The sequence below is a fragment of the Ammodytes marinus genome (genome assembly GCF_949987685.1).
Source record: "Ammodytes marinus genome assembly, chromosome: 6".
Classification (NCBI taxonomy): Eukaryota; Metazoa; Chordata; class Actinopteri; order Uranoscopiformes; family Ammodytidae; genus Ammodytes; species Ammodytes marinus.
In genome coordinates this window covers 33,180,455-33,324,633 of record NC_137235.1, presented here as the reverse complement: position 1 = coordinate 33,324,633, position 144,179 = coordinate 33,180,455, and the positions used below count along the sequence as shown (strand labels likewise).

General features: G+C 41.2%; 2 protein-coding genes across 3 annotated transcripts; both read right to left on the bottom strand.

Moving 5' to 3' along the window:
- Positions 1-99,061: 99,061 nt before the first annotated feature.
- xpnpep1 (X-prolyl aminopeptidase (aminopeptidase P) 1, soluble) lies at positions 99,062-118,207 on the bottom strand. The gene is made up of 20 exons (XM_080029109.1): positions 118,097-118,207; positions 116,806-116,930; positions 116,219-116,282; positions 115,967-116,071; positions 114,811-114,903; positions 112,781-112,924; positions 111,772-111,867; positions 110,393-110,474; positions 109,147-109,357; positions 107,554-107,643; positions 107,376-107,426; positions 106,387-106,445; positions 105,581-105,658; positions 105,031-105,102; positions 104,796-104,856; positions 104,486-104,555; positions 100,820-100,993; positions 99,972-100,048; positions 99,609-99,707; positions 99,062-99,332 (listed from the first exon to the last, which is right to left on the bottom strand). The coding sequence occupies exons 2-20, from the start codon at positions 116,920-116,922 to the stop codon at positions 99,213-99,215; spliced, it is 1,863 nt and encodes a 620-aa protein (XP_079885235.1). The 5' UTR covers positions 116,923-116,930; positions 118,097-118,207; the 3' UTR covers positions 99,062-99,212.
- A 4,048-nt stretch (positions 118,208-122,255) lies between these two features.
- Positions 122,256-143,889, bottom strand: cusr (Copper-only SOD repeat protein). Of its 2 annotated transcripts, none has more exons than XM_080028786.1 (10): positions 143,638-143,889; positions 139,797-141,879; positions 139,159-139,258; positions 137,452-137,532; positions 135,306-135,404; positions 134,098-134,230; positions 128,157-128,271; positions 124,737-124,861; positions 123,286-123,366; positions 122,256-122,730 (listed from the first exon to the last, which is right to left on the bottom strand). In XM_080028786.1, exons 1-10 carry the CDS (start codon positions 143,675-143,677, stop codon positions 122,639-122,641), a joined length of 2,949 nt encoding a protein of 982 aa, XP_079884912.1. In that variant the 5' UTR covers positions 143,678-143,889; the 3' UTR covers positions 122,256-122,638. The 2 variants fall into 2 exon arrangements, with proteins under 2 accessions (XP_079884912.1, XP_079884913.1); XM_080028787.1 differs by having other exon boundaries at positions 135,306-135,401.
- Positions 143,890-144,179: the final 290 nt, after the last annotated feature.

The following is a 144,179-nucleotide window of genomic DNA, read 5'->3' as shown; positions in this document are numbered from 1 at the left end:
GACTAATCTTTTTGGGTAATCTCCCATATACGATGGCAGATCCCCACTTTCCTGTGAGGCTCTGTCTGTGTGGAGATTGCTTTGTGAGCCGCAGTTTATTGTGTTTGTCCAGCAGTTTGAGTCTGCTGCTGAGTTTTGTTTTATGGTGGCAGGGCACATGAAAGCTTCCCCTCCACTGGGCTAAGATAAACAGTAGTTCACCATCACAGCGGGGGCCGTAAGAGAGGCTCAACTTGTACCGTGTAAACACACATTAATCAACACGTGGAAAAAATGTCAAGAGCGCAAGTGAAGGCTGAAGGTGAAAGTGTTGAGTTAAAAGTATGCATAACTACATCTAGTATATCAAAGATTCAAAGACTAATGAGTGGATTTTGATTTTAGGATAAGACTGGAGATGAGTGTGTGTGTGTGTGTGTTGCCCATGTGTTGATGGTGGTTTCGGGGGTTTTAAGGCGTGTGTGTGTGTGTCTGTGTGTGTGTGATATGTGGGAGGAGGGAGGAGGGGTGAGCTGTGTGTGATGTGTTCTTTGGGGTGTCCCTGTTATCAGTTAGCACGTTTTTCCCTGGGCCTCAGCAGCTGGCTTCCCAGGGGGAACACACACACACACACACACACACACACACACACACACACACACACACACACACACACACACACACACACACACACACACACACACACACACACACACACACACACACACACACACACACACACACACACACACACACACACACACACAAATGTTTTCATTAAACTCTTAAATCCATTAATCAGTAATATAATCTCTTATGGATCGAAAATGCTCAGTGGATGATGGAAGTTATATATATTATTTTTTTCTCTAAAATGCAAAAATTGAAGCAGTTCCATACTGTGTATAAATGTCAAGGCTTATGCACAAATGCTTTCCATAAAAGCCTTTCGAAACCATAATGCTCAGTGGAAAACAAAATGCACAAAGTTTTAGAAATTGGAAAGTATTAAGAGAAATATGTGGGACAAGTTGAAAAAGATCTTCAGTATGCTCAGTGGGATGCTGTTGACATGCAAGGCCTTAAGTTACTGTAACAAGCTGAAACAAGAGAAGGCTTTGCTGGACACCAAAATGTTGCTCTACACGCATGGCTCTAGGGAAAGAAATATTGCTCTTTTGTTTTGTCCTTCCACCACTTTCAGACAGGAACATATCAAACCCAATGGATGGATTGTCATGATGTGTTGTACGAAGGTGCATTGTCTCCGTCCACTGACTTTGGTGATCCCCTGACTCGTCACCTAGCTGCACCAAGATGTTGGTATTTGTGGTTCTCAACGAAATTCCTCAACTACTAGACCATGTGACATTTGATACACACATTCACGTCCCCCTCTGGAGAAATGCTGCAGGCACAAACACACTTTTTTACAAGGCAAGGCAAGTTTATTTATATAGCACAATTCAGACACAAGGCCATTCAAAGTGCTTTACAGGGGCAAGATTAAAATACACAATACACATTAGAAAAGCGAATGAATAGAAATAAAACATTTAAAAGCTAATGAGTAGAAATAGAACATTTAAATACAATAAAATTGCAGGTTAAAAGGGAAACAGAAAATTCTTCAGACTTGATTTAAAAGAGCTGAGAGTTGCAGCAGACCTCAAGTTTTCTGGAAGTTTAAAGGTGGTAAAAACTAAAAGCTGCTTCTCCTTGTTTAGTCCTAACTCTAGGGACTGTAAGTAAACCTGTCCCAGACGACCTAAGGGCTCTGGACAGTTCATAACGTATCAGCAGATCACTAATGTATTTCAGCCCTAAACCATTTAGTGCTTTATAAACCAACATCAGTATTTTGAAATCAATTCTTTGAGTGACAGGAAGCCAGTGTAAAGACCTCAGAACTGGGGTAATGTGATCCACTTTTTTGGGATTTCTTACAACAGTTTTAAATGAGCAGATACAAATAATAGCACAACATAATATGAGCACTCTGCAGGCAGCATTCTGAAAGGAACAATGACTAAAGAGGGCTTGGCTGAACAAAACCTGGAGAGGGCTCCTCATTGAGTTGGTCTCTTGTCTGTTTTAATCCTTCATTCCCCCATTCACATGTACAGCACATACAGTCAGGAAGCTACGGATGCTGGCGGTGGAGTGGCCATAAAGGCATTTCCATTTGAATAAGCGTCTGGCTTTTAGGTAGAAACGTCCCTGAATGTCTTTGAAGTTTTGCAGCTCTCCTTGGCTGTCAGTTATATGGGAGAAATGCTTTCTCAGTAGACTAATCCACTTTGTGTCCGTCTATGGAGGAGAGAATCTGGCATGACACCAAATGCCACTCAATGGATGCTTTAACAAACAAAGGCAAAACAAAAAAGAAGAAAAAAAAGATGGCCGCCTCCTCCTCCTGTCCCTGCTTGACAAGCACATTGAATCCTTCTCGTCTTTCATATATTTTGTCAAGAGCCTGGTTTGTATCTGACCCCCCTGTTGCCATGGTTCCAGCTCCTGTATGGGGGCAAGAACATGTGTTTACTGTATATATTAATGGACGCTGAGAAAAGGAGAGGGCGGTGCTGGAGTGCTGGTGCCCTTTGGTGCCACATTGAAGTGAGAGTGAGACTTTGTGTGTTTTTAATGCGAGGCAGTTGTCTGCTCCTATTCTCAGGGAAATGCTGAGAGCAGGAGGCCATGTGAAGGGACGGTCATCACAACTCTCTGCTTCTAATTGGATGGGATGGGCCATGAACGCACAGTGACCGGGGGCGTGTGGTCAAACTGCACGAGTGTGTTTATAAAAAAACGAGGGTGTACGCCTGTTGTGTGTTAAGACTGCTCTTTATGAGCATGGGTGTTCTCATTTTGCGCCCCTCACATTACACAAACACACACACATACACACACACACGTACAAGCAAGCACACACACACACACACACACACACACACACACACACACACACACACACACACACACACACACAGAAGGTGAGAACACCTAGGACAAAAGCACCCTTAGAATTGAATCAAATACCAATGAATTCTTAAATACAGAGGAAGAAAATACCCTTGAGGATTCAAGGATACATCCTATTCATGTGTTCTTTCTGTAATCAAAGTTAGAGTTTTTTACAGTTTAGGTTTTTAATTTTTTGTGAGCCCATGATCAACTAGACGCCTTTTTTTGCTCAGAAAAGTAAACAACACGAGGTTGAAGAAAATGTTGGCCACGGACGAATGACCCGCATCAACAAAACAAATAACACAATCAACGGTGTAAGAAAAAACCCAACAATTGAAGAGTTGGACGCGGAGTGGAAACTGGAAATTGCTAAATAAATATGGATGGTGTTCTTAATACAAATGAATGTTAGTCATATACAGAAGATATCAGTAGGAATATGTACCCGCACACACACACACACACACACACGCACGCACGCACGCACACACACAGACACACGCACGCACGCACGCACGCACGCACACACACACACACACACACACACACACACACACACACACTGCATTCTGGGATGTGACAGTTTTCATGACATCACCTCTGAGATTCTTGGTAGAGAAAAGACGTACTAATGGGGCAGCCGCTGTTTGCCCCTTCTCCTCAACATCCCAAGGTGATGTGTGATTGAGGGCTCCGTTTCAAATTGACAAGTTGAATTTTGCTGAGTTTGTCTCAAGTCAAAGCTGACGGAGACATGATGATCCTGGATAGAATACAGCAGATACATTGAAAACAGCAGGTCGTACGGGCAGGGTTTTAAAGAACATATTCTTCAGTTGAGCTTGTTCAGCCTTGAGCCAATTCCAGTGGATTTGGTTAACATTCATCGTTCAAGCTATGGCTTTGATAGTAACAACTCTGCACAAACAGCAGCAGCATTTTTTCCGCTGCGCTCTCCATTTGTCCAGTCTGTAGTTTGTTGTGCTCCCAACCAATTCACTGTGTAAAAACCTGCGCAGTCAAATGAGAAAGGATGCTAGTTCTTTGTGATGTAAATTACTTATGGGCTCTGAAGGCTTAATGGGATGTGTGTGTGTGTGTGTGTGTGTGTGTGTGTGTGTGTGTGTGTGTGTGTGTGTGTGTGTGTGTGTGTGTGTGTGTCTGGCACATCAGGAACAAATCTGTTGGCTTTGGCACGCACACACATTACTTTTATTTAAACGCCACACACACAGACGGCACACACATTTAGCTATTTCCAGCGGACCGGCTTCTTCTCAGCACCTTGCGATCCACACACACACACACACACACACGCACGCATTCACGCACGCACGCACACACACACACACACACACACACACACACACACACACACACACACACACACGCACACACACACACACACACACACACACACACACACACACACACACACACACACACACACAAGCTGAGCAGCGCCATGGAACGAGGCCAATAGCTGAGGCAGAGAGGGCGGGGTTGAAATGGTCAGAGCGCTGGGACGGAGCGGAGAGGTCATGCCCCTAGATGATTGGACAGCCAGTAACCATGTGGGCCCATCTCACTGCTCCCTGTCTGGCCAGCAGCACTCACAGTTTGGCAGGTGTGTGTGTGGAGTCAGGCAGCAGCCGCTCGTTCTCTTTTTAAACTGTTTTAAAGCTTCAATAGTTGACAGAGTGTTTGTGCTTCGACAGCCAACCTATAATCCTGTGTTAAACAGAGAAGGCCTGTTTCTGGATAGGTGTTTCATTCCAGTCCACTAGGTCAAACAGAGCGTGAATGTTGACGCTGCTATTGTGCGTTAATTGGGTTAAAAGTATAGGGAATACAAACTGTTGCTATGGTTAATATTACCAAATGCCAACAATTCAGTTCAGTTGTCAATGCTCAGGATGCTTTCCTATCCAGCTCATGCCTAATTTTAACTGAGGTATAAAAACATCATACTGGCCTACTTGGGACAGCACAATGTGAATGTATGTCCTCACAGATCGGAACATTTGATTATTTATTTGTTTCAAATGGAGAAAGAAACTTTTTCCAAAATGACCTCGTCATCAGAGGGTTTGCTAAATTACTTAAAAAATGCAATCAATCACTTGAAATATAAGTAAAAAAAATCACTGAACAAAATTAAACTTTTTCCATTTATTACAACGCTTGCTATGATCAACCCCATAACAGGTGTCTTTGCAATTAGCTTACACAATAACAAACAAAAGGACCATCCATTTTCTTTGGAAATAGCGTAACATTTTTCTTCGATAAAATGAACCATTACGAGATGCACTGTGTACATTTGTGTCAAACATTTCACTCAGACAAATGTAGAATAAGACATATGGGTAGCACTTTACAATAAGGGTACATTAATTAACTGTTAGTTAATGCTTAATCAAGGCTTAATAAGCATTTACTAAGCATCACCTAACTGTTAATAAATGCTTAGTAAATACTTAATAAACATAAACTAAGCACTTACTGACTGTTCAGCTTGGTTTATGCTAACTAAGCATTTTTTAACAAAGCATTAACTAATCGTAAATAACTAAGCATTAACATATTTAATGCTTAATAGGCCTTAACTAACCCTTAATAGCATTAACTTAGCTTTAACTAACCACTATTAGCATTAACTACCTGTTCCCTTATTGTAAAGTGTTACCGACATATGATTACAATACACATTCTAAATGCTCTCGTATTATTTTCTCTCCCTTCTTGACGAGCTGTTTCTCTTGTCAGCTTCCACCAGATCACTTTTCCTTCAGTCTTCCCTTCTACCCCACATCTTTTTCAGATGTTTTCTTCTTCTCCTGTACACGGTTATTTGCCTCTTCTAATGTTACCACTCATTTATTCCATCGACCATAGACCACAGCAGGCTTTGTTTTCAGAGCATTAGGGCCCGTCAAGCAGAGGAAACCCAGCAGGGACAGTGGATAGGATCTATACTCAGCAGCCGTCCTGCCAACATACAGTCCACAGAGAGAAAGATTAAAGTGCACCCAGGCAGAGCAGCCACACTGGTTAGCCGCACACACACACACAGAAGCAAGAATCCAAACACACACACGCACGCACGCACACACAATAAGCGTAAGTAAGCGATTTATTTATATACGTGTTAAATCGCTCTTTATTCATACAGTGATCACTTATATAGTGTGCACGTTCAATAAAGCCGATCTCTCAGTCACCCGCTCTGCATGTAATCAGCAAATAAACTTTTCGGGGATCCCACTACTGATAACCAATCAGAAGAGAGAACACTACAAACCGGCACCCGTCTCACTGCCGGTGCACGCCAGAGCAACAGATGGGTGAATGTTTATGCGCCTACAATGGCGGGTAAAAATCCTTCCCAATGTCTGTTTTGATGGTTTTTATCATGTTTTATCACACTTATGGATCTGAGATGATGCTAAATAACTCGCTGCTTGAAGACCGCAGTGCATTAATGTGGTGACGTGGGGACGACCGAGGGGACTCTCATGACAAGCTGAAAAGAACCTTTTATGGTTGTTTAAATACATGTGGTAATCACAGGGAAATTAGAAGGAAAAAAATGTCCTGTTCTCCAGAATACAGATGTTGCTCAATTATTCTTTTTTGTGTGTGCTAAGTATCTGTCTGAACTCTGCTGATTTCTTCTCTCAAACAAGCCGTGTCTCTCATGTGCTGTGCTGTTTCGTTAATGATTAACTGCTGTAACAAAACAGACATAATACAATACAATATCATTGGATTGACCAATCGTAAATCAGCTAAAGGTTTGAGTGTGAGTGTGTGTGTGTGTGTGTGTGTGTGTGTGTGTGTTTGCGCGCGTGTGTGTGTGTGTGTGTGTGGAGGGGGGGCATGTGTATTTAAACTGAAGAAGCAAGAAAGAAAAATGTGACAGAACTGGTTCCATTTTAGCTAAGAGGTCTCGAATTTCAAAACAAGCCCGCCATCATAAATATAAAGACTCAAAGACTTTTAATGGTGCTATATGCTTTGGTGTAAACATCCGCCCTTTTAATCCTACAGTTAATCTCCATCACGTTTATCTTATACAGTAAATATTTTAATGTTGGTCATTGAGTGGAGTTTCATTCTGAGACAAAAAAAAATGGCTGCTACTCAAAACCCCATGTTTGTCCACTCAAGTGTTTTACTGGAGACCCATTAAGTGATATTATGAGTCACCTCCTCTCAGTGTTGCCAATTTATGACCTGTCTGTGAAAACATGACAGCACTTTCTCTCTCTCCTCCTCCATCCTCCTACTCCTCCTTCTTCTCTCTAGACAGAGGGATACCAACAGGAGAACTTCACCCGCCCATTCAAGTCACTGCATGCGAGATGGTTGCCAGATGGAACCAGAGAGTTATAAATCCTCACTCGAAATTTGGCGTGACAGATCAAAGTACATATGTCGCTTTCCTGTGAAACAGTGGCACACGTTGCTCATATAGTCCAGGCATTTTGTGAGAAAATAGGGATGGACCTCTAAAAAATTGCAACAGAAACCATTCCAACTGTTTTCGACTCATGAATATGTAATTAATAACATACTAAAAGTCTTAAGGAATCCAAGTGGTGGAAAGTTATTTTCTAAGGGTTTTCTTAACCATACCTTTATGCCAATTTTCGGCTTCCTTAAGCACTGTTTTATGGTAGAGGGGATTTGTAATGTATAATAGGTTTAGTTAGTTAGTTAGTTAGTTAATTCTTTATTGTCCACGGTGTGGAGATTTGTCTTTGGTCTCATATAAAAAACAACAAGCAGGACAACACAACAACAACAACAACAACAACAACAAAAGCAACAACAACAACATTTACACACAGACATCTTCAGGGCAAGAAGTCCATGATCATTGTGCTAAGTAAAAACAAAACGCTTATACCCCAGAGGAAGACAAATATCAGGGCCCAGGGGCATTATAGTGTGTTGCAGATGTGGAAAACATAGAATTGATACTTTACCAGTGGACACACATCCAAATAAGTTAATGTCTATATCTTTATCACAAACTTGACAAGATAATATATGACATGAGCATGGCAGTTTCTCACTTATGGTCATAAGCCCACTAAGGAATCAGTATTTCTTCACTGATGGTCGACCATACTGTGGAGGTTTTGACATTTGATATGCGTCTTTTTCAGCAAAGCACTCCGTTCAGACATTCCCACGCTAATGAGACAGATAATAGCAGTATACTAGGCAACTTTATAAATCTCTTTGTGCTTTACGCAGAAATAGCATAAAAAGCACAATTTGTGTCAAGTCCATCATCCATACATACATTTAATGCTAGCAAGGAATCAAGCCAATGTAATGTCAGTTGGAGTGTTTCATCATCTAACATGGACACAGGCAGAATCCTGATGGGCAGTTTATGTTAGACTTAATGCTAGAACTTTTCCACAGGTGTTTATGCCATCACTACCATCACACCAGCCATATTCCATATGTTTCTTGCTGTAGTTTCTAAAGCCCATCGAAGGACTAAGCACACACAACTCCAAATGTATGATGTTGCTTTATAACTGCTGGTCCATAGGCCTAAATAAGCAACTGTTTGCCGACAAGTTGACCAACGTCATATTAAATGGTGATAACGTGTCAGTGTCTAGTTCACAGTTCACAGTTGTTTCCACTACCCCAAAAAGGCCAACACTTGTTTTTGTATGTTTAAATATGGGTAACGAATATATAGTTTAATTTAAATAAAAGGCAGTAAAAGTTACTAAAATATGACAATTTCAGCTGTGGATAAATGCATACTTGAGGCTCTAGTAAGTATTTATGATAGCATGACAGTCTATACCCATAACCTTCATTTACTCAGATGATTACAAATCATCCTGACTTACAATTTGAATCTTTATATTTCTCTCCTTTGTTGCACACTGATACGAAGCCAAATGAGGTGCATTAAATGAAGCATTGACAAATGCTCTCGGAGAGTTTGGCCCTTCAAAGCTTTATCTCTGGTAACGGTAGATTGGTCCACTATTGAGCCATGGAGAAACACTCAAAAAGAAAAAGAAAAAACTAAAGTGTTTTACAGCTCAGCCACCCATAATGATCTTTCCTATAGAAATCAATGAGAGTAAAGGCTCAAATTACTCTTGAGAGACGCACAGATGTTTACACTTTTGGACTGTTTACATTGATCAGATGCTTGTCTGCAATGCTTTCAACAGGGCCGCCGCTCCCTATACGCAGGGTACGCAGTGCGCGCAGGGCACCAAGTTCCTGGGGCCCCCCCCCAAAAAAAAAAAAATTATATATAGCTATAGGGGAGAACGGGGGAATCTGAGGCATCGGGTAATGTGAGCCACCCCCTGTATCTAGGCAACGGAAAACATTTGTGGTCATGTGAGATATATGTTTTCAAGCCCCTCTCATTTCCTCATGGCCCTGAAAGAGAGGACCTCATGGTGCTGTGGTAAGCATGTTTTTTTCACTAAAATAGGTATTTTGCATGTAAAAGTAAATTTTCTTGCTGTCAACTTAATCAACTGTTGTGCCAAAGCAAATGTATTCACGTAGAAAAACTTATATCATACGTGTTGATGAACTACCAACATATGAAACCATGTGATGTTGATAACTGAAGATTAGCCTGAAATGCTTAAGAGAGGTAGTTTTTTCTCAAATTGTGGTGGTGGGGGAAAGTGAGCCAAATGCTGTAGGGGAAAGTGAGCCACTGTCTCACTTTCCCCCACCATGAGGCACAAGTTAAGTTTAGTCTTACACATATTTTAATGTAATATTACTAGGGCTGTCAAAATTATCGCGTTAACGCAAGGTGATTAATTTCTGGAATTAATGCGTTCATTTTTTTATCGCAATTAACGCATGTGCAGATTGATCCGCCCCGTACATCCCACCGGCTCTGCACTACAGCCACTCAAACGTTGCAGCTGACCCAGGATCAGTAGCTGCGCGCAGCCAAACATCACAGCACGCTAGCCCATGCCGTGTTTTAAACTGCTAATGGTCACGTCTGTGTCGGGGGCATAGATAGTATATAAAATCAACTGCCGCGGAGCCACTCAAACGTTGCAGCTGACCCAGGATCAGTAGCTGCGCGCAGCCAAACATCACAGCACGCTAGCCCATGCCGCGTTTTAAACTGCTAATGGTCACGTCTGTGTCGGGGGCATAGATAGTAGCCTATATAAAATCAACTGCCGCGGGTGACAGTTGATGTCGGGAGCAACAGGAGGAGAAACATTGTCCGCTCTGTTCAGAGCCCGCGAAGACACAAACGTCTGCAGTTTTCAGAGGTGTGTGTGAGTAGACATCAACATAACGTTGGCTTCCTGGCACAAATGAACAGTCCCCTAGGACGTGTTCGCGCGTACACACACACACACACACACCGCGGACTGTAATCAAGTTGTATTCAAGAATGCACAACCTATAGATTCACCAAATAAATGCCATTATATAGCCTATCCTATATTTGCCCAAAGACATAGTAAAGAGACAGACCAATTGAATTATGGTGTGGTAGGTATATATTTTTGTTTGATTTAAATTTATTTTTAGTATTAAAACCATCATTTGGATTTTCAATTAATAAAAATTCAAATTTTAAATGTACATCCACCTTCTGTCCTTTATCTTTACAACAATATACAGAGAAAATTCGAATTTTTCGGGCATATTTCGAATGGTAAAATGAATCGTGATTAATCGTGATTAATCCACAGAATCCTGTGATTAATCTGATTAAAAATTGTAATCGTTTGACAGCCCTAAATATTACATAACATATGTTTTATTTTAATGTCATACACATTGTAGAAAAGCCATCATGCCAAGGAAATACACCAGGAAGACGACCTGGGGCAACCACACGGAAAGAGCACCTTCTCATCTTTCCCTGTAACCTTCAGGGCTGGAATGTAGATTAGGCCTAGTTGTAGAGTATGACAGGCTGATGTTATAATCCAGTTGGGTCTTCTCCTGTGTTCTGAGTCCCAGGCTGATCTTGCTGGTTCTGATTTTCCTATGCTTTGACCCCCAGACACTAGCTGGCTCTAAGGGTCCTGTGTTCTGACCCCCCGACTGTGTTCTAATCTAACTGGTTCTATCTTTCATTTGAATCTCATTAAAACCTTTTGAATTATAATGTTGTATTTGATTTTGTTCAGAGTTACTTTCAAGTGTTTAGAATATTTGCTTTGCTTAATTGACCAAACCCCATCATTCTTTTAATAGTCCGACATTAGTTCTGGAATGTGTGGCTAGCTTTCAGGATTCTTACTGTTACAATATGTGTTGTTATGGTAGTTTCAGAGTGGAAAAAGTAAGTGGATCAGTTTACCCCAGAGCTGGGGTAAAGTGAGCCACATGACAACTTTTTTTAAAACAATCATATTTTCACTGCCCTTTGTCTTGAAAAAATTCTTCTAATGCCCATTTCTAGGAAACATCCTGAATTAATGGGAAATGTGTAAATTTTAGTGATAAATCATTTTAGCTCCCTTAGAGGGGAGCAAATGTAAAAAGTGGCTCAGATTACCCCGTTCTCCCCTATATATATATATATATATATATATATATATTTTTTTTTTTTTTAAGAAAAAAGAGATGATCCGGGGCCCCCCCAAAATTGAGTTTTTAAAAAAAAGTTCATGATAATCATTACATTACAAAAAATATATATATTAATTATGAACAGGCCCATCGTTGTTTTTTCTTAATTGTGTAACCTATCACTCAATTCCTTTGCAAAGGCAGTTAGTAGGATACTAGGCAACTTTTTTCACAAGTTAACCTGTTCTTTCTGTTAGTAAATCATCACTACAGCAAATGTGCCAAAAAGCAGTCGCAGAGATCTTGCAAGGGCAAAACAATTCCGCTCGCGCCCTACGAGGGCGGGGGAAGGCCTCACTGACAATTTAAGCTTAGGGCACCCAAATTGCTTAGCAGCGGCCCTGGCTTTCAAGGAGTTGATTCTCTAGTGTATGAAATATATGGAGTATATAGTGTGAGCAGACAAGGCTTACACACACACACACACACACGCACACACACACACACACACACACACACACACACACACACACACACACACACACACACACACACACAGACACACACAGACACACACACACACACACAAATGCCATCCTCCCCTCTCACCTCTGTGTGCACCTAACACCCGTCTTGAAAGATGCCGATGGACTGGTCGCGGTGTAAGGTCTCTGTGAGTTGTGTTTGAAGTGTGTGTGTGTGTTTGTGGGGGTTGTCCGGCTGGGTCATTGTCTGCTGACACACACACACACACACACACACACACACACACACACACACACACACACACACACACACACACACACACACACACACACACACACACTCTCTGACCCTCTGTGCCTCTGTGCCAGGGCCCGAAGACCCTGCTGAATACAAGAGCAGATGGTTGAGAGGTGGCTTCAATGGAAACTGAGAAAGAAAAGAAAATCAGTGCGAGAAAGAGAAGAAAAGATCATGAGGACGGCCAGGACTAAAGATGCCTAAGGACGTTGACAGGCAGGTATGTGTGTGTGTGGCTGCTTCACGTAGGTGTGTGTGCTTCTTAGTCTACTCAGTAGTTGGTAGCAGTATATGTGAGTATCCCTCAATATCTCTCTATCCAGCAACAGGCATTAAAGCTTTGCAAAGGAAACCTAATACAACAGAGTGTATGTAGCATGCACAACTCCCAGAGATACACTTACTGCGGGCCACACACAAGCCTCAATCAGATCTGGCTGTGTGTGTCACTGAACTCCCTCCAGGGGAATTCTGTGTAAAGACATCTGCCTCTGTGGTTAGCAATACTTTTCCAATTCAGAGTTTTTAGGACTTCATTGAGTCAGCAGCTGTTGCAAAACATACTCAAATGTGCTTTTTTTTCTTATTAATTGCCATGTCCAACTTCAGATTCCGTCCATTGGTGAGTAGATTTGAGATTTTGTAGCTAACATGATGATAAAGCGGACCTATGATGCTTTTTGACTTTTATGACCTATAAACGTTGTTATGATGATTCATAGTCATGCTTAACCATACTAAATTATCAAATAATGACTTACATGCATTTCGACGTATTCCCTGCTGACCGTCTGGGGTGTCTGTGCAGAGCACTAAACACTATTCTAGCCAGTCGAGAAGTCACGTGTTCAAAGCGGTACCTTCCGTAACTTTGTGACGTCGCATGTAACTTTGTGAAGTCACCACACGGATGTTTCCATGTATGGTAATGCTGTCACTTCCCTGTTCGCGTCTGCCTCGCGCCCTTATAGGTCCATGCTCGCGCTTCCCGCCACTGAAAGTGTTCCGGAAGGAAGGTAACCAATCACAACGGAGTGGGGTTTGCAGGAGGGGGGGGGGGGGGGGGGGAGGGGAGCGGAGATGGCCGATCACAGGCGGAGGGAGCGGAGATTGCCGAAGCATACGCACTCAAGTGTTGACAGGACGTGCTGGATCGCCAAAATAAGAGAAAGAGCTTCCCGAAAATCTACATAGTTTTTTGTGATGTGATTCGTGTCAGGTTGCTCTATAGCAGTGTAAAACAAGAAATTAAGACCAGAAAAGTAGTATAATAGGTCCTCTTTAAAGCATGTGTTGTGCCATGTATGGAAGAAAAATAAAGCATTAATGTGACATTCCTTTTTTAGAAATCCAGCCCTCTTTCCCCAGAAGAGACAGATAACATATTAGCAGATGAACAGCAACATGTAAGCAGGGCCAAAGAGGAGAGGTATTCTTAAACCTTCTGAATTTTTTCCGTAATGTTTCATGTCAAAACCGACGGTTCCCTTGGACCATCTTCAGTTCCCGTACTCAGCACTTTCTATAAACAGATCCGCGGACCGAGTTTCCATTTGATTTGTGAACATGAAGCCCCAGAGTGCAGGGCCGTGCTTCGGATGATAAAATGGGCCTAAAATAGGGTCCATCGCTGACCTTGGATGTGCCTATTGGTACAAAGTTTCCATGTCTTTGGCAATGCTCAGGGGGGGAATCTGCATTCCCAGATAAAGAAGTTAAATAACATGACTGAAGCAAGTTCGTGGGTACAGGATAATGCAGTTTGGCTCATTAGTGATGGGCCAAGTTAGAACCAACTGAGATTTGAAAATATATCTCCCTGCTCAGGTACAAATAAATAAAATATATTGCTTACAGTATACCCTTCAAGGTCCAGTGCAGTACTTACAATATTAGTTGCAAGATTTTTTCATCTTTTCTGATTTCAGTTATTGCTATCAGAACAAGCCTTCAGGATGGTTTCCATGTATATTTCCTATAGTGTCAGGAATAGATGGAAGAAATAAGACAATCACTTCTTCTATCTACAGTATCTAAAATATACAGTCATGGTCCCAATATACAGTTGTAGTGTAGCTACTGGCTGGTGCAGGCATTGTTCGAATACATTCACAGGTTTCTCACCAATCACAGAGGCTTTTGAGCCTTTCCTGACACATGACACCACTGATTTAGATGCATCTACCCAGGAAAGCAGGGTTGGGGAAGTTCCAGGAGAGAAAAGGGACGTGAAGATGGTTAAGGAGAGGGGAAAATGGACACCTGGTTTGTATTAGCATCTTTGACTAAATCAGCACTCACCGTGTGGGATCGGCCATCTGTTGACAGCTCAAGTCACCATAGTGTGGGCTGAATGTAAAGAGGGGAAAGGGGGTTAGAAGGGTGAAGGGCTGATGTGAAATTGGTCACTTGCATGCATGTGTGTGTGGATGTAGGCCTATACAGTATGTGTGTTTTAATGCTGTTGGCTCTAGCAACACAGGCTTGTCACTCAAAAAGAACTCATCCTTTATTAAAGCAACAATAGGTACCTTTTACACCTTAATAAAAAAAATTCAAAGTCAGTCTAATAGTGGAATATGTGTGAACAGGGAGAATGGTTGTCTGAGCCATTCTCACAGCTGCCCAGGCCGCCTGCTTTAGGCACTAGGCAACCTTGGCAGCGGGCCGTGGCATTCTCGCGAGACTACGCGGTACTTTACGGCACTAGCAGTGTTAGTTCACGTCCACGTTTCACACACCAGCCCTCAGGTAAATAGAAGCCAGTGACAGACTAACGGATGAAACCAGGATTAAAAAAAGAGAAAGTGACCGAGCAAGAAGCCGTAATAGGTTGAATATCGTATTCGATCTGCACAGGGATATCAAGGCGAAGTGGATCTTTTTCAGGTCAGCGACATGAGGCATTTAGAGGAAGCCAGGCTAATTGGTGGATGAGTTTGCTCCATGCAGCCTCCAAAACAAACACAGCGGAAACACTTGACATGTTTCAACATCTTCTTGTCAACATGTCGGCCGCACGTTGACGAGGCTTCCTCCGCCATCTGAGAACATTTGGAAGCATCAGTAAATCACAAAACTGTTTACTCTTCTGTTTGCGAGCATAGAGTGGTCGGCGTGTGTGTGTGTGTCCGTGTTGAAATATGTATGCCTACGTGCTGCCACATGTATGCACAGCTTGTGTCACAAGGGGGGGGAGAATCTGGTAGACATTATCAGCACTCCGCTCTGCCCCGCGATCAGGAGGGCACTTAGCCGCGCGAGACAATCACACCAGGGTTCGCAAGGTCAACACATCAACCGTGCAGCAGCAAACAAAAGGAGAGCATGTCGGAGGTTAACACGGGAGCCGGCGGTAACATAGTGAAGACACCACTTTACAAAGAAAGCAAAACAATTGCTGGCTGGATTACACGGTCCAGCTGAAAGTGTGTTTGCATTGTGGGTGCAAACCTCTTTTTGTTGTTGAATGGATCCATCAGTGCCAGCTTTTCTCCTGTCATTTTAATCTACACGCAGTTGTTAGTGGTGGCGTGTTCTATTCTAATCATTAAGTCTATTTCCCATTGCATCATCCTGCAGCTCCTGACTTATCATCAAAACATCACTTTTTTTTCTCCACTTAAAAAATGCAGTTCAACAAACTCCCTATTTTACCAGAATCACCAATGACCAACAAGGGAAAAAGGTTGTTTGCTCATAATGGCTTTTCTTTTGTTTCGCCAGTTGCATATTGAGGGAAACATTTGTGCAGTCAGGATTGTGTTTGGAGGCAATGTCTTTCCTTGGAATAAAGATCTCTTGTACCGCACAGATGATGTATGGAGGACATCTGAACCGCAAACACACCCACGTTCCAATACCCATACTTCCCTAGTATTTAGTATGCCAGAAAAAGATTTAGTCTGTCCCAATACATGCACGTCAATTAGTAGTATGCTGAAAATACCTAGATGCCCCACTAACTCGAATAGCATTTTGGAGAATTCGTCTTTATTCTTGACATTTCTCGACACAATGAAAAAAAATCTTCTTTATCTGATTTTTATTTCTCTCCTGTAACCCTAAAACTCTTCTGTACTTTAGTATGTAGTGTAGTAAAAAGAAAAAGTATGAGATTTGGAATGCAGGGACAGTAAAGTTGAGGCTGATGGCAAGGTCATTAGTTTTGGTAGACAAATTTAAATTTTGACCTGACTGTGGAGTTGATTTGAAGTCAAAGGATCCACAATGGTAATGCTAATCCCTGCGACCCCTCTAGCTCCAAGGCTGCTGCTGCATAGCCGACCCTCTGGTCTGACCTCCCTGAAAAGGAACAAGGGAAAGAAAAATTGACCTTAGGGATCAATAAAGTATATCACCGGACTGGGTGGCAAATGGAAAGGACAGAATTAAATCATGAATGTATCTTTTTTTTAAACTGGAGCACTGCACTCTTTATGTTATGTGGGACATTTGTGTATTTTTTAGCATACTACAATTGACATCCTAAATCTTTTTCTGGCATACTAAATAGTAGGGAAGTATGGGTATTGGAACGCAGGGAAAGTGTATTAGAACATGTGGAGGAAAAAGACTCCCCATAAGTTCTGTCCAACTGAAACATAAATAATATCACATGTTGGTTTATTTATTTTGAAAATTACGAGATCAGTGATTCTAAACTGTTCTCGTCCTACACAGACACACGGGAAATGCTTTTCCAAAAAAGAGATAAAAATGACCAACATGGCAGCGATGGTTACTGTGTTCAGACTGAATTTGGGTTACAGTATTGGTCCCAGTAGTGATATCATGGTCCATATATCAACCTTGGCTTAGATCTGCCCTCCACTTAATCACTGTCAGTCGGTAGCACATCTGTTCATATGTTTGGTTTGATAAATGTAACTCCACGCAGACATCATTCAGCTCAGATGCGCTTCAGACCTTCCAGGAGGTATACTGTTCACTTCTCTGCAGAGGCATGTGAACATCATTTGCACAACAACTAATAACTATGCCCACTGAATAAATGGAGGGAGTAAAGAGTAAGACAGCTTGCAAAATAAAGAAATTCTCGATACTACTTCAAAACTGTGCTTTTGTATAAGCCCGCCTTTTGTAAATGTCTGACACACATATGCACACACGCTCACTCCAGCTGTCCGGTCTGCGTTATGAGCAAGTCGTCCATGCGTCATAAACTTTGACTCCTTCTTAACGACAAACCCCGTAAAAAACAAATCACCTCTGAGAAAACACAAGCCTCAGAAGGATTTTACCAAACAAGTCCACCCACGGCATTAGCCTCCAGCCAGCTGTTAAACAACACCCAAGCATCAACTTTCAGCTAATCGTCGGTTTTCCTTCTGACTTGACTGCCAAGCTGAACAGGTTAGTAGGCCAAACAGGGGTACCTGTTGCCCAGGTGGAGATATGTCTGTCAGTCCACAGCAGGCCAAAGCCCAGACTGAGTGATGGAAGGAGAGGAAGCTCAGCGGGGCGCCAGGACTCACGTTACTGTTTATTTACACACACTGTTTAACGAGCTTTATGATTCATAAGCCGCTGCTAACGGCCTTTATGGGACCAAATATTTACGTAAGTTAGACCACTGGTCACTGATGAGGTAACGCACAAACACACACACACGCGCGCACACACACACACGCACACGCACGCACGCGCACGCACGCACGCACGCACGCACGCACGCACGCACGCACGCACACACGCACGCACACACAGTGATCTGTTTTTGTACTCCAAAGCCCAGAAGCTATTTCTCATTATGAGCGCGTGGCCCCAAAACACCTCAAAGCAGACAAGTGAGATTAGCTACTGATGAATGACTTAAACACAAGTCTATGGTTTGTGTGTGTGTGTGTGTGTGTTTGTGTGTGTGTGTGTGTGTCCGAGAGAGAGAGAGAGAGAGAGAGAGAGAGAGAGAGAGAGAGAGTGAGAAAGACAGAGAGAGAGAGTTAGAGAGAGATAGAAAAAAGACAAAAGGAGTAAGAGCTTAAAAACGAGGCTGACTTGATTGAAAACGGGGCACAACAAAGAAAAGAGGCACACACACACACACACACACACACACACACACACACACACACACACACACACACACACACACACACACACACACACACACAGGTCTGTACAGGCATAAGAAGAAGGATGAACAGTGAATGCAGCAGGGGCCGGCTTGGACCAGACTCAGGCATCGGTCATACAAGGAGAGAGAGAGAGTGATGGAGCGATGCGGTGAGAGAGGGATGGTGCTGCTGTCTTCACTGGGGTGGCTGCATGTGATTAGCTGTGGAGCTCTGGTTCTCATTAGCACCCAGCTCATTCCTCTGGATCTGTCTGGTGCATGGGGAGGATGACATTGCGTAGGAAGGGGTGGATTAAGTGATTTTGGAGACCCAGGCACACGCAGACATGGGGTCTCTGTTGTGTTTTATTTCCATTTTTTGTCTAATTGAGACTGTTGGTATGGGCGCTGGCAGATGGAGCCCTTAGATGTTGTGATTGATATATACTTTTTTATAATAACAGTGTACCAAATGACAATGTAGAACAATGTGAGAACGTGAAAGGGGTCATAGTATTTTTTATTTATGTTTATTAACAATATGGAATATTGGACATGAAGAATTTTTTATTATTTTTATTTTTTTTACAACATTTAGTACATAACATATTACTCATATTTGACACAATATTTTGACACAAAAAAGGAGGGGTCACAGTATTTGGAGAAGGAAACAGAACCCACACAGAGTAGGGATGCGAGTTGGTGAAACTGTGTTCAGAAACACATGGGTCTCCTTCACAGATCTCTGACAACCAACTAAAGTATTTTTTTTAGCATCCTTTGCATTACATTTGAACATGCACTTGGTAAAATAGTCAGAGAAGAAGGGCTTTTTGTGAGTTATTTCAGACACAGACAGCTGGATGTGACAAACGCTCCTGGTCTAAATCTGTCTGGTTTTTTCTGTTGTGAATGACGAGTGTGAACACCAAAAGCAACAAATTAGAGCCTGCCAGGGAACAACATAACAGCTATGGAGCAAAAGATAAGAGACAGAATAATCTAATGAAAGATAAGGTCTACAAGGCAATCAAAGAACATTAGCTCTTTGTTATCTTATCAATGTATCTTAACAACATTGGTGCTATGTACCTACATGTCACATGCTTTCCACTTCATCGCGTTCCTCTTGTCCAAATACCATTTCATATTCTTATTCGTAGACTGTAATGGTCTTTCTAGTAGGCACAAATAACCAAATAATTATTCCCATGAGTCATATTCTACTTGACACACGTGTGAGTGTTTATAACAAGGTAGCGATGGAATAATATAATAATATATTTAATTTATATAGCGCTTTTCTTGCACTCAAAGTGTTTAACATAGGAGCACAACAGTAAACCAACAAAAGGAAAATGTAAAGTTGATGGGGCTTGGGTTGGTGGGTGATCTAGGGGTAGGCAGAGGAGAAGAGATGGGTCTTGAAGTGGGATTGGAAGATGGTGAGGGACTCAGAGTCACGGATATGTTGGGGGAGGCTGTTCCAGAGCCTGGGAGCTGCCCTGGAGAAGGCTCTGTCGCCAAGGCTGCGGAGGTTTGATGTGTGGGTGGAGAGGAGACCAGCTGTATAATGTGAATATAATTTGAAAGTCAGTTAAACTGACTCCAGACCTGTCTCATGGTGTGGAATGCGGACCGGTGTTGATTTGAGCGGCAGTGATGGCTAATCTTCTCCAGACCTGTCCTTTATAACCCTTTAGAGCCCTTTGTAATCCTTTAATAACCTCTGACCAGAGCACCCTTTATGGCCTTCATCATAATAACAAGGGTCAATCCACTTAGCACCAATCTCTCCTCCATCACTTCCTCTTTACTTCCTCTTTCATCTGACCATCACGAGGGCATAAAAATAAAAGGCCTTCACTTATCTGATATGTGATCGGGTTGTAAAAAGTCCTTCCTTTGTCTCATACAAAGGTCCCCTAATCCGTGGTGATTAGCTAAATAAATATTTATTTGTTCAACTTCTACAACTGGCACTCAGATGTTTAAAGCTAAAACCAGGCTGGTGAAAAATCAAAAAAAATAGTTAGCCTCATAGCATAATTGCCTGAATCATATCTACTCTACATCTACTTTTCGTTAGCCTAATAGCATAATTGCCTAAGTCATATTTTAAGGGTTATAGAGTAGGGTAAAGTAGAGTAGATGTAGAATAGAGTAGATGTAGAGTAAAAGTAGAGTAGAGTCAATAGGATTTAGGCAATTATGCTATGATGCTAACAAAATGATATTAAATTAAACACCCCATAGCAGCCAGAAATGTCACAAAGGCAGTGTTCCCCTTTATTTCACAAAATGCTCTCACACTATCGGTCGTCTGGTAAATTCAGCAGTACACACCAGTTCAGTACAAGATGAATGTGGCCATTCCTCCAGCATAAAGAAGAGAGATTTCTCACTTCCTCTAATGTTTGCTTTAATCAGTGGAGGTCTTCAGTGATTAGCATTCAAATGCTGCCTTGGGATTATTAAATGAACGCACCAGCTGCACTTGAGATGGATCAGGCACATTACCAAATGGAAATGTTAGGGTCACTGTGGGATTTTTGGTTATGTCCAAAATGATTAATTTAATCCACTTGCGGTGCCAAAATCAATTGTCCGTGACTAGCTTTCACTGAAAACAGTCAGCTGTATCTTTCACTTGGCCAAGTTAGTTAGAAACATCAACAGAAAGAGAGTTTCCCGCTGTGCTAAAAGAGAGATAGATACACATAAAAAGAAAACAAGATAACAGACACCAACTCTCACACGATAACAAATTGACCTTTCAAAGATGAATGTATTCTCCGTGGTAAAATGGTAGCAGTTGAGGGACGGTCTTGTTCTCAATACATTGAAAGGGCTTCAGGTATTTCCCAAAGAAAGGATAACCATTTATTTCCCTTCTCCAAAAACCTTCAGTCTGATAAAAAAACGCCCCCCAGGCATACACTTTATACTTCACACTTGAACAAAAGCATTTACACTCAGAACAGCTAATGCCCGCTATAGCCTGCTGGGGGAAACCTGCCCCCCCCATACTAAAAACTAAATCTAAACGTCTCAATCGCTGTGTCAATCTGTTTGAGTTTAGACTCAGAGTGTTGGGAGTCTCGTCATGCCTCCCATGTCTGAGGATTAAGGGGTTTGTTGGCATACAGGCTCTGTGCTCCTATAGTCTCCTATACTCTCTCTTTTTTGCACCTCAATAAAGGCCACTTTGCTTGGAGCTAGAATCCCCCATCTTGAACCTCCTCTAACTTGCCCCTCCGATATCCACGATAACCACTTTGCTGCCAGTGTTCCTTTCCTGATAAACCCAATATAGAAGACTGCCAAGAACATGTTCAACTGTGCTGCTGGCAAACGTCATGGTTAAACAAGCATATCAAATATGTTGGTCAGTTAGCAATTTCATTAACTTGGAAGCTACGGGGACACGTTTTTTATAACATACAGTAGGGGAGAACGGGGTAAGTAGGCACACTTTTTACTCTAGTGAGAATTGCTCATCACCAAAACATCTGTCAATAGCCATTCCTACATTAAATTGAAGCTTAAGGTGTTGGCTAGAAATGTGTGTCTCTCTTTTTTTCCAACTTATTGTAATGAAGAAGTAATTTACCATCAAAGACACTCTGACACATTGTGACAACCAACCCCATCAAGGGGTCGGTTGTCACACACTATGGGGTTGTTTGTCACAATGTTATCTTAATGGGAAAAATCTTAAAAAGAAGGCAAGGAGGCAGAACCAAATTTGAATGTTTAATTGCATTGTCAAGTTGACAAATAGGCCTACATAACATTCTGTAGCCTTGGCAGCTGGTCTAGTTTGGGATGCACTGGGTTGTTTTGGTTTTGTTGCCCTTTTTTCTTTTGCTTGCTAGCTGCCTTTTCCTGCTCTATTCTTTCCTTCTCTGGGGTGTCAGTGAGGATACAGCTTGACAATTTCTTTCGTTATTGGGTTCCTTTTCTGGCTGCAGCCTTGAGATAACATGTGACAACCAACCCCCCAAAAAATTTGACGACCAACCCCAACTTGAATTTCTTGCTAGCATCAAGGCCAACAACCATCTGACAACTAATTAGCTTGCTAACCACAATCTAAACTATAGATTACCCTTCACACTTTCTGAGGGTAACAAGTGTTTTGTTATAAACCCATTGTGTAAAAGCCTAGAAGAAAAATACTGAGAAGCAAAATATTTGGAATTTGACATGAAAAACACAAAACATCCTCTCATCTGAAATGCAGCTGTCTTCCTCCAAGGAAGTCTATGTATGTGACCTCTGATCCCAATTCTGGACCTTTTTTATATCAACATTTCAGAGCTAGCGCGCTCTGGTGGCGAGATATAACGAATGTGACATCCAACCCATGTGACAAATTACCCCGTTCTCCCCTATGTGTTTGAGTCAAGACTGTCTACAAACCGTTTCTGTTTTGTTGAGCGGTATCTAAAGTGGATGTGTAGCAAAAAAGCTAATGGACTATAATTGCATCCTCCATTTTGGACAATACCGGCGAAGGTGCTCTGTATATTTAGGCACTGTCTGGACAGGCTGTTTCAGGCTGAAAGAACTTAATGTGTACACAACATATTAGTGTTTTATTGTTTTCATTTCACATGCAGAGACCTTTGTGTGTGATTGGGAATCATGTTTCCTAATTCTCAAACAAACACAACTGAATAAAAGTGTTGATTGTCTTTCAAGACGTTTACATACCAGCATGAGCAGGCACACACTAACACACACGCACACTAACACACACGCACACTATAACACACACACACACACACAAGCGCACGCACGCACGCACGCACGCACACACACACACACACACACACACACACACACACACACAAACACACAGAGTCAACAAGGAGCACTTCACCATATAGAACAACCAACTGGAACCCAGGTTCCCCCCAGAATAGAATTAACCCCATGGCTTCCAGAGACAAAAAACACTGTCTTCTATAGAAACCACTGTATAGGATGTTAGTTGTGTGAAGTCTCCAGGCACATCGCAAACAGGAGTCCTCTTTTGCCCCTTCTTTTCACCTAAACATTTTCACTTCACACAAACGGACAGCCCATCATTCAAAACCCATCTCGTTCCAGTGGCCGACCCACAAAGGCTTTAGAAGCTGCCATTGAGGGAAAGAAGAAATTGCAAAGAGGGAGAAGTTTTCATGTGCCTTGAGTCCATGGTCAACCTTTGAGCACCGGACTGTGAAGGAGCCTGTTGGTGATGTTCAGGCCCTTTAATGAACGTCATTAAGAACGTCTTGAGTTGCACCCAGGTCCAGAGGCCAGCCAGGGCCACCTCTATTCATTCTTTAATCATACATCTTCACGCATCCACTCTTGGTTTTTTTTCTGAATCACCAACCTCTCTTCTTTTGCACCTCAGACCAACCGGAATCAAAGAAATGAATCCACACAGACTGTCCATCTGCATCACAGGCTTTGGATAACCGCTGGAACCTACTGTGTCTTCAATCCACAGATGTCATTTCGCGACCTCTTTCCCCATAAAAGGTATACATGAAATATTATGGTTAGCTTTGCTCTGCAGTAAAAATGACACAAAGTATGGACTCTATTAAGGAATGCGCTCTGTAACACATCTGCTGCCGCGTTTTAGGACAGATTCCCCTTATACCTTTGGAGCTGGGTAACAAACAGGCAAAGAGACCCTCGGTAAAAACCTTGAAGATGCTAACCCTGCTGTTTTTCTTCACCAGAGTGAGGGATTCCATTGGGAGAATTTCTCCTTCTAGTCTTTCATTTTCCTCATGAGTATAGAAATCAGCTAAAATAGATGCTGCTGGATCCACACAGAATCCAGATAGGTGATGTTTTTTACATTTATCCACATAGGAATACTGTGCGCTCCTCAAGTTAAAAATGACAATACTTAAAGCTCCCATATTATACACTTTTCGGTTCTATTATACACCATATTATATGGTCTTAGTGGTCCCTAATAAGTTTTTCTTTAATTGTTTGCTGAAAAAAACTTTCTGTCTCTCTCTCTCTCTCTCTCTCTCTCTCTCTCTCTCTCTGGTCAACAGCTCCGTCTTGTTCCTGTCAGCGAGTCCTTCAGAGCCCCGCCCCGTCTCAGATCACTGTTACATCGCTGACAGACTATGAGCACAATTACTTTTGAGGTAAGGTAACACCTACCTGGATCTCCTTTCATGTCTCTCTCTCTCTCTCTCTAAAAAAGAGAAAAACATCTGTGCCCTGACGTTTGAACTGTGTCAGAAAACACATCCGGGCGATTTTAAAGGAATACTTCACCCATACGGAACCGGCGTTCTATCATTATAAAATCACTATTATAATATAATGAATGAGGTTTTTCTTCCTTCAGTCTTCCCTCAGTCTTCCCTTGGCCCAGCTGTCCTGTAAATCCTAACCCTACATTTTTACTAGTGTGATGTCACACTAGATGTAGGGTGTAGGGTTATGTAAATGTAGGGTTAGACAGTGAGACCATAAAACACTCTTTCTGCCTTTTCTCAGGCTAGGATGAACCGATTTCAAAAATGTTTGCACATTTATACTACATAGGATCTCAGAGTTCTATACACCTTCATATTCCCACCGGTGAAGTAGGTCTTTAGGCATCTTCCCCAATTACCATTGTTCAACAAAAGCATTTCGATGAAAGATTGTATTCTGAAACATAATAATCTTGTCGGATTAATTATGATATGAAAATGTAACAAACATTTGCTGCTGTCTTGTTTCACTCTTGCTTTATCTTGGCCATCTTGTCTTGTCTATTTTCCTCTCTCTTTGTCGGCCCTCTAATCTCGTCACCAGTCAACACCACTGATAAGAGTTACAGAGCATTCCCCTGATTGCTGTAGATAGCCATAGAGCTAACAGTACTCCATCTTCTGAACCCCCTGCAGGCTGTAAAGCAGACCAGATGACTTTGAGATGAGAGTTATGGTCCACTTAGAGGGAGCAAAGGGTCAGGCTCTGGCACACACACGCACACACACGCACACACACACACACACACACACACACACACACACACACACACACACACACACACACACACACACACACACACACACACACACACACACACACACACACACACACACACACACACACACACACACACACACACACACACACACGCACACACAAACACACACACACACACACACACACAAGCGTTTAGGGAAAGCGTTACTATGGGCTTGGCATGTGTTTACCATGGATTTAGTTAATGGATGACTGAATTGTGTTCTGACAGCTGAGGTGCTGTGGTATACCCGAGGCAGCTGTGTTTCACTTGCAGAGTTCAATTGTATTTCATCGGCATATGTATTTTTAATATGTGTGTCGTGTTGAAAAGAAAAAAATCTAACGTCCTGAACTAGACACATGGACGTGTCGTTAAAATGATGAATGTCTGTTTTGAGGCATGTAGCTCTAATGTGCTGTGGTCACCACAGACCCCAGATCACTTTCTAATTCTCTCTCCACTGAGATTCAGTTTTATTTTAAAATCTTTATTGAAGTATGTGGTGTTAATTCCCACATTTTAAGTGTAAAAGAATATTGTTCTATTGATGTACAGTGAGGTATCATGAATATCTGTCCCCTTTTATTGAAGCTGAACACCAGCTTAGTACTGAATTGATACATGTATTGTAGCACTTTGAGACAAGACAGCTTTAGTCAGGGATAGAGGAAACTACTCCGGGATGCATTGAAGGACTTACAGTTTTTTTCGATTGCTAACCCACAGTGGGCACAACTGTAGCTCAATGTGCAAAACTCTGACTACAGTCTGCACTACCAACAGTCACTGGAGCTGAACAGTTCACTTCACCTGCAAAATAGGTTCAGTGCAGCAAACACTATGAACAATCTGCATTGAGACACACTGTCAGTCAGAACACACTCAGAGTATAAACACAAGCATCAAACCCCAATGCACAAATTGCAAACTTTTAATTTTTACAGTTTTGAATAATTTGAGTTACTTCACACAAATAAAGTATTTTTTTCTTTGAGGAAAGAGTGAAATTAGTTCACATGAAATTGTTTATTTTTATAAAATACCAGTTATGTTTAGGTAAACAAATAAATGAAAATCAGAAGTTTGCTTCAATAGATACATCTTTTTATTTTATATTTTATTGATAACATTTCAAAATGTATCTGTGTACATATTCTATAATTGTAATAAAGAAATCAATTCCTTTAATGTTGTCACTTACTGTAAGGGTGCAACTCTTACGTTTTTGTTTGCTTGAACATTCGTATTACAGATGCAACTTTAGATCTTTGCAGATTGCATTGCACCCTCAACCCTGCCTCTCTCAATGAGAGACCATGATTCACAACAGGGTCTATCAGTGTTGCCCTTACTGTATTTCATCAGAAATGACAGCTCAATGTCTTCTAGGTCTTCCTCCACACATCCAGTCTCACTGCCTCTCTTCTCCCTCCTACCAGGAAAACAGACAAATGAAAACAAACTAAATACCGGCTGAAGTTGTGACAGTTTATGGTTTTGAAAAAGTGAGGTAGTCTATCAGGAAATGTGTTTAAGCAATTGTGAAAAACTGTAAATGACAACATTACAGGAATTGATTTCTCATTACAATTATAGAATATTTACACGGATAAATACTACATTTGGAAATGTTATCAATAAAATATAAAATAAAAAGATGTATCTATTGAAGCAAACTTCTGATTTTCATTTATTTTTGTTTACCTAAACATAACTGGTATGTTATAAAATAAACAATTTCATGTGAACTAATTTCACTCTTTCCTCAAAGAAAATATTACTTTATTTGTGTGAAGTAACTCAAATTATTCAAAACTGTAAAAAGTAATAGTTTGTAATTTGTGTATTGGGGTTTGATGCTAGTGTTTATACTCTGAGTGTGTTCTGAGTGACAGTGTGTGTTATCTCAATGAGGATTGTTCATAGTGTTTGCTGCACTGAGCCTATTTTGCAGGTGAAGTGAACTGTTCAGCTCCAATGACTGTTGGTAATGCAGACTGTAGTTTTGTAGTTTTGCACATTGAGCTACAGTTGTGCCCACTGTGGGTTAGCAATAAAAAAAAACTGTAATGCAGCATGGCATGGTGACGATCAGTCTGTGGCACTGCTGAGGTGTTATGGAAGCCCAGGCTGCTTTGATAGTGACCTTAAGCTCTCCTGACCTGAAACCCATAGATAATCTATGGAGTACTGTCAAGAGGCAGATGATACACACCAGAGCCAACAATACAGACGAGCTGAAGGCCACTATCAAAGCAACATGGGCTTCCATAACACCTCAGCAGTGCCAGTGCCACAGACTGATAGCATCCATGCCACGCCGCATTGAGGCAATCATTCATGCAAAAGGGGCCAAAACCTAGTACTGAGTACATAGGCATGATTATACTTTTTAGAGGGCCGACATTTCTGAATAGAAAATCCTTTTTTTATTGATTTCATGTAATATTCTAATTTTATGATAATTTGAATTTGGGGTTTTCATAAGCTGTAAACCATAATCATCAAAATTATAAAAAATAAAGGCTTGAAATATCTCACTTCACATGCAATGAGTCTATATAATATATTAGTTTCACATTTTAAGTGGAATTACTGAAATAAATGAACTTTTGCATGATATTCTAATTTTTTCGAGTTTCACCTGTACTGTATGAACTTTATTGAAACAGGAAACCTGTCTGCAAGCAAGTATTAATGTGACATAAGTAAAAAATTACTTTTTGATACTGAAATATATCCAGTACCAAAGGGCATCAGCAGGCTAGGCCACTGCACAGAACTAGAGATAAACTCACTTTAGAGGAGAGGAGGAACATCTTTGAGTCCCCCAGCATATATAACAGAGACAGATATAAATATATCAGCAGGAGGATAAAGGCCTTCGGAGACTCCTTATCATTAAGACACATTTATTTAAGACTTGTAATAAAGTCACAAGGTTGTTGGATAAATGTATGCATGCCTCATGTCAACACACACTGTTGCACATCCAGGAGCGATCGTATACCTCTGTTTCTGGGGGAGAATGAATATCATTTAACAAGAAAAAATTCCCTCAGTGGACGCCAATACTTATTTTTACAGCTGTGCAGAGAGTAAGGAAAGTGCATGAGTGAAACAACTTCATTACAACATTACATCTCTGCTCCACTAAAAGCAAACAAAAGAAAAATAAGGTGTTCAGATTGTAGAGAGTTAAGTTGTTCAGTAATGCAAAGAAAACAGGTGAAGTGACTTCATATGTCAACATGCAGCTGGGCCCATGTCGGGCCTCACAGGCCCATGCGAGTTATGTTTTATCAAGCTTGTGGTTCGCCCCGTTATTGTAACATTTGAAATCTGATTAAGACAGCAATTTATAAGATACAGGAAAGGGCTGCGGGATTTACATTTCTCATTCAGTTGACAAATGTTCTTGGGTCTGACGTTTTATGAAGTGTCCCATTTTAAAATGCTTCAAACTAAAATACGTGAAGCATATCGTTTTATTAAACCATGTGAATTATATACAAATACAGTATATATATAATGTATATTGTAACTCAGAAGATAACATGTGAGTTTGCCACACCATGTTCACAGACCCTGCTACGTAACTGACATCAGTCAACCTCACGTCACGATCCTGATATGATATGTGTGGCAGTGTCTGTAATGAAGACACAGACAGTTATAGTTAGTTTAGGGTTCACATGTGCCTCCGTAATGTTGTCTAAAACATGCCTATAAAACATAAAGCCAATCATGTAAGTATTATCTCAAAATACAGAAACTGAACACAAACATAAATAAAAGAGAACTTTATGTTGATTAATTACTAAACTAACCTGCAACAAAAGCAAGCACTATCAACATTTGGAATGCCCTTCAACACAGCTTGGGAGCACTGAGAGCAACATTTTTTGAATTATTCAATGGTCTTCTACTATTTTACATTGTAGAATGTCTTGTTTACAAGGATATGTTTTTTGTATAAAAAAGTGTGTAGAAGTAAAAGGAGAGGGCCCAAAGAAAAATGTGTTCCTAAAATATTTAGAGCCCAATTGCACCGTTGTGGTCTAGAAATGATTTGGGGTCTTTTGTTGTGATAGCTCGGGATTGACCCAAAAGCAAACAGATACCCAGGTAGTCAGTTTAGAACAATGTTTATTTCAGGCAGGGATCCGTAACAGGCTGGCAGGACACTGAACGGCTGAATGGCGTGGCGAGCAGAGGCTAGTGGATACCCGGAACCCGCAGGCAGGCGAGCAGGAAAGTTGAACAGCGGAGGCAACTGGCACGGAAGAAAAGAGGAGTTACAACTAACTCCAACTGAGACTAGAAAGAAAACAACAAACATAGAAAATCCTGATCTCGGGTAATTTACCGCTCTGGTACGTATACTCTGGTGCTGAATGACTGGAGTCCACAGGCTTAAGTAGAGAGGGTCTGATTAGCCAACGATCCACACCTGGAGCAGTCTGCCCCCGGAGTGCCGCCACGCCCACATGCCAACAGGGAGACAGACATTATTGAACGCAACTAAGGGTAGCACCAACATATGTCTAAAATTTGGACTTGATCCGATTTATGATTTTGGATTTTTCCCGTAAAACGTAGCTAATCAACACATATTCAAAGCGCTACGTCATCCAAAGTCGTATCAAAATTATTTCGAATAGTTTTTTCCGTGTGGGTCGGTAGATGTTCTGTGCAAAGTTTGGTGTCAATTGTCCAAAAATTGTGGGAAGAGTAGCGAAAAGTCAGTTTTGCCGTTTTTGCGAAAAATCTATATATACGCAAATGGGCGTGCAAAAGATGCAGCTGACTCAAGTGAATTTGTGGATATAAAGTTTTTGACTGTGGGATGTTCGGTGTGAGAGTTATGACCCCAAAGACGTTTTCCTTCGTTGTAGCGCCACCTAGTGGCCGGCATGTCTGAATTATTTTGTATGCGTACAAGGCACAGACCTGGATCTAGTCATGCAATTGGCATGTCCGCACCATTTACGGTTTGGGCTGTGGACACACTTCTAGGTGACCAAAAATAATAATCATAATAATAATCATTACAAAAACAATAGGGTTCCCATGCTCGGGCATGGCCCCCTAATAAAACTGATAATCACAAATTAGACGAAATGAGAAAAACATTTCCCAAATTAAAATTCCAGATGTCAAAACCTATACAGATGCAGAACCAAAGAATCTCCAAGCACTGATAAAGTAATGTATGAGACGCCTCCGTGTTAGTGGCAGACATGTTGTTTTAGCAGTAACTCCACCATCTGTCATGTTAACCATAACCAGAGAACATCATGTAAACCCGTGGCACTGACCCCCAGCCCATGCTTTTACAGACGTTTAGATGTGGCAATCTGAAACCGTCACCTCCAATGTGTGGGTCAGCAGGTAAGAAAACAGTGGAGCAAGAAAAGGTCAGCCACAGTAAAGTTTGACCACCGAAAGACGTAAAATGGATGCCTTCAAATGCCCTGTGCCATGTGCCCCCAACATATCCGTGACTCTGAGTCCCTCACCATCTTCCAATCCCACTTCAAGACCCATCTCTTCTCCTCTGCCTACCCCTAGATCACCCACCAACCCAAGCCCCATCAACTTTACATTTTCCTTTTGTTTGTTTACTGTTGTGCTCCTATGTTAAACACTTTGAGTGCTGGAGATTAAGTCACTCATTAAAATCGCGGCTGTGCATTTTCCCAGCTGTATTGTGCTGGTTCTGTTCTGCAGACCAGACATGTGTCCTTCTCACTGCTCCTGAATCGCACTCATCAGCCAAACTCAGCCATCCGATAGAAAAGATTCTCAACTGTTGAGTTATACTCATAGGAAATATATATACAGTATATATTTTTTTAACTTTTATTTTAGTGGTTTTATAGGGGAGAGTGAAATAAATAACTAAGACAAAATGATTAAGAAAATAAGCTATAAATACACAAGAAACAAAACAAAGCTAAAACAAAAACTAAACTGGGGCAAACCTCACACCTTTTGGTTCCCTAAGTGCCGCAGCACTGGGCCCCATATAGCGGGGAATTTATGGGGGTGGCCTGACAGCTCATGTCGTAGCCTTTCCTGGGAAATATTCTAATAGTAAATACATAGTCTTATTCTTTTTTTTCTTTTACTCGTGTATTAAAGTTGGCCGGCTCGAATTCAGAAATGAAAAAAAAAAATTAAACACAGAAAAATAAACTGAATATTCGGTCAGTATTTAAAGCAACAGAGCCATAAATAGACCTTCTAGGAACTGTTTGATAGTTTGGGTGACAAGGCTTTTTCACTTTCTTCATAATGCATATTGATTTTTTATTTTTGTGCGGTAAATATGAAGCAACAATCAGCTGCTGAGGAGCTTAGCTTAAGGGGAAGACTGGAAACAAGGGGAAACCTTTAGCATGGTTATTCCCAAAGTAAATAAAAAAAATGCCTATACCAGCCTAATATATTGTTGCTGTTCAACCACGCGTTTGCGTAGACGTTAATGTATTTATTGACATACTCGACTATGTATGACGCGTGTTGTTACTCATAGTTAATGGAGTTGCAGACAAGTAACGTTGATATTTGAGGACGTGCACAACCAACGCTTCAAACGGACGCAGGATACGCATGTATGTTGTCATGCGCATGCTTGCATGTAGCTAAAAGCATTGTGTATTTTTGTCATAAAGGTCATTACGTTACATGTTCTATGTCACTTGTTTAAAACCTAAAATGTAACATGAAACGTGGGGGGAGCAAATGAAGGAGTTCTGAGGTGAATTTATTGGGGTCTCTCCTCTAATCTTTTGAAGACAGGAAGAGTGAATGGGGGCGATTGGGGGGTTTTGATGAGGGGAGATGAGTTAGGGAGCTTCCGAACCCACAGCAGCGTTTTTATTGATCACCTCGTAAACCTCGGATGATCCCGGGCCTGACATGGTTACCCATAAAACCCTGCTCCTTTTAAAAAAGCGTACGGGAATTCTTCGAGCCGGGGACCGAAGCTATCGATGGGTAAAAGGACACTGTGGGGTCCAACAGGTTTACGAGCACACCCCCTCTCCCCCTTCCCTCCCCTTTTTTAAAAACTGACAGGCTTTTAGCTGTCTCGGAGGACAGAGACGATACTTTTCCTGTTGATCCGAACAGGGGGGGCATTCCAGGCCTTAGTGAACCAGAACAAGTGGGATCAACGGCTTCTCTGGAGTGGACCCAATGAGCTGGAGAGGAGGAGGGGGTTGTCAGGATGGAAGTCAGGGCGACAAGACGGGAAGGGGACTCCGTGTGTTTACCTCCACACATGGCTGCACGGCATTGTGGGTCTTGTCGGGCTTGTCTTGAGAGCCGTGGTCAAGACGTCTCCTGACACAGCGGCAGCTCTCCCACAGCGTGCTCTTTGTTTGTGTCAATAAAACATGTCTACAGAGATGTCCATGGCTTCTAATATAACAAAATGTAATCTTTCTATTTTTGTTGTTTAAATCAAATCAAAATCAAATCAAATTTATTTATATAGCCCAATATCACAAATAGCAATTTGCCTCAGTGGGCTTTACAATCAAACACAATAAAGACACACAGTGTACGCAGTAAAACAATCCATAAAAGATAAAAATGTCCATTGTGAAAATGTAGGTAGATTTCGATAAGATGTCCACTTCAGAAGCTGCCAGACAAAGGGCCACAACGTCACTCATCCTTCAAGTCACCATCACTCTTCCAGATGTAACCTGAAGAATAACGAGGAGACAACCAAGGAGTCACACATGCAGACATAGTGCAAGGGAATTGTGAGCTGGGAGGAAGAGGAGGGATATCATCCGCTAGAGTCTGGCAGATGAGATCCCGAATGAATAGAATAACTTATCTAGCTAATAGACGGTCAACTGTTGATGACGAACGAGACCCACAGTAGGAGGGAGCAGGATCCAGGGTGTCCAATCAGCACACAGGACCTGCATGCGAAGAGAGGACGGAGGGAGGAGCTATGGCTCGGAAGTTTTGGAGATAAGAAAAATAAATAAATAAATAAGAAGAAAAAAAAAGAAAAAGTAGGGCCCGCAGCACGGCGCCTCACCCCGCCCCGCTGTGGAGCCCGAGAGGCCCCCCCCACCACGCCGATGGGAGATCCACCACCAATGGGACCACACCTGCCAAGCAATCCCCATGATCCCCCCACATTCGTACCGCCCTCACCCTTGATCTAAGTTAAAAACACCCCTAGGTCTAAGTTAAAAACACCCCTAGGTCTAAGTTAAAAACACCCCTAGATCTAAGTTAAAAACACTCCTAGATCTAAGTTAAAAACACCCCTAGATCTAAGTTAAAAACACCCCTAGATCTAAGTTAAAAACACCCCCAACCCCACGCTGCAGGCCACCCCATGAGAGGGCACGGAGAGCAGTCATACAGGATCCTGCACGGCCACAGAGGCGGAGGAACCCCCCCGGCGCAGAAGGCCGCGGACCACGGCGGAGACAAGGCCCCCGGCACCCCAAGCGCGGAGCAGGCCGCGAGACAACCGGCCACGGACAGCCGGCGCCAGCACCGAAAAACACACAGAGGCCCCACAGGTGCGGCCGCCACCAACACCAGCACCCAGCGGTGTAAACAATACCTAGACTGAGACCCTCCCTCTGCAGAAAAGGACTATTATTTATTTAAAAGTTTGGCTGTATAGATATGTTTTAAGTTTGGATTTAAACTCCTCAACAGAATTAGATTGTCTTATGGCTGCTGGGAGATTGTTCCATAAAAAAGGAGCCCGATATGAGAAGGCCCTGCTACCCGCAGTCTTATTAAATCTGGGGACACACAGGAGCCCTGTATTCATAGAGCGAAGTGCCCTGGGAGGGACATAGGTTGCTATGAGACTAGACAGGTAAGAAGGTGCAAGCCCATTTACAGCTTTGTAAGTCAGAAGCAGCACTTTGAAGTCCGATCTGACTTGCACCGGGAGCCAATGAAGGGAGGCCAATATTGGTGTGATATGGTCAAATTTTCTGGTTTTCGTTAAAATCCTGGCTGCAGAATTTTGAACCTTTTGTAAGCTTTTAGTAGCTGTTTTAGGTAATCCAGAAAATAATACATTACAGTAATCTAATCTAGAGGACACAAATGCATGTATTAAGATTTCCGCATCAGACATGGACAGACTAGATCTAATTTTAGCTATATTTCTAAGGTGAAAAAAGGCTGTTTTAGTGGTTTCTTTAATGTGTTTATGAAATGAAAGGTGAGAATCGAAGATAACACCCAGATTTTTGGCAGAAGAACTCTGAGAGATAACGCAATTATCTAGATTTATTGATGTTTGATTTAATTGATTTACATATTGAGGGGAGCTAATTATTAGGAGTTCAGTTTTATCAGAGTTCAGGAGGAGGAAGTTTTTAGTCATCCAGCTTTGAACAGCAAGTAGACATGATTCTAGATTACCAATTTGAGTAGTGTCATCAGCGTTTACGGGGACATAAAGCTGAGTATCGTCAGCATAGCAGTGGAAATTAATTCCATAACTGCGTATAATTTGGCCTAAGGGTGCTAGGTATAATGAAAATAACAAAGGTCCTAATACTGATCCCTGTGGTACACCATATTTAATTTTTGAGAATATAGAATTACAGTTATTATAAAAAACGCAGTTAATTCTTTCAGATAGGTAGGATTTTAACCAGGCAAGGGCTAATCCCGAGATACCATACAGGTATTCCAATCGGGCCAGGAGTATATTATGGTCTATCGTGTCAAATGCTGCGCTAAGGTCGAGTAATAGGAGCACCGAGGTTTTATTTGAGTCTATCATTAAAAGAATATCATTTGTTACTTTAGCGAGAGCTGTTTCAGTCGAGTGGCAGGCCCTGAAGGCTGACTGAAATGGTTCAAATAAATTATTAGAACTAATATGAGCTGAGAGTTGTTGCGAAACCACTCTTTCTAATATTTTAGATAAAAATGAAAGGTTTGAGACTGGTCTATAATTATTTAGAGATTCAGGATCCAGGTTAGGTTTTTTAAGTAGCGGTTTAACCACTGCAGTTTTGAAAGTTGCGGGGACTGTACCAGTTGTCAATGATAGATTAATAAGTTTTAATATTGTGGGACCCAGGCTTGGCCAGAATTCTTTAAACAATTTAGCAGGCCAGGGGTCGAGGGAGCAGGTAGTTACTTTAGAGGCAGTAACAATTTTAGTTAATACGTGAAAGGGGATAACGTCAAAATGCCTGAGAACAGAAATGTTATCAATTATGCTAGTTGAGCTGAGTTCATTTAATATGCCATTGCTAATGCTTAGATCAGTTGTTATACTCAATGAGCTAATTTTGTTCCTTATATCATCTATTTTATTAGTGAAGAATTCTACGAATTCTTGAGCAGTGTGAGTTGAGCCATTTGGCTGTTGAGGTTTTTTGGTTAGTTTGGCTAAGTTGATAAGAATATGTATTCAACCCCTACCGTGCTCTGTTATTCTTCATTTGGCTTATTACATGGAAGAAGAATCAGTATTCATCCATCGTGTGTTTACATTGACTGGCCATCACCACCCCGGTCACCTCTCAGCACCCAGATGTTGTCTGTTTTTTCTTCTGTTGCACTTGGACACAGCGCACACTATACGCTCCTCTCTTTACCACAAGCCAAAGGAGGGAATAATGCAATAAGAAAGTGGTCTTAATGGATTTGTTATCTACATGATCCACGTATGATCCTGTGTGTAGGCAGCCAGCCATGATGAATGTTTCATAAACTTTCAACCCTCAGTCATTTGGCAGACTGTTCCACAGCGCTCATTCATCAAATTTCTCACTCAGGCCAGCAGCGCCTAACACACAGAAATCACAGTTTGCCCATGGAGAGACACACACTGAATGAGCTGAACTCCACAAAAAGATCCAGCATTTAAAATCTATGTATAGATATATATAATCCCAAATCTTAAAATGCATGTACAAAACGTATTTGTGTTTTTTAAAATATGTCAAATAAGATAGAAAATATATAGAAGTATGGTATGAACTTGTGTGTGTGTGTGTGTGTGTGTGTGTGTGTGTGTGTGTGTGTGTGTGTGTGTGTGTGTGTGTGTGTGTGTGTGTGTGTGTGTGTGTGTGTAAGCCCAGCAAGGATAGTGTTGACTGAATTGACATCCTATAGAAAAGCAACATTCACCACATTATGACAATGATTTATCGTCTTGTTCATAAACTCTGTATTGTCACTGCAGTGTGGGTGCGAGCAGCAAGACACCTATGTCTCTCCATGAAGAGAGGAAACTTGATACACAGAATGAAATGAAACAAGCACTTTGGCCTCAAGGTCCGCTGTTTATCAGAAGGTGCACTTATACCTCTACATTCCTGTTACATCGATAGGAATCACAAGTCACTCTTCTTACAGACTGGGTCCAGGTTGTTGTAGGAGAAAGGAACAAAAAATGGAGAATTTGAATAATTTCCAAACCCGTCTTTGGAATCCTAGTTTAGCCATTGGGGATCAGAAGTTGGTTCAAAGAGAGGCTAAATGATGACATGTATTTAAAAGTATCCCAGAACTGAAGAAATACAACAAAATAAAATGAAAAAAAAACACCAGAGAGAGGAAGTTTCTGTCCGCACAAACCTTCTTTATGTTAAAAAAGTCATGCTTAACTAGTTCATATGAGTGATGAGTGATGGAGGTTGACCTGGGTGTGTGTCAGACATATGCGCTCATGTCAACGCAAACGAGTGTGTGCGACTGAGTGTTTGTGCTAGTAACCACATTCAAGACCCAGTGTGGGGCCCCCCACTTTTTTTTTTTTATAGGGGAGAGTGGCCTAAGTTGTGCATTTTGGAAGTTGTGCCACCCCTTGTTTCTAGAAAACCGTGGAAGAAATTGGAAATGTGACCACATATTTAAGAAGAGCCATCCATTTGACTCATCCTCTAAAGAAGGGAGACACAAGGAATAAGATATAAGCACATTTAAGCTAAAAAAACTGTGTTTTGCCTTTCAAAGTAAAATTTCCATGATCAAGGTTTTTTGATTATTGTGTCTGAACAATTATAGACAAGTTTGAAAACATTTGACACATGTTTTAGTGCTTTGGTATGCTACATTTTGAGTCTATACAGTTAGCACGATGTCAGCCCTAAATTGCTGCATCATGCTTATTATCCAAATTTCTGGGATTGGGGTGATTTGTGCCAAAGGGCCTGGGTGAGTTATAAGTAAGTAAGTAAGTAAAATGTATTTATAAAAGCACATTTATGACAGTTTGCACTGTCCAAAGCGCTGTACATTGTGCATTCAGTAGGTAAACAATGAAGGTAAAATAACAATAACCAAAATAAAAGACGTAAAGCCCATACATCCACATAAACACAGATAGTAGTGCAGAGGTAAGATAGTTAATGGGGAGGAAACACCAGGGTGTACATAAGGGTTTTGAGCCTTGATTTAAAGGCAGAAATGTAGGGGAATCACATTTGTCAGGTGGCAGTTGGTTCCACAAGCACGGAGCAACTAGTGCAAAGTACATTTCTGAGAGTTGTGCCAGTGGCATGGCTGTATACGCTGGTCACCAAAAGAAAGTGATTGTCTACAGTAGCTCAGAACAGAGTGACATCACAATTCCACTTAACGACACCACTGATGAGAGTTCAGATGGCCAGAAAGATGATGATGGTGTCTTTGTCATTGTGAGCTTTGCAGGTAAAACCATTAGATCTGCTAGGCCCTGTTTAAGAAAATTGTCCTTCAATCTTTGTCAACTATTTACTTTATTTACTTTAAATACACCTTAAATAAGTGATTGTCTAATGGATTTGTCTTGCATTACAGTTTATGATATATATATCAATGGCACAATTCACCCCATGGTATTCTCTCCAACCGCACAACTTACACCACACCGGGGGCACGTTGTGCATCAAGACAACTTTTTTTTCCGAAAGCTATATTTCTTGAACAGTTTATTTCAGATTCAAAGTTTTTATTGCCAGGGATGCACAACACCCTGAAATATATGTACATATTTGAGTTGGAGACTTTACTGTCAAGGCCTCACTTTAAAATAACTTTGAGTAAAAAGTGGCACATCTCAACCCACTCTCCCCTTTTTGAAATTATATATTTTTTCTAACACACTATGCAAACTCTCATCTCTCCCACATAGAGTTGGGAGCAACACAGCATATTGCTAAGTGACACTTAACGAGAGCAGCTCCTTACGTCTATTACTTGTATAGGCCACCACTAATACGTTACAGCTTGTGCAAAGGAGAGATGTTTTATCACCTCCCATGCGGCGCTGATGTGAGATCCCACAGTGGATATAGAGCCTCGGGCTGTTTATGGTCCTGTTAAATCCACATGAACAAGTCAAGAGACCGCTGTGGAAACACATCCTACTCAAGGTGACTTGATTTGATTTGAGCGTATCCAGGAAGATCCAGCTGTTGCACACTGACATTGTGTTCCAAATCACATACTATTTCTCTTTACTACACTACGTACTAAAGTACAGAAGAGTTTTTGGGCCACAGGAGAGGAATACAATTAGATAAGGAACATTTGTTTTCATTATGTCGAGAAATGTCAAGAATAAAGATGAATACTCCAAAATGCTATTGGAGTTAGTGGGGCATTTATGTACAGTCATATGAAAAAGTTTGGGAACCCCTCTCAGCCGGCATTATAATTGACTCTGCTTTCACACAAAAAAGATAAAAGTGGTATGTCTTTAATTTACCAGGAACAGCTAAGTACTGGGATGTTTTCCAAACAAAGATTTTTTGAAAAGCAGTATTTAGTTTTGTGAAATTAAATAAAATGTGAAAAACTGGCTGTGCAAAAATATGGGAACCCTTGTGGTCTTGCTGATTTTAATGCATGTAACAGCATGTAAAACTGATGACTTTAAACACAAAATTGGTTGGATTATGTTGTTAAGCCTTGAACCTCATATAAAGGTCTGTTTAATCATGATAAAAGGTATTTTAGGTGCCTAAATGCAAGTTGCACTTCTCTTTGACTCTCTGCAGAAGTGAGACAGAATGCGATCATCAAAACAGCTCCCAAAAGATCTTAAAAACAAAGATTATTCATTGTCATGGTTTAGGGGAAGGCTACAAGAAGCTTTCTCAAAGGTTTCAATTGTCAATTTCTACTGTAAGGAACGTTGTCAGGGAATGGAAGGACACAGGCACAGTTGCAGTTAAACCCAGGTCTAGCAGACCAAGAAAAGTACAAGAGCGGCATATGCGGCGGATCGTGAGAATGGTTGCACACAACCCAAAGATCACCTCCAAAGACCTGCAAGAACATCTGGCTGCAGATTGTGTATCTGTACATGGTTCTACAATTCAGTGCAATTTGCACCAAAACATCTGTATGGCCCGGTGATGAGAAGGAAGCACTTTCTGCGCCCATGCCACAGATACAGTTGCATGGAGTATGCAAAAGCTCATTTAGACAAGCCAGCTTCATATTGGAAGAAAATGCTTTGGACTGATGAGACAAAAATGAAGTTATTTGGTCTTTATAAAAAGCAGATGTTTTGGTACAAATTGCGCTGAATTGTTGAACGATGTACAGATACACAATCTGCAGCCAGATGTTCTTGCAGGTCTTTGGAGGTGATCTTTGGGTTGTGTGCAACCATTCTCACAATCCTCCACCTATCCCGCTCCTGTTTTTTTCTTGGTCTGCCATGCCTGGGTTTAACTGCCACTATGCCTGTGTCCTTCCATTTCCTGACAACGTTCCCTACAGTCGAAATTGACAATTGAAACCTTTGGGAAAGCTTCTTGTAGCCTTCCCCTAAACCATGACAATGAACAATCTTTGTTTTTCAGATCTTTTGGGAGCTGTTTTGATGATCCCATTCTGTCTCACTTCAGCAGAGAGTCAAAGAGAAGTGCTACTTGCATTTAGGCACCTAAAATACATTTTCTCATGATTAAACAGACATTTCTATGAGGTTCAAGGCTTAACAACATAATCCAACCAACTTTGTGTTTAAAGTCATCAGTTTTACATGCTGTTACAGGCATTAAAATCAACAAAACCACAAGGGTTCCTATATTTTTGCACAGCCAGTTTTTCACATTTTATTTTATTTCATACAACCAAATACTGCTTTTCAAAAAATCTTTGTTTGGAAAACATCCCAGTACTTAGCTGTTCCTGGTAAATTAAAGACATACCACTTTTATCTTTTTTTTGTGAAAGCAGAGTCAATTATAATGCCGGCTGAGAGGGGTTCCCAAACTTTTTCATATGACTGTATTTTCAGCATACTACAATTGACGTGCATGTATTGGGACATCCTAAATCTTTTTCTGGCATACTAAATAGTATGGAAGTATGGGTGAGAACGCAGGGTGAGATACTCTCCACATAGGACATTAAATAGAACTAAAATACTTAGGGAATTTTGTTTTGGATCCCACTTGCTCTGCAGTTGTTAAAGAAACAGTCCAAACTCCAAAGTAGCAAGACTATAAATACCAACATGGCAGTAAGTACAAACATGGCATGAAACCAGTAGCACACGTCAATGACCAATAATGAAAAAGATAAAGAAAAAATAACACAAGATAAAACATACTGTAGGACTAACGGCACAAGCATTTAATATGTCTTATTATTTGTATGATTGTACGTTAAATATGTCAAAGGAATCTAAAACTAAACATATATATCGGAAAAACACAGCCTAATATAAGGTGCATTCTGATAGTGACATGTTAATTACTGTGAACTGCAGCAATGTAACCTTAAAAAGTGCAACAGTATGGTTCTTGTTTTTTTTTAACCTTTATTTATACAGGTAAATCCCATTGAGACCGAAGACTCTTTTTCAAGGGAGACCTATTCCCACGTTACCATTCACACACACATTCATACCCCGATAGCAGGCTAACTATCGACATTCACACGAGGCAAGGTGGGTGAAGTGTCTTGCCCAAGGACACAACAACCATGACACAAGTGGCAGGGCAGGGATCGAACCTCCAACCCTTTGATCATCAGCCGACCCGCTCTACCAACTGAGCCACAGTCGCCCCACACTTAGTAGTTGTTTGTTTGATGTAAGTCTTCAACGGCAAAAGAGTAAGAGGTGATTATGTTTAGATTAAAATAAAAGGACAGCAACATGTTCACTATATTACTGTCGCTAGTTAACATGGAGACTAAGGGTGTATTCACACATGCCATGTTTAGTTCGGTTGAAACGAACTCAGATGCACTTCCGCCTTTGGTGCGCATCTTTCAGACATGTGTGAATACAGCAATCGCACTCGGGGGCGGACCAAACAAACGCTCCGAGACCCAGCTGAAGAGGTGGTCTCGATGCGCTTCCAAACACACTCTGCTGCAGTTCGTTTGTGGTGTGAATTTGTACGGACTCGATCCGACCCAATTGCAGGAAGCACTGTGCCTTTTATCTTTTAATAAATCGCCGTCAGCTTCACATTATGGGAAAGTGTTGTTGTCGCCATTGTTAGGAAGATTAGTTGTGGTTTGACCGGGAGCCCCGAGCGAATATATTACATTTAATAGACAGGACGATCAGATGAAAGAGAGGGGAGCGCCTCCCGCACAGTGACAACAGGTTCACGCTGCGCTTTGCATGAAGTGTGTGTTTTTATTTTGCTTCCCATGTTACGGGACCGTCACGGCTCCTACTCTTGCATTTCAAATGCCACTACAACCAATACTATCCCCTTGTCAGTTTGGAGCTGAACTGCGCCGAACTCACACCCAGCTGACACACGGCTAAATCAGCTGTGTGTCAGCTTGAGCCTATTCCTCGCGAGCCGCGCGTCTAGCAGCAAAAATACAGTAAGTATTATGTTTCACATCATAGGCTACAAGCCACACATTGACACAGGCCTACATATTATAACCATATGAAACAACAATAATTTTATGTTTTTTTATTTTATTTATAGGATAGATATAGGCCTATTTATTTATTTATTTAATTTAATTTTTATTTATTTTTTAACCCCATATCGTATCAGTTATATATTTCGCAGTTTTAACTTCATCTTTCCTGCTTCTCTCCACCCCAGAATGTCTGGCCAATGAATGAATGACCTCAGATCACGTGTGGTTTTACTTCTTAATGCTGGTTCACTTGCAAAAGGGGCCATCCGACTACTAAATGCACTGCCCCCTCCCCCCTCAGTAACCTAATGGTCTGTTGTTATACACATACTTGATCTCTTGGCACGTTGGCACTTTCTATTGATTATATAATTTATTATTTACTCATTTTTGCACTATATATGTTGGTTTGCACTGTCTTGTCCTGTCTTACACCTGTCCTATTGTAAACTCCACTGTACCAAATCAAATTCCATACATGTTCACATGTCATGGCAACTAAAGTCTTCTGAATCTGAATCTGAATCTGAATCTGAATATGAAAGTGGACCACACCAAACAAAAAAAATCTAAACTCTATTTGGTCTGGACCAAAGCAAGTGAACTAGCGGACTTTCCCTGTGTGAATACACCCTTAATGATTTGTAACACCTATACTAGGGCGTTCTCTGACAATGATCTTGGTGATAAAACCGGTGATGATGAAGAATGTGATAGCAACAGATTCCGAAACCCACAGGATGGTCCAGTTACTCAGGATATAGATAGAGGAAACACCATATATGGTCATATAGGTCTCCACCAATACTTCATTTCCTCTTACCTCTGACCTCTGATCTCCCCCCAGTGTGGTCATCACCAGTGTTTACTGACCGGTGCTTTTAGCCCCCCGGATAGTCTGGGCCAACAGGGATATTTTTGCAGTTCCTATGAGGCCAAAGGTCAAGTTAAGCCCCTTTAATGGATAGGCCTCCTTTTGAGCTGCCGATCACAAATATGAACATCAGAGCCAATCACCATGTTATGTTTCCCCCCACTGAAACTCAAATTCATATCAACCTAAAGTGCGTTTGGGAGTTCCAACAATGGGACCAAGCCGCTCTGGGCCATGATGTCATAGCTGAAGTGCTATCGCTATGGAGAGGAGAGATGCTCATGGGAATGTGAGGGATGTACTGGTGAGTTATTGTTGTAATGAAGACATACCAGATAAAGCACTTTAAGGTGCATATTTGGTTTGCTGGCTCATGAGGAGCAAGTGTTTAAATAATACTTGCTTGTCTTTATTGTCTTTTCATCCCACGTATTACCCATATGTTACTTTAATATTGCGCTATAGACAGAGCTGCACAAGGTCAGTTCGTGCCTGCGTTTGCTATACTTAAGATCCTCATACAGTGAACAATACACATCTTATTGAAGCAATGCTAAGTCTTTGTGGAAACGCCAAGGGAGTCTTAGATAAGAAGATAAGCCAACATGCATTCAGCGGCAGCCTTAAGCACGGGATTAGTTTTCAATATAGCCAGCTCATATCAGCCAAATACCTGACACACTGCAGTGTGTGAGCGTGTATGTCTGTTTCCTAACACACCACATCAATTAACTCACTTTTAAAAGGTATAGCTTTCTATTATCCTCTGAGGACCTTGAGAATACATTCATCTCTTAGTTGATCAAGAAGCCTGCCAGAATATGATTTAATAAAATTCTCTCCGCCCCCCCTCCCGCCCCCAAGCTACAAGCTGCAATGTGGACTTCAAGCTGGACATGATTTAAAGAAAGCAGAGAGGCGTGCCAGAACCTTACTATTCTGATTTCTGAAAACATTTCATATAGGAGTTAACTGCATCCAAAACAGTTTCTTTAGAAGTTAATGAAATAAGGAACTCAATGAGAGATCTAACTGTAGATATAGATGACAGGATTTCAGTAGATGTCAGATTCCTGTCTGGCACGCTGTGAGCTGATGAGTGGATAATGAATGGAAAGCAGCTCTATCTGATTCACACAATGATGTGGACGGCTCGATGAAGCACGTCTTTATCCAGTGGTGAACCATCCATCATCCCACAAACTCAAATACTGTCCAATTGACTGCACGCCACCCAACATGCCATGTGTGCCTTGAACACGTTATTTATTTATGTGTGTGTGTGTATTACATATGGTATTTCATATGGAAACGATTGAGCCACAAGAAAACGTTTCACTTTATAAAGCAACAATTCAACTCATCATGATGTATAGCCTCTGATGGATGTAGATAGTGTGAGGGTCTTTTCAAAGTATCCTGGAAAAAAGAAAGATTGAAATGAACAGAATTCTGCAGTAATTTGTAGTTGAGTTAGATTGAGTGAGAGATGAGATTAAAGTCTCAGAGATGGCTGCTAACTGAGCATAAAGCTGTCATTACGTAATACACAGCTCTGATAATTCACCAGGTTTAATTGACTGAAATTAGGGCTGTCAAATTAACGCGTTACTTTCGATTAATTAATCACAGAAAAATTAACGCGATTAAAAAAATTAACGCAGATTAATCGCACTTCTATAATGCCTTTTGACCCGGTGCAAAAGTGGTGCGAAGCTGCACCTGTAGCTCGCCGGGCCGGGCGCGTGGGTTAAAGGGAGAAAGGTAAAGAGAGAAGCAGGGGAAAGGGGCCGACTCGAGGGCTCTATGGACGGTTTATGGGATGCATGAAGGTAGGAAGACATCTTACTTAATTCTCCGCAGTGTCCGTGCATTATTGATTTAGTGGGTGCAACAATGTAGGCTAAGTTCAAAACAGTAGGCCTATCTCTCAATCTTCCTCCAATTTTGTTTGCTAGCTGTCTAGCACCCGCCCCGTGTGTGTGTGTGTGTGTGTGTGTGTGTGTGTGTGTGTGTGTGAGTGTGTGTGTGTGTGTGTGTGTGTGTGTGTGTGTGTGTGTGTGTGGGTGTGTGTGTCAATATTTTTGCCTATGTGTAGGCTACGAAATGGTGGCAGTGCAGCGCTGTCTGTTGTGGGAGATGGAAAGTCGTAATTTTGTCTGCTTGTTTTTTTGAGAAAATTCGGCGCTAGTTCATGTATAAAGCTGGCTGAGGGGAGGAGACAGAAGTTACGAGAGACGGAGAGCGAGCGAGCGCGCGCGAGAGAGAGAGAGACAGAGAAACAAACTGTAGTAGGCTATACAGCTGTTTATAAACAGGTATAAAAGTGTCATAAGTATGCGATTAATTTAGATTAATTAATCACAGAGCCTGTCATTAATTAGATACATTTTTTTAATCACTTGACAGCCCTGACTGAAACATGTAGAATTGAATTCGAACACATTGTCATTCAAATTTACCATTGACCTTGACCACACCATACAATATAATCAGGAGATTACCCCCCCTCCCCCCCGCCCCCAAAAAAATTAAATCTAATTATCCATCACTTTACTTTCATAGTTTCCCACATTGTTGTAATTTCAAATGCAAATCTATGAAACATGTTCTACTTCACAAAAAAGTCTATGCCAGACTCAAAGAATCATATTTTCATCCCTTAATGTAGTACTCTGTTATATTTTTAAGGCCTCAATTTATGATAACTCATAACATAGAGTCAAGCCATCATCACCTTCAGCACAGAAATGTACTTCCTGAAGTGCAGTGCACTCCACATGTTCCTTGCTCTATGATGCAGAGAAAACACAGATAAGTGAACTGCAGGATAGATCCACATTAACCATATACTAACACAAGATTACAATCTGGGAGATTTACATTAGCTGTGAGCAAATAATTCAGAGCATTAAAACCCACTGTGAAGTTCAGATTTGTCTATTTACTCTGGGTGGATGGAGAGCTCCACCTCGTCTGTTTGGTCTGATTTATGATTGAAGATGTGATCTTGTCTAGCACAGGGCGCTGTGCTGTGGCAAAGGCCGCTCCCCTCTGTAACGCTTGTGGTCCAGTGTTTATGGATTTTGGCGCTCGACTCTCTCTCTCTCTCTCTCTCTCTCTCTCTCTCTCTCTCTCTCTCTCTCTCTCTCTCTCTCACTCAACTGCAAATCTGATTCTGTTTGGTTTGTCCAATGTCTGGATGTGTTTTCTGCTGCGGTGCAGGTGAAGAGACTGTGCAAGCCGAATCAAATGTTATAACTTCTGACACTGTGCTGCTTGCTGTGGTGGCTACTTGCCAAAACCTTAACTGAAAATGAGCGAATTAGGCCTGCGGTCGCATACTGTGAGAATAAGAACCTTATTCACATAATGATTTTAAGTGCCAGAAAACAAAAGGATAACAGACACTGCTGTGAGGAACCTTTAGAGACACACATGAAAACCAAAAAGCAGCTGGACTCTGAACAGACTGCTCTCAACACTTGTTCCACCATATATTATTTTGAAATAATCTGATTTACGGTTTTAAAAAAAAGAACATTCCAGACGAACATAAATGAACAGTATTGTTCACAGATGGCTCATGATTGAAAGGAATTGAAGAGTGTTTTTTTTTAAAGAATCAAATCATCAGCAGAGCTTGATATTATAGTATATAAGGTGTGTGTGTGTGTGTGTGTGTGTGTGTGTGTGTGTGTGTGTGTGTGTGTGTGTGTGTGTGTGTGTGTGTGTGTGTGTCAGTTAACAAGGGTAGTTGTACAGAACGTGATATCACTTCTGATATCACTGGAAGCTACAGATACTGACTGATGGCAATGATGTGGAGGGCCATCATTTCCCCTCTGTCTTCTGTCATGAGTCATCACTGCCCTGCTCTGTACTGCTAACACTGTTTCTGTGTTTTTGGGGGTAAAAGGGGAGGGCTAAATTGTCCGTTCAGTGAATGAAGTTCTGTATAATGACTCTGCCTTTTGTGTGAATGCAGAGGGTGAAGGACTAGGGCAGAGATGTTACCCAATGAGAGCGGGCCACAGAGGAAAAGTTCTACCGAAAAAAAATCAAATACTTAACAACAAAGTAAGTCTTGGTATATTTTGAATGCTGTCAATTATTGATCTAAAAGTTTAAATGCGAATAACTTAAGATGGTGGTTTTCCTCTGCGACGAAAAAATGGGCTGACAACCCAAATGATCTGACTCAGACAAAGAAAATGTCCTGGTATCTTGTCTAACGTAGCTGGTTCTTCTCTGGAGATGCTATTTAGTCACAAACAAAGATTTCTGCCAAACGTTTTGTTTGGGAGTGCAGATAGGCCAAGCTGTTCAGATGAACAGTATGCACATGTTGATCATACTTCTGCAATAATGAACCACAACATATTATAAACAGGCCATTTCAATAAACCAGAGCTGTTGATAGCCAGCTGTGGAGCATTTGGGCAGCAGTCAACAGGACAGACTGCAGAGAGGGGAACCTGATACAGACAGTCATTTATCAAAAGGGCAGAAAGCTCATGATATAACCGTATATTCCGAGGTCTGGGTTATGTTGCACTTACAGGAGCTTTGGTATTTGAAAGGATCAACAAAAGAAAACCAACCCTGCATTCCGAATCGCATACTCTTTCTTTTTTCTTTTCTACATGACTTCCTGTGACACGTACATAGAATTTAAACAAGAGTTTAAATTAGAAAAATATTTGCTGTATGAAAACCAAAAGTCCAGGCAGGCTATATGCAATTTTAGAACAAATAACAGCAGAATACCCAAAGTCACTGGAAGGTACAAAGGGCTGGAAAGAAGTGAAAGATTGTGCAACCTATGTGATTCCAACTGTGTTGGTGATGAGTATCATGTATTTTTTGAGTGTGGGAATTTGGATGTAATGTACTATAGAAAAAAATACCTGCCAAAATATTATGTTTATTTACCATCTAGGATTAAACTGATTTTGCTTTTGAGGTCATATTGTTAAAACAGGAGCCTTTCTGAGAAATGTCCTGCCATTGTTTAAGTAATGTTTTTGTTTTTTTTGTTTTTGTTTTTTCCTTGCCGTACACCATTGTTTGTTTGTAATGATTTAATTTGAATTGTGTGCTCCATGCCATGTGCTATGGCCGTGAGCCGTAATAAATAAATGAAATTAAAAATAATCTAGTTAGGATGCAGTAGGCATGCTATTGGGACATACTTTTACTTATTTATTTCATCATAACATTGCACCTTGATCTTACCTCTTGCTTTTATATCCGTGCTTCCCTGTTGTTTTCATATGGAGGCTTTGTTGATGTGACGTCACTTCAGGTTTGCACTGGATTATGGGTCAGAATCGCCCAAATAGGATGCTGTTTTCAACACTAAAAATCTCGGCCAGATGTAGTAGACATCCGGGTCTTTCTAACCATCCTAAATCTGGCCACAAGAATCGGGAAATACTAAATCTTTTTTCTACCATACTAAATAGTAGAAAGTATGCGATTCGGAACGCAGGGCAAGTAACCTCTAAATTGAGTCTTTACTCACTAGGAGTAGGAACACAGTGTGCTACATGTTCACGGCATCCTGAACAAGGATGAGATGGAAACCAACTGGGCCTCAGGAGCGCCCATATGAACCAAGAGGGGTCCGCTGGGTCCTCATTCACAATGTAAAAAAATGTTATTCGACTCAATCAAATGAATACTTGTGGACCACTGTGACTTGCCGGGTGATTTATTTCATTTCTGCTGTCACATAAGGCTTTTGGGTGTGTTTGCTTTTGAACTGGCTAGGGTCTATGTTGGGAATATGTGTACAGTCCTACACGTGTTGATTTAAGTGACGCTTTGTGTGTTACCGTGATTGGATTTTTGTGTGTGTGTGAGTGTGTGTGTCTTCGGCTACGTGCCCGTGTGTGTGGCCTGTTTTCAGTGGAATGAGATATGCAGGACAAACACTGGGGATAGTTTATCTAGTATAGTTAACACAGCAGGAAATTAACCGTGGCAATAAGAGAAGCCCAGTGGCTTATATCAACGTCTCTACCAATTTTTCTCACTTTAATGTCAGCGTTATTTTTATAATGTGTAATCCTGTGACGCCAATTAAAAATGACAAAAAGTATTGCACTGCAACTGTATGAGTTAAAATGAGGAAAACAAGAAAAAGACATGAGAGAAAGAATGAGAGATAGAGAGCAGAGCAAAAGGACTTTAAAGCTCCACCCTGACTCCTTTACTGGCATCCCCAGAGGCCACCTTAAACTTCCCATGGGATCCTCCTTCCATCAATGCACCCATTGTCTGTTTGCTTAGGTTTGGTCTTGGCCACGTTAATGATCTACAGACTGATATTTGGGTGAATGTAAAGTGATCTACCCTCACACCCTCATACTCCTGTCCCGTAAGTAAGCTGCATGTACAACCAATCTGCATGTTAGTGCTTGGACATTGACTGTCTACACACATCTTTCACCTCAGATTAACGTCAGCCCATTGCCAAATACATTATGGTGGTTGTATAACGGCAAGGCCTGTTTCCACTGAACCCGTTTTTCACCGACAGTGTTTGGCTTAGTTTGGGATTTTGGACAGAAAACAACTGAATAGTTGAATGGACCTGTGAATCCAAAAGACAGTTTACAGTGACACATAAGTTAGTTAAATTACTAAGATTGAAACCAAGTAAGCAGGTGAGGAGAAAACTTAGAAGTAGTTCGTTAAAGGTAATGTATAAACGGTCGCTAAAATTAAAGGTACAGTTAATCATTAGCTCAAAGGCAGTATATTCCTTAAAAAAACAAGACACAAATAATCCGTCTCAATGATCACTTCAGCCCTACCAGAATGTGTGGTGGTGTGTCTGTGTGCACAATACTGTAGCACTCTTCACTTTTACCCCAAATTTCAAGGTTTAGACCTACACCTGAACCTGCTGCTTGTTTAGCTGTCTACAGTAACTCATTAACCATCACCAGTCGGGGGTTGAGTTGCATTTCAATGAGCCTGAAGTGAGCCCCACCTTGCTGTTTCATTTGTGTAATTCTAGCTTTGTTTCCAGCTTTTATCAAGGCTATTCTGCTTCAGTCAATTTGTTTTTCTTTAAGGACCCACAGATCACACATTACACCTCCACAATAATCACTGCCACTCAATGTATTAGCAGCACCAAAAAGGTTTATGTTGGCTTTTAAGTGCCAACTGTGAAAGGGGGCTCAGCTGGTACTCATTTTTCTGTCATCGTGGTTTTTGTATTTAGGCACATAAGAGCACGGTGAAATCAATACCTCCTGACCAAATACCATGATAGTTAATGGTTGTGTTGCTTTTCCTCCAATGACGGATACAAGATGTCAAAGGCCTGATGGGGATTGGGATATATCACTTCTGTTCCCCATACTACCACAACACGTTGGAGATTATTTCTATTGTTGTGATTCACTGATGTAATTGTTTCTATGGAGACAACGTGTTTCTGCTTCGACCCACCTAGTGGATGCACTGTATATTCTCTAACAAAACCTTGCTATGGCCATCCTTGATTACCATTATGAGGAAATAATTAATGAGACACTTTGCCTTCGCCTCAATTGAATCCAATTTTCGTATTTGGGCGTTGAGCTAAAAAAAAGGCCCTTGGAGTATCAGATTGGGCTCTAATTGAGTAGGAATAATAAACTCTCCCCGGGGTTAACCACTCTGGCCGAGGGTGTGTGTGTGTGTGTGTGTGTGTGTGTGTGTGTGTGGTAAAGCTAACACAGCTCTCCACATTGACAAGCTGATCGCGGCATTTAGCACGACTGCTGAAAAAATGTTTGGGGGTAACACTTTGCACTTCTGAGGTGTAACCGTGACCGGACTCTCAGAGAAAGCCTGTGAGGAGAGTTTCTTGTTTTCCCAGAGCGAGTGGTTCTTTGAGCGGTGCGTTTGTCTCTGAAAGATGTGGTGGGAGTGAGGCCCTTTAAAGGCGGAGGGTCACTTCTGTTTTATGTTGAGCCCCAGACCTGTCTGTGTGTGTGTGTAGGCCTCATTGTATCTAGGATGAGGTGAGGGTCCATGTGATCGCTCACTTGTCCTGGAATGAATCATGTTTGGCCATCCCTTCCCTCCACCTCTTTGTACACTGCTGAGACCTTTTTTTTTAAGATATTTTTCGGGCATTTTTATGCTTTATTGATAGTGTAGAGACAGAGGTGAAATGGGGCAGAGAGGGGAGCGACATGCAGAGAACGACCGCGGGTGGGAATCGAACCCGGGTCTGCTGCTGGGCCCGGCCCGGGAGGGGGACGCCTTACCAACTGAGCTAAAGGCGCCCCCTGAGACACATTTTTGAGAGATGCCTTCTCCACATCTCGTTTGACAATATCGTGACACATTACATGTTCCTGCCTTGATATTTATTTTCCTCAGTATGACGCTTGGCCGGTGCAGCTATGAACTCATGGAGGAATTTAGCCTTTACAACCCCAATGTGTGACCTAAAGCGCTTTGCAAAACAAACCCAGTGCGTGGAGTAAGTCATCATGGCTGGGTCTGCAGCAGCTCTACACTTGTTGTTTCAATGAGGTGTGAAATGAGAGTAGTTATATGGCCAAAACCAAGCCACTGCAAAATGTATGATTACAATCAAGCACTTATAAATTCTGTTTAATGTGCAACAACAACATTTTGTGATAACCCAGGCCAAATGCTCTGACATACTGTATACTGAGTATTTCTCCCTCTTAAACAATTTCAGTCGTAAAGCATTTATGTATAGCCACATCAAATCTTGTTGTTTAACATCTTGGCAAAGTAAAGTGGCTTCAGTCTTTGACCTCCAACAGCTTCCTTGTTCCTTGCTCTCTGTGTGTTGGCGCATACACTGTTAACAATTGACAATTACACGCTGAATCATAATGTGGATCAAGGCCAAATGGCAGCAAACTCAGCTTATGAAAGGAAACAGTGGGAACTCATACTTGCCCTGCGTTCCGAATCGCATACTCTTTCTTTTTTCTATTCTACATACTACATCTGACGATAAAAATAATCTAGTGAGGATGCAGTATGCTACAATTGGAACATACTTTTACTTGTTTATTTCATCATAACATTGCGCCTTGATCTTGCCTCTTGCTTTTATATCCGTCGCATCCCCGTTTGTTTTCATATGGAGGCTCCGTCGATGTGACTTCACTTATAGTTTTTCACAATTGTTTAAACACATTTTTTGGAACATCAGACACAATGTGCACAAACTGAAACTAATTTACCAACTGCTTAACCAATTCTGCTGAACTCCAAACACATTTCCTGCCTTAGACTCATATTCTCATTCGAAAACACAAATTTTTCACAACACTACACACAATTCTCTATATCTTGCACACTCTTCCTGAATTCTCTCTCATGGTATTCACACAGAACACACTGCCAATCAAATTTCTAACCTCAAAAGACTTTTGTTCAGTTAGCTATAGAAGGGTCAGAGATGAGCTCCTGTTTGCTGTGATTTACAGTAGACTGCACATTTTGGTACAAATACAGTTTTTGCCGAATACTGTAAACACTAAAAGTGACTGCTATGACCACAGCATCACAACCTCTAACTTTTGTAACTATGCCCTAAACCAAAGCACCAACCCTACAAACACGATATATGCTTTGCACTGTGTTTGAAATTCTCCAACACACTTCTTGAAAAAAAAATTAACTAATTGAATACCAATCAGTCTTAACCTTAGCACTACACATAGACCCCAGGTGAGCTCAGCTCCTTTCTGAGACAGTAAGAGTCAGGGGAAGAGGAGGAGAGAGAGCGACAGGAGGACCAGGACAAATAAGGCAACAGACGGAGACACATACAACAGGAACACTATAGTGGACCATGTTATAGATCATGGCCTATCAATGAGGGAGCCTGGATAGAGAGTGCAGCCCAACCTGAGTCGCTCCATAATTAGGAGATTTAGACTGGATATCAGGTGATCATTTCCCTGTTGCTTCTCAAAGGATTGAGTGTGATGTTGATGAGGCGATGTGGCCAGACGCAAACAGGAGGCGGTATCCATAAAAGGATTCATAATCCAACCACCCAATTCCATACAATGCTGTTTTTTTTACCATTGTTCCCTAATTTTACTGTAATTTTTTCTTAGTTTATACTGACACACTGAATTGCTTGAACTGCAGTCCTACCTATTCATTGTGTTTGTTTGAAATGGCAAAATAAACTATTCTGCAACATGTGTGTTGTTAGCATTTGGCAAAAACTGTAAAGTATTTGTTGTTATAGGTGAAAGTGTATGAACATGCAAAGGCATAATTCTAATGATAAAGAATTCATATAGTGGTTTGCATTTATACTACAGTGTTTTCCATTCTGCACACCAGTGTTCAATGAGTGCTAGAAATGTCTAGTCATATGATGTGTGTGTTTGTCATTTGAAAAGAAAACACCATTTAGTGAAGAGTTAACACTGTTTTGAGGGTAAAGTGTGCTTTTGCAAGACAAGTGAAGGATTTTGCATTTTGTGTTTGAGTTTTGAGATTTGTGTTTAGGGTTTTGAAAAAGTGAGGTAGTCTATCAGGAAATGTGTTTAAGCAATTGTGAAAAACTGTAACGTGCGCACTGGATTGTGGGTCAGAATCGCCCAAATAGGATGCAGTTTTCAACACTAAAAATCTTGGCCAGATGTAGTAGACATACAGGTCTTTCTAACCATCCTAAATCTGGCCACAAGAATTGGGACATACTAAATATTTTTTCTACATACTAAATAGTAGAAAGTATGCGATTCTGAACGCAGGGTTGGATATATACTATCATAAGTTACATTATGAATCCAGTTTTCCCTTCTGGTGCTCAAGCAAAGTAGTCAAGTACATTTGATTAATACGTTCAGTCTTTCATTGCAATTCTGTGGCACGTGAGTAAATTGATTTTGTTAAACATCTTCTTCACTACAATCTCAGAGGGAATTATTATTTCTACTGCTTTAGATTTATTTTTTAAGCTATAGTTACTGGTTACTGTATAAATAAGAATTTTGAAAACAAAACATATTTTTAGATATTTATAATATGATGCTTTATTAGGTTTTACAACTACTGAACAGTCTACTGTATAAAGCATGGACCAGCTACATCATTCAACATGCTGTTAGTGCTTTGTTTAAGCTCTGTGATGATTATAAAAATGTAGCACACACGTGTGTTTCTGATAAAAGTGTCCCTATAAAGCTTTAGTCACCTTGTTAAAGGCCCTTAAAAATGAATATGATTAAATATTAACATAGTAAGTTGTACGTGATCTTAAGGTCCTAATGGACTGAGACCATACATCAATAGGAGATGATATAACATCTTCACTCATGGCAGCTGACAGTCAGTGCGGTTACATGGCACAACTAGATTGGATTATCACATATATCGAACAAGACACTCGAACGGACCGTGTCACTTGTCTGAGTATACATGGCCTTTAAGATATCGGATAAATGTCCAATGCATGGCTGTCTCCACTATGCTAGGTGGCGCTGTAGCCCTTTCAACCATGCTTTCAACAAGTGTTGAAAGAGCCACGTCCGGTTCTCTTCCGGCAACAACCCATGGTGTAGCCTATTACGCGCAGGCACACAAGCACAGAACGAGAAGTCCGATATGAGATGTCCGATCCCTGTTTACATGCAGAGAGAATGCCGACAACGAACGACTTATCTAGGTGTTCTTATCCGACATCTCTTGTCCGTTATCGTGCCGATTTGTGTGCGAAGTAGATCGGATAAAGGTGTTTACATGCAGTTTAAAAGTCCTGTTGAAGTCTTATTCGTTTAGTTACCCGATTATGAGTCTGCATGTAAACGCACTGAGTGTTATGCGTCATCGTGGGCCAGATGTCACACTGTGAAAATCTGCACCTGGGCCTAAATGAAGGATAATATAATTGTGCATTGTATCAAATCAACCATCAAGTTAAATGTGGCTTTTCCCATGTTGGATCCTGAATAATTGGTGCTTGAACTATGATTACCACTGTTCATAATGCAACAGCAATGCTATGAGACCTCTGGGAATATAATATAAATTAATATATATTATTTACATTCAATTATCTGTCATTGTGAAAAACCAACACATGAGAACATGCTAATAGCTTACAGAGCTTTCACAGCAGAAGAATGTCTGTTTTCTCTAGACCTGCATGTAAAGGCCTCTCCTGATTCTTTAAATATATATTTCATTATACAATAGGCTATATCCATTATGAAAATGTCATTACATGCAAAGGGGAATATTGTAAATCCAGAACTTGGTTAGAATTTCACTGAACGACAGTAAAGTGTAACATTTGAAAGAGATGAAAGAGACAATCACATGGTTATGTGTTCAGTTACTGCACATATTCAATTGATAAGTTAAATAATACATTAGTTAATGTATTATGATCTACTACTGAAATAATGCAAGATATAGTAATACAATAAGGTACCACAAGTTGCTAAACATACTTTGTCTGAGCTGATAGGTGGATGTGGTGGACATCTTGTTTTGGAATTAGACTAATTCAATTCCTAAACGAACAGCATCAATCTAAGGGTGAGGAGTGATTTGAAAGAGTCACTCCTTCACTCAACATGAGTGAAGGAGCTCTATCACACACACACTCACACACACACACACACACACACACACACACACACACACACACACACACACACACACACACACACACACACCAGCCCACTACAGCTGGCGGAGGTCATTACAAGCCCAGTGCCTCCGGTGTGTCTGATCCCTGGGGAAGTGAACCTAATACCTCCCTCCCGCCCCTTTCTCTCTCCACACTTGGATGAGTGCGCTCACCGTACCATGAGCCACAGAGTATAGCGTTTCACTGTTTGGGTTGGCAGCCCGCACCGTAACTGTCCGCCTCTTATGGAGCAGCCTGCCGGACTGAGAGGGACTAGGCATCATAGAGGAACTATTTGAAAAATCTCTTGTTTGGTTTCACGGAGTAGTGCATTGTTTATTCAGGTACAATGAGAGGCATAATTCATGACAATAACCTTTGTGTTGAGGTATTTAAGTAGTGTTGAGTCATGTGTTGCTTATGTTATTTAAGGTTCACACAGCTGTGAATGAAGCCCTGCATCTGTAAATGGTGGTCATATACAATCTTTGTTTATGAGGTGTTAAGGCCAAACCTCTTAAAGCAACACACTGGTGCTTTTGCAAGTTTGCAGAAATTTACTTCATATACTTTATACTAATTCTGACCATTTTTCAAAGCAGGCTTTTGTTTTCAAGGCAGTCAATGGCTTCCACTCATTTCAATTTGAAAATGATGAAAATGAAAATGAACATTGGCAATATTTAGTTTTTGTTGTCAGCTTGTACTGTAAGCAGCTGACACTTTAACATTTATGTTTGTCAATTATTCATTCTTACCTTTCTAAGTAAATAACTTCTAATGCTTCATGGAAGCTGACTCCCAATTCTCAGCGGTCGGAACTTTCTTGAGCAGGCCAACAACCAGGATTTTTTAAAATTTTACTTGTATAGGCATCACTAAATAATGATTATAAAATGTGTACCAATTAATTGTGATAACAAAATGTTCACAGTGATGGATAATCTATTATATTTAAGTTCCAAGTTTCTGTAAGTCTGTGGGTTAAAGAAAAGGAATAAAAAACAAAATCTCGCTCACAGTGGGATATTGTGGAGAAATGGTTGACTGTACAGGATTTGAAATAACTTGGCTGAAACATGGAATGAACCCAATATCTGTTATTGAATACACATGTGTGGGCAATCGTGTTTGGTTGTCAGAGTTTTGGCTTGTTGTTTTATGAAAAAAATACATTAAAGTTGCACATTCTTCTCTTCATTTTGACATTATTTAAAAAAAATGTCAGCAGGGCCGCCGCTCCCTATACACAGGGTACGCAGAGCGCGTAGGGCACCAAGTTCCTGCCCCCCCCACCCCCCCAAAAAAAATAATTATATATATTTTTATTTATTTTTTAAAAAGGAAAAAGAGATGATCTGGGGCCCCCCCCAAAATTTAGTTTTTTAAAAAAAGTTCATGATAATCATTACATTACAAAAAATATATAAATTAGTTATGAACAGGCCCATTGTTGTTTTTTCTTAATTGTGTAACCTATCACTCAATTCCTTTGCAAAGGCAGTTAGTAGGATACTAGGCAACTTTTTTCACAAGTTAACCTGTTCTTTCTGTTAGTAAATCATCACTACAGCAAATGTGCCAAAAAGCAGTCGCAGAGATCTTGCAAGGGCAAAACAATTCCGCATCTTGCTGTTTTCTTTTTTTTGACAATTTAAGCTTAGGGCACCCAAATGCTTAGCAGCGGCCCTGAATGTCAGCATTAAGGCTATTTTCAAGGTGGTTACAGCGTATTAAGTCGTTTTTTCTTGATGGATGCATTTTGAGAAGCAGAGCGTTTGATTGCTTATTGCCAAGAGAGAGACTAGATACTCTCAAGGGATTGGAGCTTGAAGAAAAAAAAATCCAAAATTTACTAAACTTAATATGAATGATGAGGTTGAATGTGGTCGGTGCTTCAGCAGGACCCTAACCCTAACCCTAACCCTAACCCTAACCCTAACCCTAACCCTAACCCTAACCCTAACCCTAACCCTAGCCTCTTTCCTGTGTCCATCCTGTGAAAACGAGTTGACGGACGAAGGCTGCGGAGTCTGAATCTATTTTTAAACACATGCTCCTGCATCCCACACATGCATGATTCCCCTGGAGTGTCTGGTGACATGTCTTTCCCAGAGATCTATGTATACATGCGTCCTGGGTCATCTTTATTTGTCATGTAGGCACTTCAGGATCAAGACTGTGGTTCCCAGCAGCGAGGTTTTGCCTTGTGGATGTGGGTGAGAAAACCATCAGACTCAGACTAGTGTGTGCCAATGCCAACACAATTTGGTAGGATTAAGCGTTTTATATAAAAAAAAAAAAAAAATCCTTACTCATTGATTAGAAATGTATGGCCTATTGATATTACGATATGACTAACCAAATCATAATCGGGTCTTTAGCTGTGGAAAAACATATTTTATATAATAGCATGGCATCTTGGCTCATTTCAGATTTTTTGCGGTATTTCAAAAATAAACATGTCATATTGAATCATTATGATTGGACATTCATCAGATGGTTGTTCACTGTGTCCTCTCTCCAGAGGATGATGGTGGAAAGTCTCCCAGAGTGCAACATGGTCTGGATCTTCTCTTAGTTGATTTTTTTTCTCGCAAAAACACAGAGTTGCAGTATGCAGAGTTTGAACGTTTTGCCTTCAGTTTTTTTTAAACAAATGAGCTATTTCGTAAAGGACAAGATCATTCTTATCACATAAAAACACATTCTCCCACCTTCACTACATTTGAAATTCAAGTGTATCAGACAAGTCAGAAAACTTTGAATAACAGAAAAGAAAATATCCATCCATCCAAGATGTTTTTAGCTATGCTACTGACATGGACTTGACTATGTTGGTTGCTTGTTACACTCTGGAGAGAGTCGGGAAATGGTGATCAGATCCAAGTGCAGACACATGGTAACACCCACAACACTAGGAAAACACAGACTAAACTAAGAGGCAAACCAAGCATGACACAAAAATGAAGTGACATGGAACAGAGAACATTGGGTACAAAAGTCCCTGGATAATGGAGGACATGGATACAGGTGAGCAGGTGGGAGGTGCACAATGACTGATCATGGGGAAGTTTAAAGGTGAAGTAAGCGATTTATTTATGTTAATATAAGTGTTAAATCGTTATTCATACAGTGATCACTTATATTGTGTGCACGTTTAATAAAGCCGATCTCTCAGTCACTCGCTCTGCATGTAATCAGCAAATAAACTTTTCGGGGTTCCCACTACTAATAACCAATCAGAAGAGAGAATGCTACAAACCGTCACCCGTCTCACTGCCGGTACACCTGCAGAGCGACAGATGGGTGAATGTGCATGCGGCGCAGGTAAAAATCCTTCTGTTGGGAATTCATAAGGGGTAGATTTGGTCAAAGTCAAGAATATTATTAATTTCAAGGAAATTATAATATTGAGAAAAATTGTTAATTAATGATCAATTTAATTAGTCCAGCTAATCAAATTACTTATTAATACCTACGGAGCACCACCCTTTGAAAAAGGGAACTTTGAATCAAATCAGAAAAACAGTCTCATAATGTTAAGGGGATTTATCTTGAAAATGTCAAAGTTGGTTACAATGTACATTTAAGATAATGAAGGAGTGAATATTCGAGCATAAACCTTATTTACCAGCCATTAGTGAAATACAAGACACAAATATCACAGACACTGCTTCTTAAAATCAAAATGTAAGGGTTTATTTACTTAGGCAAGTTGATTAAAACGATACACATAAGTCAATAACCATGAACTAATCTAATTTAAGAAAGCAGACATAGCACAAGCAATAATAAGAACAGTTTAGATTATAAAGCCATGTATTCTATCTATGTGTGGGTGAGTGCACACGTGTAGTGTGTGTGTGTGTGTATGTGTGTGTGTGTGTGTGTGTGTGTGTGTGTGTGTGTGTGTGACAGAGGAACGTCACTCTAGGAATTAGATGAATTCAGATGGCAGACGCGAGACCTTGACGTTACGCGAGAGTTTGAAGTGGCTTTTAAGCCACGGGTAGATCAATTGCTAATAGCAATGTGTACAACTTCTAAAAGTTGAATATTCTACCTTTAATCAGTAGGGGAAGTAGCATGCAAAGCATGTACGTAACCTACTGCTTCAATCAAACACATAAGAATTATAAAGGATGATGCTGGGAGACTTTGGGTTTGTCTTCACGCAATCTTAACTTTAAAATTACAGAAACTCAACACTCATGTATTCATGAAGAATACTTGAGGGGGAAATCACGAGTGTCAGTGTGTGTGTGTGATGTACGTAGTTAGAAATGAGAAGGAGAGGAAACAAAAGACAGTAGCCGCAGCTCTAGCGCGAAGTGAACTGTTTCCTCCAATCACACAGTGGCTGCAAATGCGCATTTGCGTATACTGAGTTGAATTGATAAAGAGGAAAGAATTCACTGGCTTTAAGAGTGACAGCAACAAAAACACATCAATGCATTCCCGGTTAACGGGAGAAAAACACTGTGAGCGAAAAACACTTATGTAAAACATAAGTCAGTCAGAATTACTTTAAATCAGGAAATAGTGTGAGCTCGTCAGCTCTTACGTTTACTTCAAGTTAATGAACAACATAAAATAACTATCTTAGCCCAGACAATAGCCTCACGTGAATCGCTTGGTCCAGCGATGATTGGTTGAAGGCAGCTGGAGTAGATAGGAGGAGAAAAAGGCCGCTTGCCGGGCCTTGTGCGCTGATGGAGCGCGTCTTGTGGAAGACAGTGGTGTGGAACCAGCTCAGCTGATAAGGGCAGCGTGCCACACCATGCCAAGGGAAGGAAAGCAGGGGATCAGCAGCTCTTCTTGGCAATAGCGGGCTGTCTGCGGTCCGATGGGCAGCATAGGCAAGGAGGAGAGGAGGAAGCGGAGAACTCCCTCGGCGTCGGGCCTTGCTCTCTGCTGGCGCTGCGTTTGGGGCAGCGTAGGAACGGCCCAGATGATAGCCTAAGTGATAGGCGGCTTCACTTCTCGGCGGGTCCGCTGGCTGGCTCCGGTCCGTAGAACGGGCAGTGCAGGCGTCTTGATGAAGGGATCCTGCGTCTTTGCTCACGCTTTATGCGTGTGGGGTCGTTCTGTTTTGAGGAGAGGTTGAGGTGTGCTTCAGCTCTGGTGAAGCGGTTTTCTGTAGGAAAACTCTCTCGAATCCGGGAAAACAGAAGAAGATGTTCCAAGCAGTCCATCAACTCGTCCAGCGAGTATAAAGACTGGGACTTGGAGTTGCTTAATCCTAGGCCTCAGGGTTAAGCATGTCGTACCTTCTATCACGGCTAGAAGCCGGAGGCGAATGGCAAAGATGAGAGTCTTGCATCCTGTATTAAAACAGTCCAAATGCATTCTCATCCAATCAGAAGTTAGTTGTCTAATCAGCAAGCAGTGTTTACATTCGAACCAGCCAATACAATGCTCTTCCTTCCTTAGGAAAAGAGTAACATTTAAATATCTTTTAAACAGCCTCATGTTTCCTCTCATAATCATAAATGACCTTTAACAGGAAACGAGACCATCAGTGCAAAGAAAGACGTTTTTATATAGTTTTTATTACTGCGTTTGGTCTGGTCGCACACCCAGTCCGATTTTCGGTTTGTGCGTGCATGCTCTATGGTCACATATCCGTTATTGGTCGCAGATTTCAGTGAGGCGCAGCAACGCGATTTGAGAAGCCTATCCCTCCAGGTGAGGGAAGGGGAGCGGGAGCCTTGTTTGAGACAGTTATTTGTCGTCATAATGACTGATAACGGGGCTGAACCATCAAAGAAAAAAAGAGAATGCAATGAAGAAAAGCTAAAAGGGAGAGTGATATAGGCTACGGGCAGGACGAGGGCGTTGCCAAGCAACGTGTATACAATTTCACGAGAGCAAACTAGACTGCAGTGTTTACTCCTAAATGAATGAGCGGTTGGTACTAACACAAAGTTTGCTTTGCGTCACCATCATCAGATAACCATTATCTGAAATAGTCATTATTTACATCAACAACACAAACACATTAACTCATCGTGATCCATACTAACTGCCGTCTCTCGTTCATTCGCTTTCTGTGAGGACACGTAATCTTTCAGCTCCGTGAGAGAGAGTAGTTAGGTGACGCTGCTGCATCAACTCATTGCAATTAGGTGTGTGTAGCACTGACTGGCATTAGTTGATGCAGTGTCACTAACCACTCTCACAGAGCCGAAAAGAGTCCTCACACTTTCAACACACGGACATGCACTATATTGCACCCTTCTCAGTTCACATTCGCACGCCTGGCACGAGCTAGAAAACAGCTTTGCAATAGCGGGCGCCGTAAAAATACTACCGCTTTTGTCCAAAGGGGCCGCCAACGGACCATGTTACTCGTAGTGGCTTTAACAGTTGAATGTGTTGTGCTGCAACAGTTCGCGGGCATCTGGTGGACAGCATCAAGAGCAGGCCCGGTTCTAGACAGTTAGATTAGGGTGGGCCTGTAGAAATTTTAGGTGGGCACACTGGGCAGAGAGACCGAAGATGCGAGCGCGCACAGAGCGCGCAAGCAGAATTTTTTTGCCCTTGTAAGATATCTGCGTCTGCTTTTTGGCACATTTACTGTGAATTGTGTAAAACACAATATGCAAATAAACTTTGAGTGTTGCTGTGTGGGAAATTTGATTCTTGGATGTTTTTTTTCCAAAATGTTTATGAATAACATATAATATACATTATATACAACATAATGTATATATTTTTTTAATCGCAGTATTAACTGTAGGCAGCCTGAGCTGATTGAAGAGCTTTGGGACTGGGCAACCTGGATGGTGGTAGTCCAGAGCTATATACTATACACACTATAGATATATAGTCTTTCCACTATTGCCTCCGATGTCCAGCTGGGTGAAAATAGTAGCCAGTCGAGGTCATGACCCTGCTAGGGTGGTCCGGGGGTATGCCCCCCCCGGGAGATTTTTTTTTACTTTTTTAAAGTGAAATGCATGAATCTGGTGCACTTTGAGAGGAAAATTAAGAGGCTAAATCTGAGGAATTTTGTGTGAACAAATAATTCGGAGACACTGGGTCGGATGAATTAGAAGCTATTGAAGAAAGACACATGGATTTTCCATAGAAATATAAATTTGAAATAACATATTATGCAGGGTCCTCTGGGATGGGCTTGGTGCTCTTTTTCTTTTACGGGACATATTTTTCTGTAATATAATGAATTAATTTTAATGCAGTGAGAGGAACGAAGCAGAAGAACTCTGTTGTCCAGTTATCTTTTTTTCCACAGACGAGGCTGAAATAGGCTATAGACTACAATGTACACAGTGCATGGGCAACTGAGGGCAGCCCCATTTTCAAATATTTTTAAATAAACTCAATACACACTGTGCATGCCATGGACTTGAACGTGACGTGATCAGTTAACCTCTGATTACCTCCCAGATGAACTGATTCAATTATTAAGCTATTAACTATCTATCAAAACATTGTATTCCTTTTATCCTTTTATTTTATGATAATTTACATTTACATAATATGATGTTGATATCAAACACACAAACTTAAAAAAAAAACTAAATAAAAAAAAAAATTGGGGGGGCCCCCCTGGCAGTCGGGACCCTAAGCAACCGCTCATTCGCTTATGCCTCGGGCCGGCTCTGCTGACCAGTGACCACTATAAGCGGGTGGGTAACTTGGAGGCAGGCTGTCCTGCCCAGTGCCCATCCAATAATACAATTAGAAGCAATGCATGGTAATGGTATATTCTTTAGTATTAATTAATTGTCTGAATTTTATTTGACATTTTCTTGGACAGCGAATGAACAGGTCCGTCCGATAGTGTGCCTGGACTTCTTCCACCTAAAAAAAAAAAATTTTGATTGTGTGGGCACGGCCCACATTTGGGTGGGCACGGCCCACCCTGGCTGGCGCCGGCCCTGATCAAGAGGATAGTGTAGCATCCCCGGCTGAATGATGATCTGCTCCTGAACTGATGTTTATTATTCCTTTATTTTTAGGTTGTAGTTTTACAAAATAATAAAGCACCGTAAAAGCTAGTGCCCTACAGCCAGGTGCTAGACTGTTGTAAAGAAAAAAGACATCGCCGATTACAATTTTCCGTATTTCAATGTCAAGTGAACAAAAAACACTCTCAAAACCGTTAATTTCCGTTTCCTGTAAATAATCCGTCAAAATAAAAGCACTCGCGTATAATGTATACAAAAAGAATACTAAAAAATAAAAGGCTGTAAATCTAAAGTAAATATGACCGTGGGGTCCGTTACAGATAGTATGTCTGAGAAGAACTTGTGCGAACTGGGCAAGGGAGGATTGAACAGAGTGAGAGGGACTGGAGACAGGGAAAAGTAGCTGAAAGGATGGAACAAAGCATAACATTGCTTGGTTGGTTGGTTGGGTCCACCTGGTCAAATTAAAAAATGTTGACCCAATACCTGCATTCCAATAGAGGCCTCAGCTGTAATCAGTGGTGTAGTGGGGGGTATACGCAGGTATACGGCGTATACCCACTTATTTTTCAGGCGACATTGCGTATACCCACTTCTAACGGCCGCGACTGCGGGACTTGTTGCCACCCGTCCGGTTTTCCCCGAAATTGTTCTCTTTTTTTCACCAGCTGTCCCGGGAAAAGAAAAATCTCTCCCGGGACACAATTTGTCCCGTTTTTTGGGGAAAATGCCAGAACCTCATTTGATTTCCTTCGTTCAGTAGTTCAGGCCTTTTCACACGGGCCGAGGCGTTTGTTTCGCCCACTAATGCATTCTCAATAGAGAGGCGAGCGGGCAGAGAGAAGGCGGCAAGCGTGCAGGGGCGGTCTTAACGATCTCGGGGCCCGTTTCAAGACCCTGTGGGGGGCCCCCACATTTTTTTTTCTATGAATAATGCTTGTGCATGCTCCCCGCAAAAATAAAAAAGATTGTGGAAACCAGTTGGTTCATAGACGGATTATGAGATTTAAAGTAAAATGCATCAATCTGATGCACTTTCAGAGGAAAATTTAGATTTAAATCAAATCTTGAGCTGCAGAAGGAACATTATTTTTCTTAAACAGGCAGCACTCTTTACTCTTCAACTGTAAAAACATTTCAGTAGATTGGTCTGCAGACCCATGTTATATGATGGAGGGGCCCATTGCAACAGATACAGGGTGGAAAGCTACTTTTTATGAACAGTATAGAATTTACACGTATAAAGCTTATTCCTGTATGTGTGTGGGGGCCTTAAAGGCCCCTTATGAAGCCCATAAGACATAGCTAATAATGCTTTTGTTTTGCACTTGCTTTTCTATTTTTCACCTGCTAGGGGCCATGATGATTTATTTCCTATTCCTTTTTGGACCCTAGGCTGTTATTGACATGAGTGACTGAGCTCTTTGACAATGCGACATGTAAAGTTACTATCAGTATCTCTGGCTTAGGGCCCCCCTGAGCCCTTGGGCCCCTGGGCCTGGTTGCATGCAGTTTTCTTCTCAAAGTGCACCAGATTGATGAATTTTACTTTAAAAGGTTGCATTTTTTTCTTCCGGGGGAGCATTCCCCCGGACCCCCCTAGAAGGTCCAGGGTCCCCACCTACGTCTCCCTATATAGCCTACTGTGCAAACAGTGATGGTCCGGCAGACCGTAGCGGCAGTCAGCTGTCAGGACAGTGAACCCCCCCCCCCCCCCCCACTCGCACTAATGGCTGTAAATGGAGCGGACACGGAGGCTAAACATATAGCCGTTCTGCCAGCTACGCTCTCTAATATCTTATAGGCTATTCATGCATTAGGCCTGTGTTGGACCACTACTCAGGAGTGGCTGTGTGAGGCAGCGCAATTATGGGAAATATAGGACCGGCAAAAGCGGATGCGCGCGCAGTACAACTTAGAGTATACCCACTTCTCCAGGCACCACTACACCACTGGCTGTAATTGTGTTTCGTGCTGACTAGGAAATGTTAGCATGCTAGTTCACTAAACTCAGATGGGGAATATGGCAAACACTTTACTTGCTTAACAATTACATGTTATTGCATTGTCATTGCAAAGAACACTAGCACAAAGAACAGCCTCACCAAGCCAGAAGTGCTGTTAAAAATGAGAGGTCACTCTGAGTTATATCTGACATATATTTGGAATTCTTGCATTTTAATACAGAGATAAAGTCTGATAAAACACTGTTTTATTTTACTGGGTCTGACAGCCACACTCGCACTGTACCTACAAATACGAGCTGAGGTGACGCTTCCTGCAGTGCTGAGAAAAGCCATCTTACTTATTCCATGATAGATCGTCAATTCATAGTTTTTTGGTACTGCTGCCAAAATCTATTTCCTTGCCTAGAAAAAAGTTGGCCTCTCCATTTAAAGAGCACTTAAAAATAGACATCTACTCCTTCTTTCACAGATGTACACAGATAACTGAACCATTGAATAGAACAAGTGACTGACCCATATAAACAGTAGGACACTAACTAAACAATCTTGCCACTTATTTCCATTAAAATATAAGGTTTTAGGTTAATGGTCGGAATGGATTCTATATTTTCTCTGATGCTTGGTTGACAGACCTATGCATCATTTTCCAGTTGAGATGTTTCTGAGATTTTCAGCAAGTCAGCAATTATGTAGACAGCAAGTGATAAAAAAAATCTGTCCCGCCTTCAGATTTTAAGATTTTTAAAGCGGATTTTGTGGACATTGAAACTTTTTTCATAGAATTGGTTTCATGGTCAGCGGCAAAGTGCCCATACCAAAAAGAAAAAAACCTTGAACAAAAGTACCTTTCAGTTTTCTGTTGATCAGTTGACGTCTTTGTTTGTTCAAATAACAATATACAGTTGTTTGTGTTGATGTGTTGTGAGTCAATAAACCAGCAAGTTGTCACCATTCAGTGGCAGTGTTTTTCTCTGCGGTTCTGATCGATTGGTGACAAAAATAGCTTTCAGATGAGATGTAGATATTGCTAAGGGAATAACGACTGCATTGTGTGTTCATTATTAACGCCCAGCCATTTATCAACAAGACAAACCACAGACAGGAAAGGAAAATCACGTTTTGATAAAAAAAATAAAAAAATCACCATTTACAGTAACAACGTCATCATTTGCATTTTAATTGCAAAGACCAATTCAAGCACAAGTGTCTGTTAGGGGAAGACACCCCTCATCCTGATCAGAATTATTTAATAAGAAGCCATATTTTTGAGAGAGAGCAGAGAGGTGTGTGTGTGTGTGTGTGTGTGTGTGTGTGTGTGTGTGCAAAGGGTGAGCAGCAGTGTCCTCCCAGCTATGATACAGTACAGCCCTCCCTGATATTTACCAAGCTTTTAATTCCTCTGTGCCATCAAATCTGATTGCAATAGCATTTCTCATGACAGTTTGAGCCTTTAGGCCTTGACAATACTGGAGATTCAACACTGCACTGTGTATGGCAATATGGAAACAATTTGATTTGATTGAATGATGTACAGTCCCTCAATACATCATTTTACAGAGCTTTTTCTTTCCCCTAATCACTACAGTCAGTAGACTGAATGCAGCGTGTGTGGCCCGCTGTTTGCAGTCTTGTGTTGTAGTGACGAAAACGGAATGCTATTGTTGATTGTACCTTGAGAAAGCTCAAATGGCCACGAGCTGGCACACTCAACCATAGTGTGACTGACAAGAATTAACTTCTTTTTGACATTTAATATTCCCCATGATTCACCTTTTTTTTCAGAGTGAATGTCATGCTTCGCTAGCAATATGCCAGCTTTTTTTCTGAATAGTATGTGTGTCACTTATTGCTGTTTTAAGTATTTACTGAATCTATTTACTTGTTCCCTGGTGTTTAAACCAATAATATAAAGAGATGGACAATCTGGTATATCACATGACAAACTAAACAAAGCAGCCACAATGCAGTTTTTGACTCAAAGAGTATTTCTCCTGAGCTATATCTTTTAGTTATATTATCTTTTATAGTTGGGGTTTCTACTTATTTCCATCGTTATCGGTTACTGGAGCGCAGAATCCACAGTTGGTCAACGGGTTGGAGCCTGAACGGAGCTTAGGAGGGTCAAGTGGCGTTGACCTCTGCTGAGTGCTGACCATTGAAAGACCTGTTAATCTAGGTAAACACAAGAGCAAACAATTATATGCTCTAACATTTGCAAACTTGGTGGCTATAGCTTATCACATTTACACACAGAGTATACACTTATTACGTCTGGTCTACTGGAAGTCCCCAGAGTTAGGACTAGACAGGGAGAGGCAGCTTTCAGCTTTTATGCAACTAATATCTGGAACAAACTCCCAGAAGACTTGAGGTCTGCTGCAACACTCAGCTCTTTTAAATCAAGTCTGAAGACTTTTCTGTTTCCCTTTTAACATGTACTTTTTATTTTTATTTAAATGTGTTATTTCTTTTACTTAAATGTTTTATTTCTATTCATGTTTTTCATTGGCTTTTCTAATGTGTACTGTGCACTTGATGTATTTGACTCTTGCTCCTGTAAAGCACCTTGAGTCGCCCTGTGTCTGAAATGTGCTCTGCAAATAAACTTGCCTTGCCTTATTATTTTGATCAACTTCCTCTTGGGTCAGGAATTACATTCTAGAAAATGTTGGGAATCACCAAAAGAAGACTAAATCACAAATCAATTCCTGCAATGCAAATCATTACAAACTAAATAGATCTTAAAAGTAAATGGATCATTGTCAAAATCAGCAAAGGTGGTCTGGACTACAGTCAGTCTTACCAGTATGTCACCAAACACAGTTTGACATTGTTATCTAAACTCGTGTATTAAGTTTCCATAAAGGTGCTGTGATATATTTTTGTTAATATACTTGTAACATCGCTCTATATACAGCAATCACTTATACACTGTGGGTGGTTCTCTCAGTCACTCCGCTTTGCAGTAAGCGGCTGAGAAACATTTTGTGTATCCCACAACCATTTATCCAATCAGAAGAGAGTTACGCTACAAAGGGGTGGGTCTTTCTACCCGTGATAGCATAGAGAGCTGAATGTTTACCCAGCTATAATAGATAACTTGCTGCTCGAAGACCGCTGCAGGTTGATGTGTTCACATTGGGGACTTCTAACTGGAGTCAGTGACAGGAAGTTAGCTAGAATGATCCAAACACTTACTTGTGCTTTAAGAGTCTAAATGAGGTGAAAACGGCTGCAAAGTAGGATGTGGTTGATAATGTTATGGAGTAAACTAATAAATTCCCATTTTCAGTTTCTCCCAAGACTATTTATGCTCAACTTCTATGAGGGCAAATTCAATTGAGAACAAGTAACTTGCTAATGATACTTGTGAAATGCAACAACTTTGTCATGCAAGGTAAATCCATTTCCTTCTCCTCACTAAGTCTAAAAATATATTGTGATGTTTTGTTATTCTTAATGTATGGGGCCAAATTGAATTGTAACTTCACAAGGTCACTTTTCCTTTCTTATACATTAAACAGGATGCGGAAAGTTGGACAGTGAAATTCAGCTATCACCTTACAAAGTGCAACACCCATTAATCTTTCTTCAGATTCGTGATGAACGTCTGGTTAATCTAAATACAATCTACACTAATGCTATTTAGATTGTTACTACATGGAGTGACACCATCAGCCGTACATTTTCCAGCACTGCCTTTTCCAAACGTTCCTTATCTCATCTGGGAGCAATTCAAAAATGGTTAACCCAGTTTGACTTGATGGATTGCAGATAGTCATGTTTTCACGTTCCAGAGGTCAATACGGAAATATAGGAGGTGGATGATGGAGACAGAGGATGCCCTTGTTCGGGGGCAGGCTTGATAGATCTGCTGCTGCACTGCAGAAGAGAGGAGATTGATCAAAGTTACAAGATGAAGAAACGTAAAAGTAGAGAGTTGAACTTGAACATTACAAACAGGATATACAGCCTCGGAAAAAATTAGGAGACCAGTCATGATTTTTCTTCAATCTTTATCTCTACATTACTTGATGGAAATGCTCTAAATGACAATATCTTTATTGTGAATTTGGTAGAAATGTTGTCAGTAGTTTATATTATACAGTCAAATCAAAATGTTCATTTTACTCAAATAGTAAAACAAGACACACTGAACATTTGGAGTGGTCTCTTGTTTTCTTTTTCCGGAGCTGTATAACAGTCCTTCACATGATCTAATTTCTAAACTTGCAAAATACAATAACAACAACATAAGTAAGTAAGTGAAATATTTCACTAATGTGGTCTCTTTACTCCTCTCCTTCCCAGATCTCTCCTCTGTGGCCTGGGCTCCCCTCTGCAGCCACTATCCTATTCAGACTTCTTCTGGCCAACAGCAGCAGCTCTGGCAGGAGGAGTTTGTTTTCAAGAAACTGTTTAACTAAGACTCCCCAGTCTGCTTTGTCACACATACAAGATGAATAGATGTCTGATGGGCTTTGTTCAGATAACAGAGTTGACTCATGGGACCCTGTGCAGTCGACACACACACACACACACACACACACACACACACACACACACACACACACACACACACACACACACACACACACACACACACACACACACACACACACACACACACACACACACACACATACAACATGGTGTGTGTGCTGTGTTCAATACGTGTGTACGACTTTTTCATTTAAATAAATGTTAAATCCTGATCTTCGACCTTCTTCTGTGTGTGTTTGTGACATGGGGAAGATCATGAATAAGCTTAGTTTCCCCAACCTTTTAACACTATAAACAATGTTAGTTTTAAAGTAAATGTTCTTAGAACTTGAGTAGTGGGGTAGTAGTAGCACTGTTCTCAAGGAGGTGTTTAATATCACCGTTTAGCCCTAATCTAAATATAGGTAGAAGCGCTTTCTCCAAGTATGGCAACTGACAACTGCAGACACAGCACTAGTTGAGGGAAAACACATCCTACTGTATTTAAACTTGATCAAAACTATATAAAATGTAATCTAACTTTATTTTTGATGACTTCTTTATGCTGGCCTTTCATCAAACACACAGTTTAAAAAAATCACAATTTAGCTGACCGTAGCCACCCAACAAGTCTGACTGTCAGTCACTTTATCACCTTTAACCTCAATCTGTTAAACTGATGGGTTTATTTTTATTGTGATGTTGTGTTCAAGGCTGAAGCGATGTTGCAATCCTCCCCCACACTGTGCAGTAGAGAGACAGAGAGGGACAGGAGGTGGTCTGGTAACACTTTAGTTTGATAGTCCACTGTTGACAATCAACAAGCCATCAGTAGATATGCAGTTGCATGTCAACAGTGAATGAGCTGATATTCAACAGAACTATCTAAACAGTTAAGTAACATACATTCAACTAACTGTAAGTTAACTATACGTTGCACTATTAGTAGATGGTTAGTTGATATACAAGAGAGCTTGTTCAACAAATAAGAAACATGCATTCAACTAACTGTCAGTTAACTATAAGTTGCACAATTAGTAGATGTTTAGTTGATATTCAACAGTGAGTTAGTTGATATGTATGTAGCATGCATTCAACTACCTGTCAGTTAAAGCCACTACGAGTAACATGGCACGTTGGCGTCCCCTTTGGACAAAAGCGGTAGTATTTTTACGACGCCCGCTGTCGCAAAGCTGTTTTCTAGCTCGTGCCAGGCGCGTGAGTGTGAACTGAGAAGGGAGCAATATAGTGCATGTCCGTGTGTTGAAAGTGTGAGCACTCTTTTCGGCTCCGTGAGAGTGGTTTTGACACTGCATGAACTAATGCCAGTCACTGCCACACTCACCTGATTGCAATGAGTTGATGCAGCAGCGTCACCTAACTACTCTCTCTCACGGAGCTGAAAGATTACGTGTCCGACTCCTCACAGAAAGCGAATGAACGATAGACGACAGTTAGTTTGGATCACGATGAGGTAATGTGTTTATGTTTTTGTAAATAATTACTATTTCAGATAATGATTATCTGATGATGGTGAAGCAAAGCAAACTTTGTGTTAGTACCAACCGCTCATTCATTTAGGAGTAAACACTGCAGTCTAGTTTCGCTCTCGTGAAATTGTATACACGTTGCTTGGCAACGCCCTCGTCCCCCCGTAGCCTATATCACTCTCCCTTTTAGCTTTTCTTCATTGCATTTTCTTTTTTTTCTTTGATGGTTCAGCCCCGTTATCAGTCATTATGACGACAAATAACTGTATCAAACAAGGCTCCCGCTCCCCTTCCCTCACCTGGAGGGATAGGCTTCTCAATTCACGTTGCTGCGCCACACTGAAATCTGCGACCAATACGGATATGTGACCATAGAGCTTGCACGAGCGAACCGAAAATCGGACTGGGTGTGCGACCAGACCAAAAGCAGTAATAAAAACTATTTAAAAACGTCTTTCTTTGCACTGATGGTCTCGTTTGCTGTTAAAGGTAATTTATGATTATCAGAGGAAACATGAGGCTGTTTAAAAGATATTTAAATGTTACTCGTAGCCGCTTTAACTATAAGTTGCATTATTAGTAGATGTTGTTTTGTACACGTAGCATGCATTCAACTAACTGTCAGTTAACTATTAGTTGCATTATTAGTAGTTGGTTAGTTGATATTCAACAGAGCTCTTTCAACAGATAAGAAACAAGCATTCAACTAACTGTAAGTTAACTACAAGTTGCACTATTAGTAGATGTTTAGTTGATATTCAACAGTGAGTTAGTTGATACTCAACAGAACTGTCAACAAATATGTAACATGCATTCAACTAAGTGTTAGTTAACTATACGATCATTTTATTTTGTTAATTTCTTTTTACAAAAACAGTCTGCAACAGACATTATAATTTTTACTACATGTTCTTTACAAATATTCAACTATCAGTTGAGTGTCAACTTCTAGTAAGTTGACTATCAACTGCTGTTATTAACCAATACTCAACTTACGTTTCATATGGATCAACTATCCCCCCACTCACAAGGAACACATCTAATGAATGAACATTCAACCCTCTGTTGATCATATATGTTCATTGTAAAATAAAGGTGAGAATATTTTATCAATCAATAGGCACCCTGTGTAGGTGACTATATGTTGATTGTCATATGACCAGTGTTGGGAACGTTACTTTAAAAAAGTAATTATTTATAGTTACTCACTACTTGTTCCAAAAAGTAACTGAATTAGTAACTGAATTACTTTATAATAGAAGTTACTCATTAACAGGGAAAGTAACTATTTGCGTGACTGTAAAAAAAAGAAAATGGTATGTCAAAGAATTTGGATTTTTCTGACCCTTTTCATTTGTAATCACTCCGGGCGGCACTTAGCTGATTGCGGCACGTGAGGTGAGTGCGCACGGTTGAGTTAATAAAGGTCCGCCGTTTCCGGTCGGGACGTGAAGGGTTTGTGCACGGGAGAGAGCACGCATTGGTATGTATTTTCTGTTTTTGCACCAAAGTAAAGTTTGAACAGTGCGCAGGGGTCTGGCACTTTTTTCACTTCATCATGTCTTCAATGTGACAGCGAATTGGACGGCGCAGACGTCCTCAGTGACGTCTTGGGCACATTTGGTGGCGGCGCACATGGGGAAAATGTTTGTATCATTGATGCCTAAACAATGCACTTTGTAATATATATAGACCCACTTAGTAAATAGATTAATTAATAAATAATGGTGATATTGTCTTTCATTATGTATATTTAAGTACGGGTCCTCTGTTTACAGAGGACCCGTAATTATTACTCTCCACCATACTTATTCTTACTTCTTCTGACTTCTTCCTCACATTTTCTAGCTGCTGCTTCTCCTCCCACACCGTTTCACGCAGACATGCAAAAATTTCACACAACGTGCGCCCCAACCCCGCGGGGTGTGCTATTATACAGTTTTTTGAATTTCCGCTAGGGGGCGCTGTTATGAAGTCCCGACTGAAAGAACTTTGAGAGGCCACGCCCCGCACACCGTAACTCCAATTGACTTGAAATTTCTCACACAGGTGTATGTTAGGGTGCTCTACAAAAAAGCCTCTGGGACCATAAAAATTCTTCTGGGAATATTTCCCGCTAATTAGCATAAACTGAAAAACAGCGTGTTATCCACAACTTTCTGAAATTTGACTGTATCAACACCAAATTTCTCGTGAAGCCCCGGGGGACTACAATAAACATACCCGTAAAAGATTAGTAGGACAACTTGAAAAACATGGCCGCCATTGACCAAATAGTTTACGCAGGGGCGGGGCTTAATAACACGTTGGCCATAACTCCTTAACCATAGGTCCTATCATCATCAAACTTGCTGGGTATGTGCAGAAGTCATGTGGTAGCATGTCCCTCGAAGCTTATCGCGATTAACCCATAGGGGGCGCCACAGGGGTGGGGCCTATCCACAAATTGGCCATAACTCCTTAACCATAGGTCCTATCATCATCAAATTTGCTGGGTATGTGCAGAAGTCATGTGGTAGCATGTCCCTCAAAGCTTATCGCGATTAACCCATAGGGGGCGCCACAGGGGCGGGGCCTATCCACAAATTGGTCATAACTCCTTAACCATAGGTCCTATCATCATCAAACTTGCTGGGTATGTGCAGAAGTCATGTGGTAGCATGTCCCTTCACCACATTAGGCTCCTCCCCTTTACCAAATTAGGCTCCTCCCCTTTACCACATTAAGCTCCTCCCCTTTACCAAATTAGGTCCCTCCTCTTTACCAAATTAGGCCCCTCCCCTTTACCACATTAAGCCCCTCCCCTTTACCAAATTAGGCTCCTCCCCTTTACCACATTAAGCTCCTCCCTTTTACCACATTAAGCTCCTCCCCTTTACCACATTAAGCCCCTCCCCTTTACCAAATTAGGCTCCTCCCCTTTACCACATTAGGCTCCTCCCCTTTACCACATTAAGCCCCTCCCCTTTACCGAATTAGGCTCCTCCCCTTTACCAAATTAGGCCCCTCCCCTTTACCAAATTAGGCTCATCCCCTTTACCACATTAAGCTCCTCCCCTTTACCAAATTAGGCTCCTCCCCTTTACCAAATTAGGCTCCTCCCCTTTATCACATTAAGCTCCTCCCCGTTACCAAATTAGGCCCCTCCCCTTTACCAAATTAGGCTCCTCCCCTCTATCCATTTAGGCTCCTCCCCCTTTACCAAAGTATTATCCCCTTTACCACATTAGGCTCCTCCCCTTTACCAAATTAGGCCCCTCCCCTTTACCAAATTAGGCCCCTCCCCTCTACCAAATTAGGCCCATCCCCTTTACCAAATTAGGCTCCTCCCCTTTACCAAATTAGGCTCCTCCCCTTTACCAAATTAGGCCCCATCCTCTTTACCAAATTAGGCTCCTCTCCTTTACCAAATTAGGCTCCTCCTCTTTACCAAATTAGGCTCCTCCCCTTTACCACATTAGACTCCTCCCCTTTACCAAATTAGGCTCCTCCCCTTTATCAAATGAGGCTCCCCCTTTACCAAATTAGGCTCCTCCCCTTTACCAAATTAGGCTCCCCCCCTTTACCACATTACGCTCCTCCCCTTTACCAAACTCCTTAACCATAGGTCCTATCATCATCAAACTTGCTGGGTATGTGCAGAAGTCATGTGGTAGCATGTCCCTCAAAGCTTATCGAGATTAACCCATAGGGGGCGCCACAAATGCTGTTATTAAGCCCCGACTGAAGAAAGCTTGAGAGGCCACGCCCCGCACACCGTAAGTCCGATTGACTTGAAATTTCTCCCACAGGTGTATTTTAGGGTGCTCTACAAAAAATCTTGGATCATTAAAGTCAACCTGGAAATATTTTCGCTAATAAGCATGAACTGAAAAACAGGGTTTTATCCACAACTTTGTCAAGTTTTACTTTATCAACACCAAATGTCTCACGAAGCCCCGGGGGACTATGACGCACGTCTCCGGAAAATATTAGTAGGATAGCTTGGAAAACATGGCCGCCATTGACTAAAACGTTTATGCAGTGGCAGGGCTTAATAACAAATTGGCCATAACTAATTGATCATAGGTCCTATCATCATGAAACTTGCAGGATATGTGCAGAAGACATGTGGTAGCATGGCCCTCTAAGCTTGTCGAGATTAACCCATAGGGGCCCCCACAAATGCAAAAACCATCATTCAAAAATGCAATGTTTGACAGGCCACGCCACTCGCCCCCCTTCTTTCTTCCCTAACTTACATGACCTGAAATACAGTGAAGTCACATTCACTCTGTGGATTTCCAACCTATCATCACCAAATTGTATACACAGCATCAGGGGACGGCCACAACTCGGGACTGGAGTTCGGAAAGCCCGCGGCGGCGGTTCGTAGAAGCGTTCTGGCCCGGCCGACGGGCGGGGCGCCGCCGAAGCGGGGATTGGCGGCCTGCGCAGGGCTGCCCGTACTTTCAAAATCTCCGCGGGATTTTCTAGTTTATAATATTATATATTTATATTGATATTGTAATTATATAATTTAGTTTGATGATATCTTGCTGATTTATTTGGATTTGATTTAAATGTTTGATTATGCATTTTGATTGACTTAAAGAACTAATTTGATTTCATTTTTTCTCTTCTGTTATATTAATAGGTTTTCAACCTAATCCCTAATCCTAATCCCACTTCTTATCAAAAATGCATGTTGCAAAATTCATGTTCAATAAATATAAAGGAAAACGGATTTGAGTTGTCCTGCGTCCTCTCTCTCATCCCTGCCATTTCAAGTGTGGCAAGCACATGTTAACCATCAACACCCAGATAACTTGACAGTAGTAGAGAAAACAGGTCGATGTACCGTTAGCGCGCTGATCTGCTATATCACTGGATTCACTTCAGGGGTGTCGGCCAAAAACGTCAGACTATGAAGCATGACACGATGAGAGGAGGAGTAAGGATTTATCCTATGTTTATTTCCTTCTTTAACATGCACAGCAGCATACAGATCCTGGGGAAAGAACAATAGCAATACTCGTGATGACACGTTAAACAGCTGTTGCGACGCGCAAATTGCGTCCGTTTAATAACGTGCATAAATTATAGCTTATTACAGCGATCGGGAAACTCCATGCACTTACTCACAAGGGCGATGCAAACAAACTCAGGGAGAGCACGTTTCAACCGTGGAATGATACTGCGGCAACGTGCACCCTCACAACAGAGAGAGAAAGAAAAGGAAACTTCACTAAACCACACTGAATAAAACACATCTTAAAAAACTATAAGAAATAACAAACACTGTAACCTATAAAAACGAAACCCACCCGGTTTGTGTATGGAGCCAGGGGTGCGTTTGGATTACACAGTTTATTCAATCAATTCAAAGTAACGCACCGCATTTAACGTTCAGTAGCGATAACAGCGTTGTAACGACGGAAACAGTAATTAGATTACCCCGTTACTTGAAAAATAACGGAGTTACCTAACGCCGTTATTTTAAACGGCGTTATTCCCAACACTGCATATGACTGTTGACAAACTATCAGTCAATATTCAGCTAAGCATTAGTAGACAGGTCTTAGGACTGTCAAATTAAAGTGAAAACAGTTTAGTGTCTGCAAACTATTAACAGAGCAAAACAGAGAAAATAGTTGACTATCAGTTGATTCTCAACAAACTATCAGTCGATATTCAACTAAGCATTAGTAGAGAGGTTTTAGGACTGTCAAATTAAAGTAAACAGTTGAGAACAGTAGACACTCTACGAACTAGTAACAGTACAAAATAGAGACAAGTTTTGCTCAACCGATGAGTACCACTGGATGACCCCAAAGTAAAGTTAAAAAATATATAGGCGGCATATCTGAACAGGAAAGAACATTTATTTGAAGTAAATATAACTTTTTTCAGTAGTTACACAACAAGTAGGTACACAGCAAGTACCATCAATACCTCAAAAAAGACAATACAACTAATGCATTTATTTATTTAGGTGTCATTTCGGCAATTTCTTAACCACATATCGTCCAAAAATTGACATTCAAAAAGCTCAGTAAAGTTTACCATAACACCGAGTACCACTAGTTATGATACTGAGCAAACATATGTATAACATCAGTTCTCATAAAACGCTATATGGTAAGAAAAAAATATACAATTTCGTTGTGGACCAGAATATCAGAAGCTCCAGGTCGCTTGGGAGAAAATGGTTAACTGAAATGGTGACACAAGACACACTGATTCAGCAGTTAGGTTGGACAAGTAAATGTAAAATATATATTTTCTACGCTCTCTTCTTTGAAGTGTCATATCATTGTTGTTTCTCAGTGCAACAAAAAGAACATAACAATGCCATTTTTAATTGTGGACTGAAGATAAAACAACAGTGGACTACCGGTGGTCTCACTTCATGGGAACTTTTTCTCTTTTTTTTGCCCATTTTCATTGTGACCAAATGAAAGTGAGTGGCACGATGTGGTGGGGGACAAAAACTGTCACAAAATGAAAAAACTTCACAGCCTCGTCAGCTCCTCTTTCTGTAGCTCTTAGCAACCAGAGCAGGCCTTCAATGCTTTACAACATTAGCTAAACTTGCCTTCCCTTGAGTCAAAAATACTTGTAATGTATTCATTCCAAAAACAAGTCATTTGGACAAATCTCCTGTCATTATTTGGATGCTGTATTTCCTCCCTGTGGACGTCCAGCTTCTCCCAGCAATCCCGTAAAGACGACCGTCCACCGCCTTAAGTAAACAGACACAGGATCCGTCTAGAGATGTCAAAAACCCACAGCAAGTGCATTGCTTCCCACACACAGGTTTTTCAAGCACCATTTGCCAAACTGTATTTACTACTGGCAAGCACAAGATAGGCCTGGATATCTTCAAGGATGCAGCAGGCTGTTGGCGCCAGGCCAACAGCGCACAGAGCATGGGCTGAGATTGAGTGTGGAGGATGGACCATTCCACTCAGTAATATTGAGTTATGAAAGTTTAGTTAAGAAGCAGTTCACTATTTGAGTGATAGATGTGAAATGCAGGTGATAGTTTAAGATGATAAGGAACTCCCACGGGATTATAAAAAGGTATTTCTAAAAGTATTTGGTCCCCATCAATGAAATCCTCGAATTTAGATTTTTTTTCAGTGAAATCTTTATTTTCAAAATGTTTGGAATAATGAGCAATGAGGAATTTCTTTTGTTATAATGCTTCTGTGTGTCAAATGAAAACATATGTTTCATCTTGCACATCCAGTACAGCAGTAGTATTAACTCAAAGAAGGCTGGAATCACAGGAAAGCAGCTGGCATGGACTGTACTTGTAAAACCAAGACAGTTTTAAGAGCTGGTGTGTGAAAGAGAAGCTACACGTAATTAACAGCCGCTGGGTGCGGTGATGGCACACTGTCATTACAACGAACAAAAGACAGGTGACTGTTGTTGAGTGGTTGCTATGTTGCTATAGCTAATATAATACAATGTGTAAATGTCTCTTGTTATATACAGTCTATTATACAGTAAATGTCCATTCCTGGATTCCATGGAAGGTGTATTTTCTCTTTTGACAGTCAGTGCGTTTCCATGGGACAACTGGATTGGATTATCACATATCAGTGATTCTTAAGAAGTGGGACAAAACAGGGTGCAATGTTGAAAAAATACAAACCCTATGTTTAGGCAAATTAAATTACATGTATGTATCCAACATATACTAAGCTACTGAGCTAAGCTTTGACACAACCTTACAGCTTTTGTCCTTTTCATCAAAATGGGCTTTTTAGCTCGCCATTCCTTATTTTGTGTCAACTCCGTCAGACACCAAAAAACACAAATAAATGTTCCCTCATTTTATGCTAGACCCATGAGATGTATAGTGATCACAAATATTCACCAAAACTGATAGCCACAAAAAATATTTTCAAAATGTATATGAATATACATGTTTTTGATATCTGACGGTGTTGACATATTTAACGTTTCTTAAACAGAACAAATAGAGTTTTTCTAGTAGCAGTTTGGTTTTTCTGTTGATGATAGGTGCTAGTATGAACTACTTCAGGAAAATAAAATGATCAAAACATTTCAAATAACTTCTTCAGAAATTGTAAGTCGGTGTTGACGTATCATGGTTGTGACGCAGGACTTTCAAGATTTGTAACGTAAAATATTCTAAAACTACTAATACACTAATCAGAGCCTGTCTGACTCTAAAGGCTGTTACATACTCTGCGAGAAGAAAGAACAAAGTTCTCTGTGACAGAGCTTCAAGAAGAAAATTACGTCATTTTCTTCTCTCAGCTCTTGTTTAGCTGTTCTTGCTGCTTGTTCTCGACACATCACCCGGGCCGAACTTTTTTCTCGCAGCTTGTCCCAGAACTATTGTGTGATTGGTCAGTCTGAGGTCAATGAGGAAAGCGAAGTGAAATCAGCTGGCGCTACTGAGTCAATTACCATGGTAACAATGCGCCGCGGTGAGGAGTTCGGCAGTTGAGTTCTCGTGAAGTATGTAATGTCAGACCAGAAAGAACTTCTTGCAGCTCTGTCACCGAGAACTTTGTTCTTTCTTCTCGCGGAGTATGTAACAGGCTTAATGTACTCTGCAGAGGTAGAATGTGACAAGAGGTCCTTCATGTTGACAGCTGCCCCTTACTTTGGCTGATTTTATTACATTTTAATGGATTGTCCGACGGTGGTGACAAAAAGTGTCACACCACTTTGAAACCTTATAAAACATGAATGTGTTGAAGAAAAACTGTTTTTATTGATATGAGAGATTATTTAGTGTTGCTTTTGATGAAAAAAGCACTTTTTAATTATTACATTTTTATCAGGTTTTATTGTAGCCTGGAAATCCAGACCCTGATATCTTGAACGATAGAGGGTATGGTCACGATCATTAGTAATTTCCAACTCAAGGGGCGGCTCCTACTCGTGCATTTCAAATGCCACTGCACGCAGTTGGATAGCACTACAACCAATCAGAGCGATGCACAAGGCGACGTAAGCCCCTTTCGTTTAGCGAACAGCTGTTAAACTGTTAAATTAAACGTTTGCCGTTGTCGGTCGGCAAAATAGAACATTCCACTTACTTGCTAATGAAAGATTTGAGTGCCGTCTTCCAAATCGTTAAGGGTCGAGGCCAAAGCAGTCTCAAACTCACACAACATATCCGCAGCCATATTTTATGTTTACTATCACGGCTTCGACGTCGCATGCACGTCACTGTCGTCATCCGGTTACGTCCTCCCCAGAGCACCATATAAAAGGCTCTGGCGCGCCCATATTAGATAGAACCAATTGAAACCACCAGCCAGATTTCTGGCTTTCTTGATAAAGCTTCAACGGAGCGTGTCCAGACCAACACGCGCAGCAAATTTAATTTGCCAGCGCCTAGTGGCAGGTCTGGGAATGCCAGGCTAGTTTTATTGCATATGAAAGATTGAAACCCTCTCTGTGGACACACTGTTTTGGACGTTGTGAAAAGATAACAAGTGTCATATATTTGACATAAAAATTATTAAATTCAATTTAAGGGGATAATTGTGCTCCGGACATTCTATTCATCCCGACGCTGTAGCCCTTTCAAAAAGTGGTTAAAGGAGCCACGTCAGGTTCCCTTCCGGCAACAACACTACTATTTATTACGTCTTCTCCTTCTACTTCCTTGTGAAATCCTCCGCAGGGATTCACGAGCAGGCGCAGAACGCAAACTCTGAGATATGTGATCCTGTATACATGCAGGTAGAATGCCAACTATGAACGAATTATCTGTGTATTCTCACCCGACTTCGCTTGTCCGTTAATGTGCCGATTTGTGTGCGAAGTAGATCGGGTAAAGGTGTTTACATGCATTTTCCAAGTCCTGTTGAAGTCTTATTCGTTCATTTACCCGATTATGAGTCTACATGTAAACACACTGAGTGTTAGGATAGTTGTGTCCCTATTTAGGCTGATACACCACATGTCTTTGTACTGAATATGAAACTTATATTGCATATCTTCACTTTGAGTAAGACAGCTAATTAATTTGGTATTGAAGATCTAGCATAGACTAGATCTGACATTGACTTTCTTCACCAGCTTGTTGATTTATCTGATGTCCTTTGTCGAAGCTTATTGGAAACTCGTGCACTAAATGTGCGTCAAACCCTAAAGAGGACTTGCTCTCATATTACCATTCAGCCAGTCATTTCAGCCAATGAGTGAACCCCTTACATGTGGTACACACAGGTGTTTTCACTTGTCTGATTAGACGTCTTGCACCTTTACATCTTTATCACTCTACGGGAGTTTTGTTGGTGGTGATCTTTTGTGATTATAAGCATAGTTCGCTAAACAGCCAGAGTAATTGAAAACAACTGTGTGTGTGTGTGTGTGTGTGTGTGTGTGTGTGTGTGTGTGTGTGTGTGTGCTTTTAAAGTTGTTTTAAAGGTTTTGATTTTATGCAAGTCAGAGACCATTGAAACATGATAAAACCTTGTTGTTGTTCAACAGAATATAAACATGCTTGTCTTACATGTGGTTCAAGGACTAGACTAGAGGATTCATGGAAGCTTTATTTTCATGGCCATGGCATGTAGACATGGAGTGAAACGAAACACCATTTACACTACATCCCCAATGTGAGTACATAGAAATACACAGAGCACATACTGTTTATAACACTAACAACATTTTGAAAACACTAAAACCATTTCTAAGTGTCTTAAAATATAAAGTAATATTAAGTAAGATGATGTGCTATATACAGTATGCAGGTACATTCCTTATGATAGTTTCAGCAGATTTTTACAGTATCATGTTTTCTTGTGCAAAATGCATTCATGGAAAGTTAGACAAATTATGTGTGGGGGAGGAATGGGCTCATACGTCAGTCTTCAAGATATTATTAATAATATATTGTTGATGTGTACTTATATGAAACCTAGCATTTTATATCTGTCTATGGGATTTTGCTCATCCTCCTGCTCACACCGGCACAAGCTGAAGCCATAGCCTTAGGAGTGTCTCCAGGAAACCTTAAACCTAACCAGGAGCTATTCAGCCTACACACTAAAGGCGCGGAAACACCAAACGCGCTGGGTGCGGTGGCCACCGCGGCCAACGCACCTAATCTGGCGCTTGATCATTTTGTGTTGGTTCAACGCGCCCAACGCACACATGCGCCTACGCAGCTAGTCTCCCCCCTGATATATTTATTCCCCTAATCAACCATGGCTGCGATCAGACCCGACCCGACACAACAGCGATCATGTCCGCACAAAAACAACAACAACACGGCCAACAATTGTGCCAAAAGACAAATAAACAGCAACTGAACGGAACAAATAGCCTTAAAACAGCATTGCAGATTCACGCCGCTCGGAAATGAACACAAACAGCAAGGCAGCACCATACCAAACACATTTACAGCAGCATTGTGTGCACGGCAGTACAAAATAAAGGCAAGTAGCCAACATTACCCTACCTGGCTGTGACAGGGGACCGTGGCTGGCGTAGATATAAACACCGGTGCTTCGCTGTACTTGTCGTGAAAGTTCCCCGGACTTAGCCGTTATGTTTGGGTTCATTATATGGAGTTGGTGGCTGCACACAACCGGGTGAGTTAACTAATGCTATCCGACCGGTGCTAACTTGGTTTATCGGCTAAAGCACAGCCGCACATATTCACTGAATTAACCAGGAATCCCATTCTCCTGGCTCACTTTCCACACGTCTTCTAACCCCGAGCGGCTTCATACAGCACCAGCCGCCCGCAAATACATTTCCTCCTCGGTGTTTCTCAGCCTCTGTGTACACTGTCCTCCCACCGTGCCGATGTCCGTGACGTCGGGTCATTCTCCAGGCTGATTGGCTAACGCGGCTAAACGTCACGCGTTGGAGCAGAAAAAGATAAAAAAATGTAACTTGTTGGTGCGGTAGGCGCAACGCACCGCTTTTCCGCGAGTAACGCATCAACGCGCCTAAACCAATGGTTCCCTATGCAAAAATGCCGATTTTCTACGCCTCTACTGCGCCAAACGCGTTTGGTGTGGCCAAACTGAGATTTTCAGAACCCCTTAAATGATATTGTTGGATAATATGAGTTTACACGTAGTCCTTGCTGTTTATGATAAAAGCTTGTTTTTATAAAAACTGAAAATAAATAATGGAAAGTAAATCTTTGCTGTACAGTGTGTCACGCCAGCCTCAGTGCTGGGAGCAAATGGAGCTTAAACAGACTATGTTAATGTTTTCTGCTACAGTGCATACAGAACACTCCTATACAAGCATATACGGGCGCACACACACACACACACACACACACACACACACACACTCTCTCTCTCTCTCTCTTGGTTGTCCATCGATTTCAATGATGACGTCCACTTTTAACCTTTTTGTAAAAAAAACTAGGGCTGTCAAATTAACGCGTTAATTTCGATTAATTAATCACAGAAAAATTAACGCGATTAAAAAAATTAACGCAGATTAATCGCACTTCTACATTGCCCTTTGACCCGGTGCAAAAGAGGTGAGACGATAGCGGAGCTGCACTTGTAGCTTGCGGAAACGACCCGCATGGGATTAAAGAGTAAAGAAAGAAGCATAGAGAGGGCTCTATGGATGTGTTATGGGCTGCTCTGGGAAAATAAGCATGAAGGTAGGAATACGTCTTATGTTATTCTCCACAGTGTCTGTGCATTATTGGTTTAGTGGGTGCCTAATTAACAGTGTAGGTTCAAAACAGTAGGCTATCTCTCAATCTTCCTCCGTCTCACTTCTGTTTGCTAGCTGCGATCGTCTCCCGCTAACGGATACCCTCACACTCTTCCTATCAGATATTCCTGTCTTTTTTCCTCCTTTGTGTGTGTGTGTGTGTGTGTGTGTGTGTGTGTGTGTGTGTGTGTGTGTGAATGTATTTAATGTAGAAACCTCGCTGAGGGGAGGAGACAGAAGTTACGAGAGACGGACAGAGAGAGAGAGAGGGAGAGAGAGAGAGGGAGAGAGAGAGAGAGAGAGACAAACGGTAGCCTATACAGTTGTTTATAAACAGGCATAAAGGTGTCATATAAGTATGCGATTAATTTAGATTAATTAATCACAGAGCCTGTAATTAATTAGATTAATTTTTTGAATCGCTTGACAGCCCTAAAAAACATTTTAAATAAACAAAAACATACTTCTTCACTTACTTACTTTACTTTTCCTATCATATCATATGGCTACCACAGCCTAGACAGCACAGCCACCTTCAACAGACCAATGCTGTGTCTGAAATCGCGCACTTACGTAAGTGCACTTACATTGAGTGCACTTTATTATCCCTACAGTACACTTACTTATAGACGCAGTGCTCTCATTTCTACAGTGCACTGTCCAAACTGCCGTCGCGCACCTACCGGAAATGACTTTGCATTTTGACGGTTCTTCTTCGGTGGTATTTTTTCTGCTTGCGTTACCGATAGCCAAAACAGGCACATTAGTCGCGGAAAGACAAAAACAATGTGTAATTCAACTTTTGTAGAGCGCGTCCGCCTCCATCGTTGCTTCAAGCTCCTCTATTTTGATTAGAATGCCCCGTCCTCTCCGTTACGTAGGCAAGATGGCGGCCGTTGAGTGTGGAAAGTGTCCATCGCTCTACACTCAAGTTTTAGACCGTTTTGAGTGCACGACCGAGGAACTTACAGTGCACTGCATTTTGGCACACTCTCCGGTTTTGCACAAAGTGCACTCAAAAAAGTAAGTGTAAGTACAGAAGTGTGCGATTTCAGACACAGGCTCTGTACAAACAAGCTCCAGGTAGTGTCAATGCAGATTCTACCTATCCTATCCTACTACAAGGCTATCACAGCCTAAAAACAGCAACGCACCTTCAACAGACCCAGGCTCCGTACTAGTAACCTCCAGGTAGTGACAATGTCCATACTACCCATCACCATTTTTCCACATCTATCTATGAGATTTAATGTGGCTATACAACCCAATCCTAGACCTACATAACCTCTGACAAGTAGGACATGTAAATGTGTCAGTAGACACTGTGGAATCCACAGGAGTTTTCCTCCTGTCCCTCTTCTGCTGTCTCCTGGCTGTTCTGTCCTCCTCCAGCGCTAGGGTCCCCTCCTTACACACCTGCCGCCATGTGGTGCGGTCAGCAGCAGTAACTTCCAGGTCCTCAGGGCTGATGTTACATTTCTTCAATGTGGTCTTCATCTGGTCCTTGTAGCACTTTTTCTGCCCCCCAGCCGAGCATTGGCCATGACTTAACTGGCCGTACAACACTCTGCGGGGCAGTCGGTCCTGGGGCATTCTCACCACATGTCCAAGCCATCTCAGCTGGTGCTGGGTGACCAGAGCTTCAATATTTCTACAGTTGGTCTTCGCGAAGATTTCAGAATGAGGAATATGATCACGCCAAGTGATGCCAAGGATACGCTGCAGACAGCGCATGTGAAAGTTGACCCAAGCCCCACAGCCGTACAGCAGAGTGCTGATACAGACAGCATGGTACACAGACACCTTGGTGTGGAGGTTTAAGTCCTTGTTTTGAAAGACCCGGTGTCGCAGTCTACCAAAGGCAGCAGACGCTTGCCTGATGCGGTTCTGGACCTCTTCATCAATGCTGCAGTCATCGGAGAGCAAACTCCCCAGATATTTAAATGACGGTACCACTGATAGCTGTTCATCAGCAACAGTAAAGACAGGCATAGTGGAAGGGGGGCTGGCACTCCATTGACAAATAACCTCTGTTTTGGTGGTGTCAATGGTGAAACCCATCCTGCTGTAAGCTCTGGCTGCAGCATTAAGGACAGACTGGAGCTCTTCTGGAGAGTTAGCAACAAATGCGCAATCATCTGCATATTGCAGTTCAAGGACCCTTTCATCAAGCAGTTTGGTGATAGCTTGGAATCTCCTGATATTAAAGAGGTTTCCATCCAGTCTGAAGTACATGCACACCACTGCTATTCTCAATCTCCTTATGGAGAAGCTGAGTAACACAGAGAAGGAATATGTTAAAGAGCACAGGTGCCAGCACACAGCCCTGCTTGACGCCTGTACGAACAGGGAAAGGAGCGGACTCTTTTCCTCCCATGGTCACTCTAGCAGTCATATCATCATGGAACTGACGGAGGATGTTAACACATTTTTTGGGACAGCCAAACTTTAGGAGTATGTCCCACAAAAGTTCTCTCTGAACAGAGTCAGATGCTTTGGAGAGGTCGACAAAAGCTATAAAAACATCCTGATGTTGTTCCCGTGCTGTAAAGATCATGTCGACCGTACTCCTGCTTTCTCTGAAGCCACATTGTGATTCAGGCAGCATTGACTCTGTGATGTTACTGACCTATCTGTTCAACATCACCTTAGCCAGGACCTTACCAGCAACAGCCAGTAGTGAAATACCCCTACTATTGCCACAGATAGCCGTATCACCCTTGTTCTTATACATTGTGACAATGTTGGCATCTTTCATTGTTGAGGAATTTTCTCTTCAGTCCAGACTTCAGTGATATACTGATAAAGAGTTTTGGTACATTGGAATCCTCCCTGCTCAAGGAGCTCAGCTGGGATCTTGTCATTTCCAGGAGACTTGTTGTTCCTGAGGGAACAGATAGCTGACTGAACCTCCGAAAAGCTTGGTGGCTGATTAAGAGTGTCAAATTGGGGGCGATCAGGCAATTCTTCTAAAACAGTGAGGTCCACATCAGCCTCCTGATTAAGGAGACAATCAAAATGATCGGCCCACCTCAACAGAATGTCATTTTGATCTTTCAAAAGTGTCAGACCGTCTGCTGACTTCAAAGGAGTAATAGAGCGATTTGTTGGGCCATATATAGTTTTTAAAGCATTGTAAAAATGATGCATGTCATTTATATTGGCATAATACTGAATTTCTTCAGCCTTTTTCACCCACCACTCGTTCTTTGCGATCCGAGTGGTCCTCTGAACTTCCTGCCTTGCTTTCTTCCATTGCTCCCTTGCAATACTGCAGGATGGATTTCTGAGGGCTTAACGATGCAATCTATGCATATTCTCAAGCATGTCATGGATGGTGTCAGAGTTTTCATCAAACCAATCTGGGTGATTCTTACTCTCACACACACACACACACACACACACACACACACACACACACACACACTGTCACCCCAGAATATGTTTCTTCTAGGTCCTCAGGGTTCCCTGTTTCCCTGTCCACAGTTGTGGATTGTTAGAACCTGTATATAGCGAATCTGTTTGGGCTCAGAGCACATTTCCTGTGTGTGTTACAGTATGGGGGTCCAGGGTCAGACAGGGTCAAGGAGGTAGCGCATTAGCACGTTTTATGAACGAGGCACAATCCTGGTTTTGATACCACATCCAGCGACCACTGAGGGGCCACAATATCCTGTTGTTCCAATCTAATGGCACAGAGCAGCGATGACAGCAGGAATCATAAAACACACATATAAATGCACAAATGACTTCTCACGGCTCCTGGGTGTCTCCTGTCTGTCTCTGAATGTGTAAATCCAACACTGAGGCTCATTCTCTGTTCTCCCCTCTGTCATGACAGCTTTTATCTTCATGCTGCCAAGAGAACGCATCATTCCAAAATATGTCATGACAAGTCAATCTGGTCTTACATTTATATCAGCCCTTTCCTCAGGAATATAAAGTTCTGCCAGTGAAAGTGTGGTTATCTTTTTTTAGGGGGGAATTTTCGAGAAATACGCTTGAGTGTATTACTGTTGTTTGATGTGTTTGTATTATGTTGTTTGTTTTTAACATCTACCCAGGATTCCCTGGTAAACAGTATAAATAAAGTCTAAATTGACAGTAAATGTACATTAAACATTAGGAACTAGAATCACAAAATGACCGTACATATGAAATGAATACACAGGTTAAATGCACAGTGGGTAAATATATTTGTAATTTGCTAATTATTATTGCAGTTATAACTAATGTGAGTCAGGCAGGCTCTATAAATATGCGTGTACCTCTCATAATGCATAATTATTCGTATTATCAATTCATCTTCTAAAGATATCTTTCTCAATCAGTTAGCTTTGCCCCATGTCGAACACAAATCCTATTGAATTAATCAATGATATTAATTAATAATTTGGTATTCAAAATGGCTCAATAATTTTTTTAATAATAAGCAATGTGCAATCTTTCAAAGTATCCCAATAATAGGAATACAATCAGTTCAAATTATGTACACACATTTTACTGTTTGAATAAAGACATTTTTAAACATGACTTGTTGGCTTATTTTCATTCCAAACGTTCACTCTTGTTAACCTTTTTAACTAAACTACACAACATGAAAGTGAATTTGAAAAGACAATAATGAAAACCTAACATTGTGGGCTCAAGTGTATATACCTTTCTCGTAACTCCTGCTGTATATAATAAACCTCAATCTGCAGCCTGTCTTTCACCACGTACAGAAGTCACTCAAAGTTAACCAATTCAAAGGGACAAGAGAGCAACCACCACCACACGCTATACCCAGCCCCTTTGTGTATTAAAATGTACCTCCAAAAAGTTTAACTGACAAGCGTAATAAATCAAGGCGGGACCTCGCCGCTGAACCACATCAGAACAAATGGATCACGGCAGAACGCTAATTCCCCACCAGCCTCTGTAAAAACACAGAGAGAGAGAGAGAGAGAGAGAGAGAGAGAGTGTGTGTGTGTGTGTGTGTGTGTGTGTGTGTGGGGGGGGGGGGGGTCAGAGGAGCAGACTGGACCAGAGAATGATGTAGGGCGTTGAGGGATGGCCAGGAAAATCACTGGCCAGTCAGAGAGTGGTGGGGGAGATTATTGGAGAGATGACTGATAGTTAGTTTGCTTCAATTTTTTTACGACTCAAAGAAAATATTAAATAAATGGCTTCCATTGACGAGTCCCCCTCTGTATAAAATGTTGGAACTGCTATAAATACATATGGTCAACAGAGGCCATGTGATACTGTTACGTGATTTTTACCATGTAATTACCGCAATTGTATTCAATATTTGGAGACAGTAATTTTTTGTAGGAGCAGATGACAGCTTTTCAAAAGACATCGCATTTCGGAGCAAAATAAGATAAGATAAGCTAAAGCTAAGATATACTTTATTCATCCCAGCAGGGAAATGTAGGTGTTCCAGCAGCCAGCATAGATATACACACAACACAACACAACACATATCCCACCCATACAAAAAACATGAGACCACAATACATAGCAAAAAAAAAAAAAAAGTGGTATGGATGGTCCATGTGCATAAGCTGTTACTCGTAGATAACAGTACAACAATACTAGTTCTGCCAGTGCATGGTATGATAAGAAAATAAAATGAAGATACCACAAATGTACGGCAATGATGGAGAGAGGGTGAGGATGTTACTGAGCCAGTGTGTTTGATATGACTATGAGTCATTGAGCAAGACGTTTCATTTCACCTGCTCACTCACTGTAAACTGCTGTAGATTTTTTTTTTTAAACATTACAAATGACTAACACAAAACGCAGATGCTACATGTAAGGGACCTTTGGATGTGTATGGGAGCATATTAACAATCTGTTACGTTGATAAGTGAGGTGCTGGCTGTGAATGGGCTGTGAGAATAAAAATACTGATGTTAAATATTTTACTCGCTGTGTTTCCCAAAGGTGACATCCTCACAGATAGGGGTATTTTCTCCGATTGTACATACTTCTATAAAAACCTATTTTAAATGTGCAAGAAGATAAATTATACCAAAGTGTTTTATATGGAAATGTCCAGAACACATTAGGCTCTTGTTGTCTGAGGTCTACTTATGTCCTAGACCATTGTGTATATAAATAATTGGCTTAAATGCTGAAAAATTTATTGCGATTTTTGAAAAACCTGGACATTTGTGTGAAAGAAGAACCTTTAGTCATCCTGTTGAATTGTTTTGGCTCTTGAAATTGCTTCTCCTAAGCCATAGCTTCAAAAATGCAGTGGAAATTTTCCAAAACACAGTAGGGAAGTGCAGAAAACATGACTAATATGAAATTTGGTCCAGATGCTTTTTGGTAGAAACGTTGTCTCTACTTTCAAAAAACATTAGGAAATTAGACTGAATGAAGACTTTGAACCACATATGATGATTCATGGGATGTATACTAATAAAAGAGGAAGCATCACAACATTTTTTTTTCAAACAAACCATTAGGTAAATATAAATAACAAACTACTTTCACACTATGTATATACTCTATGCACTATTTACAAGCTAAGTGGTAGCTGGGGAGCTTCTGGGCCTTGCTTCTCACAGTGTTTTCTAAGCCTGTAAGGGACTGACAGTATCACAAGAACATTCCCTGGAAACAGGAGGACCTCTAGTTTGAGATGATGTTTTCATTTTATTTTTCAGACATATCTTCCGGAAGATATTAATCGAAAAACGCGCGCAGACCTCAAAGGGTTAATATTTATATGTTAAGTTTATGTTATCCCAACACTATGACTTATTAACCTCCTTTGTACTGTAATAGAGCTGAACGCATTATTAGCAAGCAGCTGCCAAGGTGTGGCAACTACTATAATTCTGTGTGACAGCGTACTAACACAATACACCATGTACTCATTAAAAAGGAAACTTTATTTCAAGATCACCTTCGCTCACTCAGAGGTATGATGACCTGTGCTGTCAGTGTGTCTGTATATTTGGTTGGAATAATACGATAGCATATATGATAGTCATCTGTGTTATAAAGATATTATAATATGGAACCAATCTGATATGGTATACAGTATATATTCCTGGCATTGTATTAACTTTTACTATTATGGGATCTAATTTTTTTTCTCCAAATTCTCTATAAACTTAATCTAATTCATAATGAGTCAATTGTTAAATGTTCTGTAACTTTTATGTAGTTAGCATGTGGTGCCGCTAGCTTGGCCGGGAAACTCTGTTTAACCTAAGAGAGAGTTTTTCTGATACTGTAATATTTTCTTGAAAATATAAATGTAAAAATCCACTTGAGTATTGTATCTCCTTTTAGCTGTACTCAGTGAAGGGCACGGACCAACATTTTGGACAGGAGAACATTGTTGGATGTGACTTTGTTGGATGATCACCAAGCGATCCTTTAAGGCAGTGGTTCTCAAAGTGCGGCCCGCATTGAATTATGAATAATATAAAAAAAATGAATAATATATATATTTTTTATTTTATTTTATTTTTTTATTGAAACGCATGGAGGGGATGGGTCCCCCGTAACAGTAAAAACAGTACAGGTGTCGAAACACTTAAATATCCCTCCTAATTGTTTATATTCATTCCCCAATTATTAATAATAACACCCCTACAGTGGACCATACCATCTTAAACTTGCCGACGCAAGCCTCCCGCAGTGCACCAGGCAGTGTAGTGGTCCCAATGTAAGTTGTTAGATAGTGAGCTTGTTAAGCCCACTACGATGCACTTTCTCACCTTCAAGGTGAATTACATTGGGTTAAGTGTCTAAGGATGGATGCTAACATTATCTGGTTTCTAACTCTTTTGCCTAAAGTTTAGCTAACAAGCTAACGTTAGCTGGCTGCTGATAGCCATGGAACTATCTGCCTAGTTGACTGCTGATAGCCCACCCAGTTTATTTCCAATGTATAATGTCATAATAGTTAACACTGCAGCTGCATCATGAGTAGTGAGTCCTACAAAAAACACTCCAAAAGGTGATACGTTTTCAATGTGCAGAAAGTTTTGAACAATAAAGTAGAATAAATATTTGAATGCAATACAGAATGCCTCAGTGCCTTAATGATTTATATTCCATTAGATTTGCGTCAATGGGAGCTAGTTGTCTTTTCCTTAACATGTCCACCATAAATAAATACACAAGACACAAATTACTGCATAAAAATTAACCAGAATGCACAAAATGAAGTGTTTGAACCTCAAATTTTTCCCCCAGACCCCCGCTTTTAATGTTTCCCCCCCAATGTTGAAATACATTGGGGGGGAAACCTAGCCCTTCATTAATTAATTTAAATGTGTTAATTACACATTACTGGATGAAGACCAATACATGTAAACTGTAAAGACGCAACCTGGCCATTGAAATTATTTCATTTTCCTTCGGCGGCCCTCGGTCCAATGTTGGGTTCCTAAATTGGCTCTCAGCTATCAAAAGTTTGAGAACCCCTGCTTTAAGGACAAGAGACCCAGAGTTCAACCGAGAGTATACCAGAAAAAGATTTAGGATGTCCCAATATACGGTATGCACGTCATTGAAGTATGCTGAAAATACATAAATGCCTCACTAACTCCAATAGCATTTTGCAGTATTCGTCTTAATTCATGACATTTCTCGACATAATGAAAAAAAACTTCCTTATCTGATTTTTTTTTCTCTCCTGTCGTCTGTACTTTAGTATGTAGTGTAGTAAAAAGAAAGAGTATGTGATTTGGAACGCAGGGCAGATGACTCCTCTGTTTTTGTTGACTGAGCATTATCAGGTTATGACTGCAGAAAGGGTTTCCAAACTCTAATTCTTACCTCACGTTTGGTCAAAGTACAGCAAAAGCTGTAGTTTTTTCAAGATTATAGTTAATTATGACCCAATTTTCTGCCACTTTATTTTACTCCCACGATGTGTGTATGTTTAAATAATTACCATTTTATTCAGCACAAAGGTTAATAGGCTATTAATAGGTTAATAGTACAATAATGATGTACATTTAAAAAAAAAAAAACAAGTTAATATTATTACTGAGGTTAACACCAGCTACTGATTATCCATCATGATACATTTTGCAATTTCCTCTGCAGCGTGAATACTTAAGTTTTGAAGGGACGCTGACTTGGATTATTCCCAGTCTCATTCCCATGATAGCTGCCACAGACAGAGTTGGTTTACATACCAGTCTGGCCAAATAAACCTCACCAGCCTAATGCCACCCACATGCCCCCTCCAAAACAGCTTAACTCAACAGAGAAGCTGGGTGGAGGTGGAAATATATATTTAGGAGGCTAATAAACAAATATTACAGCCTCTGTGGCACCGCTTAGTCCCCAATCAATCAACATATTTTTCTTTCTAGACTTTGTTTTGTCTTGACTGTAGGCTGACTTGGAACTGACTTAAAGGCCTCCACTGTTAGTGAAATCAAACTGGTGGGCTGATAAATAACACAGAGCTGTCCTATAGTGATTGATGTAGAGTCTATGCTGAGGTACATGACATGCAGGCAAGGTCTGACACCTAGTGGAGGATGTGTTATAGAGAAATCTACTTTAAGTATCTGGTTTGCAGTTGCTTGATGCCATTTTAGATTATTATCGTTCCAAAGGAATGTCTGATTTTATTTATGTTGGATAGCTAACACAGTTAATGTGATATGTGAAAGGTGAAAAAAGTAGTTTGAGACTGGATTGTTTTAGTAATTGATGACAGACAGACAGACAGACAGACAGACAGACAGACAGACAGACGTGGTTAGTGTAGTGTATCATAGCCAAGTATAGCGTGGATGAGAGTTTTGTTTGATGTCACTATTTGAGGAATTCAAATGGAACTATTAATGTGCATATAAAAAACTATACGAATAAAAAATATATGCAGGTGGCTTTGGACAGGAAATAGATGGAGAGAGCACACATTCCCTGCGTTACAAATCACATACTTTTTCTTTTTACTACACTACATACTAAAGTACAGAAGAGTATTAGGGCCACAGGAGAGAGAAAAAAATCAGATAAGGAAGACTTTTTTTTCATTATGTCAAGAAATGTCGAGAATAAAGGCGAACACTCCAAAATGCTATTGGAGTTAGTGGGGCATTTATGTATTTTCAGCATACTACAATTTACGCGCATGTATTGGGACATCCTGAATCTTTTTCTGGCATACTAAATAGTAGGGAAGTATGGGGATTGGAACGCAGGGATTATGTATCTGCAGTGACTCCAAGCAGGTTGATGCAAAGGTCACTTGCAAAGAGGTAAACATCTCTCTGCGAGTTCACTCTTTATACAGTAGCAGACAAACTAAACCCTGCTTTAATTAGATGCTGGACTAATTGCATAATATCTCCCGTGGTGCTGCAGAGTGAAGTGAAGCACAAAGAGAGAATGCTGTCTTTGTTGCCTTGTTGCTGGCTTTGGCTCTCGCAGTCATTTGGAACCATCAGCCTACTGATCTGGACTTGGTTTTCTAGACTCAAGTGATTTGAGTGCACGGAAACCAATGTGCCCAAAAATAATCACAAATCAGACAGCTTAGATTTAATGAAAAGAAAGTCTCATTGAAATATAGATTTAAGTTGTTATTATGTAGGAGGCAGTCTTATTGAAAAAAAGATTATAGTTGTTTAAGCCATTAACAATTTTTCAAACTGAAAAATGCAGTGCTGCATTTCTATCGTTATGTCAGGGTGAATTGAACATCTTTGTCATTTGGACTTAGCCTGGTCCAACCAGACCATCGTCCTTCATTTCATTCGTACAGAAGGTCTGGAAGTGCTGTAATTGGCAAATGTTCAATCACTTGTTGAAGTTTAAAACTGGATCTGCCCAGTGCCACTCTGGATTGGCCATAACGTTTGGTCGGGACGTATGTCATGATCCGGCTTCTGACGGTGCGTTCCAGACCAGTTGTTCTGGGAACTCGGAAATTTCACTACATATTGTAGTCTATGAATCTACCGGTACCTGGCAGCGGTAACTTGTTAGAGCCTAAAGTTTAGTTATTTGGACGAGAAAGGTTGTCGGCGTCCATACTTTCCCAAGCAGATGCACTGGAACACAGACAGGTCGGAACTCGGAACTACCAAGTCGGAAATCTACGAGTTCCGAGTATAAAGGAACGCAGCATTCAACTGAAACTGGAGCACGACTTCGAGTTCATCGTTCTTAGCCACTTCCTCTGTTCGCTGATTGGACGGCCGGAGATTTTCCTGAGCTAAAGCTGAGAAATTCACTGCAGTCCCAGACTGACTACTGAAGGGAAAATGAAATTTGAGCGGAAGTAGGTAGGCGGGTGGAGCCAGGCTAATTTGTACTGTTGGTCGGACGAAACAAACTTCATAGTGAAAACTTGGGGTTTACTTTACGTTTTTTTACTCTTTTCCATAAATCTATAAACTGTTTTTACAAAAATAACAATTGTCAGATAGCATATTGGAAATGAAATGATTAGTCGAAGCCCGAATTTGATACAGATGCCTTTCTATAATGAGAACTCACATGGCAAAACAAATCTTTGTATATTAATCCAGGGGGATGGCAGCCAGACTTCTTAAAGTTGTGTCATGGATGCATCTGACAGAAGAAGACTTACATTGCTTTTAAGGAGGAAAAAAAACTGAAAAACTCACAAGAACTCCATATTGGGAGTCAACTGTAACTAGGTTCCCTCATTGCTTCCTCTTACACATTTTCCGTGGTGGTCTTTGCAAGCTGAGCGCATATAAACTCTCTGGTTTCGGGTCAGCACTCAGGGCTTATTACAGACAGTATAAAAGGCCCAACATCTCCCTCCCCTCTGTCCCCCCAAAACGCTGAACAGAATAATGAGCGGTAAACAAGGGGAGCAGGGGGTTGGTGGTGGGGTGTCCAACTTGAACTCAGGGGGTGACAAAAGATGTGGGTGTCTCCACAGCGACTGAGTGGAGCGGTTTGAGTCACATGGTCCGGGGTTTCCATTGAAACCAGTGAGAGGAGGCTTGAAGCTCAGTCCATGTTTTTGGAAGCCAATGGCAGCAACATGAGCGCAGCCAAACAGAACCTAGCAATGTCTGCAGATAGCCTCCCTCTGAACAGGACGGCAGCTTTGGGACTACATGACCAGGAGATGAACACAGCTCAGTTTGGTGTGTTGTATTATTTTGTATTGGTTAAATATCGCAGTCTTGTCAGCAAAGAGTTTTAACTGAATCAATTGATGTTCCGTTTTTCTTCTTCTATGCAGAGTTCAAAGTGTTTAACATTGTCATCATTGCCTTGGCATTGTGTATCCTCACCATCACCGGCCTGTACTGCATCATAGTCTGCTACAACCGCAGCAGGTGAGCATCGGATATTAGATATGCAAGACAATGGGACATTTAAAGCTATAGTGTGTAACTTCTGTCACCCCGAAGAGTAATTCTGAGTTAATTACAACAGCACTGTCAGTGCATCTGCATGAGGTAAAGCCTTCAGTGACGTGCATGGATTTCATACCTTCTGCTGTATGTCCAGGTTTCTTCTTAGCAGTAGAATCAACAACATTTCTTGGACGCTTCTTCGGGATTTTTCTGCGCTCCTGCGCCAGTGTCAGGGGGTGACACCACACCAGTTTGTAAACACTGCCATACTGAGAAAAAACAGAGTTATGTTGAGTTGATAGGCCTAATCAGCTTTTTGTCAACTCGTTTGAGGATGGCTTGAATGTAAAACCGACATTCATTAATATGAAAAATGTATGCACTATAGCTTTAAATTAATACCAATTCTTCTACAGTAAGTTGCACAACACAGTTAGAAATTACACTGAAGTCATCAATTCCAACTTCCGGGCCCTCTTCTTCTTCCACCAGGCAGTCAAAGAGAGCCCACGTGTATGAGAGTGCAGTGAGCCACGGTGAGCTGGTGGACCCCGTGGCGGTCAGAGCAGTGAAGAGGTCGACCAGCTTCATCAACCCTCTGGCCTTCTTCAGGAAACCAGAGGCCTCCAAGGACAACTCCAGGATCTACTACATCTACAGCAACCCACTGCCTGTGGGCCTGAAGGACCAAGAAGAAGAAGAGTGGGCCACCAAAGCCCCACAGAGAAAAGAGGAAAAAACTGCTCCTTCACTGCCGCTGTCCTTTGAAGAATACGCCAGCCACCCCGAGAGCGGCATCACCCTGGACCCTCCCATTTTCTACATGCAGCTGTAGAGGACGGTGTGTAGCCTGGGGGGGGGGGGGGGAGTTGTCTGAATGTCACAATTTGGGCAACAGAGAGAAACTAAATGGACTGGACTTATATAGTGCTTTTTAGCCGATTTTCTCAGCCCCAATACGCTTTACAATTCCTACCACATTCACCCATTCATACACACATTCATACACCGATGGCAGTAGCTGCCATGCAAGGCGCCCTCTGAACCATCGGGAGCAATGTGGGGTTCAGTTTCTTGCCCAGGGACACTTCAACATGTAGGCAGGGGATCGAACCTCCGACCCTGCACTCCAGAGGCGACCTCCCTACCCACATCGCCACTGCCGCCCAAACTAGAATCAGGCAGATCTGATGGTTGACCCCAGCAGCTGTCTATCAAAGCAATATGTCAGCCATGTACAGACCATTAACGGGGCACCCCACAAAAATGTACAGATTAAATTCATTTCAGTTGTCAGGGGGTCCTTATCAGCCTGTAAAACGTTGTTGTATATTGTCCCCTGTACCACAAGTCTGAGAAAATGTTACCTCAGCATAGGCTTTGAGAGTACACATTTATAACACAAAGTCTATGTTACAGACTGGACTATGGAGGTGTGGGTGTTTACCAGGTAAAAAACAAAAATACTCTCAAGATGCATTATGGGAAATGTAGGATCCAGTGATTGAAGCCTGAGCCCAAACTTAAAGACTTAAAAAATTACCAATATTTTGTCCACTCCTGCTTCGAAAGCGGACCATTCTTTGTTAGAATCTATCTCTCTATGGAAGTACAACACTAAAATGTGTGTGAACCCTTTCAGAACAGGAATCTGTCTCACAACAAATAACTCCAAGTTTAAAGTGTGTTGACTAAAATACGAGTCAGTGAAAAACCAAACAAGGATGTGGGACTTTGGAGTCTTTGACCATTTGTGAGGCGATGGAGCATCGTTCTCATTAGAGGATCTCATTTTTCTTTTGCATACCGTTTATTGGCAAGATGATCTACATTCCAATCAGCTGTTCAATCGATCGGAACAGCTGGCAGTGTGGCGTGCTGAGAAGTGCAGCAATGTGCCAGCAAAAGCATGGGAGAAGACGCCTGGGAGCACGCAAAGGTCAATGTAAACAGGCCGGGTCTTAAATATGTTTTAAAAATGGCTTTGAAAATGTTTTACAAGATAGAAAATGAATTCCACACATTTGTAAGGCCACAAGGATAAGTGAGTAACACTGAATTTAAACACAGACAGTCAATGGGGACACCTTTAATTTTGAAGGAGAGAAATGTAAGTACAGGATTATGCTACCAGTTACTGTATATAGAGGCCTAAATGTCATGTATATTTCTATAATTGTAAATGGGGGATTTTGTCTGCAGATGCATATTTGACTACATTTTCTATCTTAAGAAAGTTCCTTTTTATTTGGGTAAAAAAAAAGTCCACACAAAACTCCTCTGGCTAACCTCCAAACTCAAGGAAGTAAAACACAGGAGAGTTCTTTCTTGATTTTTTTTCTATTATTGATCTTTAATAAAACTGCAGAGGCGAAGCGCATTACAAAAGAAGCGGGGGGGGGGGGGGGGGAGTGAGACATAGACGAGATGAGAGAAAAATACAATTGATTATCACTGTGGAGCAACTGATCATCTGGTGCTCTTGGGCCACGAGAGTCATGCCCTCAGACGATTGGCTGGGTCTCTCTCATCAGCCAATCCAGCGCTTCCTTTCTGCCCTGCCTCTCCAGCTCTGCTCCAACCACCTTGCGGCACTGCATGTGGTACTCGTTCACCCAGTCCCGCTGCAAGACCATGAAGAGACTGTGTTTAAGTAGTGCACAATGTAAAAAGGAATAGTTGGGAATATTATCCGCCATTCAAAATGCATGGTAAGATTCCTATTTCTAATAGCCTATCTTTTTTTTCTTCAATACTTGTTAAGTAGCCTACATTGGACGTGTTTTTATGTATGTTTTGCATCACATTACCAATAAAAACCTTTTGGAGATGAATTCTAGATTGATTGGTCTTTGATTATTAAAATATGAAAAAACATAATCATACTGGATATCTCTTACCTGCGCCTGAGTGAGCAGCTCTGTGTTCATCATCTTTACTTGCATCGGAACCAGAGTGAGGGGCTCGAATGTCAGGCTACCTCTGTTTCTGTAGTTGTACTGAACACACACACACACACACGCACGCACGCGCACGCACGCACACACGCACACACACACACACACACACAAAGGAACAACATACTGAGTTTACTCATAGTTAAAACTTGCATATTGTTATTCAACTCAGTAGCAGTAAAGTAGCCAAGACATTGTTTCCTATTGCTATAAAATCTGAGAAATGACCCGCCAACAGCCCCTCTTTATCACTACTCTCTCATTTAACATTTCTATCAGGCCTGGCCTCAATTAAAAAAGACTTACTTTGGGCTTAGCTGGAATAACAAGAACCACGTTTTCAATACGAATGCCAAAAGATCCATCTTCATAGTACCCAGGCTCTAGAAAAAAAAAGAGAAAAAGAGAATTGATTTGATATATGACAACAGAGAATTTTACACAGAAAAAGCACAATAATGGGATATTGGATGATCTAAATACAGTATGTGCAATGTGTTCAGTTGATTTTAACCTCGTAAATATTTTTTATTTCTATGTGTCCAGCATGACAAAACAGCTCGACTGCCTTACCAATCACATCAATGGATTTGACATGATTTGGGCAACAGAAAGGATAGTATTGTTATTTCCAGAGGAGCTGCCTTATGGTGTGTTTTTGGGCTGCACTATATTAAAGAATAGAAACATATGCAGCCTGTGCTTCAACCCCACAGTGAATCTGATGTATGACCCCACTGAGACGCTGGGAAAGATGTATTTAATAACGCTGTGCTGTTGTGGCACTGGTGACATTTTCCGGGTGCCTGGGCTTGGCTACATCAGAAGTGACCTGACATTTTGCATCAGGCCAGTTGGCATTATGGGCCGTTCGTTGTTGCCTTTAAAAGGATTTAAATCAAATATAGTGTGTAGTGCATCGCTTTCAGTGCACTGGCTCTATTTTAGCTATATTCGCTAGTGGCTGTATCACCATGAGAGAAGTAAGCTGACCAATACTTCTCAGTAGAATTCTACATTGTAAAAAGTGCCGGTGTGTGTATTTCATGATCCACATAGATATATGTATTCAGCATTTACAGTCAAGACATTATAGAGTCCAGGTACAGCGACATTAAATAGTAAACCAACCCCTCTCTGCCCCCCTCCCATACCATCACTGACGATCATGCCGGCCTCCAGGGGTTCATCGGCGAAGGTCTTGTAGCTGATGCCACAGGGCCCCTCGTGGACGTTGAGGAAGCAGCCCACACCGTGGCCCGTACCGTGGAGGTAATCCAGCCCTGACTCCCACAGAGCTGCACGGGCAAACGAATCCAACAGGTGGCCTGGGCAAGGGATGAGAGGGTTAGAGTCACAGACAGTGTTGGGAATAACGCCGTTTAAAATAACGGCGTTAGGTAACGCCGTTCTTTTTTCAGTAACGGCGTAATCTAACTAATTACTTTTTCTGTCGTTACAACGCCGTTATCGTTACTGAACGTTAAATGCGGTGCGTTACTATGAATTGATTGAATAAACTGTGTAATCCGAAAGCACCCCTGGCTCCATACTACACAAACTGCTAGTGAGGAGACCGAGTGGGTTAACAACAAGATAAGCGATTGTTATTTCTTATACTGTTTTCAGTTGTGTTTTATTCAGTGTGGATGACATTATAACTGTCAGTTAGCGCCGTCACGTCAGTCAGCCGGAGCGCCTGTTTAGTGAAGTTTCTTTTTCTTTCTCTCTCTGTTGTGTGAGTGCGTGTGCGTTGCCGCAGTAACCACCTATCAATCCACGGTTGAAACGTGCTCTCCCTGAGTTTGTTTGCATCGCCCTTGTGAGTAAGTGCATGGAGGTTCCCGATCTCTATAAATGATAATTTATGCACGTTATTAAACAGCCGTGATTCGCCGGTTGCAACAGCTGTTTAGCGTGTCATCATGAGCCGAATATTGCTACTGTTATTTTCTTGGGATCTGTATGCTGCTGTGCATGTTAAAGAAGGAAATAAACATAGGATAAATCCTTACTCCTCCTATCATCGTCTCATGCTTCATAGTCTGACGTTTTTGGCCTTCAGTGATAGCAGATCAGCACGGTAGGCCTACATTCAGCAGTTTCCTCTACTACTTTTGTTGAGAACAAAATAGGCTAGACCTACTTGAAGTGCAGGATAAACCTCTTGCTGTCTGTTGATGTGCAATAAATATTGAAGGTTATGTAGCCTACAAGTAGGCCTACCTGTCTGTTCTACTCATTTCAACTGACTTGTGAAAACTGCTCAGAAAAATCGGAATTTGTTGACATAAAGCAACTTTTTTTTTTTTTTTACAGTAGGCTAACGCAAATAGTTACTTTCCCTGGTAACTAGTTACTTCTATTATAAAATAATTCAGTTACTAACTCAGTTACTTTTTGGAACAAGTAGTGAGTAACTATAACTAATTACTTTTTTAAAGTAACGTTCCCAACACTGGTCACAGAAATAGTTTGCTTAAAGGAATACTTCACCCATACGGAACCGGCGTTCTATCATTATAAAATCGCTATTATAATATAATGAATGAGGTTTTTCTCCCTTCAGTCTTTCCTCAGTCTTCCCTTGGCCCAGCTGTCCTGTTAATCCTATCCTTAGACAGTGAGACCATAAAACACTCTTTCTGCCTTTTCTCATGATAGGATGAACCCATTTCAAAAATGTTTGCACAATTATACTACATAAGATTCCATATTGTTTTAGAGAAGTTTGCATAATTTTCACCAAATGTGAATAGGGTGATTATTTTGTCTACACTGTTAGCCTGGCAAACTGTCCCCCCCATAAGATGTGATATCTTAGAAACTATTCCTCAGGGGTTAAGTGAAACTTTGCGACCTGCTCCATACGGTGTTTTCAGTGTTTAGAATTGGACTCGTGGGAATGGAAATGAAAATCTATTTCTCCACAGAGTAATTATATTGGTTCTTGGCACTGCCATCCCGCTGTGTCGCTTTTCTCTAAATAGTGTTGGTGCTTGACATTCTCCAGTCCTCCTTGAGCTTAGCAACACAGATGTCTTAAGTACACAACATGACTGGTACTGATGTGCAAACAGGAGATCTGCATTATTCTTGAGTGTCGACATGTTAACTGTTAATTGTGTCAATAGATATCTGTATGAATCATTTTGGCCATTCTATTTGTCAATGCTGAGCGTGTGCAGATGTGAAAAATGCAATGTGAAATATAAGTGTATACATTGTCAGAGTGAAGTGACAGCACCTTTACACAAAGAGGGCCAGATCAAACCGATATCTCAAATCATTTGTTCCCTCAGCTGTTGGCTTCCTAAGCAAACTAGGGTAGCAGCTTTGTCTTTCTTAAGCAATGATTATATTCCATGATGTCTCCCATATGCTTTTATTTTTTTATGTTTTTATGTTCCGTGTTTTGTATTTATTATAAGGGAGAACGGGGGAATCTGAGGCATCGGGTAATGTGAGCCACCCCCTGTATCTAGGCAACGGAAAACATTTGTGGTCATGTGAGATATGTTTTCAAGCCCCTCTCAATTCCCCATGGCCCTGAAAGAGAGGACCTCATGGTGTTGTGGTAAGCATGTTTTTTTTTCACCAAAATAGGTATTTTGCATGTAAAAGTAAATTTTCTTGCTGTCAACTTAATCAACTGTTGTGCCAAAGCAAATGTATTCACGTAGAAAAACTTCTATCATACGTGTTGATGAACTACCAACATATAAAAACCATGTGATGATATTAGCTAAAGATTAGCCTGAAATGCTAAGAGAGGTAGTTTTTTCTCAAATTGTGGTGGTGGGGGAAAGTGAGCCAAATGCTGTGGGAGAAAGTGAGAGTGTCTCACTTTCCCCCACCATGAGGCACAAGTTAAGTTTAGTCTTAAACATATTTTAATGTAATATTACATAACATATGTTTTATTTTAATGTCATACACATTGTAGAAAAGCCATCATGCCAAGGAAATACACCAGGAAGACGACCAGGGGGAACCACACGGAAAGAGCACCTTTTCATCTTTCCCTGTAACCTTCAGGGCTGGAATGTAGAGTAGGCCTAGTTGTAGAGTATGACAGGCTGATGTTATAATCCAGTTGGGTCTTCTCCTGTGTTCTGAGTCCCAGGCTGTTCTCGCTGGTTCTGATTTTCCTATGCTTTGACCCCCAGACACAAGCTGTCTCTAAGGGTCCTGTGTTCTGACCCCCCGACTGTGTTCTAATCTAACTGGTTCTATCTTTCATTTGAATCTTATTAAAACCTTTTGAATTATAATATGTTGTATTTGATTTTGTTCAGAGTTACTTTCAAGTGTTTAGAAAATTTGCTTTGCTTAATTGACCAAACCCCATCATTCTTTTACTAGTCCGACATTAGTTCTGGAATGTGTGGCTAGCTTTCAGGATTCTAACTGTTACAATATGTGTTGTTATGGTAGTTTCAGAGTGGAAAAAGTAAGTGGATAAGTTTACCCCCAGCTGGTTCACTTTACCCCCTTGATTTTTCTGGTCTGTTTCAGTTTACCCCACAGCTGGGGTAAAGTGAGCCACATGACAACTTTTTTTAAAACAATCATATTTTCACTGCCCTTTGTCTTGAAAAAATTCTGCTAATGCCCATTTCTAGGAAACATCCTGAATTATTGGGAAATGAGTACATTTGAGTGATAAATAATTTTAGCTCGCTTAGAGGGGAGCAAATGTAAAAAGTGGCTCAGATTACCCCATTCTCTCCTAATTATTTGTTTGTTGTGTGACGTTTTTACTACTGAAAGGAGAACAAATTGCTCCTCAGGGACGATAAAGATTTATCAAATCAAACCTTTTGTTCCGTTGGGGAAAATAGCAGCACTGACGGATATGTGTCCCTTCAACACATAGGTAAAGCATTCCTAGAGGAGAAAAGAGAGAGAGAGCACACAAAACCAAAAAAATACATTTCACAAAATCAAATAAGATCAGGGTTGAGGGTGAATTCAGTCAGGGTATTAATTACACTGCACTTATTCAATGTTTTTACATGTTGAAAAAATTAGAATAGTCCAAATAGCTTTAGTCAATCTAAACCTATCCTGTGATGAAATTTATTTTGACAGTGTAAAAAGAGCACCAGCAAATATATACAAACAAACCTTCTCAAAAGCGGACGGTGTCCCAAAGTGCATGGTGCGCGTGACGTCTGTGGTTCCATCACTGACAAAAGACAGAATGTGGAGAACGCAGATATTTGAGTGAAACGCACAAAACATTTTTTTTTTAAACTTTTGACATACAAGTCATACAAGCCATGACGAAACTAGACATTTCTAGTAATGTTATTGTTAAATATGTGTATTACAATGATAATGCATAATAAGGTTGTTTTACACATATTGAGCCCCAGAGTCGATCAGGTAAACTTCATTGGTGGTGAGGGTTCTGTTGGTTTCAGGCAGTGGTCTAAAGGAAAGAGAAAGACATGGATAAATCAAATCAAATCAAATCAGTTTTATTTGTATAGCCCAATATCACAAATGGACATTTGCCTCAGTGGGCTTTACATTCCACACAGTATGACACCCTGCCCTTAGACCCTTAGCTCGGCTGAGAAAAAACTCCCAGTAAAAACCCTTTATCGGGATTTAAAAAATGTAGAACTCTCAGGGAGAGTCGACAAAGTAAGGGATCCCTCTCCCAGGACGGACATACTGCAATAGATGTCATAAGTAGAGAAAAATCACAAAGGAATTCAATCATTGACCAGATGTTTACATGGTAATACTAGAGTTAAGTGTGAATAGTGTGGAGGCAGGAGGAGTTCAGGTGCTGCCAGAGGGGGATAAAAGCTTTGCTTTTTTATTATTCAACAACAAAAAAAGTGTCAATAACAAAAGCTAATTTAATAGAACTGGGTCTATTATTTCAAAAGCCGACTGACCTGTAATGTATGATTGCTCCATTTGGACCAACGCTGGAGATTGTGGGGAAACTGAGGCCAACAAAATGTTCCTGTTGACTGAAAAAAATAAAAAGTGCAAAAAGTCTTGAATACAGGGAAACAACTAATAAAAGGGATAACAATATTTGAAGTACAGATACCTTAAAGCTGATATATTTTTTTTTATTTCCTCTTTTGGTCCTTATGTTAGAACCTATTTTAATAACTAACCCTAAATGTAGAGAAAACCACCAACAAGCCCCCTGAGAAAACCATTAAAAAAATTGAACAGGGAATATTCATTTTAAATGTCTCCATTCTGATGCACTTCCATGTCCAGTAGGGGGGGCAGTAGCTCTAGAATAGACACTATAACAGCACAACTAGTAGCTGATACAGTCAAAACCGAAATTATTCATACCCCTGGCAAATTTTGACTTAAAGTTAACAAACAAAAATTGGCATGTCCAAAATTATTCAAATGCTTTTCTATTGACTATTGAGAAGGGTATGAATAATTTTGGGCATGGCCATTTTTTTTCAACTGTTAATAAAAGATGAAAAATATTGTTTTTCCCACAATGATGCCTCTTGTACAACATCTTATTATCTTTTGGGAGAAGCCTGTGTCATTTCCAATCAAGAAAAAGCTTGCTGGTTTCATAAAAGTAACTTTAAGTCAAAATTTGCCATGGGTATGAATCATTTCGGTTTTGACTGTATATAAAGTCTGACTGGATGACCCTATCAACCAGAACAAGTAAAACCTGACGTTTGTAAAAGAACAACAACATAAAGAAACAAACCTGCGGAATTCTTCAGCCTTATCAGCAGCAGAGATCTCCGTCACGGTGCCTTTTGGAATCTAGAAAACAATCAGCGCAGCACCAAGTCATGCGCAGAGTTCAAATCACCCAGGGCACCTTCTACAGTTTAAGTGCTGGCCCAGATTTACCCTCATATAAACCCAGGGTTCCCACACTCACATTGATCATACTGCAACAAAATGATAATCAATTCATTTACTAATGTGAGAAGAAAATAGCTATATTAGATACAAATATCTATTAACAACCAATCCGTTCAAAAACGATAAATGTTTTTAGCAAATGTATTCATTTAAAAAAAAAAAAACTTTTAAGAGCCTTGTGTCATTTTATTTTCAGTCCAGTGGGGGGTAACCCTGTGAATAAGAACTGGAGGAATATGATGCATTTCTCTTATGGATCTCAAAATGTATGGCCTCAGAAACATAAAGGAAATGGTTGCTTTTTGTCTTTAAATGCAGTAATTTTGATTATCCCGTTTACCTCAAGCATCATCTAGTTCCATTTACGTCATCATATTCAATTAGACACACTCATCAACCTTTTTTTGTTGTTCCTAGAATATTTAAAGAAGTTGGGAGACGAGCATTTAAGTTTAAAGCACCTTCTAACTGGAATAATTTGCCTTGTTCACTTAGATCAATCACTTCTTTACGCTTCAAGATTTATTTGCTTGTTTATCTTAAATCACCTTGCTCTTGTTTTTGAATGCACATATTTATTTGTTTTTGTTATTATTTATTTGTTTTAGTCATTGTTGCTATTTTTGGAGAGAATTGTGAGAGCCTGTGTATGTACTGTGTGTGTTTGTCTTGAATAGTTTGTTTTGTGTATTGTATTTGCACTATGTGTTTTTCTGAGGACCCTCTCAAAAACGAGATGCTATCTCAAGGGAATAATCCTCAAATAAAATGTTTTAAATGAAATGGATCTCAAAATGTATGGGCTCAGAAACATAAGGAACTTACCTCCTTTTCCAGCCAAGCAAAGAGTTCACATAGAGCCACCGCATCCTTGATCTGTTGGGGACAAGTTCAGAAGATGAGTGTAACATTTTCCAAGAGGGTAATCAGACTCAGTTTTAAGAAGGGGTCATAAAAAAAAAGATAACACCGAGGATTTTGCATGCGGTCCAAAGGTTCTTACATGGGCCATTTTCATGCCTTGAATCTCGGTGGCGTTCTTCACGGCCTTGGAGAGGCAGAGTGGAGTGTAGGGAATTGGAGTCCTGTGGTTCTGGAATAGATCAATTAGGAAAATTAGCTGATTATAACTCGAATAAATAAAAAATGATATGTAGGGGAGAACGGGGTAATTTGTCACACGGGTTGGTTGTCACAATCGTTATATCTCGGAACCAGAAGGCGCTGTCTGTGAAATTGTGGTATGTAAATATCCAGAATTGGGATAAGAGGTCACCTACATAGTCTTCCTTGGAGTTAGACTGCTGAATTTGAGGTGAGAGGACTGTTTGTGTTTTTCATGTCAAATTGAAAATATTTAGCTCCTCAGTATTTTTCTTCTAGGCTTTTACAGAATGGGTTTATAACAAAACACTTGAAGTTGTTACCCATAAAAAGTGTGAAGGGTAAACTATAGTTTAGATTGTGGTTAGCAAGCTAATTAGTTGTCAGATGGTTGTTGGCCTTGATGCTAGCAAAAAATTCAAGTTGGGGTTGGTCGTCACATTTTTTGGGGGGTTGGTTGTCACAAGTTATCCAAAGGCTGCAGCCAGAAAAGGAACCCAATAACGAAATAAATTGTCAAGCTGTATCCTCACTGACACCCCAGAGAAGGAAAGAATAGAGCAGGAAAAGGCAGCTAGCATGCTAGACAAGCTGCCAAGGCTACAGTAAGTTATATAGGCCTATTTGTCAACTTGACAATGCAATTCTTTCCTTCTTTTCAAGATTATTCCCATTAAGATAACATTGTGACAAACAACCCCATAGTGTGTGACAACCGACCCCTTGATGGGGTTGATTGTCACAATGTGTAAGGGTGTCTTTGATGATTAATTTCTTCTTTATTACAATAAGATAGAAAAAGTGAGGGGTACACATTTCAAGCCAACACTTTAAGCTTCAATGTAATGTAGGAATGACTATCGAAAGATGTTTAGGTGATGAGGAATTCTCAGTAGAGTAAAAAGTGTGCCCACTTACCCCGTTCTCCCCTATTTATTTATTTATATTTAGGAAACATATACGTATGTAATTATGAAATGTATTTGAATGTATTCGTTATATTCAAAATATTTCCAGCACTGTATTGTGCAAACTGCTAAAGCCAAAACACTGACACTGACCACCAAAGTGTTTGTTTGCCTTGACAAATGGTTCTATTGTTTTAAAACAATTCCAAACAAGGAAATGTCACACGCAAACACAACAGACTAGAATATCGATGCACATTAGGAGTAGTTTGATCAACCAAATAGTGTGTTCATAGTAAAAATGATTCCTACTATTTCAAATATAACCCCGACACTGAGATGTCAGCAAACTGCATAGCAAGTTGTTATACGTAAATCAAACAAATCGAAAATAATCTCAAATGTGCTGTTAAAATATGAATAAGGAAGCAAGGATGATAAGATCTGATCTGAGGGCAGCCAACTTTTGATACAATCTAGCTCAAATAGTTTTCTAAATGTGTGGGAGTGTGCGCGTGTGTGCGTGCGTGTGTGATTGCGTGCAAGCGTGTGTTTTTGTTTGTCTGTGTGTGTTGCCCTCTCACCTTGGGGATGACCTGTGTGAGAGCACAGCTGGCCTTATCACAGATCCAGACCTTGTCCTTGGGGCCCAGTGCCCCGCAGACTCCCTGCAGCTCTGTGTAGACGGCCTCGTAGGGGAAGGTGTGGACGCTCAGCTCAGGTGTGCTGGGGGAGTCCAGCTGCAGGTGGGCTCTTAACGCGGGCTCAGAGAGACGCTTTAGGTCCACGAAGAGCCTGCAGAGAGGGATGGAGGGAAGGTATGTTACCGAGTACATTCAGGTGCATCCACACAAGGCTTTTAGTAGAATGCTCTTTACTGATTCTCTCTACCCAGAGCAGCTGTGGCTACTACCGTAGTTTACCACCACCCGTATGACTGCGTGTGAATGAATAGAACCTGGATCCCTGTGAAGGTGAACAGTTTAATACGTTGCTGAAGACTCAACTTTGTTGCATTGGCCTTTAACACAAGTTGAGACTTTGACACTCCTAACTTTTTTTCTCATGTATCTTATATGTTATTTTGTATTGTATCTTGTACAGCACTTTGGTCAACTGATGTTGTTTATAAATGTGCTATAGAAATAATTTTGACTTTGATTAATATGGATCCTTGTGTAATAATAATAATAATAATAAATTGTATTTATATAGCGCTTTTCTCTCACTCAGAGCGCTTTACAAAACAACAATAAACAAACAGAGAACATGTAGAGTTGGGTTGGTGGGTGAACTAGGGGTAGGCGGAGGAGAAGAGATGGGTCTTGAGGTGGGACTGGAAGGTTGTAATGTTCAACCGTGCTGTTTTTTTTCTTTGGCACGTGTTAAATATGAATTCATTAATGGCTACCATTCAAAAATAGATTACTTTTCCTTGAATGTCCAAAGTGTCCTAAAAAATGTAAATTTAAAAAATAAATATAGAAATATAGAATTAGCAAAATATTACAATTTTTAAATCATGAAAATATTCATTTAGGTCCAAAAGCATTACACCGTGTTTCTTTAGCAGCATTGTAAAAAATGTACTTGTATTTGTATGGAAGTATTTATTTTTTCATACATAGCTTATTACAGCCCAGTGTGTACGTACTGTGGAGTCCTGTACGTGCTAAAACACTTGTCTGTAGCCCATGTTGATTGTATTTTCTGTTTAAGAGACTATACTTAAAATTCATCATCACCATCTATGCCTGCATCACTTCCTATCAGTCAGTGCCTCTAAAAAAGGTAGCCAAAATGTTGCTGAATTGTAATACAACACGTTACCTTATTGTGTTCATCCCCACAATGGCATATGCAAAGAAAACCGGGTTGTATTCAATGTCCGCACCACGGAGGTTAAAAAGCCCTGAGGAAAAATAAATTACAGAACGTTACATTGTGATTAGCATTTGATAACTCTCATTCCGTGATGAAGGTGAACATGTCAGAAGCCACTTGACTATCTTGGGCCAACCTCTGACAACACTGAAAACAGTGTAGGTACTTTAAAAATCCATGTCAAATACTGTCAAATATCTTGACGCAAACCTCAGTACAATCTGTTAAACATTAGCGTTATTATTGGACGGTTACTCATCCTTGAATGCAACCTGACGACAATCGAAATCAGCATCACTCTCTAATTAACACAAACTCTCAGAGCAAACAAACAATCAGAAACAAGAGCTCATTAGGCCAACGAGGCGCTCCAACATGCATCTAGAGGGACGCCCGTGCATCCCCGGGTCCTTGGATCGTGATCGTGTTTCCAATGGGACTTATGTAACACAAGTGACGACGTTGGGGCGAGGCCGCTGCTTGTTTTTACACAGCAATTACAAAACTGCTAAATCCAAATGGTAATAAAACTCTATACATAGGCTCTCAAAAAGGCTTTTAACACCTTGTTTTTTTAAGCTGGAATGTATGGCAGCAAGGCCTTATACATCCACTGGCCCTGTGCTGGCGTGTTTCCCCCTTTAGAACTTGTGGGAGCCCCCCCCCCCATTTAGAGTTATCCTAACAAAACACATGGTCCACACCAACAAAACATAACGTCCCAGTAAAACATTATGAGAAGTTGCTATGAGTTTTTTCTTCAAGAGAGAATTTTGATGTCTGCTAATTTTTTCTTTTACGTGTTTAAAGGTGAAGTAAGCAATTTATTTATGTTAATATAAGTGTTACATCGCTCTTTATTCATACAGCGATCACTTACATAATGTGAGCGTTTCATAAAGCCGATCTCTCAGTCACCCGCTCTGCAATTATCGTCAAATAAACTTTTCGGGGATGCCGAAACTGATATCCAATCAGAAGAGAGAACGCTACAAACAGGCACCCGTCTCACTGCCGGTGCACGCGAGTGACAGATGGGTGAATGTTTATGCGCCTACAATGGCGGAGCAGGTAAAAATCCTTCCCAATGTCTGTTTTGATGGTTTTTATCATGTTTTATCACACATCTGAGATGATGCTAGATAACTCGCTGCTTGAAGACCGCAGTGCATTAATGTTGTGACGTGGGGACGAGGGAGGGGACTGCTAACAGTCACTGACAAGAAGTTAGCTAAACTGACCATTCCGTTTACTGAACCTTTAATACCACCTTGGCAGAGGTGATTGAACACTGACGTGCATTTCCTGAGAAAATTAATCCGTACATGCAATCTCGTCCAGCGCCGTGCCAACGAAGCAGGTGATCTTCCTCTCTGTCATCTTGGCTCGCAGCGCTGTGATCTTATCTTGCCACGACATTCCTACACAAAGAAAAACAAGGATCAGAAAACCAGGTGTGGTGCTGAATTCATGGCTCTCAATAACCGGCATATCTAGTTACAGGGAAATACAACCTTTATTTGAGCCAGCTTGGAAACAAAAATATGTTTATGTGTCCTGGAGGCATCTCCGAAAATACTACATGATTGTAAAATCTCTGTATCTGTTAAAAACTAATTGGCTACTGTAGCTGCCAGCAGAAACAGTTGCATTATTTTGGTTTAATTAGAATAATTTGAACTGTTTCAACTGCCGCTCGTTGATTTATAATGTCATACATTAGTTAGTTCACCGAGACACACACACACGAGAGAGAAGTTGCCTCTGTGTTACCTGTTTGTTGACTCCCCTGGAGTTAACGCGGCCAATGAGGTATATTGTTATTTTAATGTGTAATTATCATGTGTTATTCTCTGTGAGAATATTATTATTGATGTAACTTGTTGATTTCATTTCAAAGTTCTCACGGCATGTTTGATGGCATCGAACAGCTAATAAATGCCCGTAAAAGAAAGCCATCCCTGCGTTCCAAATCACATACTTTTTCTTTTTACTACACTACATACTAATGTACAGAAGAGTTTTAGGGCCACATGAGAGAGAAAATAATCGGATAAGGAAGATTTTTAATCATTAAGTCGAGAAATGTCAAGAATACAGAAGAATACTCCAAAATGTATTGGAGTTAGTGGGGCATCTAGGTATTTTCAGCATACCACAATTGACGTGCATGTATTGGGACATCCTAAATCTTTTTCTGGCATACTAAATAGTAGGGAAGTATGGGGATTGGAATGCAGGGCTTGTGTCCGTGTCTGTTAACTTGAGGCAGCTACAGCTACTGTAAAATAACCTTGTTTGTGATCATGGATTTGACAGCGGTTTCACACTGACCGGTGTACTCCAGTCCCATTGTGCGGAGCGGTGTGCTGGGTCTTTCTGGGCGGTCTGTCCACACCACATCAATCAGGTTATCCTGCAATGCCACCAGAGAGTGGCCGGCACTCATCAGCGCCTTGGAAATGTTCTTCCACTGGTCTAAACACATAAGAACATTATGTTAAGCTCAAATAGTGGCACTAGAAACACAATATTTGATCAACATCATGAGACGACAAAGGCTCTTACAAGGAAGCTTTATCACACCACAAGTGCAAATGATTCTCTCTATAACAAGGCAGAAATACTGGGACCCCAATCTCTGCCTGCCTGACTAGGAGGCAAAAGTAAGGGAACACAATGAAGCTGATTTTTATTGTATACATTATAAAAGATACAATTCAAAAGACTTTTGTTTAGTGGAGCACATTTTTGTGGGAGGAGTACAGTGTACATACACTGTGTTCCAAATTATTATGCAAATTGGAATTAAGTGTCATAAACATTTCATTTTTTGTATTTAATTTAAACTCATGGATGGTATTGTGTCTCAGGGCGCTTTGGATCATTGAAATCAATCTCAGACACCTGTGATAATCAGTTTGCTAAGTAAGCCCAATCAAAGGAAATCTACTTAAGAAGGACGTTCCACATTATTAAGCAGGCCACAGGTTTCAAGCAATATGGGAAAGAAAAGGGATCTCTCTGCTGCCTAAAAGCGTCAAATAGTGCAATACCTTGGACAAGGTATGAAAACATTAGATATTTGACGAAAACTTCAGTGTGATCATCATACTGTGAAGAGATTTGTGGCTGATTCAGAGCACAGACGGGTTCATTCGGATAAAGGTAATATGAGGAAGGTTTCTCCCAGACAAATTCATCGGAATAGGAGAGCAGCTGCTAAAATTCCATCACAAAGCAGCAGACAGGTATTTGAAGCTTCTGGTGCCTCTGGAGTCCCGCGAACCTCAAGGTGTAGGATCCAGAAGTTTGCAGTTGTGCATAAACCTATTATTCGGCCACCCCTAAACAATGCTCACAAGCTGAAACAGTTGCAGTGAGCTCACAAATACATGAAGACTCATTTTCAAACAGTCTTGTTTACTGATGAGTGCCGTGCAACCCTGGATGGTCGGATGGATGGAGTAGTGGATGGTTGGTGAATGGCCACCATGTCCCAACAAGGCTGCGACGTCAGCAAGGAGGTGGTGGAGTCATGTTTTGGGCCAGAATCATGGGGAGAGAGCTGGTAGGCCCCTTTAGGGTCCCTGACGGTGTGAAAATGACCTCGGCAAAGTATGTTGAGTTTCTGACTCACCACTTTCTTCCGTGGTACAAAAAGAAGAATCGTGCCTTCCGTAGTAAAATCATCTTCATGAATGACAATGCACCATCTCATGCTGCAAAGAATACCTCTGTGTCATTGGCTGCTATGGGCATAAAAGGAGAGAACCTCATGGTGTGGCCACCATCTTCCCCTGACCTCAACCCTATTGAGAACCTTTGGAGCATCCTCAGGCAAAACATCTTTGAGGTTGGGAGGCAGTTCACATCAAAACAGCAGCTATGGGAGGCTATTCTGGCATCCTGCAAAGATATTTAAGCAGAAACTCTCCAAAAACTCACAAGTTCAATGGATGCAAGAATTGTGAAGGTGATATCTAAGAAGGGGTCCTATGTTAACATGTAACTTGGCCTGTTAAGATGTTTTTGATTGAAATAGCTTTTGATTTCACTAAATATGACCTTCACATTCTGCAAATTCAACAAATGACAGTTTTTAGTTGTTTACAACCTATAAAATGTTTTGAAACTCTGTTGTGCATAATGATTTGGAACAGTGTATTTGGAGTTTTTTATTTTTGAAAAAAATACTTTTATTATTGGGAGGTTTGTTCAATAAAATTTGAAATATACTCTAACGGTTGATGACTTGAAAATTATACTGACTGTCATTTGCATCGACTATTAAGAAAATCTGGGAAAATCTAATTTGCATTATAATTTGGAACGCTGAGAGGAAACATGGAGCGTCAACCCACCAGCAGCGATGATCCAAGGGTCTACTCCCACTTTGGAGTTGTCTGGCAGGACGCTGATCAGCCAGTCTTCCTGTGACGGCGTCTCCTTCAGCCCTGTCACACACACAGACATTGGCGTAAAATATACCTGACTCATAACAATAATGGATTAGATTTATATAGCGCTTTTCTAGGCACTCAAAGCGCTTTACAGGGTTCCGGGTTCCGGGTATCATTCATTCACACACAGTCATACTGGTGGCTGAAGCGTGGCTGCCATTCAGCGCCTACGGACACTCTAACCACCACAAACATACTGCAGTCATACACATTCACACGAGGCAAGTCGGGTGAAATGTCTTGCCCAAGGACACAACAACCATGACACAGACAGGGTCGGGATCGAACCGCCAACCCTTTGATCGTTGGCCGACCCGCTCTACCACCTGAGCCACAGTCGCCTCATACCGGTTTAGTAACTACAGCTAAGACTTATTATTGTCTTAAAAAACCCCAGTGCAGGTGAATATATAACTGTTTGCTTGGCAAAATATGGAATTTGCTTTTCACTCTCAAACTAGGTCCAAACCTTCCGACTTACAGTCTAGCTGTGGTTAGCCTTTGTGCTGTATATGAAAACAGACTTAATTACAGATTATAAGTACAAGTCTTGCACTTTAGAAATAAGTGTGAGTAAAGAAAATGACCACAACTTAAAAAGGTTGACTGAGCAACATTTTCAGCCAAAATGTATCACTTCTGCCTCACTAGAATGTGTGGTGGTGTGTTTGTTTACCTGCACAGTCCCCACACTGGCTGAATTTGCATTACATTTACATACATTTCTAGGCATCAATCAATTGAGCAGTGCACGTGGAAAGTGTTGAACCTTCCATCAATAACACCTGGAGAGTGTTGAAGCCTCTACCAATAACATTGTGAGGGTGCTCAGGTCGCTGCCACAGCGTTGCTATGTTACTATGTAAACTACAGCCAGAGAGAGGAGGACAGATAAACACACCACCACATATTAAAGTGTGGAGGTGGGGGGGGGGCAGAAGTGATCATTGAGAGAAATTACTCTATCATTTATTTTTTCATTAAAATGTTGCATAGTGTGCCTTTAAGGTTGTTATTTTCATCATGTACAACAACAAAAATCACAACAGGGCATTACCCATCTTCATTAGGGTCCAGTTGTTGTCCATCTGCTGACTGGCCTGGAGGAAATATCGCCCGTCAGTCCACAATGCAGCGTGCTTCTCTGTGACGATGGCTGTACCTACACACCAACACAATTAAAGCTCTTTAGATATTTTCCAATCACAGATGCTTTGTTGGATGCAAGAAAACTTGGGAGCAATATATGAACTGCGGATGACTTTTTAACTCGCACGCACATTGCCACTCATGCACAAGCAAAGCATACCTGCAGAGCCATTGAATCCACAGATGAATTCACGTCTGCAGTCATTCGGTGCAATGTATTCACTCTGAAAGACAGAGAGAGAGAGTGAGAGAGAGAGAGTGTGAGAGAGAGATCAGCTTCATTAACAATCAATGTGAAGAGGCCATCAACCAGTCAGACATTTTAAATGCCACCCTCGCTGCTCTTGTCACATCACGCCTTGTGCATGGAGAGGGGAAAAGGGAGGAGCAGCAGTTAAATGGCTGCAATTAGTTGCGAAGGTCAGACAACACTATCAGAAGTGAATCAGGACACGTCACACAAAAAGTAAGACGACTGAGAATAACAGAGCAACTACCACAGGCCTGTCTGTCTTAGTCCATGTGTTCAGTAGTCTTATTAAGGCGTAAAATATCAATGTAGTATACGTATGTGGTGTGAGTATCGATGGTTCAGAGAGCGCCTTGCATGGCAGCTACTGCCATCGGTGTATGAGTGTGTGTATGAATGGGTGAATGTGGTAAGAAATGTAAAGCGCTTTGGGGCTGAGAAAATCGGTTATAAAGCGCTGTATAAGTCAAGTCCATTTACCATTTGATCTCAATTACCTGGTGTGCGTCTCCAGAGGGGACGATGTAAGCCTGTATGGGCTCAGAGAAGTGTTTACTGTTCTTCATGGCCTGGCGGAGCTGCCTGAGCAGCTCTCCTGTGATCTTTGGAGACATGTCTGTGTCTGTGAATGGAGAGCAAACATGACACACTCAAACATCAAAAACATATTTCTACATTAGCACGCTTTTTCAACAGAAGCACATACAAGCTGCTGGGATTCACCAAGTGCATGAAGTCAGTGTCCGACTTAGGTGATTATGAGGTGAAAAGAGTCGGTTCAATCTTGAAAAATCACTCACTTCAAACAGCTAGCGTTATAATAACAAGCATTGAGAGGTTCCCTACGCAACCCACCCTGAATATCAATTCATTACCTGACTTTAGGGAAGCCATGTTGACTTCAGGTGAACGGAGCTAGACAGTGACAGACTATTATGACCGATCTTACTATGTACGTGGAGCTCAAAGTCACAGTTCATAGCTGGATCTTTAACCCGCTGTGATATGCTGATTAGGTAACTGTTTCGGGAGTTAAACATTAAAAGAAACAGACTAGATGGCAGGTATATCAGCCGGTGTGTCTGTGGTCTGTTTATAACGTGCACACTCTTCTAAATCAAAAGGCCAGGATACTGTGCGGTAGTAAATTCATTTTGTCACTGTTTGGCTGCAGAAATCGTTGTAAAAAAAAACGTCTAGGAGCCGACCAATCACGGTGCAGTGTTCTCCAGCGATAAGCTCTCCCATTGGATGAACACTCCGCACGGGAGTGTTGTTTACAAGCTGGCCCGACTAGCTGGTTATTAACTTAATACAATAAAAATGAACAGCCACTCATAATATTCTGATAAGAGACTTCAAAATCACGGAGCTTGGGTTGAAGTGGACGTTTTATTTTTGTTTTATTCACACATTAGCCTACTGTTGCTGACAGGCCAACAGTTTCATAACAATGACTAATTTATTCAGTGTGCTGCGGTCTATTTGAGTAAAGGATGTGGTAGTAGCATAGTATATAAAAGGGTAGTAGGAGTAGGACGTCGGAAAGATATACAGCTGCTTACAAAATGTAAGAAATAAGGAGCACAGCTCTACGTAAACGCTTTTATCTGAGCTTTGAAAAAGGACGCAACGGGCTGAGGCGTGGAACGACCGACCGTCTGCCTCGTTTCAAAACAGTCAACATCCCTCCGTGCTGGGGCTGAGCCCCGGAACACGGACCGTTAGCCGCCGCCAGCTAACGTCCGAGTCCCTCCGCAGGCGGACGGTGAAAGGTTGAATACGTACCCGGTGGTTTCGTCTCGGAAATTAGATTATTGAACTCAAAAAACGAAGCGCTCCTTTGCCAGCTTGGTCCCTAATTTACAAAACGGGAGGCTGCCATTGCATTGATGACGTTTCAGCTCACGTGACTGCAGGTTCTTCCAGTAAACTCAGAGGGATCCAGACCATCCAGACTCGCCTCCTTTTTTTTCGTTGAATAATCTTTCAATAAAAGCCTGATACAAAAAAATCAATAGCCTAATAAAAATGATCAATCAAGATAAATATCCCAACAAATATATAACATGTAATGGCAGAAACGTTACAGAATGAGTCTAAAAGTCACCACTGTAGGCAAGCCCTAAGAAATACAATTTGTTATAGGGTGACATCAGCTAAATTGGGCCATCAGGTAAAATGGTCCAGTTAAGGTTTGATCCTCACAGCTCTTTAAAAACGTAACAGCAAATGATTTCAAACTGTTGCCAATACAGTAGGCTACTGGACATGTATTGATTTTATTAGTCTGTGGTTATTGTGGGCGGGGCAATGCCTCGTATCATATCAAGGCTACAGAGGAAAACTAGCCAAAAGTGGCCTGGCATATCAACTCTTACTTGTAAATGATAAGGTTGATAGAAAAAATATATTCTATATCTAAAAATAATGATGCATAATTCATATCCTTATGGCCTTCATCAGATATAATGCTGATATTTTGTCAAATAAACTTATTTTTTATGAAAAGGCATTTTTTGTTGGTGGCCAATTTAACTTAATGTGTAAAGGTAGCCATTTAGCCAAAATGGGCCACCTTTTGACTGGAGTTTTAGCCTGTAAATCATCTCTGGTAAAAAAAAATGTCCCCCTGGAGAAATACCCCTCAGGTCAGAATTGAAAAAAGAGAGTGCCGTAAAGCAGAACGCAGGTGGCGAAAAACAAATCTAAATGTTCACTATAACATCTTCAAAGAGAAACTACGCACGTTTAACGTAGAACTAAGAAATGCAAGACAGTCTTTCTTCTCTGACATCATCACCAAAAACAGCAACAATGCACATGCCCTGTTTGCTGCTGTTGACAGGCTAACAAACCCTCCTGTGTCAGTAGCATCTGAGCATCTTTCCACGAGGGCTTGCAATGAATTTGCCTCCTTCTTTACTGAGAAAATTCATAAAATAAGACAAGCTGTCACTGCATCAATACCAGGTTCAAGATATGTTTTATCTCTGTACCCATTTAAAACGAATTCAGATGCCATGACAGAGTTTTTTCTGATAAACAAGAAAAACCTGGATGACATTATACAACACCTGAACTCCTCCTCCTGTTGCCTTGACATTCTGCCCACAGGCTTCTTTAAAACTGTTTTTAGCTGTATGGCCTCAGATGTCCTAGAAATTGTCAATATGTCCCTTCGCACTGGTGTATTCCCACAGGCCCTGAAAACAGCAGTCATCAAGCCACTCCTAAAAAAGAACAATCTAGATACATCACTCATGAACAATTATAGGCCGATATCCAACCTACCATTTTTAAGCAAGATCATTGAAAAAGCTGTTCATCATCAGCTAAATAACTACTTAGCAATGAATAACTGCTTTGATGTCTTTCAGTCAGGTTTTCGACAACACCACAGCACTGAGACTGCTCTGGTTAAGGTCCTCAATGACATCCACTTAAACACAGACAATGGCAAAAGCTCTGTATTAGTTTTATTGGATCTCAGTGCTGCGTTCGACACAGTTGACCACAGCATATTACTAGATCGACTAGCAAACTGGGTTGGACTCTCTGGAACTGTGCTAAACTGGTTTGAATCATACTTAAAGGAAAGAGACTACTATGTATCAATAGGCAATTTCACATCCGAGCGAACAAATATTACATGCGGGGTCCCCCAAGGTTCCATTCTTGGGCCTCTTCTGTTTAACATATACATGCTACCGCTAGCTCAGATTATGAACAAAAACAAATTATGCTACCATAATTATGCAGACGACACACAAATTTACATAACCATATCACCAGGAGACTATAGTCCGATTCAAGCACTAAGTAAATGCATTGAACAAATCAATGACTGGATGTGCCAAAACTTTCTTCAATTAAACAGCGACAAAACTGAAGTAATTGTCTTTGGTGCCAGGGATGAACAATCAAAAGTCAGCGCACAGCTTAAATCTGTTATGTTAGAAAGCACACACCAAGCTAGAAATCTTGGAGTAGTGATAGATTCCGACTTAAATTTCAAAAAACACATTAAATCAATTACTAAGTCAGCCTACTACCACCTAAAAAAATATATCGAGAATTAAAGGGCTAATGTCTCAGCAGGACTTAGAAAAACTTGTCCATGCATTTATTTTAGTAGACTTGACTACTGTAACAGTGTCCTTGCTGGCCTTCCTAAAAAATCAATCAGACAGCTTCAGCTAATTCAGAACGCTGCTGCTCGAGTCCTCACTAGGACCAAAAAAGTGGATCACATCACCCCAGTTCTGAGGTCTTTACATTGGCTTCCTGTTAACCAAAGAATTGATTTTAAAATATTGATGTTGGTCTACAAAGCCCTAAATGGTTTAGGGCCAAAATACATATCTGACCTACTGGTCCCTTATGAACCAGTCAGAGCTCTCAGGTCGTCTGGGACTGGGCTATTGAAAGTCCCCAGAGTAAGGACCAGACAGGGAGAGGCAGCCTTTAGTTTTAATGCACCCAAGCTCTGGAATAAACTTCCAGGGGACTTGAGGTCCGCTTCAACACTTGGCTCTTTTAAATCAGGTCTGAAGACTGTTCTGTTTCCGTTTTAACCTGACATTTTAATTTCTCATTTTGAATTAATTATTATTATTTTTTTTTTTTTGGAATGTGTGCTCTATACTTGATGTATTTTGTTCTTGCTTAAATTCTTTTTTTTTGGAATGTGTGCTCTATGCTTGATGTATTTTGTTCTTACTTGATGTATTTTGTTATTGCTTATGTAAAGCACCTTGAATGGCCTTGTGTCCGAAATGTGCTCTAAAAATAAACTTGCCTTGCCTTGCCTTGTATTTTGATGGTTCTTATAAAAAAGTATTGATATTCATATATTATTATATTAGTGTATACATGTGTGTATATGCCTCTTTCACATTTCCCACTCTAATTTAGTGGGTAAGCTGGTCCAGGGTGCATTTTAAGTTAGTTTTCACTAGCTGTCACACACCCACACACACACACACACACACACACACACACACACACACACACACACACACACACACACACACACACACACACACAATTTTCCAAAATGAGTTGACGATATTCTTCATGAATTGTTATTTTCCCTAAATTATTTTAATGTTGTTTAAATGTAATGCTATATAGTGTTATATTAGTTTAGAGTTTAGATATTAGTTTCATTTTACCTGAACCCATGATGTTTGAAAAGCTCTTGGGCCTGAAAAATAATATTTTATTACATCAATTCGATTCAAAAATATTCAAAGCAGTCCTTATTAACCAGATACACATTTCAATGTCATACATTGTATTATTCTAGTTTCCCAGGCGATCTACCAAAAAGTGGCCCAATAAACTGTAACTGATGTCACCCTTATAGTCTAATTATTTTCTGTCTTTTTTTCATATTCTTTCAGTTCTCTCCAAAATGGTTGATTAGTTCTAATTATTATTTCTTAAATACAAGAATAAGTAGAAAACCGAGCCATTAGACCAGTTTTAGGCCTAAATCAACAATGTTCAATTGTAATTGTTAATACTATTTAATAAATGTCAGTAAAAATCAGTTGGTGCTGTCTACCGGAAAACTAAAGAGAACCAGCAAGTGTTGTGGAGGAGGATGAACACATGCCCGAAGGGTTTTCACAAACCTTGTCTTCTGATATATAAAGCAATATGGTGAAGTACTTATGTTAAGCCATAAGGTCTCACACATTTCTTTTGCTGGTGCCTTTTTAGGAAGTGGACCATTGTAGCCTACATGATATATCTGTATGTGACTTTTATTTTATTAAAATGCATCACAGGTTTACTGTCCAGCTTAAGCACTGCACACTATTTATTCATGTGCTGAGATATTTTTAGGGATTTAAAGCAAGTAAATATATATAGCCTACAGTATATATTGACCAGAGGCATACGAACATTATTGTATTTTATTCACAATTTTCCAGATATTTACACCACATTGGACATGGATAGTGCATGAATACAAAAAAACAAGTCTGGACATCTGAACATATACAGCATTAATGTTATCCACTCGTTTAATAGTCTGAATGAATAAAGAAAAGATATGAGCAATATCTGCCTCGGAAAAATAAAGTTTCTAAAAAGGCTAAACTTTGTGTACAATTCATGAATGGCTTGTTGCCTACAAATGATCATTACAAAAGGTAAAATGTAAAAAAAAAGGCAAGAACTTGATATATAATTATTATTGGTTGACAAAGGATCGCCTGGTGCCGGCTTACATTTCATAAACATATTTATAATTGTTACAATATGAGGATCGGCGTGTCCCCACAGGTGATGCATGCTGTGGCTGACTTGTCTGAGTTATGAATGAAGTATAGATGGCAGCAGGCAGGCAGCAGCAAACATCAAGCAGAAGAGTACACTTCCTGGTGCCAGCAGCAGACCTGCACTCCCTTCAAATCAGAAAGGTGACCACAGGTTATTCAGGCAAGGAATCAGTGAAGGACCAGAATAGTTTACATAACATTGTAAAGATCTGTTCTAAGATGCAGTCCAGAAAGCTAAATGCATTATCAGTCAGCTTGACCATGTCCTCAGTGAGGAATTCACACTATTGCCCTCAGGGCGGCGCTATCATTCAATCAGGGCAAGAACAGTGAGGTACTCCCACTCATGTACCTCATGCACAAGGCGTGATCCCTGTTGATACTGACAGGTTGAAATGAATGTGAGTTGAATGTGTTTGTTGGACTGCTGTTGATATATGTTTATGTCTACCTCATACTGCTATTTATAGTATTTATTAAATGATTTTTGTTACTGTGAGACTGTGGAACTGTGAACTAAATGGCCCTTCTTGGGTAAATAAAGTTTTTCTGATTTTGATTCTGATTCTGAATCTAAGAAAAGAGGCTGTGGCTCGGGGTGTGTCACATACAATTTCACTCTTCACCCATGCAACCTAAATATCTACTTGAGGCTATGATTAAAGTATGCAGCGTACTTACTTGTACATGATTCAGACTCTCTGAACATGCCCATATCCTCGCTGGTTTTGACAGACTGCAGAAGTTCTGCGCTGACATTCCCTTTAAGACACAACACATGTGGCAATGCTTAATTACACAAAGTCTGTTCAAGCTGTACATACTGATTTTGTCATGCTTAATCATTTGAGCAGTTGGGAACTTGATCATATAAAGTCAAATGGTTGTATGCCAGGAATGCTGCAGTGGATTTTAAATGTTTCAGGTATGATTTATAGGTGCAATTGCTTCATAGGAACATTCGTTTCACAAAAATGTCAATAAGTAAATAATTAAATAGACACAGTGCTTAGTTAGTCTTTTATTTAAGTTTTCTGTTCCACATGCAGCTGTTGAAAGCCTGGTTCTTTCTGCTGTAGGAGACCTTCTTGGAACAGTAAACTCTCCCCCTTGTGGGAGACTTCTGAGGGCATAAATGCCTGTCCTGTGCTATACTGTGTGAAACTTTTTGTACAGACAGCTCTCTGTTTGCCCTCCTGGGATAGAGAGAGGGACCGAATATGATACACACAGACACTCAACTACAGCATCAGGTTACTGAGCAATTTTTCAGGGTTTCCAAAAGATTTTTCAATGCCCATAATTGTTCATTGTCCAGATTAACACAGCTTGACCCAGTAGGCCATGAGAGTGTGAACTGTGACAGACCGGTCCATGACTTTAGTCCATTCACTTTTTCTCCCTCGTGTTTCCCACTGTTTTTCAATTTTTTTTCTATTTGTTTTTGGAAAAAATATTTGTTTGTGTTCAATGTGTTTTTCATTTGGGACTCCCCCATCTCCTAGTTGATATTTAAGAGAGAGAGAGAGAGAGAGAGAGAGAGAGAGAGAGAGAGAGAGAGAGAGAGATGTTTTACAGTTACATTAAGTGTTAAGAAGTGCAACACTGCTCCCTAAAATCACCTCCAAACACAGGACTTCCCTAAAGAGATGGGACGAGTCGTGACTGTTGAATGCAACACAGTTCAATTACTATTGAAGATGTATGCACCAAATCTCTGGAACAAACTCCCAGAAAACTTGAGGTCTGCTGCAACTCTCAGCTCTTTTAAATCAAGTCTGAAGACTTTTCTGTTTCCATTTTAACCTGCAATTTTATTGTATTTAAATGTTTTATTTCTATTCATTCGCTTTTCTAATGTGTATTGTGTATTTTAATCTTGCCCCTGTAAAGCATTTTGAATGGCCTTGTGTCTGAATTGTTCTATATGAATAAACTTGCCTTGCCTTACTGTTGAAAAAAGACCAAGAGGAATGAATGAACGAGTCACTCGCATACTAACTTACTTATAACATCATCTTTTCTCACATTCCAAGTGTTGTTATTGTGCCGTAATGTAATACAAATGCATATTAGACACTTTGCTGTGTTGACAGGGGGAAATCCTTCTTTAGAGGGGGTTTCTTCCTTACCAGATATCATGAAGTCGACTTGCTGGCACCTTCCACCAGCGGCAGAGCGGGGAGATGGAGACAGGATGGTGACTCTCGCTATGTCAAACTGCAGGACATTGGAAACCCTCTTACGGAAGTCATATCTGTGCAAACAGGAATGAAACATCAGCCTTGTAGTCACATCATTTATATAATTTACCAACAAACAAAAAAATATATATATATATGCCATGCGTTCCAATCCCCATACTTCCCTACTATATAGTATTCCAGAAAAAGATTAGACGTCCCAATACATGCAGGTCAATTTTAGTATGCTGAAAATACATAAATGCCCCACTGACTCCGATAGCAGTTTGGATTATTCGTCTATATTCTTGACATTTCTTGACATACTGAAAAAAAAAACTTCCTTATCTGATTTTTTTTTCTCCTGTGGCCCTGAAACTGTTCTGTACTTTAGTATGTAGTGTAGTAAAAAGAAAAAGTATGTGATTTGGAACACAGGGATGGTGTTCAATGCACTTCAGTGACTTCTAGTTAACAATGTACAATACGGGTAAAAAAAAAAGCATTGCTAATGCATGGGCCGTAATGATTATATTGATGAATTAGGAAATGGTGTGGTGAGTTCATTTGATATAGTTAATGCTTAATGTAACTTCCATTTACACCTGTTTTTCAATTTTAAGAAGATTTTTTCAGCATTTTTCGACTTTATTCTCCAATACAGTGAAGACAGAGGAAACAGGGAAGCAAGGGCAAACACATAAAGCTAGGGGTCCGGGCAAGAGTCAAACCCGAGCCGCTGCGACTTGGCCTTTCAGGGCATGCACTCCACTCGGTGAGCCATTCATTTAATGAATTTTAATCCACAATTAGCCAAATTAGCTAGAACTGGCTCACACAGACATAAAGGTTATTTCAGACCCATGCATTTGATCAGAACTCCTTGAAGCAGAACAGTGCCTGCTCGTGAAATAAATAAACAGTTTTTTATCCAACACTCAGATGCTTCTCCTGCAGTCAACATCAACTATTTATGGTGAAGTTAATGTGCTAGAATGAGAAAGATCTAGTACACTTAAAATATCAAAACAGGCCATCTGACAGCGAATTGGACTGATGCTTCTTCGTTAAGGACATTTTCTTATTATCTATGAAGCCTCATTGCATGAGTTTGGCAGATTATCACACTGATTACTTTGGCTCAGGGAACAAGTGTTATGCAGGAAGTGCAAAGAGAGAAATTGAGTCATTGAGTCTTGGACACATTATTGGAGTGCGTGAGAGTTTTAAAATGAACAGCAAGCTATTACAGGTATGTGTTTTACAGTTGTGGTTTCAAGGTTGTTTTCATGACAGTTCTGGCAGAACTTAGTTTGGTGATTGACAGTGGTCGGAGCGAGAACTTGTTCTTGTGTAAATATCCTGATAACAATGACACTGATATATTTTCTTAGGATGCAACACTGTCCCTGCACACTAACGCCTTGACTTAACACCACGAGACATGGAGCTATATGCTGTCGTTGTTCACACAGCACATTTAAACACAGAGAGGAAATAAAGAAGATATGCCTATTTGAAATATAAAAACTGCAAGATAAATCAAATAAAACTATTACATTAGAAGATTGAATGTATGTTTTTATATTGTATATACAGTATCTCACAAAAGTGAGTACACCCCTCACATTTCTTCACATTTTTCTTTATATCTTTCCATGGGACAACACTGAATAAATGACACTTTGGTATAATGTAAAGTAGTCAGTGTACAGCTTGTATAACAGTGTAAATTTACTGTCCCATCAAAATAACTCGACACACAGCCATTAATGTCTAAACTGCTGCCAACAAAAGTGAGTACACCCCTTGGAAAGAATTTACAAATTGGGCCCAAAGTGTAAATATTTTGTGTGGCCACCATTATTTTCCAGCACTGCCTTAACCCTCTTGGGCATGTAGTTCACTAGAGCTTCACAGGTTGCAACTGGAACCCTCTTCCACCCATTTATGACAGCATCACAGAGCTGGTGGATATTAAAGACCTTGCGCTCCTCCACCTTCCGTTTGAGGATGCCCCAAAGATGCTCAATAGGGTTTAGGTCTGGAGACATGCTTGGCCAGGCCATAACCTTTACCCTCAGCTTTTTTAGCAAGCCACTGGTCGTCTTGGAGGTGTGTTTGGGGTCGTTATCATGTTGCAATACCACCCTGCGGCCCAGTTTACAAAGGTTGAGTGCACATGGTCAGCGTCGTACACAGAGGTTGGCTTTGGAAAATAGACGTATGAGTGCTGCCAGCATTGCTGAAGGGCTTGAAGGGGTGGGGGGTCAACCTGTCAGTGCTCAGACCATATGCCGCACTCTGCATCATACTGGTCTGCATGGCTGGCATCCCAGAAGGAAGCCTATTCTAAAGATGATGCACAAGAAACCCCACAAAAAGTTTGCTGAAGACAAACAGACTACGGATATGGATTACTGCAACCATGTCCTGTGGTCTGATGAGACCAAAATACATTCATTTGGTTCAGATGGTGTTAAGAGTGTGGAGCGGCAACCAGGTGAGGAGTACAAAGACAAGTGTGTCTTGCCTAGAGTCAAGCATGGTGGTTGGAGTGTCATGGTCTGGGGCTGCATGAGTGCTGCCAGCACTGGGGATCTACAGTTCATTGAATTCTAACATGTACTGTGACATACTGAAGCAGAGCATGATCCCCTCCCTTCATAAACTGGGCCGTAGGGCAGTACTGCAACATGATAACGACCCCAAACACCCCTCCGAACGACCACTGGTTTGCTAAAGAAGCTGAGGGTAAAGGTTATGGACTGGCCAAGCATGTCTCCAGTCTTAAACCCTATTGAGCATCTTTGGGGCATCCTAAAACGGGAGATGGAGGAGCGCAAGGACTCTAATATCCACCAGCTCCTTGATGTCGTCATGAATGGGTAGAAGAGGGTTCCAGTTGCAACCTGTGAAGCTCTAGTGAACTACATGCCCAAGAGGGTTAAGGCAGTGCTAGAAAATAATGATGGTAAAACAAAATATTGACACTTTGGGCCCAATTTGGACATTTTTTCTTATGGGTGTACTCACTTTTGTTGCCAGCAGTTTAGACATTAATGGCTGTGTGTCGAGTTATTTTGCGGGGACAGTAAATTTACACTGTTATACAAGCTGTACACTGACTACTTGACATTGTATCAAAGTGTCATTTATTCAGTGTTGTCGCATGGAAAGATATAATGAAATATTTGAAGAAATGTTAGGGGTGTACTCACTTTTGTGAGATACTGTATATACCTACTCCAGCTGGTAAATGAACTATAGCCAATCATCTCAAAGCTGATTCTCATGGCAATATTCTTTTCTAAGAGAATTTTGATGAAATTGTATTAATCGTGCAGCAAACATTTTTATTAGACTCACCTGCTGAAGTTAGTCACGGAGGGGAAGGTCTGCTCTGCTGAAGGGGATTGTGGGAGGATGTCGGCACACGCTATGACGCTGTTGCCAGCCATCAGCACCAGAGTTCTGTGGATCACTGCGAACACAGAAAAAACACAAGCTACTGAACATCTCTTCTTTCACATTATTACCATCCATTGATACATATTACATCCATATTTCTTTGGCTGTATGAGTAGCAGTAAATGTTACCACTGCTAAATAAGAACACATTTTCACTCATTTCACTAGGGAAGAAACGGTAACACTTTACAATAAGGGTACGATAATCAACTGTTATTCAATGTTAAGGTAATGCTAATGGCCGCGTTTCCCAGATGCGATCGTTCTTTGGGGCCAAAGAAGGGTCGAAAGAAGGGTTCGCCAAAGAAAGAAGGGTTCGCCAAAGAAGGAGCGTTAAGATACGGGTGTTTCCCAGATGGCTTCTTAAGTCCCTTCTTTGGAGAGCCGTAAGATGAAGCGAAAGAAGCATCGAAAGAAGTACTTTGGTGGGAGCTGTCCACCGCGGTCGTGCTGAAACTGAATAAATCGATGCCAGGCAAATCGATCACCCACCTCTTTATCAGCGCATAAGTCACACACAGCGCCCCGTGGTCCCCCGCACAGGTTCAATTAGTTTAAGTATGTAGCGTTTGTGTGGGTGCGAGTGTGTGTGTGTGTGTGTGTGTGTGTGCCAACAGGTGTATCCAAGTAGTAATCAGGCCCATTAGCGCATATATACCCCCGTGGATATAGGCACACATATGTGAGAATGGAAAGAACCGGCGTCAAAAGAAGCAAGCGGGCACCGGCGTTTACCGCAGAGGAGATGGGCGTCTTGGTGGACGAGGTCTGGCAGCACCAGGATATCTTATTCGGGGGAACAAAGGGCAAAAAAAATATCACCGTCAAGAACCATGTTTGGAAGGCCATAGCCCAAAAGATGTCCCCCTCCAGCCCATGTGGTCTGCGTGACTGGGGCGCTATCCGAAAGAAGTGGCAGGAGTTCCAGAGCCAGACTAAGAGGAAGAGTGCCAAGGTGAGGAGCGAAGCCATGGGCACGGGTGGTGGAGCACCGGGTGGGACGACCCTCACTCCCGACGAGGAGAAAGTCCTCTCAATTATCGGGAAGACGGCCTCTGAAGGCATTAGTGGGGGCATCGATGTGCTGGGGGACGAGGGGCTCTCATTAAGTGAGGATGAAGAGGAGCCATCCGGGAGCAGAGCAGGGACGTGCACGCCACCAGGAGAGGACGACCCCCAACAACCATGGCCTGTCCCTGCGCGCCAACCAGCAGGGCCCGGTGTCCGTATGCGTGGAGGCTCACGATGGCGGCCCGCGATAACAACCTGCACCTGCAGTGAGACGCTGGTGCGCCTGGAGAGGGAGAAGCTGGAGGTGCTGCGGGGGATGGAGGGCCACCTCCAAAGACAAACTGCCCTGCAGGAAGAGGTGGTCCGGATGAAGCAGGAGAGGTTGGAGCTGCACCGGAGACAGCTGGCGCTTGCAGAGGCCCAGTTCAACCGTCCCTCCATCTCGGTGCCAATCATCTTTCCCCAGGATTCAGGTATGGGTATTTCAATGTTTTATCTGCATTACCCAATGTATCCCGTTCAATTTCACTAATCAATCTCCCTTCATTGCAGGTGATGCAGAGGCCCAGCAGTAAATGCAGCGCGGAGCCCCCCCCCCCCATCATATGGTTTCAATAAACTACTTTGGTTTCCTTTTCAACCATGTATTGTGTGGATCATTTTGCATTGAAATGAGGGTGTCAAATAGCAACAAAAAGTCCCAGGCAATTTGTAATTTATCTAAGCGTAGGTTCATGACATGTGCGTATTGTGCGCCCTTTCAGCACAGCATGTTTTGCGCTAATTTCCCACTTGTTACATGGTCACCTCAGAAATGTGGGCACTATACTCCCACATACTGTATGCAACAATATTTCCTTAACAATCCAGTGCCATACTTTCAGGTAAAGCACCCGGACACTGAAGCAATTAATCAGTGTGCAGGACGTTACATGTAGCCTACATCTGCTGGTTCTGTTTATTTATTTCAGCCTTCAGGCCTGACAGTGGTTGTGGGTTTATGGTTGTGGGTTTATGGTTGTGGGTTTATGGTTGTGGGTTTATTAGTGATCAGTGCTTGGCGACTTGTGGTGAAGGGGTAGGGGCTGGGGTTGTTGGACCTCAGAAGAGGTGGATAAGTTCCTGTCTGGTCTGGGCTCCGGCCTGATGCAGTACTGCTCGCACATTGCGGGGGGCGGGGTTCGGGGCTTCGTCCTCTGAATGTTGCTCTTCAACAGGAGGCGGCTCATCTGCGCCAACGCGCACTGCAATGTTGTGCAGCATGGCGGTGACAACAATCACTTGGCAACACTTGATTGGTGACAAGCGCAGCCCCCCCGACGAACGATGAATGCACCTGAAGCGGGACTTCCAAATGCCAAACACCCGTTCGATCTTCGTCCTGGTGCTTGTGTGGGCCTCATTGAATCTCTCCTCCTGTGGTGTTGCTGGGTTGGTTACCGGCGTGACGAGGTAACTCCGGAGAGGGTAGCCACTGTCCCCTAGGATGATGCCCCGGCCAAACACTCCTCTGCCAGCCTTCTGCCCCACAGCTGAGTTGGCCCACATGAAACTGTCGTGAGTGCTGCCTGGCCACCTGGCGACGATGTCAGTGATGAGGCCATTGTGATCCACCACCACCTGCGTGTTTATGGCCGCGTAGTGCTTGCGACCAATCCAGCACGGATCCACCAGGGAGGGATTGTGGATTGGAATAAGGGTGCCATCTACCAGACCGATCACCCGGGGGATCCCAGCCACTGCGTGGAACCCTTGGTGGACCATGCGGACCTCGTCCCGTGTGGTGGCCATCTTGATATGGGTCCGGGCATGGCGCAGGAGAATTGGTGTCACAGCTGCCACACTCCGTGACACCGATGCCTTGCTGAGGCCGGTGCCGTCCCCCACCACCTCCAGGAAGCTCCCCACTGCGTAAAAACGCAGAGCAGCCAGGAGCTGCACCTCCGGGCTGAGGGCAAAATTGCAGCGGGTTGCTCTCTGGATGTGTGGAGACACCAGAGTTATTAGTCGTTGGATCTCCGCACGGGGCAGCCGGTACTTTGCCTGGACGGCCCGGTCTGACAGCACGTCCAGTGGGGAGAAGTTCTGACGCACGTAGGCGTTAATGTAAACCGTCTGGCTTCGCGCACGGCGACGCGGCTGGTTGGCAGCGAGAATTTGCTGTATTGCAGCCATGGTTTCTCACACGCGCGGACTTTGGCAACGCCTTTATATAGAGTAGCAGGTGGATCCGCTCTCAATGAGGTTCAGCTGAATTCAATTCAATCTGTTTCCTTGATATCTGTGAAATGCCACAGGGTTGTTGATGTTTTTTTATGTGTAGTACTATAAACTCTTGTGTGTGGAAAACGTAAACCTGTAATTCATTAAAAAAAAAAATTCTCTATTAGTTTATGTTTATTGCGCCAGGTCCGCATTGAGCATTGTTTTATTATTTCGAAAAGTGGAGGAAATAAATTTCCCTACGCGGCATGATCACTGACGATTTGGTCGCTAAGAAGGTTGAAAGAGTGGGTCAGCTCCGTCGTACAGTTCCATCTTAGTGAAAGTACTACTTTCGCTAAGAAGGAATCTGGGAAACGCATTCTTCTTTCACAGCGTTCTTAAGTGCGCTCCAAAGAAGAACTCTGCCCAAAGAGGCTCTTTGGGATTCTGGGAAACGCGGCCAATAATGGTTAGTTAACGCCAGGGCCGCTGCTAAGCTTTTGGGTGCCCTAAGCTAAAATTGTCAGTTGTGCCCCCCTCCCCCCAAAAAAAATAAAAACACCAAGAAGCTCGAAGAGCGGAATTTTTTTTGCCCTTGCAAGATCTCTGCGACTGCTTTTTGGCACATTTGCTGTAGTGATGAGTTTTTGCGAACAGCATTTACTAACAGAAAGAACAGCTTAACTTGTGAAAAAAGTTGCCTAGTATCCTACTAACTGCCTTTGCAAAGGAATTGAGTGATAGGATCATAGACGGATTATGAGATAATGGGCCCCTGGGCACACACTCTTAAAGGGCCCCCCACTTGTCCCTATCCAGTGAGGTACACTGAATTTTCTACACAGATACATACAATTAATGGCAAAAACATATTAGGGAAGTCAGTGTTTCCCACAAGATTTTTTTTTATCTTTTTAAAGTAAAATGCATCAATCTAGCGCACTTTGTGAGGAAATTTTAGAGACTAGAGAGATATCAAATCCTGAGATGCAGAAGGAACATTATTTTTCAGATTTTTCTTAAACAGGTAGCACTCTTTACTCTGCAATTGTAAAAACAGTAGATTGGTCTGCAGACCCATGTTCTATGATGGAGGGGCCCATTTCAACAGATAAAGAGTGGATATGAGCAATTTAGAATTCACACATATAAAGCGTATTTGTGTATGTGTGAGGGGGCCTTCAACCCCCTTAGACAGAGCCACTAATGCTGTTGTTTTTAACTTGCCTTTGTATTTCTCCCCTACTAGTTGAGGGGCCCATGATGATTTCTATCTTGTTACATTTTTACATTTATTGAGTATACTTATATTTAGGCTATTCCTTTTTGGACCCTGTTATTGACATCAGTGACTGAGCTCTTTGACTATGCAACATGAAAAGTTACTATCAGTATCTCTAGCTAAGGGCCCCCCTGAGCCCTTGGGCCCCTGGGCCTGTGCCCGGTGTGCCTGTGCAGTAATCCACCCCTGGATAGGTTACACAATTAAGAAAAAACAACGATGGGCCTGTTCATAACTTACTTATATATTTTTTTTTAAACTTAATTTTGGGGGGGCCCCGGACCATCTCTTTTTTCCTTTTTAATAAAAAAAATAAAATAAAAAATTATAATAATAATATATATATACATTTTTTTTTGGGGTGCCCCCCCAGGAACTTGGTGCCCTACGCACTCTGCGTGCTCTGCGTATAGGGAGCGGCGGGCCTGGTTAATGCTTATTAAGCATGTACAACTGTTAATGCTTAGTTATTAACGGTTAGTTAATGCTTGGTTAGGAATTAACTATGCTTGTTAAAGCCACTACGAGTAACTTTGTCCGTTGGCGGCCCCTTTGGACAAAATGTTTTCTAGCTCGTGCCGGGCGTGCGAGTGTCAAATGGTTAGGGGGCAATATAGTGCATGTCCGTGTGTTGAAAGTGTGAGGGCACGGACTCTTTTCGGCTCCGTGAGAGTGGCCAGTGACACCGCATCAACTAATGCCAGTAAGTGCTACACACACCTGATTGCAATGAGTTGATGCAGTGTCACCTCTCACGGAGCTGAAAGAGTCCGTGTCTTCATTGCATTTTCTTTTTTTTCTTTGACGATTCAGCCCCGTTATCAGTCATTATGACGACAAATAACTGTCTCAAACAAGGCTCCCTCTCCCCTTCCCTCACCTGGAGGGATAGGCTTCTCAGATCGTGTTGCTGCGCCAAACTGAAATCTGCGACCAATAAGAATATGTGACCATAGAGCATGCATGCGCCAACCGAAAATCGGACTGGGTGTGCGACCAGACCAAACGCAGTAATAAAAACAATATAAAAACGTATTTCTTTGCACTGATGATCTCCTTTGCTGTTGAAGGTAATTTATGACTATTAGAGGAAACATGAGGCTGTTTTAAAGATATTTAAATGTTACTCGGAGCTGCTTTAACTAATGTTTAGTTAAGCATTAACTGCATAACGGTTAGTTCATGCTTAGTTTATGCTTATTAATTACTTACTTAGCAGTTATTAACAGTGAATTAATGCTTCGTTAATGTTTATTAAGCATTAAGTAAGCATTAACTAAAGGTTAATTAATGTACCCTTATTGCAAAGTGTTACCGAAGAAAGCTATGTCAGTGTGGTACCTGTGCTGTCTCCAGAGAGCTGGATGAGGCTGTCAGTGAAGGACTGTCGCTCAGTCAGGCTCACGTTGCCTTGTCTGACGGAGAACTCTCCAACCACACAGCTCAGAGGGTTTTCTAGGGAACAGCTTGGACTCTGTAAAAATGGTAAGAGAAATAAGTAAGCAAGCACTTACACCTTTGCCACAAAACCACAATTTTGGCACTATATAGATGCAGTCTGTGATGAATGTTGAATGGTATTTAATGATAATCTTTTATTGTTAGAAAAACAAACTAAGACGTAATATACTTCCTTCTCTGCCCTGCTTGAGAGCTTTGTATCAGTGTGTATGCATATTCAAAAATGTTCAACTGAATGCAAAGTGGGACGAATACTATTGTTCTTTTAACATCTTCACACATTGATTTTTAACAGAAATAAGCAACGGAAATGTTCTCGGAAGAAAATGTCTCGCTTCCGACCAAGACCTTCTATTTCTAAATCACGATTCCGATTTTTTGCTCTTTTGACAAAAATATTTTTACAATAACACTGATTGTCTTGTATTATTATGAGTACTGGTAACACTTATAACAAAACAGTTCAAAGTGCATTACATTTGAAAAATAGAATAGGAACAAGAAACATAAATTACACTAAAAGAAAGAAAAAGTGCTACGCTTTGCAAAGAGAGCAAGGCATTTAAAAGATAAATCAATTAAAGGGAACTCTGAAAAAAATTTGTTTAGAGATTTAAAAAATATTCTGTGAATTTCTGTATTGGACAACTATCCAGGAGTTTACCCACACATCAGGCTGCGTTTTAGGATTTATTAATTACATAACTTTCAGCGCATCCTAAGCCCATTTTCGGGCATTTTGGTTTTTCATTTTTGCAACTGTTGAGGCTGTGTTCATGCATATGGAATCATGTTTGGCAAAGGCAAATGTTTTCTGACCAATTTATGAATTTTAACATCATCTTATATATTAATCCTATAATGCACTGTATAATCAACCGCCACCTTACAAGAATTCAAAGGGCAATTTTTGGCCCATTGACTTCCATTAAAACCAAACATTTTGACCCTCCTTCAAATAGATGAAGAAACAGTACTTTTATTATTCTTTTGGTTCTGTGCGCTTTAGTTTTTTACTAGTTGGTGCTATTTTCTCACATTTTGCCATTGGTTTTAATGGACAGGCTGAGATGTTATTCTGGTCTCACCATTGATGTCATGTTGAAGGGATTGAATGTGTCTCCCAGTTGGTTGCACTGCCTGGTTTCAACGCCCATACGGTTGTTGGTGATGTACATGGCGGCCTGCTAGGAAAAATAAGTAATGTTTATTCTTTCTTTATGTTTTAATTATATTGTCTATATTTACGTCTTCTCAATTTACACACACACACACACACACACACACACACACACACACACACACACACACACACACACACACACACACACACACACACACACACACACACACACACACACACACAACATCAATATGCCAATATCAAATACTTATATAAATAAAATGTAATGTAAAGATTGGGAGAAATTAAAGCCAAACAAATATATATTGATGATCAAAAGCCTGATTCAAATAAGTTTTTATCACACATACAAAATACTTCAAGAGGAGCCAATAGAGAATAGTTTAGATAGTAAAGAAAAATTGGGAATTAGAAATGAATACAATTATATTGGATGAAAAATGGGAACAGACTGACTGTAGAGATGGACATAAATGAATCAATAGTCTGGTGTGGAAGGAGTTTGAATGGAAGATCAAGATGAGGTATTTCAGATATTTCTCTCATTATCTCAAAATGTAGCAGCACTTCCAACATGTGCTGGAGGAGGGACTGTGGCTGGGACACCACACATTTTGGGATGGTCCAAAATGATTAACATATTGGCTTAATATACAAAAACAAATAAACAAATACTAGGACTAGATTTACACTTGGAGAGTATAACTGCAAGACTTCAGCTGAAACATGGACATTTGTACAGTAAAATGGGATTCAATTATGGTACAGCTTTTCAAAGCTGTAACAAGATTGAAAAATGTGACTGATAAGTGTGTCGGGTGGTTGGCATTTGGGAATTGATATAAATGTATACATTATGTTACAAACGATCAATTACTGATTCCTGCTTCTGTGTGGCTCCTTTATCTCTACAGGTTCCATGTGTGGTCTTTGGAAAGGTGGGGCAAGACGGATAGGAGTGAATACTACATGCAATGTGTTGAAAATTATGTTAAATAAAATTGACCCTTCATGTCCCCAATGCACAACCTAATTTTCACAGATTACAGGGGGCTGGTTGCCCTTAAATTGTTGGAGCTGAACGGATATGCTTTTAATGAAATTGTTGATTGTTGATTACTGTCAGCTGCTCTGCATGTAATCGGCAAATAAACTTATTGGAGGATCCTGAAATTTATATCCAATCGAAAGAGTGAACGCTACAAACAGACACCCGTCTAACTCATGGTCTCACTGCCGGTGCACGCCAGAGCGGCAGATGGGTGAATGTTTATGTGCCTACAATGGCGGAGCAGGTAAAAATCCTTCCCAATGTCTGTTTTGATGGTTTTTATCATGTTTTATCACACTGGTGGATCTGAGATGATGCTAGATAACTAACTAGATAACGTCATTTGACTCAAAAATATACCAATTGCGTGCCGCTTACAAAAAAAGAATAAAATCATAATTAGCCTATAATTAATACATGCATTTGATACACTCATTCTCTCAGTGCCTAACGTGACATTGTAACACAATTAAATACATCAGGCTCATTTTCCCATGACACTCCTGTGATGGTATTTGGGTGTGATCTACTGCACCTTGAAAGACAATAGCCTACCACAGAATTAATAACTCTTGCGATGTTGTTTATGTTGCAACTTGTGATTTTATAGAAGGCTTAGGGTTAGGGTTAGAGTTACATTCTGATAGGGTTCATTCAGATAGTTCGCTAGCCTGTTAATCGGGCTTCGTAGTACAGCCCTCAGGTGACCACACCTGTTGGTAATTCTCACAAACATTTTGACAATAGTGTAATAGAACTTTCTTACAGCTCAGGTTCAAAACGTACTTGATCAAAATTCATTCTGTGGAATTCATTCATTCTGTCTGTCTGTCTGTCTGTCTGTCTGTCTGTCTGTCTGTCTGTCTGTCTGTCTGTCTGTCTGTCTGTCTATCTAACTAACATATTTTTCAAGTGTAATGATCACAAGAACTTAAGTAAACAAAAAGATAACCATAAACTGATGTCTTAGTTGCTGGCCTGGCAACCACGTTTAAACGTGAGTGTTGAGTCCTGGTAAAATATGTGACTCTGTGCTTACATCTTGATTGGTTGATGATGATTGAAGGGCCACCTCCAGTGTGGTATCACTTCCACTCCCATCTGGAAACATCTGCTGGCGCTGAGGAGACGGAAGGAAATATAATCCAGTATTTATACACTATTACAGCAGAAAGAAATATTAAATCCACTGTCCTACTCTAATGGTTAATAGTTCAAGAGGAACTGGGTGCTTTATTTGCTTAATTACAAACATCAGTTGGGATTTGTAGACATTTTGGACAACTCTACTTAATGATTAAAGACCTACTTCACCAGTGGGAATATGAAGGTGTATTGAACTCTGAGATCCTAGTTTAAATGTGCAAAGATTTTAGAAATCGGTTGTGATGTCACAACTGTGAAAAATGTAGGGTTAGACAGTGAGACCATAAAACACTCTTTCTGCCTTTTCTCAGGCTAGGATGAACCGATTTCTAAAATGTTTGCACATTTATACTACATGTGATCTCAGAGTTCAATACACCTTCATATTCCCACTGGTGAAGCAGGCCTTTAACTAACTAACTAATTGTAAAAGTTTACTTGTTCTTAATCTAACTCTCCGAGAAAAACTAGCAGATTTAAGTTGGGGGAACACATTTGTTGCCCAGACTTTCATTTTCTCCTCGATAGCCTCTTTGGAGATATCCCAAGCTCCTGTCCATAGTTGTAGTGCAGAGCGCGGTATGGGGTCTCTGGAGGGCTGCTGACAGAGACAGCTGTTCCCTTGGTTCAGCGGGTCTGTCTGTAGGTTCCCCCTAGCTGCAGCAGACGGATGTTAAGCTAAGCTAACAATCTCGCCCCCGCTTCCCATAGCTGCTTGTTCCAACCTTCCAACCCACCACATGACATAATGAATTCACTGTCTCTCTAGCAGAAATACTGTCATGTTTTTTTGGCAGTTTGGCTCTGAATCAGTTAGCAAGAGAGAGAATGTGTATGTGCTCTGTCTGATTCAATTTGTTGCTGTCGTGTGAAATCTTGTAACTTCGGTGTTGGTGATGGGCTGGGCATCAAGTTGCAGACAAAGGCTGAGTCTTGTATTCTTGTTATGGAGGGTGATATTTTATATGACAATGTATCCTGTTTCCTTTCAGGTCATGGGCAAACACACTGGCATTCATGACATTTGAAAGCTTACCACCTGTTCACCATCCCATGGAAGAAAGGCTGAAGTCTGTTCATAGACAGAGGTGGGCTGAAGTCTGTTCATAGACAGAGGTGGGCTGAAGTCTGTTCACAGACAGAGGTGGGGCTCTCATAGGATTTATTCAACAAACAAAGTCTCTCATGACTTTGTGTAACAAAATTACATAATTTTTCTCCCTCACTCAAAACATGTTTTGACTTTTTTTAAATGTGGCAAAGTTTAGCAAATGACCATGAGCAACAGAAAATCAGACAGCTGCCTTCATTAAGATTAGTATCACCCACTGATCGATGCAATCATAAAAAAGGTGGTGTTGAGAACAGAACAGTCTTTTTTCATACAGATCAGCTGATAAGTCTATTGAAGGGTCTCGGGAAGTACGACTGGACATGTGGAAAAAGTTGTGTAAAGATGTCACTTTGAAAAGGGACAAAAGACTACAAGTTTGAAAAAAGATGTGGAGTTGTGGAAGTATGCACATCAGACCTGATGCAAAACAAAGTATACTGTAATTTAAACGATATCAATAAACTGGCATTAGTGTGGTTGACTCACCAGTCTGACTGTCCCATTCACTGTACCATTGAAAACCACCTTGGCGATAGTCCACTGTCCGTCTGTATCTCGTTGGGCTGAGATGTCAGCACACCGCATTCTGTATAAAACACAAATACACACATGCACAAAAAAACACAACAACACAAACAAGATGAGCAAAGTATTATCTAAATCCTGTTGGACACTTTTCTCCTTCACAATATTATATTGAGTTGTTCTCAGTGAAAGGGTACATTTACTGTGTGTTATCATAATACAATATCTTTGACATCCTACACCTATCATGTCTATTAAAATACTTGTTAGGTCTGTTTTTGTGCCAAAGAGACGCTCAGACAGGTGGTGCTCATGTGACTACTTTACGGCTACTATGCTTCATCTGTATCGTTTAATGCAGATAAAATGACGCCTCTTCTCTTTCCTGCAATACATATGAAAGCATTCATGTTCTAGGAAAGGGGACAGTGGCTACAGTATAATAGCTACAGTTCTCAGGGTTTCTGCTTTAGATACAGGAACTTGTGGCTCTCGTGAAATATTTCCTCATATCTCCTTCTCCCTTTTCATTTACACGCTGTGTTGGTTTTTCTTCCTCTGAAATTCGCAGAAACACATTAATGGAAACAGATTCTCACCTTGATCCATTGGAGTAGTGAACCACCATGGACCTTCCCACTATGCTGTGGGGTCCGGTTAATGGCATGTTAGGGTCCATGTACACGTCTTGAGACTGGGTGAGGCCGTTTAGCATCCCAAACTTCCCACTGATGTCTCCAATCTCATACTGGTCAACCGTGCCAACTCCAGGTTGAGGGTCGTTTGATACGTTCCAGGCCAAGGGGTTGAAGTGGCCCAGGATGTTTGCGTTTGAGCAAGGCACTGCGCTGCCAGGTTTGAGGGGCAGCATGTGAACATGATATCCACCAGCTAGGGAGTTCAGGTTCATCAACGACACGTTTATAGTTGTGGGGCCTCGTGGGAGAGCCTGGGAGAACTGCACCTGGCCGCTGGACATCCCAGGTCCAAACCAGCTGCCTAAGCTAGCTCTTGGGACGCGTACCATTGTGACGTTGGCACAAGCAATCCTTGGTCCTCCTCTGTCTGCTTGATGGATGACCACAGAACGACCAATAATGCCTGACCCAGGCAACCAGGAAGTGACATCGGTGAGGAAGTTTTTGGCTTCCACTCCGCCCACTCTTGTGCCGAGGTCGATGGTGATGTGTTTGCTGGAGAAGTCTCCCGCCTCACAGGATAAGGGCCTGGTTGGGCCACAGTGGAGGGCATAGCTGTTGTCTCCTGTGGCAATGTTGAAGGGGTTCCAGTGTCCTCCCGTTGTGCTGCAGCGCATTGCATCGTCATCCCTCTCCGAGCTGATGGGGTACATGTGAACGTGCCAGTTGTGGTTTCGGGTCGGTGACAACATGGGGTTTCCATATGACAAATCCATGAAGATAGATACGTCAGACAGAGGGTTGTCCTTCAGCTGGGTGAACCAGATCTCCCCGACCACATGGCTCTGAAATCTGGCCCTGGCCACGATCACTTCACCAGGATAGCTTATGCTGGCACAAACATACCTGGCACCATTTGTTAGGTGAATCACAACTGAGCGGCCTACTATACTATTCTGTCCAAAAAGCGGGAGGTTGAAATCCATGAACACCATGTCCACCTTGTTTTTCCCCGCAAGGGACATGTGCCTGGTGCTGAGGTCACCGCTCTCATACCTGTCGTGTGTGGACCCAGGCCCTTTTGGGTATGATGAGTCGCTCGTGTTGACTGAAAATGGATTCAAGTGGCCGGCCACATTATCATTTGAACACAGGCTTGATGTAGGCGATCTGACTGAGGGGACCGGGAAACCGTGGACATGGAAAGGGCCGACCATGCTCCGTAGGTTAGTCAGGTTCACCCTCAACTCTGTCACATCAAACGGGGAAGCCTGGCGGAAGCTGAATTGTCCTTTGATCCCTCTCATATTCACAACGGCGCTCACCCTTTTCTCTGGCATGTTATAAATCTGAGCACACTTGTAACTTGACCCCATGCGGATGAGAAGAAAGCCGGTGTTGACGTCGAAGCTGCTCAGGTCTAGACGACACTTCACAGGCTGTAAGGGTGTTCCTACTTTTACAACACCCAAGCTGGTCAAAGCTGAGGGATCTAAGATTCCAAGAAGAATGCTGCAGCTTTCGACGGTGTTCGTAGATCCAAAGAGAGTGATATTGGTTTTTGAGGCATTGACCTGACCGATTGTAACTAAGTCTGTGAGCAATCTAAAGTCGGTCTGTCCTGTGTTAAGGCGGATGTAAATGTCACCAGCAATGGGGCCCGTGAACCTGGCCTGACGGGTCAAGTGTGTTTGACCTCGACTAACAACCGTGCATACTTTAGTGCCATTACATGTCGTCAAGGTCAATGAGAAGTCGTCCAGATTTGAGTTTTGTTGGAAGAGGCGGGACACATTGACGGGGAGACTTGTGGCAGGATCGGCTGTGAAGGTGAAGAACTTGGAGCCAATGTTTGCCTCTGAACAGGGCTGATCATAAAAGCCAAACTTGACGGGGAACGGGCTGAGGGAAAAGTGAAGTGAGCCACAGGATCCGGTGCCAGACACGTTGACAGTCGCCATCCTGGAGGTGGTGTTAAATTGCACCTGTCCAGTGACCCCTCCCATGTTCAGAGGGGCCATAAATTGAACACATGAAATGGAATCTGAAAAAAGGATGACAAGGAGGAAGTGAAGGTGGATACCTTGTTAATGCACAATCCATCTAAACCAACAGAAGACTCATATAAGATCTTACATTACACCCTGGTCAATGTAAGACAACTAAACAGGTTTAGGTTTGGGAAAGTTTCATGTTATCGATCAAGAAAGCCACAATTAAACATTCTGGTCAAACGTTTTTCATGGCGTAAAAGAAGACAGCAACATGTGAGAGGGCCTGAAATTAGTATGCAACTTAGTAACTGCTGAAATGTATGTCGTTAAGGGGTTAAAGAATATATGAAACATTAAACTGTTTAAAGTCTGAATGGAGTTTCTCACTAACTAAAAAATAATTAGTAAGAAGGGGTTCAAAATTAAACTGGTTTTAACACGTGTTTTAACATTGAACATACTGTAACTTATTCATGCAAGCTTGAATGACACATGAGGCTATATTTGTGTGAGATTTCTGTGCCAAGGTCACCACCATTCAAAGATACATTGACTCATAAACCACAGACTTTACACATAATCATCACACTAAGTTACACGTAAAACTAAGTTTCAAGCTGCCTATAATTACCGACTTAAAACATTTTTGTTACGCAAGACACAATGTGCGGTAGTAGTTCCTATAATAGAAATACATTTCTTGTAAAAGCACAACATTTGATAGATGAAGCTGTTTGTTAGGTGACACATAGACAACACATAGTGGAACTACTCTTTAAATGAATCTGTGCACCTTTGAGTTTCTATTCTCAGTAGAATGTTGTAGATACCGCAAATATTATACATACAGCCCACTTTCATTTCTTGGATGTTATTTTAGCCTGTATGACATTTGAAGTGAGAGTTAATATGGAAATGTGACTTTCACAATGTGACTATGGTCTACAATCATTGTTATTTTCTCAGTTTTTTATTTCATTCATTTCAATCCTTGAGCCATTGCATTATAACTGGTTAGGTTCAGAGCATAAATGATCATAGATACAGACTTAGAAACATGGATTCTGTACCACTGTCTGTTATGTGAGAAAAAAAATAAACACTTACTGGGAAATCTTGCTGCCTAGGAAAAAATTATCACCATGCTGTTATAGACTCATCTGGTAATAAAATGACTGCTTATAACAGGTGTAACATATTGCTTGCTTATTATTTAAATGGGACTGAATTCTCATATATAGAAATGCAACATGTTTGAAATAATGTTCAAGCTATGTATTTAGTTATTGTCAATTTCCCACAGAGTCACATGCTTAATTGTCCCCACTCATCGTTAAGAGAGTTAAGGGCAACATCACATGTTTATAATTGTACCACTTTAGATCGTTTCAAGCTTGTCCGCGGTATAGTGGGATTCACGGACAGACCTACTAAGCTTACATGTATACAACTGGAGCTGCAAGCTCAAATCAACGCATGGTTGCTCTCCAATAAGCAACAAACAAGTTGAACAGGATAAAGAAGGATAAACACTTTCAATCTAATTAGTTGTCTGGTATGTGCCATTGAATGACAGAATCTGCAGGTTTTTTCCAAATGAGAAAATGAGTAGCCAATAAACACAACATCAACCACAGTAAAAATACAAAAAATAAAAGTCGCTGAAATGACCATCTGTTTGAAGAAAACCTACAGACTCTTTATCCTCCATGACACATATTTTAAAACCCAAAAACATCGGACAGCTCGAGACAATCAATTATTCATGAAAGTCCATGTGACAAAGTCAAAGGTTGCATGGTACTCACCCAGTAAAGATAACAGCAGGCCAGCTATAAGAAGGCCCATGTCGGCTGATATGTGCAGGACACAAATCAGAGGGGAAAAGGCGTATTTAGAATTAAAGGAGAAAATCAACCTTCCCTGTTGTGCAGTTCCTCACTGAAGGTGTAGGTAACAAAAAGCGGCTCAGTTAGAATATGAGACATTCAATGACAGCAAAATGATGAAGCCTGTGTGTGTGTGTGTGTGTGTGTGTGTGTGTGTGTGTGTGTATGTGTGTGTGTGTCTAAGTGTCACCGGTTTTCAAATATGTGCAGCCTCCCTTGCACTTCTGTTTTTCAGCTGCAGTCTGTCTTTGTCAGCCCTGTGATTGGTCCAGAGTGTGACAGTCTCATCATGTATGGAAGCAGGGGAGGGTGGAGAATATTTGGCAGACTGTATCTGCAAAGGTGGCCTGTTCCTGTTTTGATTACACTCAGCTCGCGGCAAAGTATAGTCACCTGTTGTTTCACAGTGGTCATGTTTTCTGTTGGGTAAAGTCAGGTTAAGATGGAACGGAATTATTAAG

What these genes read in the sequence shown, in the direction of transcription:
- xpnpep1 (XM_080029109.1), bottom strand. Translation starts at nt 116,922, where the DNA reads ATGTCTCCAAAGATCACAGGAGAGCTGCTCAGGCAGCTCCGCCAGGCC. An exon ending in AATGGGACTGGAGTACACCG is followed by an intron (nt 111,868 to 112,780) that starts GTCAGTGTGAAA and finishes TTCTTTGTGTAG; the next exon opens with GAATGTCGTGGCAAGATAAG. An exon ending in GGAGCAATCATACATTACAG is followed by an intron (nt 105,103 to 105,580) that starts GTCAGTCGGCTT and finishes TCTTTCCTTTAG; the next exon opens with ACCACTGCCTGAAACCAACA.
- cusr (XM_080028786.1), bottom strand. Translation starts at nt 143,677, where the DNA reads ATGGGCCTTCTTATAGCTGGCCTGCTGTTATCTTTACTGG. An exon ending in TCCGTGACTAACTTCAGCAG is followed by an intron (nt 124,862 to 128,156) that starts GTGAGTCTAATA and finishes CTGTTTGCACAG; the next exon opens with ATATGACTTCCGTAAGAGGG. An exon ending in AGAGTCTGAATCATGTACAA is followed by an intron (nt 122,731 to 123,285) that starts GTAAGTACGCTG and finishes TCTGATTTGAAG; the next exon opens with GGAGTGCAGGTCTGCTGCTG.